The sequence below is a fragment of the Nelusetta ayraudi genome, unplaced genomic scaffold (assembly GCF_046127955.1).
Source record: "Nelusetta ayraudi isolate G7.1 ecotype Tasmania unplaced genomic scaffold, CSIRO-AGI_Nayr_v1 ptg000019l, whole genome shotgun sequence".
NCBI classification, from domain to species: Eukaryota; Metazoa; Chordata; class Actinopteri; order Tetraodontiformes; family Monacanthidae; genus Nelusetta; species Nelusetta ayraudi.
In genome coordinates this window covers 3,524,493-3,663,067 of record NW_027466069.1, presented here as the reverse complement: position 1 = coordinate 3,663,067, position 138,575 = coordinate 3,524,493, and the positions used below count along the sequence as shown (strand labels likewise).

Genomic DNA, 138,575 nt, shown 5'->3' with positions numbered 1-138,575 from the left:
ATTCCTTTCCTGTGTGTGTGTGTGTGTGTGTGTGTGTGTGTGTGTGTGTGTGTGTGCACGTGTCCGAGGCCATGAATCAAACTTGGGACGTGACAAATTATGATAACATACTTATATTTTACTATTCTATTGAAAGCCAAACAGTCGGCCAGGGGATGTAAACAACGCCGGAGAGCAGATTCACTTATACATCATTTATCCAACCGCCGTCCCTCCCCCTTCGTCCCCTTCCCCCACTCTAAACGTCTTTATATACAGTCATTGTGGTCGATACACACACACACACACACACACACACACACACACACACACACAAACAAACAAGAGACACATCTGCAGCTACGGATGGCGGCGGCGTTTAAAGGTTTTCGAGTCGACCTCGTCGTCTCGACCATTCGGAAAAGTCCAAGAGTCGTTTGGCAAGTCCACAACAGACACAGTAGAGATTGTCACCCACTGAGGGTTAGGAGAGCATCGGCGCCCCCTGAGTCTTTAGACAGAGAGAGAGAGAGAGAGAGAGAGAAATCAACTTTACATTCTCATACAGTGATTTTCAGTCGGCGGCATTAAACGCAGTTTAATTATTAATCCGCACACTTCCTGCCGGGCCGTGGAGCAGGAAAAGCTTCCAGCGGGAAGCAGGACACTCGCCACGATCTTTTTCTTCCATTGTTCCCGCCGCGCACTCACGGTTGAACTTCCAGAACCCCTGAGCGAGGCCGCGGACGCCCCGCGCGCATCGCGTGAAGGGGAGTTGAGCGACGAGGGTCCATTAAGGAAGGGAAGGTGGGGGGGGTGCTCCCACCGCCAGCTGGCATGGAGGGGGGAGGAGGAAGATAAACACAAGCTTTTAAGTGCGTCTTGTCTTTTTTCCCCCCTCTGAGTGGCTGTCACCGTCCTCCTGCAGCAGCAGCAGCAGCAGCAGCAGCAGCAGGCGGGAGCCTCCTGCACGCTCCTTGTTAAAAAGGTTACAATCTCCCTCGAGCCGCCGCCGGCGCGTTTCCTCATCCTCGTCCATCTCCTCTGAAGTGGATCAGAGCGGCCGGATCACCGCAGGGTTTCGGTTAAAGGCTTACAACAACAACAAAAAAGGAAAAAAAAAACAAGAAGAAACAGAAGAGGCTGAGCAGGAACTCCCCCCCCCTTGTTACTGGAGACAAACAAACGTCTCCAGCGGTGCTCCAGCTGCGCCACTGCTGCAACCTGCTCTCCACATCGTAACGACATTCGGGATCTTCCGCTGAAACACACAGCGCAGCTCTGCAGCAAAAGGTCAAACCTGCTCGATCCATTAAAAAATAAATTAATTAATAATGGCAATACTTTCAACCCGGGTTTCACCTTTGGTCATCCAGATACTGACCAACCACTACTAATACTACTCATATTGCACTTTCTTCTCTCTCTTTGAGCGACACTCAAATACCTCAACCACAAAAAAATCGATACACCGAGGCTCAAAACCGTTTTCATCATCTTAAGATAGACAACCACAGTCAACCAAACTCCTCCTTCTCTTCCTCATCTTCCTCTTCCTGCTCCTCCACCTGAGAAAACAAAGATGATATTCCAGCGTTTCAAGCTAGTGATCTGAGCTGCCTCTGCGTGTTCCTGGTTAGCAGACCTCTAAACTGGAGAACCACGACTGCTCCCAAATGGAATCCAACTCAGATTGAGTTCTGCTCTGGCGAGGGCAGATGCTCTTCAGGCTGCTGCTGTTCTTGAGGCTCACTCTTCAGGTTCTTCTCCTCCTCCTCCTCCTCCTCCTCATGCTCCTGATTCTGCTCTTGTTGTGGCTGCTGCTGCTCCTGCTGCTCAGGTGAAGGCAGCTGCTGCTCCACGGGCTCCAGGTTGAGCACCTTCTGCGGCAGCTCCACGGCCGGCATCTCCTTCCTGTCGCTGGGATGGATCTCCAGCGCCGGCGTGTCCTTGCAGCAGAAGTACTGCTGCCAGATCTTCCTGAAGGCCGTGCGGAACTTCTTGATGCGGAACGCGTAGACGATGGGGTTGACGGCCGAGTTGCCGTGGGTGAGCAGGATGGCGATGTAGATGAGCACCATGGGCTTCTGGCACTCAGGGCAGAAGAGCGTGACGCAGTTGATGATGTGCAGCGGCAGCCAGCTGACGGCGAAGAGGAAGAGCACCAGAGCCAGCGACTTGGCCAGGTTGAGCTCCTTGTCGTAGTACTTGTTGGGATCGGCGTGGCTGCTGCTCAGCTTCTTGTTGTTGAGCTGCTTGTGGATCATGTAGAAGATCTCGGCGTAGATGAGCAGCATGAGGAGCAGCGGCGGCAGCACCCAGCCGAAGAAGTTGAAGTAGACCATGTAGTCCATGCTGATGACGTTCTCGAACTGGCAGGTGATCACCAGGTCGGAGCTGATGGAGCCGTTCTGCTGCAGGCGCTTCAGGTTGTTCCAGCCCAGCATGGGCGTGAGTCCCACGACAAAGGCCACCGTCCAGCACGCCACCACGGCCAGGCCGGCTCTCCGGGGGGTCACCACCCGCTTGTATCTGCAAATCACAGCAGCATGTTAGCGGCACGCGGGAGGTTCTCTTAATCACTCTGATTTCAAGCGCTGCTGTTAATCACAGAGAGGGTTTCAAGAGGGAGCCATCGCTCCTCTGCGGTTATTACACAGCGCTAACTTCAGCATCTGCCAACACGCATCGGCAGAATTTAACCTGAATGCTGCTTTTATGGCCACTTTCTTCAATCCAAATTGGGTTAAGGCGCTCCTTCATATTGCCCACGACTCTATTACATCAGTCCTCCGAACGTAACAAACTTGAGCTAAATCACCTTAAACTTGTTTGTGCCAGCCCAGGTTACCTTTCGGAGCTGTCATTTTTTTTAAGCCTGCCTGACTTGTGCAATAACACTGTAGGTTTCTTATCTTCCTTTGGTTTCGCAGGGGTATTATTTTTTTTGGTGTGCGTGCAGCATGGGCTTTAACAAGCCCTTCCTGTTTTTATTTGATTTGCGCTGTTGCTATGGTTCATTCTTCTGTGGAGGCGCGAAATGTGCGGCGAGACAAATTCTCCTTGTGAGGACAATAAAGGCATATCCTCATATTGCAATTGCATCATATGGTATCATAGCAACCCTGGACATGCTCATTGGAGAGCTGCATGTGCTGCCAAATAAATGTTGCAGAAACGTCATCATGTGAAAAAAACAAAAGAAAACAGAAAGAAAACAAAAACAGGAAACGCCGCCAAATAAAAGGCTGAAAAATTACGCATCACTTGGGACAAGTTGGTGGTAAATCATTTTTGTTTGTACAACCAACTGCTGCTGTTTAATGATGGAAATATTTGGGGAGGACAACTAGTTGACCTTTTCTTTCAGGCAGCTAGAGGCAGCAACACAAGACGGCAAATCAGACCATCCATCAGCAGTGTTGTTGGGATTACTCCATAAAAGTAATCCAACTACTGATTACTGATTACTCCTAAAAAAAGTAATGTAATTACTACTTTCACTACTTTGTTTCAGAAGTAATCAGATAAAGTAACAGTTGAGAACATGTTTCCTGCACATAACGTACAACAAACCAAAATATTCTTTTATTTAGACGAGATGAACTCAAAATAATGTTTGTATTTCCAGCTATCAAATGCAATTGCTGTTTTTATCTTTTGCCGCAGCCATGCTTGTTTTAGTGCGTCGTTGCACATCAATGACTTGAATGCACGGCTGCATCATCAATCTGCGACATCATTGTTTTCGGTTGTTTTTCTAAATTTCTAAATTCTAAATTTTGTGGATAATAAGACATATTTGAGCTTGCAAAATATTTCAGAAAAGTAATGCAATTGTTACTTGATGAAGTAATTACGATATAATTATCATTTTTGGTAATCCCATTACATTACTCTGTTACTAAAAAAGTAGTTTAAGTACAGTAGTGGATTACTTAGGAATAGATTACTCGCCAACACTGCCCTTCAGGGACGCCATGTTTTGACTAGACGTGGGAATAGAGGAAAATAAAAAGCTCCAACAGCAGGCGGACGGCGCTGGGTGCCAAGGGGCTTCACAGCAAAGGAGAAAAAGTTGCAATGAAAAACACAAGATCATCAGCCTGGAAGAAGGGGATTCGTGCACAGGAGATGAATATCACGGTCGTGATTCTTCTAAAATTAAATTCTGCCAGCCACCTTTATCTCCACCGCCGCCCTCCCTGCCTATTGTTTCAGCCAGGCCCGAGGAGCCCGGAGGAAGTGAAGTGGTGCCGGGCGTCAGATACAGGAAGCGAGTGGTGCTGACAGCAGACCCGACCTCCCAGGTGCCCTCGGCAGACACACATCAACATTCTCCTGCGTGCGCTCCAGTACTGACCCTCCCCCCCTGCCCGTCTCCTTGTGGACTGTTTTCAGGATGTCGCCGCTTTCATCAGACACGCTCTGGTCTGCCGCCGTTCATTTCCTGTTAAAAATTTTAGATTCATGTGCGTAATAAAGGGATCCGGCAGGACGGATGCATCCTGCCTGTGAAACAGTATCCAGCAGGAAATCAATACCAGCAGCCTGAACTTGTGTGTGCGCACGTCAGATCGAGATTCAGCTTAGCCGAGAAAAGAAAAGTCTCCATCACCAGCACACCACTGACACCAGTCTGACTCAAAGCTCCTGGTTACCTGGTGGGGATCTTGACCCTGAGATACCGGTCGATGGCGATGGCCAGCAGGGCCAGGATGGAACTTTGCGTCAGCACCAGCACCGTGCACGCCACCAGCAGGCAGCTGTAGAAGTGCGTCTGCAGGCCGATGCTGATGGTGATGGCCAGCGGGATGACCAGGGCTCCCACGGCGATGTCAGCGAGCGCCAGGGACACGATGAAGCAGAAGGTGGTGTCGCGCAGTGACTTGTTAATCTTCACCGCCCACACCACCATCACGTTGCCGACGACGGACGCCAGCGCGATCACCACCTCCATGCCGATGTAGAGCGACTCCGCGGTGAAAAGTGCCCCCGGCATGACTGCCGCCGTTCCGCCGATAAGACAGAGATTGATTTCACGGTGCGGCGGAGCCGCGATGTGAAGCTTGTAAACACGACGAGCGCTCCTGCGCGCCTTCTTCTTTAATTCCTCTTTGTCCAGAACGAGCTGCTGCTGCCGCGCGTCCTCCACTTTCACGGTGCCCACATTGTTCTCCTGCTTACCACGTGCGACTTTCGCGGAGCCACAAACGCAGCTTTGGCAAGGGGGAAAAAATTAGAACCAGGTCGAAAGGCTGCAGGAGCAAGTTGCCTCATGTCCAGGAGATGATGAGGTTTCTCTTCGCTCCTTGGAGCAGGTAAAACTGTGCGCCGGCGGATGCTGCGCGCTGCTGCCTGCGCGTCCTACGCGCACGGGCTACTAAATACACCTGCTCTGTGCGTGCAGCATTCATCGCCACGCGCACCCCCCGCCCGTCATCCAACAGGGCAGCCCATCGTCTCGTCGGTCCACCCTCAAGTCCCTTTTCAAAGACGCTCGGAATCCGAAACATTCGAGCGGGGCGAGATGCCTTGTGGGATGGGGCGCGCACGACATGCTGCGGCTTCTGCGCAGGCGTGCGACTCCCCTCTCTGGGTCGGTAAGAGCTGTGAAATTGGCCGAAATTGCTCCGTGATGTTCCGCCGAGAGGTGCAGCCAGAAATAATGATAACAATGGCAGAAATAAAGAGCTCGTGCGGTGGTGCATCTTCTCATGGAAATTACTGCGGATCCTCCTCTTTCCGGTTGCATTTTGTTTTATCTTATTAGTTTAAATTATTATTATTATTATTATTATTATTATTATTATTATTATTATTATTTGTTTCTTCTAAACAAACACATTCGGTCACCCAATATTGGCCCACACACGCAGCTCTACTCTTGTTTGTCCTAATTCACCATGCATAAACAAACACGGCAGCCTTGGGTGGGACCTGCAGGCAGGTGTTGCAGAGGTGAACTGAACTAGCACGCTGCACATCGCCAGTCTCCGCCCTCTCAAAGGGCACATGGGCTTTTAGCTGAGTTGGTTATTCTCTTTGATAAGAGGTGTTGGAAGTGGGCTGCAAAGAAAGAAAAACAACACAAATGATGAGAAAATGCTTCTTTTTTTTGCATCAATGTGGACAGAAGAGGCAGTGGATTAGAGGCACACAATGCGTATAGCGCACGTGTTTTCCTCCTTTCCTAAAAATATACCTCTGTTAATCCAAATGCCTCGGAGGAGCATAAATCAGTAATACAGATATTCAGGTCATTCTAAACATATTCATCCGCGCCACACTTCAAAGACTTCCATTCTGAGCCGCAGGCCCCCCATCGTCTTACAAACTAAAATCATCTGTACATCACAATGCTGCAAACTTTTAAGTGTATCAGATTTATCGATCACCAACACACACACCCAAAACCCTCCAGATTACTGGGATGTTTGTCGGGAGGATATTTGGCTTTTGTTTGCTGTTCAGCAGCTTCATCCAGTCGTCCAGGATAAAAAGGAAAACAAAGGCGGATGGGGGGGGGGATGCTGCTGGCGAATCAGAAGTGAGCGCCAACAGGACGGCCACCGGCGGCGGTTTCCATGTCGACGTGAGGTTTAGAGGTCAGCAGAGCAGCAGTGAGACGAGAAGAGTGCCATATGGTGCGCTGGCAGGGGTTGGCATCCAGGCCGCGCTCCTAACACTTTAATGAGTGTGAGCGCGGCGGCGGCGACGCAGGCCGGAGTCGATCGCTGCTGAGAGCAGCACAGCATGCGAACGCTCTCGGACCGACACGGCCGGTTTTCATTCTGGGCTCTCGGCTCTGCCTTTCCTGTCCTTTTCGTGCACTTTCTCAATTCATCAAATTACGGCGCAGTCCCCCTCGCACGCGGCTTGGGCAAAATGGATCTGGAGTCTCACTTCCAGGCTGCAATTGTGTTTTCCACTTTCAGCAGCTGGGAGACGAGCTCTTAATGCGCCTCACGGCCACTGAGAAATGTGTTGTAAGCCGACTGTGTGGGAGAGTGAAAAAAAAACAAACAACTCCCAGTGCAACAGCTTGCCGGCGAGGTCAAAGGTTGATAAAAGACTTAAGGTTGATGAAAGATGAGAGACTGTTGAGCTTGTTGCAGCAGCTCTTGGTCCCCTTTTTCCTTTTCCTCTACTTTCTTTTCATTTTCTTCTTAATGTCACCTTTTGCTTGATTATTCTATAGTTGGATTTTATTGTAACGGTGCAGTGCGAGGACCAATAGGGTTTGGTCTTGTTAAACACTTTTAATGGCTGAGTGTGAGGAGCCGGGTGGTCACCAAGACTTTATTGTTTCCAATAGCAATCTGCTGTTGGCACTGTGTTAATGCTGAGAAATGAGAAATCCTCAGTATCCCTTCAAGCAGAGGAAGAGGAGGAGGATGAGGAGAATGAAGAAGAGGAAAAGGAGGAGGTGGAGGAAGAGGATGATGATGAGTAGGAAGATGAGGATGAGGAAAGGGAGAGCGGTAGAGGATGATGATGAGGAGGATGTTGAGGATAAGGCAGATTAAGGGGATGGTATTGGGGATGATGATGATGATGATGATGATGATGATGATGATGATGATGATTGTTACGGCTGGAGCCGTATTGTGTGTGTGGGACATGGCCTTGCCTTGCCTCTCTCTCTCTCTCTCTCGCTCTCTCTCTCTCTCTCCGCAGCGTCCATCAATTTACCTGCACAGGTGCGGCGAATGTGCAATTGAGCAGGCGCTGCATAAAAGGATGCAGGAAGAGGACATCTCTCTCGCCTGTTCTCGCCCGCTCCTGTTCTCGCTCGCCGCCGGAATTCAGCTGTGGATTTGTGTGTCAATGTGCCGTGCTTCGCAGGAGAGGAGAGGCTTCCTGAGTTGTTGTTTAGCTGACCAGGAAGTTCCTCTTTTTTTTTGTGAGCAATAAATTGTCTTATTTGCCTATTTCGCAGACCCCCATTGCCTTATTCCCTCCCCTCCGCCCGGTAATTATTTTTTTTTAGGCAAATAAGACAATTTATTGCTAATGTGGCAAGGCGCAGTGGACTTCAAACCCCAGACTCCCGGGTAATAGCCATGCGCGCTTAACCATTTGGCCAAAGGGATATGCCGAATGGTTAAGCGCGCATGGCTATTACCCGGGAGTCTGGGGTTCGAAGCCTGCCCGGGCCCTCTGCGCCTTGCCACACTAACAAATAGGGGAACTTGGTCAACGAGGAAAACAAAAGATTACACAAGGGTAATCAAACGATCCCGTCCCTACCGTTCTTCCCGTCTCCGCAGGAGCAACGGAAAGATCCTGGACGAGCCCCCAACTGTTACGTTCCCACTTAGGTCTAGGGTAGTGGGAGGTAACAATACATTAAATTACCGGGCGGAGGAGAGGGAATAAGGCAATGGAGGTCTGCAAAATAGGCAAATAAGACAATTTATTGCTAACAAAAAAAAGGGAAACCTAGTCAACGAGGAAAACGAAAGACGACTCAAGGGTAATCAAACAGCTGGTCAGCTAAACAACAACTCAGGAGGCAGCTCCTCTCCTGCGAAGCACGGCGCACTGACACACAAGTCCACAGCTGAGTGCCGGCAGCGAGCGAGCGAGAACAGGAGCGGGCGAGAGCAGGCGCGAGGGACGTCCAAGGCAGGTTGTCATGTTCCATGTATTTTGAAGTCTGTTTTGTTCTGTCATCAGTGTCTTAAGTTTTACTTCCAGTGTTCAGTGCTTGATGTCTGTCACCTGTGCCTCGTTGTCAGCCCTGCCCTTGATTGTTCTCACCTGTGTTCCCCTGTCCCCAGTGCATGAACAGTCCTTGTCTCCCTTTGTCTGTGTTGGATCATTGCGTTTTTATGTCCCGGTTCTTGCCATGCTGTCCCTATGTTATTTTCAGGTCTGTTGTTTCATGTATTCGGTCCTTTCTACGGCTTTCTTTTGTACTCCCCCTTGTCTGTGTTTTGTTAAATCTCCCACGAGTTTTTGTTCATAGTTTACTCTCATGGACACCCTAAGTTTGGTTTTTGGCTCTTAGTTTAAATAAAACCCTTTTTTCTGCAACCTGAGAATCTGCATCTGTTATCTTGATGTCTTGACACAGGTGGAGAAAACACAGAGACGTGCAAATCAACGACATGGCCGCCGCGTGACCGAGGACTTCGAGCTGCTGCTGCTGCTGCTGCTGCTGCCGGCAGAGAAGAGAGGCCAAGCCGTTGACTCCGCCCCCGTCACGTCCTCTCTGGTGTCTGAGGCCAGTGGGTATGTCACAGTCTGGACATTATGATAACAGGTATATAAGCCGCTTACACGCCAAAACCTCTTATCTGGCGGCCCCTCATGACTGAGTATATGCAACAACACCACACGATTTCAGCCCCATTTGTAGAAGACAAAGCCTCACCGTCGTCAAGGGTCAGGACTGACTGGAGTGACGTCACCAAATCTGTTTCTCATGGGCGGGACATGCGTAGCGTTGCCGGCTTCAGAACGGTAGTGAATTTTTCTGTGCAACAAAAAGCCTGCAGCGCAACAGTGTTGTTGGGATTACTCCATAAAAGTAATGAGATTACTGATTACTCTTTAATGAAGTGATGTAATTACTACTTTAACTATTTGGTTTCATAAGTAATCAATTACTTATTACTTTAGTTAAAAAAAAGGAAAAGCAACAGTTGCTTTGGAATGAACTGTATTAAAGTGCAAATTTTGCAATTCCAAATATTGCCTCTGTCCTCTTGACCTGACACAAACTCACGCACAGCACTGGTGCCTTTTGCACAGCCCATATTGTTAAAACAATTGGGAGATTTCGGAATAGAAACAAAATAGACTATGATATAATTACCAGTTTTGATGCAGTAATCTAGTTACAATACTCCATTACTCAAAAAGTAGTTTAATTACAGTAGTGGATTACTTAGTAATAAATTACTTGCCAACGCTGCAGGACAATAAAGCCTCCAGCCTGAAAGAGAAGGTGAGGGGCAGGGAAGGAGGTGAAGGCCGCTTGGAGCAGCATAAAGCAGAGTCCTGTGACAGATGAACGGGTCCTCCTCCACAGCATGACCATGAAGTGCACGCAGAAAGGAGGACACTGAATAGACCTTCTTTTTTTTATTATTATTATTTTAAAGGCTGCTCCCCAGGGACATGTGACCGGCAAAGAGCCTCTTTTTCACTTGGCTCAGACGTTCACCTCAGCTGAAGGAAATGTCAACAGTTAGCATGTGACATTTTAGATGAAGAAAAAAAGGGAAAAAGGAGAAAAAATAACAGGCTGCAGAGATTTTAGGGAGCTACCGCATTGTGAGGTTGACATCTTTTATCTTCTGCTCTTCAGATGAATTACGCACGCCCCCCCCTTCCTTCCCCTTCCGTCACCTTCTCCAGCTTGTAAAGCACATCAAACCTTTTTTTCTATTTTGGTTTGCTATGACATGTCACAATTTATATCAAGGCCTTGGCTGCCTGGATGGTAAACCTTGCACACTGCTGTCCCCACACACACTCTGTGGGACAATGACACTGCGACTTCTTCCACCGTGTCCCCAAAGCTGGGTTCAAAAGCAATATCACGCATTCCATTAAAAAAAAGAAACAAGACAAACAACAAGGCCTGCCGCTACAGAGTCTTAGTGGACGGCTGAACCAGGCGGCTACAGCGTTACTTAAGCAAGCAGACCTCCACAGCACCTTGGATTAGCCAGCACGCCTTCCAAGAAAACAGTTTAGCTGCTCCTTCATGACGGAAGGCGCCGGGACAAAACTGCGAGGGATGAGCAGAGGAAAACAACTCCGGATGGGTCGTCTTGACCCGGGCACCGCCCCACTCACAGGGCCTTCGGTCAGAGTGGCAGGACAGCAGGCACAGTCGAGGATCCGCATGCGTCTCGGGGGAGGATAAAAGAAGCAGCGGCGCTGCCTCCAGCTCTTGACGAGGTGCGTGGCTGCCGGGAAGGAAGCCGCCCGCTGGCAACAAGCGCGGAAAGATTCTCCAGAAAGCTGCACGCACGAGAATAAATAGATCTGCAACTACGACGACTGCCTTTCATCGGATCTCTTTGTAGTGTGCGCGAACGCGGCTGTAGTTGGTTTCCGCTTGTGAGTCAAAACCGCGTATCGAGGTCATTGTGCTCTGGCGTAAAAAAAACCCAGTGTCACATATATATTATATACACATATAATTATATATGTCATTTATTTGCTTAGGAATAATTTATTTCATAACAACGAGCGTGAAACCGTATAAACAAGAGTGCATTTGACTGCTCGCTTAATGATGACAAATGCATTAAATTAACATTAAATGGCCCGGGAGAGCTCCATGCAGGCAGACAGACTACAAGACAAATTAAGTGTAAATCCTCATTAAAATAAAACCGGCTACAAACAAACACACGAAAGGGACAAACAGGCGGCACATCGCACAGCTACACGCCACGGTTGCGAAACGTTGCCGGGGAACAAAGTGGCGAACTGCGTGCGTCTCCGGCTTGGAGAAAAAAAAAACCCACAAAACAAACGTGTCTGTAAAAACCACACATCTCTTATGAATATTAAACAGCTGCTGTATTTGCATAAACTTTGTGCGGTTAGCCGCGTCGGCAGCTTCGATGTGGTGAGCTGAAAGTTGCTTCATGAAGACGCCAGCGTTTGCATGTGTTTTCTTAAGCTGCAGCGCGAGCGATTTGGATGCCTGTTGTTTCAGTATGTTAAAAAGCAAAACAAACAAACAAACAGACAAAAAAAACAGCCTTTGAGGGATGAATCAACTTTGTGTGGGATACGGCTCATCGGTGACCGACCCAGAAATCCTCAGCTAGACCGTCACGGCTGGTTCTACTGGGATTGGCCAATTGATAAGACTTCATCCATCTCACCTACTGCTGGCAGGGGAGGCAGCCAGGCAGGACAGAATAAATATTATGGTAGCGTGACCTGGCACGCCAGATGGAACATAGTCTAAATCCTTTGCAGTCACCTCGTTTATGTATCCATCAGGCAAGAGCAAACAGGAAGCAAAGAGAGGGGCAAAAATTTGGAAAGTAATTGGGCGAACATAAGAACGCATTTAAGCAAGTCAGCCTGGTTGGCCACCTGTTAAAGTTAAAGGTTAAAGTCCCACTGAATTTGGAAATTTGGCCACCGTATTTGACCCATGGGTGATTCAAACCCCCAAGTCCAACCCCAAATAATGAGTGCCTAGCAGGGAACCAAAGTCTATGATTTTTATCTCTTGTCTTTGTTATGAGCCAGTCAGGGATTAAACCCACAACCTTCCGGTCTCAGGGCGGACCCTTTCCCATTAGATACTGAACTGGTGAAGGGTTAGCTACACGTCACCATGCCCATTTTCGTTTTATAGAAACAAGTTAGTTAAGAATTAATTTTTGTCTTTTTTCTACTATGTAAAAAAAAAAAAGACAAACGCATAACATAATGAAATGTTTCATTCTGTCATGGGCGAAGCGGAATCTTTAGCTGACTCAAAGAAGGCAAATTTCCCGACATGCAGGATTTAAGTGAGTTTGCAAACACTGTGTTTGCAAGTCAAGTTAAAGGTTTTGCATTTTGCTGGTTGAACATCGAAAATACATAATAACAAAGGCATTACTGGAAGGAAGGAAGGATGGATGGAAGGAAGCGCAGTCCTAAAGTAGCACCTGGCAGCCGCTCCACTAAAGCCCAGTGATCACACACCATTTAACTCGGACTCTGACGTGTCCCTTGTGGCTGCTCTGCATGAAATAGCTGCAAGACACGAATCAGGGTCGGCCAGCAGCAGCAGCAACGGAATAACAGAGCCAAGGAGGACAATGTGAGCAAAATGCCAGACCCAGGAACTCTGCACGCATTCCGCTCCCTTGGTCTTGCAGGAACTGCTAATTAAAACCACAAACCAGGGGGGAGAAATGGAGGTGAAGCTTTGTTGTGCGGCTGTCGGTCCCAGTGTGTAAAAGCAAATTCTGCGGCATGACGGGTCTCCTCTCTGAGGCCATGTGGAAGGATCTCTCTCTCTCTCTCTCTCTCTCTCCCTCTCTCTCTCTCTCTCCTCTCTCTCTCCTCTCTCTCTCTCTCCTCTCTCTCCTCTCTCTCTCTCTCTCTCTCTCTCTCTCTCAAAAAAAGGCCTCATTACCCACATTTATTCATCCAAAACACAGGCCTGGGCTGTGACATGGCACTGTTTGCCCAGGTTCGTTCTCGTTAAGCAAACAGGATAATGTGTTGATAGCCATGCACCGGTGACGCTCGTAGGAGGAATTTGTCTCGGCTTCCAGACTTTATCGTCAACGCAATGTTTGCAGCGAGACTCCCAGGTGCCGCGGAGTCTCGGCGGGGCACCTTGAATTGCAAAACAAGGTCAGCCGTGTCTCGAGCTATAATGTAATATTGATCGGAGGAGCTATCATATTTGTTTGAAAGAAAAAAAATGTGAACAACAGAATTAGGGTTGCCACCTCCTAGAGTTTCAAATCCGGGACATCTCGGGACGAATTGTGTCCCGGGAGAGATTTTATTTTTCCCGGTACAGGTGGTGAAAAAAGAGAACAATTCTGGGAAAAACGGGACGGGTGGGAACCCTAAACAGAATTGAAAGCCGTGACATCGTACTGAGCAGCAGGAGCCGTTGACAAACACAAAGGGCTGAATGCATTTCTCTTAGCTAGGAAAAGCTAGGTTGCTAAATGGAGTAATTATGAAATCTAACTGGACTGGAACGCTTTTTCATTCTGCATCCAGTTTATACACACACCCCTGTTGCTCAGGCAAAGCTGAAAACTGCAGCTGAGTCATGACAGCAGCATCGTTTTTCTGTATAAAGATGACTAAAACCTCAACATTATTTATCCCATGAAGTTTTCTTTTCTGTGTTTGCACTGCTTTGGAATATACTCAGTCTGTAAGACTGTTCTGTTCAAATTACTGTATCTCCTTTTAGCGGTCCATCGATGGTTCCCCAGTGTGTGTTTGTCCAACTGGAAAAGGGAAAAGGAGGAACGTTCACAAACACCAAAAGCCAAAACCACAAAGCTTCCAGATTCAGCTCGCCGGAGTTCGCCTGCCTTTGTGTCACCTTAGCGCACCATTAACCTCCCACAGCAGGAAGTAGCACCATTTCACCTACAGTGGAATGGTTAAATACATTATTCACACCTCTGGTGTTGACCTTATTCACTCATTCAAAGCCACCTTGATCAGTGGGTGAACACCTCTACTCCACCATCTACTCCCACAGAAACTTCTATAAAAAAAAAAAAAATTTCTGCCGCCCACACACCAATGAAATAGTTACACTGAGAGCTTCTCTGTAGGCAAATGAGTGTTGGTGAGGAAGGGGATTCTATTTTCATGCCTGTGGGTTGGCTAGCTCTAGTTCTAGTTCCACTGCGCAGGCTGGCCTTGAATGGGTGTTTTTTAGAAATCCTGCGGTTTACCGTTTATGATGGAAAGTTTACCATAATTAGGTTCATACTGATGCACTGTAGACTGTACATATGATGGCTGCTGCTGTCTGGCTTGGCTAAAGGCAATGGGCATGGGGAAAAAAAAAGGAACAAGGACTAAGGCAAAAATGTCAACGAACAAGTCTTGAAAGCGTTTGTATCTAATGTTAGTCGTTAGCCTCTGCGATCTTGGGGGGGAAAAAATGCAAAGTTCTCAGGGAGTCTGGCGATGCATCTGCTTCTAATGTGCAAAAAGCCCAAATGAAAATATCAGAGTTGACAGAAATCCAAAAAGCAGATGAGGTCGTCACTCCACCCCGTGCGCTGCAGGGATAACGCTGCTCACAAGACATCGGTCCCGGCTCCAAAATCCTTTATCTGACCAACTGACTGAGATTAAAAACTCATTTTCCAGAGTGACCTGCCAAGAGGGAGAGTAAAACATTATCACAGCAATGAACGCGCACACAGCAATAAAAACTTTTACGAGCTTAAACTGGAGAGCACACAAGCAGGTTGGAAAAAGCCCATTAAGAAGTGTATGTGCTGCTCTAAAGAAAAAAGTACAGTGGATGTTCAGCTTTACTGCTGGTGTCACTCCGTTGGTCGACCACAGGGCTCAGTCAGTCGCTGCTAATGATGCAAAAATAAATGAATAAATACATAAATGAAAAAAGATTTATGATTAGTCTTGATTTCCTCCATAAGATCTCTGGGTAATGAGGGGGCATGTTCAATGTCTTTTTGGCCAACATGTGCTCTTATTAACGCTGCAAAAAAAAAAGTACAAAATGATTAGAGGTCTTCAAAGCTGCATGCATAGTAACAGACCTCCCATGATCACAGCTTTCACAAGTCAGCCATTCACCGCCAATTTTCCGAGCGATAACGAGGCGCTTAACAGCGCTTAATAACATGTTTTGCCATCGTGATTCTTATTTGGCAGGTGGGTTACTGCTGCATAAACAGCTTTCACTCCAATCACATGTTACTCGGAGGAAAAAAAGCGAAGCCGATGAATCCAAAAATAATTACGGCTCAAATCAAAACACGTCAGCTTTTGTGTTTGAACAAAATAATTCTCAGTTCAAATTCGCCAAAAAAATAAGAAAAGAGAAGGAGAAGACGAAGAAGAAGAAGAAGAAGAACAAAGTCGCTGAACCCCGTCTGAGCTCTGAGCTGGAAGTGGCTGGAAAGCAGCGACAAGCAGAAAGAGTGTAATTAGACGGAGGGGCAGCAGAGAGAGAGAGGCGTCACTTTTAGGAGCTGCCTTGGTCACGACGAGGATGAGAGGGAAAGATGAAAGAGGCGTCGTCGGGCTGAAGAAAAAAACCTTAATGAATCCGATTCATCAAGGAGGAGCGGTGGTCAATCTGGAATCCGAAGGTGCGACGCGGCCTCGTTTGCATGTGTCACCTCAGCATGGTGTGAAGCGGCAGCAGCGGCGGCGACGGCTGCTGCCGGAGATGCACCTCCAACGAGTTCGGGAAAAGTGGGTCAAACGTGTAGTTTTGGCTCTCCGCGGAGGGGGAGACGCTCCGCTAGAGCTCCAGCCTCTTTGATGTCGGCTCAGTGAATTTTCTTTTCTTTTTTTGGGGGGTGGGGGATGTGCTCTCAGAAGCCGGTCGTTGTAAAAGAGAGAATTTATTATCGAGTCTAATTCTACAGCAGGATGCGCCACTGCTGTGGCGGGCCAATGTTTAGTGCAGTGTCTGCACACAAACAACAGTCGTCAACAAGAAAGAAGAAGGAGGAAGTAGAGGAAGAGGAGGGGGAGGCGGTGAGGAGGAGGAAAAGGGGGTGGAGGAAGAGCAGGCGGCGGAAGACACAGAAGAGGAGGAAGAGGAGGCGGCGGAGGAGGAAAAGGCTGCGTTCGAGGTTCCTGGTGTTGTTTTGCATGCCAGTAATCACACGCCGACACACTTTGGCAACGCACACAAACGCGCAGCATTATTGATGGAAGTGATTAGACGCATCGGAGGCGTTTCATCACCCGGCAGCCATGCTGTGATTACTCGAAAGCACATGCGTGCGCGGTCCACGCCGGAGTCTGTGCCATGCATAATACAGTAGCCGTGGCCGCTGCAGCCAATTGTGGCCTCCGTCTGTTTGTTTCCGTTCGAGCCACGATTGGCCGAAGGAAGGAAGGAAGGAAGGAAGGAAGGAAGGAAGGAAGGAAGGAAGGAGGTAAGGAAGGAAAGCACCCTGGTGCTTGTGAAATGAACTCCCGGGGAGAAATGATGGAAATTTTATCCCTTTGATTTATGTGTGTCCAAATTCTGTGTTGTGTCACACAAGAATCCAGATGATGATGTTAGGCGTGAGAATGTCTACGGGCTGAATTTTGTAAAGTTACCCAAGAAAACTTGCTGTTTTCAATACAGACTTGCAGGTTGTATAGATGATATGTTTTAAACTTAAATAAATTTTGCCTATCCATCATCCATTCAAAAGCTCCATTCCCCTGTCTTTGCACTGAGTAACCAGTGGGCATCCTGGCAACAGCGACAAAGGAAGCATAAATGGTTGAGTTGGCTGGCACCATTAGTAGTAAAAAGAACAAAAAAACAAAAAACAAAAACAAAACCTAATTAGTCCAATTTGAATGTGATCCAGCTGATCTGGGTCCTTTTAATGGATGTTCCCTTTTCAAACAATGCACACTGATGAGGACTGGAGACCCTTGAAATGCAAAGTCAACGTTTAAACAGCAGGCGGACCCTGACGTAACATATGTGATATGAATTTAGATTTGGAAAATTATCCAAACTCTGACGAGAACATTTTCTTAACTCTTGCCTTGAGAATCACAACACTGCCATTATTTTGTCAGGAAGAAAAGCAGCAAAACATTTATTGTGCTTTTTCCACAATGTTCTGAAGTTTTTGGGGTTTTTTTCAGCACCTCCCTCCCACAGTCAAGACAATGAGCGACATAAAAACTTTTAATTGCTCGCAGGCGTGAATGTGAGTGGAAATGAAGGCGGCAGCCGCCGCCGCCGCCGCCGCCGCCACCACCACCTCCTCCTCCTCCTCCTCCTCCTCCACCTCCCCGAAGACCTGGAGCAGCCAACTCGCGACTGAGTTCGGCTGGGAAAAAAAAACTTTTCTTTACTTGAGAATCAATTCGGCTCTCACTTTTGGTCTTCATCACCCCTTGTCAGCTGTCATCCTTTTGGAGACCCTGTGAAATATTGATGGGCACGGCTGATGGACTGATGGGCAGATTTGGTCTCTCAGCAGTTCCTGAATCCTATAAAACTAAGATTAACTGTCATCAGTGTGTTTGTTTGGTGGAGTCGTCAACATCTAAGTCCCCTATTTATGCAGAATTGCCTGAGTGCATGTTAAAACATTCAGTTCTGAATACAATAGTTCAAAAAGCCAGTCCAGGCTTGAATATAATGATCCAAGTCTGGGCATAATGTGGAACCTCATCAATACCATTAATTACCATGTTATTTACAGTATTAACACTAACAAATGTCACTTGACACATGACATTTGACTGCTGCAGATTTTTCCCACTTCAGCCATCAAACATTTCCTCTGACAACAGGGAGCAGTTTTTTTTATCAAAGGCGAGGAGAAGTGTGTTGTTGTTTTTTCCCCTCAAGCTTTTGAATTATTCACCGTGCATTCAGTGTCACATACACTGACAAGAGACTCCAAAAACAGCAGACTCCAACACAGTGAAGTAAAGCTTTGTATATATATATATAAAAACACCTCATGAATTGAAATTGCTGAATCCATTTTTTTTTTACTGCAGGGCCATAAAATAGCTGCACAGTCAGACTGATTGCTGGCCAGATTAATTAGAGTTCAGTCTGGCGGTAAACCCTCAGATTGTTTGGCCTCGCAAAGAACAATTTGATTTATTTTGGAGGTGGAAACACAGCGAGTGAAAGGTTGAACTCAAAAAACAGCCTTTTCCCGTCGAGCTCTCGCAACACGTCCTTGCCTTTTCCATGAAAGAGAATTCCGAGATTGACTTGAAAAGGTCCCCCTTATCTCGCCACCCTGAACTACTGTCAAACCATCCACGCTCTCGTGGGAGCCATGATAGTTTATTAATGAGAGAAACTGCCAGCACTTAATGGACACTCGCAGCTTCAATCTAAAAGCAATATTGCAATTGAAGGAAACTGTTGGCAGATCAGGGAATATGGAGCAATATCTGTGGAGAAAGGCATGTGTGTGTGCGTGTGTGCGTGTGTGTGTGTTTCCGCGAATAAGAAGCCTAAAAAAAGGTGCTAAGACAGGAAATGTTCCCAGCCCTGTGTAATGCATTATTCCCGCTTATTGTGCCGGTTGGCTGTGAAGCGCTTTCTGTCACATGAGCGCCGCTGTCGCTAGACGAGGAGGAGATAAATAGTGAGATGCCAGGATGCATTATTAATATTCAGAATGAGAACTGGCACCGCTGCCCCCCCCCCCCCCCCCCCCCCGCTGTGATTCGAATTGTCATCATTAAATTATCATGGAATTCATCAGCGTGGAGCCATGAACTGCATCTTTCATTGAGGGCGGACGCGGCAGGTTTAGCCGGGACTGATTTCATGAACAAACAGGATTTTTTTTTTTTTTTTACCATTTTGATTATAATAGCGAAAGCAGAATAAAGTATCAATATCAATATCATTGAACGACATGGTGTCAATCTTCTTTGAAAATTGTTATTTTTTTATTATGACTCCAGCTGCATTGGCAACGCGCTGCTTTTAAAACGCATCCGGCACGAGTTGTTGGACGGAGCGCAGCCCTATGGAAACGCACGCACACCATGGTTAACGCTGTGTTAAAGCTGCTCAGTCACAAATCAGATCAATCCACTGGGAGACAAGAGATATTTTGGCCAATCACCCTCCAGGTATCGACTCCCCTTGTTAAACGCCTTCCTCGGGCTCTCCAGGGATTCAGGAAATGTGTTTACCCGACCAGCCTGGTTCTGCAACAACCAGGGTGAACGCACGCCGTCGATCCTGCGACTCATTGACGGACATTGATTCATCTGATAGGTGTCTCCTCCAGCCATGTCTGTATTGAACAAGGCAGATTGATTTATGCACTGCGCCACAGAGATTGCATCCATACATGCATGCATACATTCAGTATGCATGCGCTGCTGTGCGGCTGTTTTTTTTTTCCCCCTCACTCTCTCGGTCTCTCGCTTTTTCTTTTCATGCATGATTTCCATTTCTGTATGCAAATGTCACGGGAGGCTGTGCATGCTCATCGGAAATTTTCTCTGATTTCTCTTTGACCCGCTGACCTGCCCAAAGAGGATGTGGCAGCCGTGCAAGCGCCGGTGATTAAATGGTTTGTCAGGAGGGAGCCAACCGCCGCTCCCTCCCGGTCCTGATGTAGGCCACGCCCACACACACACACACACACACACACACACACCCCGCAACCACCCTCCTCTCCATCATCTCCCAGAACTCGCCATGCTGGAATTCAAGCTTTGTTTCTATGGAAATAGATATCAGCTTAAGAGTGGGAGCATTTTTATTTTTTGGTTTTGCGGTTGTATTTTTTTGGGGGACTTTTAATGTAGCAGCTGAGCCGCTCCTCTCTTTCATTCAGGCATCTGGACATTGGCTGCAAACAACATTTAAATGACTTTTCAGGTGAGCGGGTGAGAGATCTAATTGTCCCTTCAACTGAACAGCATTGTGCGGAGTGTGTATCAAAGTGCAGTGGAACAGACGGTCTGTTGACTGAGGACAATCTAAATTTTTCTCTCCCCATTTCATTTTTGGCTGTGTTTTGTGATTGAACGCTGCCAAAATGAGAAGGCAAGTAAAGAATTTCTTTTTACCAATTAATAAATGTAGTAGCTAAGTAGTATTAACTAAAAGTCATTTTTGCTGTTGTGCCATTTCATGCCTTTTTTGTTACCTGATTTGCTTGGTTTTGTGTCTATTTGGTTTCCAAGAACAATGTTCCAGTTGCAGCAGAGACCATATCCTATTAACCACCCTGCACTGCAGAAAAAGTGCAAGCTAATAAAAATGATGCAAATAAAATCTGTCAGGAAATAGTAAATAAGATAGGCATTGTAAAAAACAACATCAAGATTTATAAATAGCAAGTCAGTAAAAACGTCGGACAGAGCGGCGGCTGGCATGGTTGTTGCTTGCGTCGAGGCGAAGAATCGCCCACTGAACTGGAATCTTTTCAATACGGAACCAATTTAAAGGCAATGGAAGCACAGTGAGAGTCTGAGGAAGAATTACACCGCGGCCTCCTTTTCATTGTCTGTTAGTCTCCCCCCGGCTACTGAAGAGCCTCTGTTGGCAAACTCCGAACCCATCATTGTCACTTCTGGCGGCGGCGCAAACTGCTGACTGACTCGCTTCGCTGAAAGGAGCCAAGGTGTCGAAGGACTGCAACGGAGCCGCCACCGGCGTCCCTCTGCGTGTTTGTGAGAATTCTGTTTCACACAACTTTTGTTGTGTTGGGTTTCTATGACATGGTGAATTATTCAACAGGAGAGGATTGATATTCCAACTGACGCTGAAACTCTGCGAACTCCCACCATGACAAAGCTGGCCGACCCGGCTGCACGCACATTTTGCACCCCTGACAATCAATAAGTGTCATGTACGTGCGCGGTCAGCTGGTTTCCTCGGCTGCCATTATAAAAACGCCCTCTATAAATGAGCAGACGCGTGCGGCGTCAACACAACCTCAGCCAATAAAACGTCAACAAGCTTTGCGTCTCGCACATAATAAACACTGGCTCGTCACAGCCTGGGGGCGCTCACCGAGCACAGGAGTGATGGATGGGCTCGGGACAACTTTGCTTTTTCAACTCAAACGGTATCAATTCTAAATTGAAAAGGTCGGCACGCTAGATGGAGCTCTTCCTTCGTCCGTGGGCTTTATCTCACACATCCATCAGAAAGCTCTAGCGAAAGCGGCACCATCTCTGACTAAAGCGGTGCTGAACTTAATCAGGATTGAAGTAAAACAACACTGGTCAATCAGAAATGTTTTCTGTTGCCATTTTTCCAACAGTAACAACCACTGTTCTGAACTAGCAGCAGCTGGGGCAGCAGCCGTGGAATCCCCTGGAAAACCAAGACCAAATGAAAATGTTGTTAAGTTGGTGAGTTGGCAAGCTGTACAAGGATTCCAGAGTTGAAACGGTGAGAAGGTGATGAATAAAACATTGTTTGGGAGGAACAAAGTAGGGCAGCGTGGCGATGCAGCGGTCGGCCATGGGTCTTTCTGTGTGGCCTTTGCATGTTCTAAGTATGTCTGCATGACTTCCCTCCAGGTCCTCTGGCTTTCTGAGTGAAGCATCACTGGTGGTAGAAGATGGATGGATGGATGGACCTAACTCATAATTTTAGGGGCTTATATATGAGTCCTTTATTTTTCATAGGGTCATACAGCCTACGCCCCCTGTTAAACTAGGAAAGCCAGCCAGATGGATGATCACCTCCACTAAATGCTAGCAGTACTATGTTACTAGTATTAGGACAGGTTATTTTAGGGCAAATTTGTTAGCAGCTAATTGTTTGTTGTTGTTTTTTTCAATGTCTGCAAGTGATTGCATTGACATCTTTGATGACACTGCTGTCTGTTTAAATACTGCAGATTGTGGTGTCGGTTGCAGTTTTTTCTTCTTTTGCTTCCAATAGACAAAAGAACAGGTGGTGAAGACATTTCTGTGTCTCCTGAGCACGACTCCATCTGGTGTAACAATCCTCCACATAAAAACACCTTTCGCTTCTGTGGCACCAGCCCCTGTGGTAAAAATGGTAAATAAACTACATTTATATAGCGCTTTTTTTTTTCTTAGCACCGATAAAAAAAAGCCTCTCATTAAGAAGGACGGCTGCTCCGAGGCCCAAGTCTGCAGAGATCTCCTTCTCTATCAAATATTTTTGAGTGGGTCAAAGGTCAGGTACACTGGATTTTCTTCTTCCCATTAGCAGTTTCGGCTCAGGGGTGTGTGGAGGAGTTAAAGCATCAGGGCAATGCAAATACATTTTGTGTGCCTCAAAACAGTAATGAGAAAAGAAATTTGAATAATCTGGGGTGGCAAAAAAAAAAAACACAAGATCAGTGTCAGCTCGTCAGCCTGTCTTTTGCTGAGTCACAAGGTCAAATTAAGATATGCACTTATCCCAAATTTGCCATTGCAGAGCTTCGGAGGCGCGAAGTGTGAGACACTCTTCATTACATCTATAAATGAACATGAATAATACATGCATGTGCATGTGAGCCAAGGTCTTCTATCAATTTGTGTTAAAGCACCTAGTGAAGTTTCTGAGAGCTCCGGCAAGGTCACGACATCTCGCTTCCACGCATACAGATTCCTGATAAAAGGTGCAAAACAATAAACCCCCAGTGGCAGGAAGTGGCGCGCTCTGACTTCACACTTCCACATCCCCACAGGTCATTAGTGACCATGCAGCATTGGCATTGTCGACATATCAACAATCAAGCAGTGTGGGATTTAATTTGCAAGGAAATTTGTGGTTTTTTTTAAAATTTATATTTATATACCAAAACTAAAGCGGCAACTTGACATTATCACAAGCACAAATGTCACCTAATGAAACCAACAGACATAATTTACCCTTCGTCCAAAACCTACAAAGGTCACAGCATTAAACTGCCAGCTATAAAGCCGAAAGAATTATTCTTTATTCTGGGCTGCAGTGAAACAGCCTCACATGATTTACACTTATTATAAAAAGAACAAGTTCGGATAGGGTGGAGGATCTTGCTTGATGCCGTGAGATCCTCGGCACAATCCAAAATGGCGACACCCAGTCAACAGTCAATAGACTTTCAGATTCATACTTTCCTGCCAGCCCAATCGAGATAGACATATTTCACAAACAATACCTGCCAAGAAGCCTGGAGGTCAAGGAGAACTTAGAGGATCTTGAGAAATATATAGACAACGTCTTCAAATGAAGAATCATGAGGAAGATGAGCAAGATGCCAACGCCAACACTGACTTCCAAGCCAAGCCGTTCCGAAGACTCTCCTGAAACAATTTACCTCTCCTCGATAGATCAATCCGTCAGCCATCGTAAAGACATTCAGTCACATTTCTGCTTGTCATTATGGCAAGACAGTACAAGGGGAAAAAACAAAAAAACTAGTTTAAAACTAACAAATCTAGACTTCAGACACCAGCTTTTTCGGATCTCTGTTTACAGCGTGGTGCAATAATAAATAAATAAATGTGGCAAGATGCAGAGGGCCCGGGCTGGCTTCAAACCCCCGGCATAGTGACAGGACCATCAACTGTCAAATAAATAAATAAATAGATACATAAATAAATAATTAAATAAGTTAAATCTCCTGTCGAAACAGATGTTTTGCTGGACCTTTAATGTGTTTGGAAGGGGACAAAGACAAGGTGATGAGGTGATGAGGTGATATCAGGAAAGAATTTGCCACCTTTGTGACATCAAACAGGACTGTTTTGTCTGTGGGTTCACTGAAAACACAGCTGAAGTCAATACATTACATTAATGTTGCACGTCAAGGCCAGACACTTGTGACGTCTGGTCCTTCACATCTAATCACCTCAGATGGTAGAAGAGGTGTAATGTAACGATTAATGAAATATCAACATGAGCTCTTTGGCGCCCCCTGAAGGATAATTACACACTCATCTATTGCAACATTTGAACTTTAAATATGATGTCCAAGTGTCTTGTGTGCCGACGTCATCTTACGACTCGCACCGAAGGTAATGAAGGGGGAGAGGGTATCTTTTCTTTTTTGTTCAATAGGATGTTGAGTCGCTACTGAAAGAATAAAGGGGTTGAAACCTTTTCCCTCTGTCGCTCTGACGCCCACATCAGTGAATCAGAAATGAATGTTGTCCACTTCCCTGGCCGCAGCTCTCAGGGAACGTGTTAGCAGCACTTTGTGTCTGACATGGTGGGTTTTAAGCGCGATAGCCAGAGGTCAAGTCGAGTTAATTAGACTCTGCACCGCAGAGCGGCGGCAACTGCAGCAGCGGCCCTCGATCTTCGCTGGCGGCAACAGCAGTGGACGGTGGCCCCTCTCGGCTGCACAGCCTCCAGGATGCTGCCGCGCGGGATGAACCTGCTGAATTATGGATGAGCTGGACGAGCAGGGGAGGGAGTGAGGGGAGCCGACCTAATGGAAAACTTTTCAGGCAACGTTGAGGGATGGAGAAGGAGGCAGAGGGGGGAAGGAGAGAGAAAGGCTTGTTTTTTTTTTCATTTAAAAAAAAAGAAAAGAAAACTAAATTTGAAGTCAAATGAATATTTAAACCCTCTCTCTCTCTCTCTCACTCACTCTCTGCCCCTCTCTCTCACTATCTCACTCTCTCTCTCTGCCGTCTGTCTGTCTGTCTGTGTTCTGCTCCTCCGCATCTATTGTTAGCGCTGTCACGTTTGAACTCAGAAATCTCAGCCTTTTTACTCCCAGCGAGACCAATCACAGGTCACGCCTGCCTTCAAGTCCCAGCAGCCCCGACAACAACCCGCCAACCCGCCAGTTAAAATGTATGATTTGGCACGCTGGAGTTTTTCTTCCGCCTCCCCTTTCATCACAGCGCTGCACACGCTGTCCCTCTCATTTTTTTTTCCAGCCCTATTTTTTTCCCAATCCAATCGTCCTCTTCCTCTTGTCCGGCGTCACCTGCCCGTTTGTGTGATGTTTCTGCTTCATCGCCACTTCAATGGCAACTTTTTCCCCGATGCCTCTTTGAGTCTTTATCTTTCGCGTCTAATAATAACTAAATGAAGTCTACAGTCACCCACACCATCCACCTACACACAGACACTTACTTCTTTCTTTCTTTTTTATTTTTTTTTTACAACCAACATAAGCCGGTGTCTTATTTTTCACCATCTGCTCCCGCTGAAATTGAGGCGTTGCCAATTACATGGAGAGTGGCCGCACGGGGAAGAGGGTGGGGGGGTCAACAAAACTGTCATTTCAGTTGGAACACAATCAGGGGCGACACTAAGCTGAGCCAGGAATCAGGCAGCTAATCCCTGGCGTGTCGCTGTGGCGCTGCTGTTTGCGAGGACAGCAGCGCAGTTTGCTCATCTCGTCTTTGGAGAGGCTCCCTAACAGCCACATTCACTTTTATAAGCCAGGGTTTCCTGATGAAGGATGACACAGGAAGGAACAACATTTAAAGGAACTGGAAAGAGGATGACTGGTGATGATTGGTTGGTCGACAGTGGCTCTTGTGCAGGTTCTGCAGATCCCACAATGTCCCACAAATCTTCCCCAACAGCACCAGAACTGTTCTATTTCCGACAGAGCAACTAAAAAAAAAAAAAAATTGGCTGGGACCTTAAGCTTGCCGGCACGTTAGTAGAGTCGGCCGTGTGTTCGACTTTGGGGTAATGTTTTGCTCCGTCTGCAAGCAGTCCTGCCTCTTTCTAACGAGTTCTGCACGCGGAGAAGCACAAATGACTTACGATGCCTCGTTAGCGTTGTCGCTAATAAACCGGAGAACCTCTGCTGACGCCTGGCAGTAGCAGAAGCAGCCTGCAGGAGCTGACGGGCCCTTTTTTCTGCAAATGTGGCGAGCACTTGAGCGATCAGAATTTGCAGCGTGATCACCTTGATCGTCGGCTTCTGGACGATTTTTTTCTTGCACGCTATAAGAGTTAAAAGGAGTTAAAACAGCAACAAGTCATCAAAAGATCTAATTAGAAGCATGAACGTGTATTTTCCAACTCTGTGTCCATCAGGTTTCATGAGTTCTAAGATAAATCTTCACTTTTCCAGCCCTGCCGTGGTGGCAGAGCTCGCAATACCTCCTCCCCTGAGACTTCCTGTCCGCGCACCATCACTTCCAGCTGTCAGAGTCACCTGACGTGCTCCGAGGAGAACTCGTCTCGCTAATTACAGCGCGAGTGTGGCGTCTCTCCGCAAGCGGAGGACACGCTGTTACCTCGTTCCGCGGCTTCCCTTTTCCTTTTGTAACAGCGCCCATTATCTCGCTGTCACTCACGGAAAAATGGGGTTTGAAAAAGTTTTTCGGGTGTCTCTTCCTCGCTGCAGAAAAGTTACTCGGCTTTATCGAAATGTGCTGCAGGAGTCGCTGCTGGAAAATAAACACGCTCAAATAACACGCGGCTTCCGTCTGAACATAAAGGGGGAGGCAAAAAAAGAAATCCATATGAATAAGCTGCACACACTGTACACATGCCTTCGATCACATTAATAATAAATGGCCACTCATGGCGCTCTTGAAATAATGCACTATCAACATGAAAGCCTGGCGTGACAGCGGGTAGCTCGCTGGACACGGCATCCGTTAGCGCCGCGATCGATCGCTGGCAGCTGTGCGTCTCTTCAGTCATAGAATCTGACACGGGGCAAGGTAGAGATGATTCAAGGTTAAAGAGTGAAGGAAGGGACGCTGGCTGTCGCTTCCGCCGTTAGACGGAAGGTTTACTTTGAGGAGGAAGTCAAAGGAATGAGAAAGAAAGAAACATCATTAAGACCCTTTGAATATAATTCGAGGGGGAAAAAAGCTCAAGAAGACTCCTTCTGCAGGAAAACATTAAAGCAAAGATGAGGCAGACTGGCAGTCCTCCCTGGTGGAACTCATCTGTCCAGGACATTAACTGCACTGCAAGTGCAACGGTGAGAATTTAGACTTTTTTCACAGAGCAAAACACTCTACAAAGCAGTCTGCTTTGCTCTGCTCCACCTTGTCAAATGCTTGAAACCCGTGGTGCGATCTATGAGAAGAGAAGCTTGCGGGTAATCACTTTCTCCGGCCGAGGCATGAGGATGATCTGAGGGATACCTGCCCTCCGCTCTCCGCAATCCAAAGCCATCACGCTACGACGGCGCCACCCGAGAGGCCTCGTTCTCGCCCGTCTCTGCATAACAACCTCAGGTTCGGTGAATCCTGAACAATCCACTTCTGGGGTTCTGGGAATCGGAGATACGGTTCTCGAGCGTTCAGGAGTGCTGACTTGCAGAAGGCTCCCCTGATATCCTCCTCCTTTTTGCTGGGCAGCCATCCGATCCCTTCTCATAATGGGAACAAGCGCGTCTCCGTGTTTGTGATACGCCGAGAGCTGCCGACAATTTGTCACTGGTAGGATTTTTTTTTTTTTTTGCCTCCCTCCTCTAAGCAATTCATCCGAGGAAACAGCGAGATAAACACACGTAAACACACTCTCTCAGCCGTGCAGTGCAGCTATAATGGGTCGCAGTGCCGCAGCGTTCACGTGTCATGTGACTACAGAGAAAAATGTTCTGTGCAGCTTTTTGTGCAGCCCAGATGCATATTAATATATATGATTCAATCTTTTACCTGCCTTGTGCACCACGGCTGCCACTTTACTATTAGGTAACACCTTGCAAGTCCAGGGTTCCTAATAAAGTGGCCTAATAAAGTGCACCTCAGAGTTTGTGACAGGGCGAGAGCTGCTGACAATTTGTCACTGCCAGGGATTTTGCTCCCCGTGCTGTAAGCAATTCATCGGAGGAAACGCCGAGATAAACACACACTCTCTGGGCTCGACAGAAGATGAAGTTCTAATGGGCCGCAGCGGCGGGACCCCGGGGGCGCTGAAATATCGCACTCGCAGTCACTTCGTTTCAGAGGAAATACGAGGACGCTCCATATAATACAGGCTTTGGTCCTGCAGGTTATTGATTTGCTTCGGTATAAATCGATTGAAAAACTTTCAAGTGCCCTTTTTCTACTTTAATGCCAGACTAATTAGGAAACAGAGAGCGTTCACTTTGAGGAAAATCAAGTTTCTAGGCTCGCCTGAAAGTCACGTCCCTGAGAAGCAAGCGAGGGTCAAACGATCCTCAGTCATTCTGAGTCGTTATCAGCTCTGCAGAAAAGGCTTCAGACCCAGATTATTTTTTTATTTCTCCTCCCCCTCCCTTACTGTCTGACTCCTGGACATTTCGGTCCTTGCAGCCTCATCCTAAGATGCTAAAAAAAAACATCAGGGGTGGAGGGCCGACTTCAGCTGGAAGCTAATTCAACTCCAGCAGAGTTCTGGCTGTGCAGTACTCTGCAGCCAACTGGGCCTCATGAAATGCTAATGAGAGCGCTCTCTGCCGTCGGCTGACAAGGAGATACACGCTGCGAGCGGAGCTTTGCCCCGGCAGCACAACCCTGATTGGCTGCTCGTTGCGTTGCGTTGTGTCGAGACAATCATGCTGCGAAAAGCACACCCTCGGTGGTTCGACTTTGTCTTTCTGGCTCAGTGTGCACGAGAAGAGGGAAGAAAACCAGCACTCAGACCTAAAGAGAAGTGCTGCAGCTTCTGCTGACACCAGGTGCAGCGGCGGCTGCGCTGACAAGGATAAGAGCCAAGCGCCCGAGTTCCTCTGTGATCCATATTTGACGGCTTCAAAAAAAAAAATCAAAGTAAAGGTGAATAAATTTATCATCGCCTGTCTATTTGTCTATTCAACTAACACAAGAGAGCCAAAGTGCCTTTGCTGCCTTGTCTGTGAGAAGGCACCTTATGTCTCCAGTTCCCTGGCAAAAAAAGGAAAAAGAAAAGAAAAGATAAAAACATTGAGCCCTGCTTACGACCTCGGCTCTCCGGTGGCTTTGGTGTGTGTTAATATTTCACTGCCTGCATGTGCGATGGAGCTGAGCAAAACCATCAAAGTGGCACAGAGTGTTTCCCTAAAGGATCGGCAGACGGAAGAGATGAAGAGGAATCAGACAGAAACCTCTCGTATCGCCATGGAGATGATGTATAGAGGTCACACTGAAGGATTCCTTCAAACCATCCACCCGTCCATCCATCAGGATCATGTCAGTGCTGGAGTCCTGTCCCTGTTGCCTTCAGGTGAAGCCGGAGTTACAACAGCGGACAAGACACCAGTTCCTTGCAGGACCGTACAGAGTTACACAACCTCTTGCACGCCCACAGACACACCAGAGCTTGTGAACCTGCAGGTCTTTTGACTGTGGGTGGGAGGAGCCAGAGCACCTGGAGAGAAGAGTTGGACCAACAACCTTCTTGGAGAACAGAAGCGCTGTCCAGCAATCCACAGCAAGCAAGCAAGCAAGAAAATTCATCCTTTCAACACCTTTTTTTTTCTAACTGTGTGACACACAAGGTTAGTTGTTTTGTGCAAATCATTTACCTCCCCTCTATGTTGTCAGCTGAAGTGGCAACGCATGTTGGTGTTGACCAACAGCAGAGGGACCGGACGTGAAAAATGAACCCTTCAATTCCTGAAATGCAACTAATTCAATAACAACGTGCTGCTCCAGCTGCAGGCTAATCTACACGTGTAAACAAACAACTTGGCAAATGACACTCAGTGAGGGTTAACCACTTTATCGCTGATTTTGCACTTATCTCCATTCCTGCCTCCTCCTGCGTATCGCGCACTGTTTGTTAATGACCGTTTGCGCCCAAACACGCGCGCCTGATGATGATGGCTGCTGCGGCCGCCCGCTCCTCCTCACAGAGCGCCGGCGACTGCCCTGATGAATGAACCCACCTTCGGCGGCTACTGGTGCTTCCGTGCCGTGAAACTGCTGAGTAGTCGCGCTGACCCCCGCAGCTTGAGGTCAGCCTTTACGTGTTAAATGAGACAAGCGGTAACGAGGACAAATGAAGCCTCGGCGTTCTGCTCCGTTATTGGAAATAGCTCCTCCGCCACGGCGTGTTCACCACCCTCAGCAGGACCAGACGTAGCGCAGCACTCACAGTCATTTGCTGAAGGCCCCGAGACAAAGCGATTGTCTCACTGACATCGACTTATTAGCTTTGGAGTTACACAGTGGCTTTTAAACGCTTGCTTAAGGCTTAAATTTCTTTCTCCTGTCATTTTCTATGTAAACTGCTAAGCTAATCCAAGACAGGTAATGTAGATTTCAGCACCCTGCTAGATAATAACGTCATGGAAAATAAATGGATGGATACTTAATGTTAATTTTTTGTTTTGTTGTTATGCTGTCTTTTATTTATAGGTAACTGCTACCATGCTGCAGTTTTCCTGCACCAATCAATCACCAGTCTGTCAATATATCAATAAAGACACTTTCCATCGTCCGTCCATCATCCATCATCCATCTATCCCTGGACTCTGGGCAGTACAAGTCTTTCTGTTTCTGTCTTGTGCTAATTGACGCATCACCAGAAACCAGCTGATTCACCACTGGAGTCATTTCTTTGCACTGCTAAATAAAACTAACAGCAGCTGTTAAAAGCTGCAGCCAAAGCCAATAAACACTGAATAAATTCTTGACATATTGAGTCAAAAGGAAGCCACGCTCATAAAAAAAAAAAAAGGACAAAAAAAGGACAAAAAAAGGAAAAAGAGTGCCCAGAGAGCTAAATCATCAACTAGTCTCCTCACAAGCCTGATATGGAATATGTTGCTTATGGGAGTTTGGACTGCATGTTTCCTGATCTACCTGATAAAACAGATTACATCAAAACTCCTCAGGGGCTACAGTCCACCCCCTCCCCCAAAACCACTCCCCTACCTCCCTGACCTCCTCTGCGTCAGATCAAACCTTTAAAAACGATTGTCTCAGCCGTTTCCAGCCCCCAACATGACACTGATTGACCTCGGTTTACGCCGACTGTAACGCGATACTCAGCAGGTTTCTGAATACATGCTTGTGGTTGAGGAGCCGGGAGCAACCGTCAGCCGTTTTTAACTTTTATGCGTCGTTGCCCGTGCCCGCCGCCTCTCATGAATGGAGAGATCAGCGCTCATAAATGAGAATCTCCCTCGACTGATTCACAAACAAGTCGTGAGAACTCGAGGGGGGGGGGGGGGAATGCGGTTTCAGCAGTGTGCTAGAAATTATGATAAATGGCTGAACAATTTTTGTTTGCAAAAAAAGTATTGAACAAATGGTGTTGCAACTCTAAAAGACCCCTTGAACAAGGTGGTAGCATGGTGCTAGTACCATGCTAACACATTAAGTTGGTGGTTGTCTGAACTAAGTGCAAGGCTTCAGGACTAGGAAACGTCTGCGAAGAGATGAAATAGTTTTGGGTTGGAGTAGATGAAGCGAGCTAAAAAAAAAAAAAAAAAAAAGGAAGACAGTAGGAACGGCAGCAGCATCCTGTGGGGAGGAGAGGCTGATGGAGTCAGAATGAAAGGGCCTTTCATGTCAGCCCAACTGGATCTGCATGAAGAGTTTTGACTGTTTTGTTATCACGCTATGTGAATCACCAATTTTGGAGCTAATAACTGGAGCACAATAAAAAAGTGGGTCAGCCAAAAGGTAATTTGGAGCCAACTGAGCTTTAACACGTTTTTTTTTTGTTTTTTTTATTTGTCAACCACTTCTATTACCTAAAACAAAGAGGAAAAACAAAACAATCCTCAGAGGCAAAGAGGCATAAAAAGAAAAGGGGAGGAAAAGAAAATGTGTTTTCGTCTAAAGACAAATGTCCTGCTTTCAGTCTGGAAGTTTAGTTCAGTCTGAAAACGAATTAAATATTTTGGCTGAAATGCCTCTAAGTTGAGTTAAATGTCTTTTAGGATCTCATTTATGATCTCATCTCATATGCGGCGACCCAACACTCCGCTCCGGAATGTGCTGTAAAGCGTCCTGGGATCGATTGTACATGACTATGTAAATGAAGACTGCGGAGGCGGCGCATCGATTGTCTTGCAGCGCTGCGTACAGCTGCCATTTAATTTACTGCGAATCCATTGTCGCAGGTGCATGGTAGGAGGACTGGAGGGGCTCCGCTGTCGTGCTGTGTCACTTCGGAGGCAGCTAACGAGGTAGCTGTTAGCCAAAGGTTTGACTGACACCTGGATTCAATCTGCTGGTGGGGGAAGACAGTCACTCATGGCCCCAGGGGCGCATGGGTGTGCGTGTGCGTGTGCGTGTGCGTGTGCGTGTGTGTTTACGTTTGCGTTTGTGTGTGTGTGTGTGTGTGTGTGTGTGTGTGTGTGTGTGTGTGTGTGTGTGTGTGTGTGTGTGTGTGTGTGATCTCTTTACCTGCTAAAACAGCCACCTTAGAGACCCCCAGCTAAAGTCCTCTTTAAGTAATTTATTCATCCTATGGTGAACATTTAAAGGACTAAATAAATGTTGGGTCTTGATAAAATGTGAAATAATCACATTATAGATGTAAACACAAGCTCGACTATGCCTTACGGTCCATCTCCTTAATAAAGTTTTACCCAAATCAGTTCTGCAAGTGGACTTCTCGCTGAAGATACTGAAGTCTATTCCTGGACTCACAAATTAAGTTTTTAATTTCCTGAAGGTTTCTTAGAATGTTAAAGGTGGACCAAGCAAAAGTAGTAAGAGTTCATAATTAGCTTATAACGTTGATTTATAACTTTATCCCTTGGATGAAGTTGTGGAAATCAGCCATTTGTGAGGTCACAAAAGGCACTTGCTTTAGTTTTACTTTTAACAAAGATCTCCGTCTCTATCCTGTCAGCAAACTCCCGGAAATGAGAAGTCCGTTATCTTCTTTCACTTGGCCTACCTTCAGTGAGTATGTCCAGAAACCCCCTTTGTGATGTCACAAAGAGCGCTGACAGCTCTGCCGTGTTGACAAGAGCACTTCAAGCCCGATGTTTATCTGGCTTTTGAGAACTGCCCTATTTGCCTTCATCAGTCACCTTCCAAACACATTGAAGGTCCAACAAAGTTTCAGTTTTATCGGGAAGGTTTTTTTTTTCCAGATGGCTGCAAACAGAAGGCTAAATGTACTGGTTTCTGTAGATCTTGGGGGTTTGACTGAAGTGCTGGATGAAAATGAACATATGAGAATGAACAGAACATGGAAATTAAATTGTGGTGGATTGGAGCTTTTCTCTTTCTCCTTCCCACAACTTGGGAGTGCAGTCGGATGCACCTTTTGAAAAATATATGAGTACACTCAAAGAATACAACAAGTAAAGTGAAAGAGTGTGTACAAGTACAAGGAGAGTGTACGTTCTCCAAAAGCTAAATGTGTTTTATGGCATTGTAAATTAGGTCAAAGAATGTGCTGCGTGAATTTAAAGATGTTGCTTTAAGAGGGTGGACTGGGGAGGGGGGTGACACACTGGGTGTGCCAGTGCTCATTAGCAGTGGAACAAACTGTTTTCCTGACATTTATTTACCTCAGCAGCCAGACTGTCAGACATCTAAAAAGCCTTCTTAGATGTGCCAGCTACTCCTTTCTAACCAACAACAGACATAAAACAACTCCGCAGCCGTTATCCAAAATATCAACTCCACCTTTTTTATTTTCTGTTCCACTCCCCACCACCAACAACAGTGATGGGGGGCTGCCAGCAATTATTTTCATTCATTCCGTGGCCTCCTGGAGTTAGGGAGCCGTGCAGGAGACGATAGAACGGCGCATTCCCTCTCTCCCTCTTCTGTGTGTGTGTGTGTGTGTGTGTGTGTGTGTGTGTGTGTGTGTGTGTGTGTGTGTGTGTGTGTGTGTGTGTGTGTGTGTGTGTGAAAGCCTGGCTCAACTGTAGGTGAGTGGGTATGCGGTCAAACCATGCACGTTGATACACTCCATGCGAGTGAGTGCCGTCTCTTTTAGGGTTTTACGTTCAATTATTCATGCCATCTTTTATTACGGTTTTCTGTACAGGCCACCACTGGCACGAACAGCTGCTTCCTGCAACTCCGTAACATCTGCGACCAGCAAAGGGCAAATGAAAGCAGACGTGCTCCGGGCAACCGGGGTGGCAAAACTCTGAGCCGCGGTTGCACGAGTGTCAGATATTGACTTTGCGTTATGTAAACACCTGGCGTGAACACCTTTCCACTTCTAGTTTGTGGCTTCTGCTTGCAGTGTTGTTGGGATTACTCCATAAAAGTAATCCAACTACTGATTACTGATTACTCCTTAAAAAGTAATCTAATGACTACTTTAACTACTTTGTTTCATAAGCAATAAATTACTAATTACTAATTACTTTAGTTAAAAATAAGGATAAAATGGTAGTTGAGAACGTTTTGTTTCCTGCACATAATCGACAAAGAACCACAATATTGTTTTATTTAGATGAGATGAACAAAAAATAATGTTTGTATTTCCAGCTACAAAAGCTACAAAACAATCGCTGTTTTTTCTTTTGCCGCTGCCATGCTTGTTTTGGTGCATCGTCGCATATAAGTGCAACATCATTGTTTTCTGGGGTTTTTTCTAAATTTCAGTAATTTTGTGGATAATAAAACATTTTTAGCTTGCTAAATATCTCAGAAAAGTAATGGAATCGTTACTTGATAAAGCAATTATGATATAATTACCCGTTTTGCCAGAGTAATCCCATTACATTACTCTGTTACTAAAAAAGTAGTTTAATTACAGTAGTGGATTACTGAGTAATAGATTACTCACCAACAACTCGTCCACTTCAATCCAAGGCCTGAAATTACCAGCCGTTCAACCAGCGCCAGCTCATCTCGTCTATTGGTCTTTTTCAAGAATGCACCTTAGACAATATAAAGCATTTTCATTATTTTTTTATTATCATCATTATATGGCTCAAGAGAGAGTGGACAGTTTTCTTGAAAGCATCGTACTGATAACCCCCTCGACCCCTTTTTTGTTTTTTTTTTTGCATTCAAGAGCGATTAATTCTAAATGCAGAACAACTGCTGGGAGTCCTGATTCGTGATCCGCATGAAAAGATGTACAAGGAAAAAGTCAATGTGTCAAACTTAAAGGCAACTGAAAGCCTGTCATCACTCTACACGAATCTCTCCTCACTCGTGAGTGTGTGTGTGTGTGTGTGTGTGTGTGTGTGTGTGTGTGTGTGTGTGTGTGTGTGTGTGTGTGTGTGTGTGTGTGTGGGCGGAGGTGGCGGGGGGGATAAAAGACACGTCACGCAGCCAGATGTTCCCGTTGCTCTTACACTTCTGCTGTCACCGACAGTCAAGTGAGGATAGACGGCGCCCCGACGATTCTGTCTGTTTCAACCCCGGCGCCGAGGAGAAAATGTCGACTTGAAGATTTGTTTCAACCCCTTCGTGCACTTCTCCTGACGCAGCTTCAACCCCCTCTCCTCCCATCGCCCCACCAGCAGAGGATGGATATTGGCTGGTGCTTGAGCCGCGAGAGAAACATGAGAGGCATCACACGCAACATTGCACAAGTTCAATAGGATCCATTGAAACATATTTGCTCTGCCAGAGTAGCAAACATCACTTTAATCACCCACCCACACACACACACACACGCAAACACACTGCAAATTTTGTTTTTGCATTTTCTTTAACACCGCGGCAAAGAAGACAACACTTGATACCACATGGTATACATCATGCAGAATACCACAAAAGCCAGTTTAGGTGAGCAATGCTCTCCTAGTTCATCAGAATATCATTTGAATAAAACTGGTGGTCGGCTCCCCACCATTCACACCTGCTCTGATGACCTGAGATCAGTTTCTGAGCAAAGACACCGACTCCTGATGGTTCTCCACGGGGGGGCCGCTCCTCTCACACCTTCCTCATTAGCGCCGCGCTCCTTTACAGCTGTCAGCGCGATGACGACCTGGATTTTCATTCCAACCCCCTCCTCACCTTCGCCTCACCAGGAGGAGCTCAGAAGGACGTGGAACTCTCCAGGAGGACAATTAGACCCGTCTTTTCCTCCGCTCTGACAGCCAGCTGCGAGGCCCATCACCCACCCGCGCGTTCGTGCCGCAAATCTCCGGAAGCTCCCCGGTTAGCTGACTGCTAGCGTGCCGCGCCATTCGGCTCCCCGCTCCTGGAAATCTAATGAACTGAGCAAATCAAATCACATGTATGACGGAATCAAGCGGCGCTATTTAGCGGGCGTAGCACGTCAAGCGCTTAAAGCCTGAGCTCCTCCACCTCTCTGGTTGCGGAGGTCGTCGAGCGGGGGTCTTGGGTTGTGCCAATCACGCCGCTGTGCTGAGTGATTTATTTATTTTTTTAAATTTAAAGGCAGGTCACGACGACAAAGCCGCCACATCGCAAAGGAAGACATTGTGAAAAACCTGACGAGGGATGGCAGGGTGGGAGGGGGATGGAAGAGGGATCGGGGAGTCACTGGCGAGGCCGTGGAGGAGGGCCCGTGTCGTTCCCACCGGCTCGCTTTAGCGGCAACACGTTCTCAGCCCCCGGGGACTTCTTCAGCCTCTCACACGTAGCCATAAATATCTCGGCGGGAGGGCGTGCGCAGCAGCAGCGCCGCATCATCCCGGAGGGGATGTGAGGAATGAAGCCGCTGCCACTGCGTCTGACTGTACAAATCTGTCGCTGGAGATGGTTTACAATTGCTCTTGTTCGCAGAGAGGCTGGGAGGGAGAGACACAGTGGAAGTGAGAACCTTTCGGTATCACACTTAGAGGTTTGACAGATCACTCCGACTTCAAAGGGGGAATATATATTTATTTATATATATATTTATATATATATCTCCTGCCAGCACAAACTCAAGAAGGGATGAAGTCGGCTGCAGCTCGCTGAGGTCAGTGAGAGTGTACATGTGGGAATTTAAAGTTTTGCCTTTTAAAAAGCCGAATCACAGACTGTGGAGCCATCTGCCTGCTGCCGCTGTCTGACAAACACTGAAAAACAACACGGCAGATAAGACAACTCATCCTCTTGACCGCGGCAACCTCTCGCTGGAGCAAAGCAAACGCCGCTGCTATTGTTATTCTCATCACTTGACTTTTTTTTGGTGGTCTGCAGGAAGGGTGCTGAAGTGTTTCTGAAGAATCCTAACTGAAGTGTTTGCAATAACAGTGTGACATCCACTTCCACAAAATTCTTCAACATTTATAATTTATTAGAGGTATTAACAGTGTTTTAAGAAAGAAGACATAATTAACATAGCTGATCTAGTATTTGTGCGTGTTCACTAGTTAATGACAGGCAAACAGGTAAACAAACATCAAACCACAGATCCAAATAAACACAGTCCATCAAAGTCAATTTGAAAAAAAAAATGGCAGGTGATGATTTGTCACAACTCTTTAGTTTTCTTTCTTGGACTCAGAGCTAAACTAATCGCATGCCGACATTCCCCCCCCGCCCCCCCCTCCACCTTGGCTACATGACTGCTGCAATGCGCAATAATAACCTAAAGACATCCAGCTGTTGCAACTTATCGCAAAGCAGAAGGTGTGAATAATAACGGGGACTCCTGTGATTTCCCTGTACTGAGCTCAACCTGCTCTGGTTCACTTTATCACCTGCACAGTGCACTCCATCTACAGAAGGTTTCCACAGGGGGTGCGCGCGTGTGTGCGCCTGCCGTGTGTGTGGGTATAGTGCAAAGGAATCTTTGTGAGGGCCAGTTTGAGCCTATCAAAGCTCAGCAGAGGCGCTTACTAAAGTTTGGTAGGTTTTGGGAGGAGAGTTTTGCTGTTTGAAGGACAGAAATGTTGGGAAGTAAGTAGGGGAATATTTTGGTGTTGAATGACCGGATTAGTAGAGTGATTAGTAAATAGTGGTAGGTGTTTGTTTGTCAGAAGATAAATGAGGAGGCGACTGACTGGGAAGTATTTAGGAGCTCTCGGGGAGCAGTAGTAGATCAAAAGATAGGTTTTTAGAAACATTTGCCTTTGGATTAATCTGTGCAAAGGGATAGGGAGTGTGTGGAGGTCAGTATAAGACCTCACCAAGGTAGATAGGGTCGTGAGTGTGTTAGAGTGTGTGCACGCACGCGTATGTGGACGTGTGCGTGTGTGCGGACGATAATTAGCTGTAAAGGAGGGTATGATAAATGTGCCTGTGGGTGAAAGGAGAGGGTGCACGCTGTGAGATAAAGGAGGCGTGAGCAGCAACTCTTGGTATAATCCTGAAAAGTGAGCAGTGTGCAAACATAGGGGGATGGTTTTCTCTAAAGGGTCTCGGTCGTCATAGCAACGGCCCCATTCAGTGGTTACTCCACCTTTTGGATTATAGTGGGGGAAACAAACAAACAATATTATTTACTTAAGACTGATGTGATGACGGGAAAGTGTGATTTTATATGTTTGTGAAAGCATCAAGAGAAATCTGTACAATCAGGTGAACTTGATTTAAGATGTCATTTTACCTCGGTTGTTGCTTTTCTTGAAAATGTGTCGATATTTTTGTTTTAAAAATGAGAATGTATTGAAAAATGTATGTATAATTTTCCTCCCCTTTTAGCAGTAACTAACCTTGTGCATTTTCAGAATATGAATCAGAAAATCTCGTATAAACTTGTTTGTTTGTTAGTTAGTTTAGCATACTCATAACCCGCTTCGTCCTGCACTTAGGGTTGCTGGGGTCTGCTGGAGCACTATCCCAGCTATCATAAGGCGACCATAACCCCGATATAAAATCATTACCGTTTCCTCTCTCTTGGCGCCATCTGCTGGACCTACGCTAAAAAAGAACATTGAAACGTTGATTCAGTTCTACTACTCACGCGCTGAAGGGAAAGGTGGCAGATCTAAAAGAAAATGTATTTTCCATAGACTTAAATGATTACTTGAGACGAGATAACTGATTGGTAACTGTGCTTAAATTGTTCATTATTATTCAATTCTTTCAGTTCCTTTCCATTATGTTTGTGGATTAGATCCCTTTTTTGTTAGATGTAAACAGTCTCATTCAAAAACTGAGTTTCTATGACGCATAAGAAGTAAAGGAGAAAAAGGATGATATTGGCATGATTAAAAAGAAAACCTGTTATGCTGCTGTATAGCCACTAAGCGGCGGTAGAGGCTACGCCAGGATTTAATCATGCACAGCACAATACAGAGAAGAAGACACTAACACGAAAACAGAGGTGGCGGGTACGAGGATATACGTTTGTGGGCGGGTGTTTTAAAACCGACATGCTGCGCCAGCCGCAAAACATTTCGTCTTACGTTGGCGGTTGAAAATGCGATCGAGCACTGAGCAGAACTGTCGTCACGAAACTCGAGAGGGCCAGCTTTTAGGGTACCGCTAATAACTGCTAGCTCCACTACTAGTACCGAGCAACATCTGCTCTCGTGTCTGACGTTCTCTAGTAAACATTCGGGGTTTGTGCTTAGAATTATGTCAGTCACCTCACTGCGGCACGAGTGCAGGTTAACGTGTTTTTTTTCTTTTTTTTCTTTTCTTCAGTGTGTGTCAAATGTCTTCGCTGTAAATACTCAGGTGTACTAATTATTTACATATTTCGCGCATGTGCTTGAACATCAGACTGATTCAGCGGTTCACTGACGTCACGTTCATGAAACCAACCTGTGTTTGTCCTCCTCTTTTTGCATGGGCTCAGCAGAACGAGGGAGAGTGTGACAGCCGTCCGCCTCTCCGAAGTCACCGCGAGTGATCTCTGACGTCACACATCTGGATGTCTCGAGCCACGCTAGAGCATGTCCGCCAACGGAAAAGTCATCCCGCACACCCCGCTGGCTGTCGACTTCTGGCAGGTGCGGAAGTGCCCCGGGACGCGGCTCTTCTTCCTGTCCCACATGCACAGCGACCACACGGTGGGTCTGACCTCCACCTGGAGCAACCGGCCAATCTACTGCTCGACCGTCACTGCTGACCTCCTCAAACTCAAGCTGGAGGTGAGGCTAATACCATGGAACTTGTTGTTGTTGTCGTTGTTGTTGTTGTTGGACGTGAAAGATGTTTGATTGCTAACGCACAATGGTTTGCTTTGTGTGCTGCAATGAAGAGGCTGTTTCATGTAAGCACATCACTGCAAGATCTGCTCTTTGCTGCTTTTAGTGCCCTCATTTTTTTTATTTTTTTTAGCAAAACCAGCTGTTGCTCATTTCCTACTTAACAGTATCAACATAAGACTCCCATCAACCTTTATTGATATCAAATTAGGGGTAGAATTAATCAGAATGCTGTAGTCACCTGTCTCAGTGCTAGTTTATTGAGTGTCATGTGTCAATGTCTAATTTACTATAGTTCAACATGACTATTTGCAACTGTGAGTTACTTGTGTAGCTGTGTTTTTGTTATTGTGTGCATCATCAGATCTAGATTGGATTTATGTGAAATGATAGCTATATTCTCAGTGACTGGTTTTTATTTTATTTTTACTGTGCTAAGCACTTTGAGATGCCTCTTTAGTGCTTTTTAAATAAAAAGTAATTGATTGACTTAAAGGTATGAAAAGCAAGTGAGGTCTATAGATTTGTGTATAATTATTTTTCTGAAGTTGCTCTAACTGAAGCAGGCCATTTGTGTGTTTTTAATACATTTACTGATTTTTATCCCCCTTCAAAACATAAAAAATCTGACTATGCACACAGAATGTGATCCACATAACCAAGTAGTAGAAATAATAAATAACTTTCAGCAGAAGGCCACTCATAGTTCTCCATCCTTGCCACTGTTACTGTCAGTTTGGGAGAAAATACACTTTTCTGTGCCATCACCCCAGGTGAAAGAGGAGTGGATCCATCCGTTAGAGCCAGATGAGCCGTATCTGCTGCCGATGGATGACATCGGCAAGGAGAAACTGACAGTCACACTAATAGATGCCAACCACTGTCCAGGATCTGTCATGTTTCTCTTCCAAGGCTACTTTGGCACAATACTCTACACTGGTCAGTGTCTGAATACACAATAGGAACGGTGCATTTCTTCAAGCAGCTCATAAATGATTATCACCCTCTGGGTTGACGCTCCTCCTTTCAGGCGACTTCAGATACACCCCCTCCATGCTTCGTGAGCCGTGCCTGTGCACCTCTATCGACGTCCTGTACCTGGACAACACCAACTGTGACCCCAACCGCGACCTCCCCACCAGACAGAGAGCCACTCAGCAAATCAAGGAGATCATCCGCAGCCACCCAGATTACACCATTGTCATAGGTGAGACTGGTGTTGCACAAATATCAATGTAGTTTGACAGTATGCATGCCAGCACATTATATACAGGTAGAATTCTAAAGTGTTCCACTCCTATATTAACAATAAAACTAGTAAATGAATAATTAAGACCTGGTTGTGAAGGTACTGTTTGTAAGAAGTTGTTGGCCGAGAACACAGACCCTCATAACTCCAAACTGGCTTCTAGGTCTGTATTCACTGGGGAAGGAGTCGCTGCTGGTGGAGCTGGCGATGGAGTTCAGGACGTGGATTGAGGTGAGCGTGGAGAGAATACAGACCCTCAGAGTCCTGCAGCTGCCTGACGTCTTCACGACCGATACGGGCGCAGGCCGCATCCGCGTGGTGGACCAGTCTAAGGTCAGGCCCGGGGCTCTGGAGGAGTGGAACAAGGAGCAGCCCACGCTGGCCATCCTGCCCACCAGCAGGCCTTTGCCCCTCAACCACAGCGATATCCATGTGGTGCCCTACTCTGACCACTGCTCCTACAAAGAACTGGAGGACTTTGTCTCCGCGCTGAAGCCCACCACCGTCTTGCCCATCGTCGGGAACTACATCCCGGGGAGCCTCTCTGCCTTAGTGCCCCGCAGAAAGCGGCACGAATTCCTGGTGCCCGAATCAGTCCGACAGTACATGTGCAGACAGCCCAAGAGCCAAGTGACCCCCAACAACCTCCAACGCAGACACTTTCAGTCTGTTGGCCCCAGAGGGGTGATATTTGAATCTCCTGCAAGGGGATCCGGAAGGTCGCGTGACAACGCCTGGGAGGAAGAGAGCCTGGAGCAGAACGACGTGGAGGAAGAAGCTGATACAGAGACGAGTGAGAAGGACTCGGACTGTCTGGTCATTGACCTCAGCATGGACCTCGCACCAGAAAGTCACGAAGGAGGGTCCGGAGACACTTGGAGCATCAACATTGAGACCGTGTGTGAAAACGAGTCTGTGCTGCGCACTCCCAACGCCAGAATCCACCTCCAGCCGTCCAGGAGCACTTCAGGAACGCTGAAGGAGACCGTCACGAGAAACGCTCAATCTGGCTCCACGGCGAGTCATCGGCGTGGCCACGGGATCGACCAGGGCCAGGACGTGGCCAGTGACAGCACGGGTCAGCACATCGGACACGAGGAGAATGAGCGAGCACGGAGCAGCGTCCGTCACGTTTCCGACCCCTCGCTCAGCACCTTGACCGTGCTGAGGCAGGATTACGTGGAGAGGATTGAAAGCAGCATTTTAGCTGAGCTCACCTTCGCAGAGTAGGAGCCAGAAGACAGATTCCCCTCGTTCCCACAAGACCGATGACTCAGTTATCATGTTATTGCTAATTTGGTGTGGGCTTTTTCATAAGAGTTTGATTTGTCATTGAAAAGTGAAATACAGCTTGCTATTTGTTTTTTTTGGTGAAAATCTGTCAATAAGAAAATAATGCAACCTGTTATATATATGTCTTTGGTATTTGCACTAAGAAAATGTTTCTGACTGAATCAGTAAATTTATATTTGCAATCAGTAGCACCTTTTTATTCATCTTTTGTCATTTTTAACCCAATGGTGACGCAGGAGACTCCTGCTGCAGTTCCATTATTGTCCTCAAGATGGCAGTTGTTTGTCGAACATGTCAGCGAATGTCTTTACTAAATGTGCTGTCTCTTTATAGGTTTCTACCATGTTTGATTCGTGCTTTGAAATAATTATCCAAACAGAAAAAAATTCAAATCTGACTGTTGGCATGGCATTAAAGGGCTCCACTGCACAAATCTAGCCTGTTAATGCGGAAAATGTGAAAAGACTGGAGTGTAGCCCTGCTGTGGGCTGACTGGGACTCCACAGGAACATCATCTCATCCAGGTGCCCTGCAGGTGTGCCGTCACAGTGAGCAGCACAGTGGCTTTAAACAAACACCTGATCATCACACAACCTGAAGACGTGTGCCGCGTCAGAAGCTGCCTCTGGGTGTGTGACGTTCACTAACCTCAAAGGTCCTGTGCGGAGCTGCTGAGCGTTTGCATGTCAGTTGCCGCCAGACGTCTCCTCTCGTTAGGAGGATGAATGAACGGGCCCTGCAGGAGGGAGACCTGGTATTAGCATCGAGTTGCAGCAGCAGAGCTGATTAGAACCTGGGGTGGTATTCCGGTCCTTTCGGACACGAATCTGAGGCCTACTAGTAGTTACAATAGTTATATAATAACGCAGCCCCTAATATTTTTACACTGTAAATGTGAGAAATACAAACTTTTCTCACAATTTATTTTCATTAAAGCAACTCTAGGTAACTTTTTGACCATAAAATTATAATTCCCAACTCAGTAAAGCGGTAGTTAAACGATTAATAAGATCATTGGTGCCGCCTCGGCAGCGAGAGGGAAGTTGTGCCGGCTGTAACTGCACTGTGTAACTTTCAAGCACGACCCGACACGCCTTCCTGTGTCGTCTTACATATAGGACGAACCACTTAACGGCAAAGTCACACGTTTAGAGGCGTTCTTACATACTACTATTACAAATATAAGATTGTAACATGACGGAATGGAACCCAATAAGTAAACTCGATGAAAGACGAAGTAACAAAAGTGTTGAAAGTTTGCTACGACGTTATTGTCAATGTCTTTTTTGCATTTCATATTGGTGTTTTTCCTGAACCAGCACGTCAGCTAGGCAACTATTTGTATTTTCCTACATCAATAAACTAGCGCTGCAGCGTGTTTACTTCGTCACTTCGCCATTTCCACCGAAAGTTACCTAGAGTCGCTCTAAATCCATTTTGGCGTGTCTATCAAACGCACTTTGCATAATTTCATCTGCCGATGTAATAAAAGGTTCTGTGCTGAGTGAAACTGACACAGCAATCTATCATCTATCTATATATGATATATATACACATATATGCATATATATGCACATATATGCATATATATGCAGTCTAACCAGGCTGAACACGCTTCACAGGATTTCAGGTCGACCGACAACACAAGAAAAAAAAAAAAAAAGCACAAAAAATGTTGCAGTGTTCAGAGTTTGCGGTCCGTTTCTGGTGTACTTGTAATGTTTTGTGACAGCGAGGAGGACGGACTGGTGTTCTCCGGAGATTGGTTGAATTGTAATCAGGTCGTGCCAACTCCAGAGACAGAATTTGCATTAAGATTACTGCATATTTTACACAAACAGGCTTTTTTTTTTATTTTTTTATTTTTTTACCCGCACTCACAGACCAAGAAGCTATTTCAAGCAGCGCACTTGTACAAAAAAATGTAAGAAAATGTAAAAACAAAAAAAAAGGAATACATTTTTTGCCAAATAAAAAGTGAGGGTGTTTCAGGAGGCAAAATGTGTTCTTTTGTTTACAGTATGACAGGACATGGAGTCCTGGCAGCCTGGCCAGGGAAAACTGGAGGAAATGGAATGTCACAAAGCCCCTGCAGCATCACAGTGTGGCATTAGCTGAAAAGTAATGGATTTCTCGCACACGCCATTAATTCCAAGTGGAAATCATCCAGATGCTTACCTGCAAGGCCTTCCCCTGTTACCAGGAGCAAAAGTGCCTGTCAGAAATCGTTCGGCTAATGCAATTCGCGCATCTCCCAACACAAAATGGCATTTGTGTCTGACAAACGCCGCTTTATTTTTTAACGGAAGAAACTTAAAAAAAACAAAAAAACAGTGTCTGGCTGCAGGTGAACAGCAACAACCACTGCACATATTTTCTCTGCCAGTGTGTTAAGGGAGTAAGTTGTAAAATTTATAGCTGTGGCACGGCCCATTCTTCTTTTGACAATAAAATATAGAGATATTTCTTTAAAGACGTTAATGCGCAAGAGGGAAAGTCTGGTGGAAACAAAGCTTTGATTCCCAAACTGTTTTCAGCACTCAGCGCAGGATTACTCATCACTGCTTTGTGCTTTGATGACGCAGAGATTTGCTTCTGAGCTTTTTGTTTGTTTGTTTCCAAGTAGGACCAGAATGCAGCTGGTTTGTTCTGTGGTTAACTACAGCACAAAGTGATGCTATCCAGTGGTAAGATGGTAGCTCTGTTCATTTTTCCACCTCACTTTAAGACTTTGGTAGAAAACTCCACCCACTTCTGCTCCTCTTTTGGTCATCTGCAAGCCACGATTTGGAACATTTCCCAAGAGGAGACAAGAAAATTAAGCCTGAGCAACACTTACTCTCATCTCGTCCTCGGCTTGGCTGGAAAATCTTCTGATTTCAGTGCATCTTTAAGGGAGGCACTCGCTCAGCCGTGAGGGCAGAGCAGCAGCCTCCGACTCAGTGAAGCGCCACACTGCAACTGCACACAGAGTGGAGGCAGAGATTGGCAGAAATTAAGCCAAATATGCCCAAACTTGGCCTGCCTCCTGGCTCGACAGAGAGCAAGTTCAGTGTTTCAACTCTACTTTGGCATCTAAAACAGCTGGATGCGGCACGGCAGGCGCCTGCACAGCAGTTCAAAACATCACACATTATAAAGAGGATTAGCAAGGTGCAAAACAAAGAACATTATTATTAATGTTATTATTATTATTATCTCTGTGACTGGGCTTGTCTTTTCCACAAACAATCTTTACTTCATGGGCCTCATCCTGCAGACAAATCAACGGCACTCATCAATAAATGTGAAGATTTTTGCGCACGCAGCCTTTATGCGTGGCGGCCACGCGGCACAACTCCATCTTCACATCAAAGAGACTCAATCAGGCCACCCGAATCTGCCAAGAGAGCTTCCTTTTATACACATTTCCCTCTGTCCGCCAGCGCCCATTCATCACTCCCCGGTAATATCCCACAAGGCCATGGGAGGGAGCCGCTCACAGGCCCAGCTCTGGTTGCTTGTGGATGACTCACTAGAGGGAGCGGGAGAGGATTCTGTCTCCCCCCCTCGTGCTGCATCTGCTCAGCTACCACTTCCTCTTCTCCCATCCTTAAATTTAGCTCTCAAGCTCATCCCCCGTCTCTCGTCCTCTCCTGCCACCTACATCTGCTTCCCTCCCTCCAGAAAGAGAAATTACAGGCCTGGCTCCAGATCACCGGAGAGGTAACCTGAGGTGGGGAGTAAACACATGCAGAGGAAGCAGCAAATAGAGCAGCTGGTGGATTTATCCCACAACCGTGTGATGCTCCCACCTACTTTTCTTCTTTTCCCATTCTCTCCCCTCTCCCCTCAGCCTCCCGTGCACGTTGGGATGGTAAAGCCAGTCATTGTATGCTTTCATTTTTTTCTCCCCAGTTGGCAGTGAAATGGCACACACACACACACACACACACACACACCGATGGGAACGGTTCTCTCCCAGCTAAATGGTTTACGCCTGGCAGCTCCGGCACTCGGGGATGCAACAAGCCATTTGATTTGCATCACACTGAATCACAGGACATATTTTCAGCACTGAGAGACTCTGGGAGGGAGAGGCTAATTTTTTCACCCATAGTTTTATCATCTGCAAATTGCACTTTTCTTTTATTTTCAGGCAGCACTGCAATTATTCTGAGATAAGCGTTGTACTGTTGCTACAACGCATGATGGTTAAAAAAATATGTATATATCTGTTTTACATTACAACAAGACTTCTGGGAACAGAGCAATTTTGATTTAAAGGTTACAAGTTTTTTTTTATCTAAATTGTAATTGGTCCCTAATCTACATTAGCTTAATCATAAATGGAAGCACAGTCAGGCTTGTTCTCAAGATCAAAATACTTCACAACTTAAATTATCATTTTAGTAGCGTTCAATTTAAATTTAAATCATCATTCACCTGTCATCAATTAGCGCGACCAGATATTTGGAAGATATCATGTCGCATATTTGGTTACCTAAACTCTTCTACTTTTCATAATTCATACTTGAAGAAATCCTTACCTTCTGTCTGTCCCCCTGATTTCTGCTGGCAAGGCGGGGGGGCGGGGGGGGATCCTTTCGCAATAACAAGAGACATTCAGTGTCGTTTTGGTGACGGGACTGGGTTTTTGTGACGGGAACAGACTGTTCCAGCAAACACTAAACAAGTCGCACATTGCCAAGATGTGATGACACTTGGCACTCAGCCGATCCGACGTTGTGTATTTTGCTGATGTTGTGGACTTATTTGGCACTTTTTGCGACTTCACAACGCTGGATTTCGTCCCAGAAAAGCCGATGATTCGATGCTTGCCGGCTTCATTTCCGGTTTACGCGTAGAATTGGCGGGCAAAGCAAAACAAAGGTGACACCTCACGCGGGTGGCAACGGCTGTCCAAGTCCACCCACCACTGCGGACTGGAAAGTCACTCACTCTCCTCATATCGGCGGCCTAATGATGATTTATAGTCAATATTGAGGCGATTATAGGAGCCGCCGTTGAGTTCATTTCGAATCAGGCGAGCGGAGCAGCAGAGAGGTCACACAGAGAGAGAGAGAGAGAGTGAGAGAGAGAGAGAGAGAGAGAGAGAGAGAGAGAGAGACCTCACACCTAAAAAAGAAATGGCTATATATTTCAATTCAGTCGTGAAAAGGGTGACTATCGCTCCAGAGACACCTTCAAGCGGCATCCTTGCTGTTGGGAACTTGGAGCCTTTGCTTTAATACTGTGCATTGCAGTAACTCACCTTAAAATAGTTCTGGGTACAGTCCCCATGGTGAAAACTGAACTGAGGTTTGTGTGAATAAAAGTGAGAACACAATCTGTTTACCTTGTTAAAAAAGAAAAGAAAGAAAACTGAGTTTTTGGAGCTCAAATGGGTGTTTGTTAGTTGCTGACCACACTGTTAATTCCAGAACGTGGCATTTTTTTTAAATTATTATTGCACTGACCTAACGGCTCGTTGTAAGTGCCAATAAATAATTCAAATGAGATCCAGCTGTTCGCACATGGCAGTTTTATATTCCTGATTACAATAACTTCATAATTTACTGCACTGCCAACCGCTCATACCCACGCTCATTCACAAATAAAATAGTAAAATGTCCAGTCTCTGATTGTTACACTAATTAGACTGAGAAATTGTGGAAAGAGTGGTCAAACTCAGGCAAATAAAACAGAAACGATCAAGAAAAAAATCAGGTTTTATTCAATTGTAGTCAGCTTAGTTATTGTCTCAAAAGCTAAAAGCAAACATTTCGTTGGTTGTTGACCGCATTATAAATTCTAAAATGTTCTATTTTTATTGCTCTGACCCAATTTGTTGTTGTAAGAGGCAATAAATTATTTAAATGAGCTCCAGCTGTTGGATGTCATTTTTATGTTCCTGATTATTGTAAATTGTTAATTTACCGAACTGGCCACTGTTGATTGCCAGAGACATAAAATGAACCACTAGGAACATTTTTCGGTGACTGACAGACAAAGTGTTCACAGCTCTATCCTCTCTTTTTTTAATTTTTAACATATTAAGTTCAGTCATTTTCTCAAAGCTAGTTAAACATTCTTGAGTTTGGAAGGGCCCATGGTGGTTGTTGACCACACTGTAAATTCACAAATGCACTGTTTTCATTGCTCTGACCTAATCACCCAATAGGGGCAATATATCATTTAAATGAGCGCAGTTGTTGTTATGGGAGTTTTATAGACCCAATTAAGATAAATGGATAGTTTTCAAATGTGCCAGATTTGGTCGTGAAACCCAAAGGAGCTAACTCAGCACTGTAAAATGGTAGCAGTGATGTTTACCTATGACCACCAAAAAGGTGCCAATGTTGAGATTAATCGTCCTTGGCTGAGCATTTAGAGGTTATCCACTGCTAGCAGGTTTAGGGTTGCACTAAAGGTCAACAGACAGAATAAGTCAGAAGTTAAAAAGTCTAGACAACTCTGATAACCCCAGCGTTACAAGAAAGACAATCCAGCAGGGACTGAAGAGTGGAGTTCTTATACTTTGTGATGAGTTGAGGATGAGCGGTAGCCTGATTGCAGAGTCAAAACAGGTGTGGACTGAATTTAAGTTGAGCGAGGGCAGGGATGAAGACCAGGAAGCATGATTCCTCACAGCTGGGGGAAGCCTGGTACAAGAGATGCTGTCAACCCATCACTGACCTGGTATAAAATCATAGTAATGCAACTGCAACTTTGTATTTTTGCTCTTCAGGCAAAACAGGGTCTCACCTCTATTGGAGGAATTGGAGCAATCGCTAATACTGTCTAATGATGTTTGTCAAAGCGTCTTTATTGTACAACCTTACACAATGACAGTCTGAGACAAAGCTGCCAAGGGGACAAAGGACAGGGCCATGGAAATGAAGTTCTGGAAACACAACACTTTATGGAAGAAACTAGTGAAGAAAGTGGAATGAAACATTGAAAAATTTTTTCGATGGTTTACAGCAGCAACAATTTTGCGTTTCATGTTTGGTTTTTATGGCGGCACCCCGGGGAGAGGACCACGACCTTTTTTTCACCTCAGCATCACACGTATGGTTCAGTAGCAGAATCAGCGGGTGAGAAGATTGAAGCCCAGCAGCAGGTGTGGAAAGAGGCTCGATTGAGGTACTCGTTTGGCTTTGCCTGTGAGAAGCTATGAGGCTTAGCTTTTTCTCTATTTTTCTCAAGTCCCCATTCATTTACACCACACTGTGTGACTAATGAGAGTTCATTTAATTCCATACAAGCGCCCTGTGAACAGGGGGCGACATTACGAGATAATGAAGAAAGAGACCGTTGTAAATTAGAACATAAAACAACGACAAGCAACCATAAAATCTTTCATTTTTTATTGTTTATCCACAGTCTGACGGACTTGACAGTAAAATTCTAACACAGGAAAGCTATTTAAGCCAGTGTGTTTCCCGTGTGTTTCTATTTGCCTCACCTCCTGCTTTTCTACTATATTAGTGAACTTCGGTAAAGAGAATTTTTTAGGATGTGGGATTCTTTAATTTTCTGACTTTCTGTTAATATGACTTTGCACATCTCATCGGAATTCGAACTTCATCCACATAATACAGTATAAAATGGAATAAAATAATATCTTAGACGTATTCTCTATGAAAAGTCAATTGACCAATGAGGAGAGGAACAGCACTTTAATTCCTCATGAGGTTGCTGTGCAGTTCTGAGTCTGATTGTCTCCACTGGGACAAAATTCATGTGAATTTCAGTGAATCAGCCACACAATAAGACCCACACGTTGCATTCTGCCAAAGTTGTGAATATTTTATTAATCTTCAGTTAAGGCAATCCATTACAAAGCATTTCACAAACCACAGTATTACGACAATATCGTGTCCGACTCCTGGTTTGGAAATTATTCAGCATGCAAGTCAGAGATCAAGAGAGGTATGTAAACAACCTGGGATCAAAAAACAGGAGTGGTAAGAGAGGAGGAACCCATACAGTACGTGTCTCATAGGGAGGGGAGGGTGGAGAGAAAGCAGGGGGACGACATGCTAAGAGGCGGCTGTGATCTCAGAAAAAACAGATGTCTTAATTCGGGTGAAATGAGAGGCAGACGACCGAAACACCCAGCCATTTTGGCACAAACATGCACATATTCTTTTCTCTAAAGAGGTTGTGTTCAGCAACTCAACACAGTTTGGCACTGGATATTCTCTACGCAGGGCTTATGTACAGAGATCAGCCTCAGAGGAAGTGACGGGCACTGAAGCCATCAAAAAGGACAGAGAGAGAGAAGTGCTGGATGGATGCAATAATGTTGAAAAAGATGAGCGTTTTCATTGCATAACTGTAGAGACTTTTTACAATTCATTTATATTAATATCTTAGTGGTTCAGGGTTCGTTTCCCTCTAAGTGAGAAGGAAAAAATGCAACTTTTGGCTTGAATGTTTAGATGAATTTTAACATGATTTTCGACGGAATCTATTCTGATTACATGTCTTAAGCAGAAGTTTTTTTGTGGATGACTGAAAGACTGGCAATCATCATGTGTCCCACCTCCTCTCTTTCATTGGTTGTTGGGGACGCAATATGTTTCTACAAAACAGGACTCAACTGTGGCACCCTGGTGCTGACTGGTGCAAACTGGGCCCGACCAATCCTGGGTAAAATTTAGGAAAAGCTTTAAAAAGGTTTAACCCACACATTCTATACACATTTGTAGTCAAATTGACAGTGTATAAATTTACTGTCATATTACTTTCCATAGTTAACTTCTGCGTGAGTGATGATCACAACTCAAACCGAAAATGTCCCAACGGTACAAACATGAATGAATTAAATCACCCTAAAAGTGGCACACCAAAAAAAGAAAACAGTGAAAGGATTCATCCTAAAGATTTGGTGGCGTACGTTCAGAACAAATGTTTTCAGGAATATTAACGTTATCTTTTTGCTTGGAATGGCTTTCTTTAGAGGTATTCTGGTGTTTGTGTTGCGTAAGTAGGCTGCATGGCCTCATTCTTTGAGTGGATTTGGCACCGCATTAAACCGACTGCTTTGTCTTCTGAGGGATACATGTCGTCACTGCGGAAAATTTAAAAAGTCAAAGCAGAAACATGGACGCGGGCTGGCGAAAAAAGTAATCACACTTCTCCCGCCAGGCAGCGCTTCAACCGAGGGAGAGACTCCAAACGTAACGACGCAAAACGCGTTTAAATTAAAAAAAAAAAAAAAGAACACGACGGGAGGACATCAGAGGTTCACATTCTCAGAGGACATGGCAAAACCTTTTGTAAACTTTAGTTTTTCATTTGCTTTTTGTGGAACTTTGGGTGGAAAAAAAAAACCATAAAGAAAACAAGTTGAGGGAGGAATGGAAACAGCGAAGGGCTGAATTTCCAAACTAAAGCCGTGTTTACTTGGTTCTTGAGGCGTAAGTAGGTAGCCACAATACAATTGTAAACAAGTCTTGACTTGGACTATTATACAACAAGGCTCAGATTCACTCTCGTTATTCCAAAAGCTCGTTAGTCATAGAAAAAGCATGCGGTGCTGCTGCGACTGCGCCTGCTGCTGCGTCCAACAACAACCAAAAAAAGCTTATTTCTTCATCCTAAACATGAGACCTGCTGCTGCTGCTGCTGCTGCTCTTGGCAGATTAAACACCTGGGTAACTGAATCAGGATATGTCTCCATATAATAGGCACATTTGGATTGAGATGGTGAGTGACTGGCTGGATGCTAATCAAGAGGACGGCCGTCGGAAAGACATAAATCCGGGAGCAAACAACAATAATTGCCATGGAGTCTGTATGCTTTGAATTAAAATGGATTTGCAATGACTGTATTATTCAAACAATGTAAGTCGTAGTTGAAGTTGTGAAATTGTATCTTAGGTATTAACATGGTGCATGAATGACTTTGCTGCTGTTAGTTCTGGGAGTTGATTCATTTTAAAGAAACAGATGAATGAACTGCTTTTTCAAAATATGCTGAATGAACCAAGGGGGTCAAAAAAAACCAAGCTATTCGCTTTTGCACAAACATTCTTTGCCTTGTTAAAAAATAAAAAAATATTCAGCACCCACATGTATCATAATCTCACTGCTGATTCGTAAATGTTTGGTTTACATTCAGGGTGGATGAGCGTACAGAGTTGACATCATTTTTACAAAAAAAAAATGCAACCAATCCCAGACAGTGAGACCTTTAAGTAGAAAGAATGAGAGGATGTGCGAAACGACAAGGTGACAAATATTAATATGCAACGTAATCATGTGCTGTGAGTATACATGAGAGATCATTTCCTGCCTCTGTAAACATATCGTTTTACTTATAGGTTAATTTAAAATAATTGAGAGTTAATTTATAAAATGTATTTTTTCATAGAAACATTCTTTCTGTTGTTGTTTTTTTTTTTTAATGGTAGAGGAGGTTGATGGGGACATTTGAAAACATAGCGTCGGTTCCTATTCCCATCATTTCCAGCTGTTAGTAAATGATGATTCAAATGAAAATAAAAATAAAGAATTCTTCTCTTAGCTTATTTCCACTATAACCTTTGTGCTTCTCTTCTGGTTCAGTAATTAGTGCATTCTGTTATTATAAAGACAAGGAGGGAAGGGAGGAAAAAAACGAGTGGAGGTGCTGCTGGATAACCAGTGTGGCGACAGCTGACAGCAGGTCCCTGCCATCAAAAATAATCCATCGCTGAAATCTATTCATAAATGGCTCCTTATGTTGCTGTTTTTTTTTTCATCACATGCTTTTATAGTAGAGTCCTTATCAAAGTACAAACAAGGGATTTTCCTTCATATTACAACAGTCACAAAATATAAGATGGAAAACTACAGGGGATATATGTATATTATTATTATATTTATATATATTCATATATATATATATATATTTAAATATATTTGACTTTAATCAAGCCCCATTTAATGCCCCTGGAGGAAATAAATAAATTCTGCAATAAATAAGTAAGGAAATAAATTATAGTACACACAACTTTCCTATTTCAACACACATTAATTCCGAAAGGTATCACAAACATGATACACACTGGCACATTCTAATATATTTACGCCTCAGACACGGGTCTCTCCCTACAGGGTTTTCACTTGCTATCCGTTTACATCAGCACTTTGACAGGTTCGACGGCAAACGACTAAAACTTTGTCTCCCTCAACGCCTCCTCGGCGTGGCTCATCGTTGCACGCCGCCGGAGGAAGTGAGCTTCTCCCACAGCGGCTCGAGCTTCCCAGGAAGCAAAGGAGAGTCTCATCATCCAGATCAACGTTTGCCTCGACGGCTTCAGAAGGGGGTCCCCCCAAAAAAAAAAACTCTCCAGACCCTGCGGCCACCTTTGTGTGTGTACGTGTATCTGTGTGTGTATATGTGTGTGTATGTGTGTTTGTAAGTGTGTCAGGGAGCTCAGACGGGGTTGTTCTGGGGCTGACTGATGGTGGAGTTCACCGGCGGGACGGGACTCGGTTTGATGCGTCGGCTCTTCATGTAGGAAATGAGCTGGTCCGGGATCTCGGCCAGCACGTCCTTCGCCAGCCGTGCCATGCTCAGCACGTGGTTCCCCGTGCGGTCCATGTAGTCCCTGAAGGGAACAAACTGGCGTGGCAGGGGGGGAACAAATCAAGACTTTTATGTGGCGTGTGACAATGTAACCTTTGTTTTCACATGAATAACAGGAGAAGGCGAACTAACAGGGAGCTGGATTGGAGTGTTTACACACTTGAAAACACACAGATCCATTTTGAAAAGCTCTCTTCTGAAGTTCAGCATGTTTTTTTTAAAAGATCTTTTAAAAATGGGACAAATTCATGGCTGTTCTTGGGCTTAGCTTTAACCTGGTCATGCCTGATTTGCCATTATTTATTTTCAAATTATCCGGGCTGTGGTTGTTGATGGTTCTCTCTAAAACATGAAACATTCGCAACACCTAATGTTGAGACCGAACATCAGGAGCATCTCACCTGTACAATGTCTCTCTCTGCCAGTTTCCCCCGCGAAGAAATCCTAATGTCGTCACCGTCCAGTTCAACCATGGCTACAGAAACAAAGAACATGTCATTTATTTATTTTTTGCTTTTAACCAAACAGCCTGACTTCAGTGGTTTTGATTCTCACCGTCGAACTCTGCCTGGCCGACTCCGACGATGATGATAGACATTGGGAGTTTAGCTGCCTGCAAGAAAAGAGCAATCACTTAAAAAGAACAGTTCTCTCAAAAGAAAGTAGGTTAAAAAAAAAAAAAAAAAACACTATTTAAACTACCAAAATCAAATCAGACTTTATCAGCAGGCCGAGGGTTAAGTCATGTGGATATTTGCATTTTGAGTCATCATCGTCGCCTCTGGAGGAACCGGGGAAATATCGGATGAGCTCAAACAAATATTGCACAGCAATCCTTGAGAGTCTCGTTACCGCTTTCATACAGTGTTACGAGGCGCGGCTGGAGCTGTGTGGGGGCCACGGAGAGATCTTCATGAAACGCATGATTCAGCTCGGGGGCCCCCGAGGTGATTACAGGCCGAGACAGAGCGACGGATGTGAATGTTCTGCATTTTGACACGGTCGTGAGGAAGGGGTGGAGGATGGGGGGTTAAAAAAAACAAAAAAACCCATGGAGCTAAACACTTGATTCATAAAACATGATCACTTTACGGTTTATCGGTTGGATTATATTTTATTTATTGAATGTGTTTTAAAACGGACGCGTGTGAATATTATCAATGTCTGAAGAGGGAAGAAAACGAACACACACTCATGCTTCTTTCACAGCTTATTAAAGAGTCGATATGTCTCGACCACACACACATCCACACGATGCTGTGCGGGTTTCTGCTGAAAAACTCCCAGGGTGAGTGAGTGAGTGATAGGTGGGGTGGAAGGAAGTAGGTCATCGTTCCTGGAAAAACCTCCGGAGTGGGGCGGCAGCGAGAGTACCGAGCCCCCCCACCCCCCGCGCTGCTGCCCGCCTTACCATTCCATCTTCGCCTGCCACCCATCAGCTTCACTCCTCCCGACCTCCCACCCAAGCCGGCGCACTTGTGTTGCCTCAGTGGCGACACGGGGTGAGCGGCTCGTCCATAAATGCCAGAGCAGATTTTGTTTCCTGGCCCTGCATTATTCAGCCAACACCGTTCCTCACTTTGTCTCCACTGTAAAGCCACTCAAGGGAAATTTCTCTCCATCCACCTGTCAGATCGCAGACGGCTCAGCGCACGGCTGTGATCAACACGTCGATATCCGCTGTCCGTCGCTTCGCAATTAACATTTTGTTGGCTGTTCACGCCGCCTTGTATCCCGGCTTTTAATTGGATCGTTTTGGTGTCCTGTTTTGTTTGCCGTTGTTTTTTTGTGGTTGTAAATGTCATATTTGATTCCACACCTGAATACCTTGACTACTCGCTACTTGAGGAATCCAAAAGAAAAGCTGGACAAAGTGGGGCTGCGCCTGATTTCCAGCAGCTGCTGCAACGAAACAAACAGCCACAGAATTTGGTTATTCCTTCTGTGTGGATGTGGACACACAGAGCTGCAAACCAGGACACTGGCGTCCATGCGAACACAGCCGTGGTTTTCCCCAAGAAGGTCTAATTGCATGAAGCGACAGATAAGAGGATTAGCGCCTATAATCATGTGTGTGTCACCAGTAGATTACGGTTTCTTTTATAAAAAAAAAAAAAAAAAAATAGCCTCCTGGCTACTTAGCAGTTGAGATTCAATCAGAAAAACCATATCTGGCCCATTAATGTCCTGCTAAAGTCAAGTTGGTGGGTTGTCACCCAGTGTGCTCACGACAGTGTGTGTGCAACCAGGCTTAAAATTCTACATTCCCTATTTTTTTTGTTGCACTCTCAGTGTCAAATGTTATCTTGAGCGTGTCCATTAAACATGCACACATGAGCATCTTAATCGCATGGATGCAAGGCATATTTTTCACAATGCATTTCCTGCAGAGAAGCAAAAATAGCAGAGGAGAACAAGACGAAGAAAAAACTTCGAACTCCTTGCAGATGATAGTTGCTCAGGCGGAAACGTTGCTCTGAATTTGCTGAACTGCCAACGTCACACACAGCAAAATGTAAATATGTTCTCGGTCAGGTTTTTTGACCCCGTTTGGCAGTTTAGCATCTATTTTTCTTGTTGTTTTCAGCCACAGAGCATTCCGAATGAGGTCACGGAGGGTGCTGAGTTAAACTGTGTCAAGTGTAATTATCTAACTGTCTTTAAATTTTGAAATATTTATGGACCTGACGAAGTTATGTGCAAGCCAGCCGCCTGTGCAGACAGCAAATTGATGAGCGGAGACATAATTTAATAGCAGGCCGCAAATCAACTTATGTATTGGCCTCAGAGGGCAGAGAATGACAGTAATTTATAATCCCTGGAATTAAATTTGAGGATAAGAAAACTCAACTGAGTGTCCTGTTCCCCCACGTTGGTGGGGAAATTAGTCATAAGATGTGCTGGTTCAAAAATAGGAAACCAAAAAAAAAAGAACTTCTGGTCAGCAACAGTGACTGGAACATGACTGAGGAACACCTGAGCAGCATCGCACATTTTTCAAAGGACACAGAGCAAGATCAAAAGTGCAAACAAGAAACCAAAAGCGCAGCTGTGTTTCTTTTTGGCTGTGACTCATTTCGGGGACCCGAAAGCTAAATGCCAAGATCGCCGTGTCCTGATGCTGCGTGGGCAGAGGAGAACGCAGCGAGTTCCAAACAGGGCGGCGGCGGGAGGCAGTGCAGAGCAGCAGACAAGATCTTAAAAGGAAGGTGTGGCTGTTCGAATGGTTTGATTAACAGTCGCAAATTCCCTTTAAACCCAGTCTGCTGGGGGTCAGAGTGGAGGTCTTTCCGGCCGAGGGTGACTCATCTGCTGCAGATACTGTCCAATTCTAAAAATAAAAAAAAGGACTGGAGTGTTTTGGTCAGGCAAAAAAATATGCAGCATTAAAGCCTTTTACCTTTGACCTACCTGATGTGTAACCACTGAAAACGCAAAAAAAAAAAAAAAAAGTTAAGCCAAAAAAAGTTTTTAAGTGGTTTTGATGGTGAAAGTGGAGCACTAATGGACTTAGAGATGAAGATCTTGTCCTCATCAAGCTTTCTGAGAAAAATGGAAATGTGTTTGGAGCAAAAACTTCTGTGGTTAAGTATTTATGACCAATCAGCAGACCGTGAAAAAATCCACACAACACTTTTTTTTTTTCCCACATTTAAACAACCAGGAAAAGCATCCGGTGGGGATGCCTTTACAGGCCGTGAACATGAGACTCTCCTGGTGAGCTGCTGGTCTGGACAGTAAGACTGAACTTGTCGTCACAAGATGGAAAATACCGGAGGAAAGGTGGACAAGTGGAGCAGAAAACATCCCGCAAAATCCTCAACATCCGGTGCCAAAGGCTCATGATGCCCCCTGTGAGAGTGAGCCAAAGTCTGGGGAAAAGTGCAGCGCTCAGCTGAAAGCACCTGCGGCTAAACCCCGGCTGCCCTGCGGCAGCTGCAGAGAGGACGGCAGCAGCGGTGGCGGCACTCACGTTAACGATGGCCTCCTTCGTCTGGGCCATGTCCGATATGACGCCGTCGGTGATGATGAGCAGGACAAAGTACTGGGAGCCGTCCTGCACCGCTGCCGCGTACCTGCAGAAAGAGAGCGGCACCGTCATCGGCACAGGCTTAGTGCAGGTCACATGGCACAAGACTCCCCACCCCAACCCCCACTCTTCACCCAGCGGGTGATACACAGATGTCTACAGAAGCGGAACATGCTGTGTGCGTTGCAGGTCCCCCAAGTCAGTCGTACAGGAGTCGTCAGAGGCAGTGAGTGAGTGAGTGAGTGAGCGGGCTGCCATTGCCGCCCATGAATTATTTATTAAACTGTTTATGTCAGTGCCGCCGCGGTCGTCCGTCCTCGTTCAGAACATTATTGATTGCCGAGTGCTCACTTGACCAGGCAAATTGATGAGACACACAGGGGCCAAAGGAAGGAAAACAAGAAGAGAAAGAAAAAAAGAGAGGGAGATCGGTGTGAGTGGGGGCCAAGGTCGGACCCCTTAATCTCTCGTTCAGTCTGGCAAATTTGACTGTGAGGTGCTGACATTTTAATCAATGTGTGTGTGTGTGTGTGTGTGTGTGTGTGTGTGTGTGTGTGTGTGTGTGTGTGTGTGTGTGTGGCGAGAGCAATGACTATCGTTTTGCAAGATTAAAGAGATTTTAGTAATCTTTTTTTTTTTCCTTACAACAAACCTGAATTCCAAAAGAGAGGAGGCATGTTTAAGTAAACGGTGGCTGCTAGCTTGTCTTGAAGAAAAAAAAAGGGCAATGTGATGCTAGCTGATGCTAACTAGGTTAGTCAGGATTTTGTAATTTTCTTCGGAATTTGAATACATTTCTGGAGGCACATCTGGGTAACATCACATGTTCCCCAGAACCTTCTTTACTTTACACTATCATTGGGTGACAGCATGCAGCTAGTGCAAATTCCTGCACAAACAGGAAGTCTTGAGCTGTAGCTTCCTGGCTAAAGCAGCTGTAACAGATCGGATTTGGTCTGTTTAATTGTGTCAGGCAGAATGTTCTACCAATCCTCCCCTTTTTAAAACGCTTCCTAAGGGCTCTTTGCTGAATGGATGAGTGAAGATTTAAAAATCCCCAAGATTTAGGAAACATTTCATGCAGCCTTCTGGCAGACCTCACACTTCCTGCCAGTGTGGATTCACAAGTCTTAATCATTGAAGATACAACCAGCTTTCAAAACAACTTTACAGAAGATCTACGCTGTGGGTTCAGAAGAGCTGAGTCGCTCCCTTTGTCTGAAAACATCATAATGAATATTTCCCAGTTTTGCAGAACTCTCCAAAGACGCCAAACTCTTTAGGCGAGCGGACGGGACACTTTTAAAAAATTCATGAGGTCCCCAAACGCTTTCAATCAAGACAATTCAAAAGCATAAAAAGACATTTATTGCACGTTCGCTCTAAAATTTTTATTCATATGATATTACTGTATGATGAAAGAGATCGGCAGGGACTTTTTCATTATTAATATAAGTGTCTGAGTGGGTTGCCGGCAGCACTGCGGAGTGTGTCACAAGGCTTGCTCTTATTTTAAGGAAGGACATTTTTATGGTCTAACCCTTGCAGTATGAGAAGAAAAATAGTCGCTTGCTGCATAGTCAAAGTATTAAACTTTCAATTTACCCCTAAGCACCTCATTTATTGTGAATAGCAATAACTTCAAAGGCTTTATCGTCTAACAACACCATTGTGATGTGTGATGTATTAAAGCACGATTCAGTAACTGGCAATACCAACATGATGAACTCTAAAATCTGATATAGGATTCAAGTTTAGCTCCTTCACTATCTGGCTTGTTAATATTCAAGTCAACGACGAAGATGTGAGTCACGCTTTTCGAGAGTCCGGGGTCAGGGTGAGGCAAAGAGTGAAGAACTGCCTTTTGTAATCGTGTCGCAGCCCTTTTCTTTTCTTAGAAGGAGCATTTTTCAATGAATTGTGTTTTGCATAATCCCATACCTTATCCCGACCTTATCTGTTGTTTTGTCAAACTTGAAGTTTTAGATTTTGAATCTCACTCCTAAGTAACGCACAATGAACCACAGCACCTGCGCGGCCCTCCTGCCAGGCTGACAGCCTCTCTTTCATGTCCACGCTGTGTCTTTAAATCGCCCGATTATCATTCCTCTTCATCTCAGCCGGGAGCCCTGATCTGCTTTCCGCCATAGTTAGAACCACTCAATGGTTCAACGGAACCATCAGTCAGCACCTCAACAGCGCTGTCGGCACATCTTCATGGCTGAAGACAGGTTTACAGGTTTACAGGTTGACTCACAGAGAACCACAGAGCGTACCTGGCCACGTGATTAATGATGGGAGAGAAGTTGGTGGGTCCATAGAGCTGCACTGTCTTCAGGCTCTCGTGGTAAGCTTCCAGAATCCCCTCAATGCCGTTGCAGTAAGGGTTGTCTGTGTTGCCGTTCTGGGGAAGACAAACACACTGAGGAGTTCAAACAAAAAAAGTTACTTCTGCTTTGAAAGCGAAAGTGACTGATACATTGCATGCAAGTTGACTGGCACGCAACTAGCTTAGCTGCTGCTAAGTTAGCGTCTGAACAGCCTCTTAGTAAAATATATCTTAACTGTAGATTAAATAAAATAAGAAGCAATTTTTTAAAATCCACAATATATGTTTGGCTAATTGTTTATAGTTTGATACACTTGACCGTCAACCTTGTGGGAGTCTGTCCGCTTTCAAAATTCATCTGGATAAACCTTTTGTTTTCCAAACTGTGCTCTGTTTCCTCTCTTCTTCGAAACATTGACAGCACAAGGTCAATCTTTAAGGGGCTGAATGACATTTTGGAACCAGTTCCTGCCTCTGGAAAAATTGTGCTTGGAGAATTCTGCTGCAAAGGTTAGTGTTCTTATGGCTGCGAGACAAATCTCTAACCAGAATATAAAGGACAAATATTTGACCTCGGAATATAGTATAATTTATACTATTTAAAAAATTAAATAAATAAAAAAAAACAACAAAAAAAACACTTTCACACTGAAATCATAAAGAAATGGGGCTTCAATTATATGGTGGGATGAGTCTTAATTTGCAAGTTTTAATGAAAACATGGCGATGCAGACGTTTGCCGCTAGACAAACTCCTCATTAAGGCTGCACTGTGCAGCAGCCAGAGCACATTAGCTGGCTGAAAGAAGCCAAATTGATTTACGAATCTTTCAGCCTTACAGGGCCTCATTTGCACTATAAAAGATATATGTAATTCATTCTGAATAATGCATATCGGAGGTGTCGAAGCGTTCGTCTCTAAAAAATGCACGCATCCATACGGCAGGTGGAAAGAAGAAAAAAGAAAAAACAAATCTTTGCAAAGCATGTTGGAAGGCTCATAAAAATGTAAACAAGCTCTCGCATTCGCAAAGTCGCTCCGCCAGGAGGTCACCGGGATCTGATATCACCTTTACGGGAAGACTAACGATGACCTACGACCTCAATGTGGGGTCGTCAACTCACCAGCGGAAACTCGTGGGAGACTCTGCCATCCGGCGGCAGCTTAGCACCAAATCCCAGCGCAGGAAACATCTTGTCGCTGTCGTAGTCCTGGATGATCTCCCCCACAGCCTTCAGGGCCATGGCGTAGGCATTCATCTGGTACGGGTTCATGTAGTGCAGCGAAGTGGACTGAGACGGATTTCCTACCAGGACGAGACGAGTCGGAGTCAGTGATGCAAAGCGACGGAGCGAGAGCGGCCCCGACAGCGAGCTTCTGAATTAAGGGAGGCGGGGGCGAGGTCGGGGGAGGTGGGGCTGGGGGTCGCAAAATGTTGAGTTTTTAGGATCAACGTCGACTTCTGTTGCTTGGGATCAACAATCAAAGACGGATCAACATGCTTCATTCCACTGTTGTGTCTTTAAAGCAGGAGCTGATGAACTGGACGGCATCATATCATTGTGGTGTGATTTGATGTGTTAGGTCATGAGAGAGAAATGAGTGAGTTCGCTCATTTTGTGCTTTCGGATTTAATAACAGACTGTGACAGATCATTTGATTTAAAGTAGATACAAGGTAGAAAGATTTCACAAATTTCCTCAATTCTAAATTAAGACAATGTTTGATTTTTATTCTTTATGATTATTTTTTCTTGATCTTTCAGATTTACTTGACATGTGAATTGCATTTCATCATATTTGTATGCAGCACGCTAGAAACAAAAAAATGTCACGTCAAGTTTTTGTTTTTTGTTTTTTAACAAGGAGGGATGTTGCAGACAGGCAGAAAACTCTGTCAGTATTTATGGGAAATGTCACAGACATACATCAGAGGAGACCGAGGCAGAACCGGGTGTCGGCAGGCACAGCACTCACCGTTAGATGCCGTGAAATCAATGGCCACTGTGAAGTGAATCTGGGTCCTGGAACAGTGATGGAGAGGATCCGGTTAACAGAAGGCAGGAAAACATGCAGCCTAATGAGGCTCTGGCAGGTTTGACTCTGCACTCTGCCGCAGTGTTCATCAAAGAGCAGCCGTCGCACTAAAATCTTTATAATAGACCTCACAGCGGCGTGGCCAAATGAGGTCCCATCAGCCTATTTATTATTCAATTTTTATGAAACGGAGGGTCCACATATTGCAGGCGGCCTACCGCGCTGGCGCTAAAATAGAGAGCGTGAGCGTAATCACAGCACACCAAAACACTACAAATTAGGTTTTAGATTGTTTTCCTGAAACGTGTGTTTCTCAAGACCGAGATGAGCGAGTGGTAAAAATCAAGATGTTTTGTTATCTTATAATAATAAACCAAAACAAGCAACAACAAAAAACAAATAAGCATTTCACATTTTCATGTCCATTTATAGAAGATATATGCATCCGTATCATGTCAGTAAACTCCCCAGAGGTGAGAAGATGAGAACTCCACTATTCACTTCAAACAGCTTTCAGAATATGTGTAAAATAAAAGCTCTGGAAACCAGTTCCCTTGTGACATCACAAAGGGAACCAATTGCACTGAAACTTTGCCCAGTTTATTGACAATATCCCCCATCAGGTGTTGACTCCACCATATGAAACATGTTTGTTGTTTGTTTGTTTGTTTTGTTTTTGTCGCCTTCCAAACGTATGGAAGGTCTAACATCGGCTCTATTAGGCAGCTGATGTCCAGACACAAACAGAGGGCTAAGTCTGATGACCCTGTATGGTTTTATGGCCAACTAATGGTGCGCAGGAGTCCAGGATGAAAACCAAAGATCTGGAAAATGGTGTCATGTGGAACCTTTAACCCACTTGGCTGTAATCAATACATTTCAAGCACAATCATCTCAAATGAAAAGATCTAAAAAAAAAAAAAAAAGATGAAAATAAAAAGAAAAAACTTTCTGTGCATTTTATCAATCAGCCTCCAAAACCTTCAAAAGGAGCGAAACAAGCTCTGGATCTCCTGGGAGAGACGAGCGATGGGAAAGGGTCGCCCGGATCAAAGGCTGCGCTCTTTCATCGTGATTAACACTGATTGCCGCTCCCGATTTCTCCCCCATTCAGGAATTCTCACCAGCGCCGTGTCGGAGATAATGGCAACCGGCTCCCCAGGGAGGTTCTGACCCCTGCTCATTAATCAGCATTGAGCCTGACCGCTCGGCTGACAAAGGGCGAAGTGTTGCGGCGGCGCTCACTGCTGAAGTCTCTGCTGATTTCTGCTCCGAATGTTTCCCCGGAACAGCAAGTTAGCGAGCCGGAGTGGAGGCGAGCGCGCCGGAGAAGGGTGGGGGAAATGAGCCGGCGGGGCGGTCGGTCAAACTGCCGATGAGATCACTGGGGCATTACCGAAATGTTCCCCACTTAAAGAGTCGCGAGTCAACGGCGTGAGCTATTAGGGCTTTTATCTATTCGTGGGCCACAAACAGGAATTGACCAGAGCAGCGGCTCATCTGCGCTAACGGCCACAAACGCATCAGCGGCCCGCGATCCGTTAATGAAAACAAGCATCTGGACTGGAGAGGATAGAAATAATAGCCGCAACTCGAATTCCTGGGGGACGGTGCGGATTATTTATAGAGGTACACGCAGTGTACACATGTTGTCGTTAAGCCGCAAGGCTTATTGCGACGAGTGAGCGCTGAGCCGCTCAACGGTGAGCCGAGCTGGAAAATGTCGACATTTTTCAGCTGTTGAAAAGTTCAGTCAAGGTAAAAATTTTGATAGACTGTCTGTCACTTTGATTTGTTTTGGATCACTCATGCCAGCGTTTACAAAGTTATTGGGAAAATAATTAAATAAAATAGGATCACTTTTTTTTTTTCAGAAGCTGAAATAATTTTGTGGGAACTGTTTATTCCTTCACCATCTGCTTCGAAATGCCCGGCAGAGGAGGAAAAGTGGGTTTAGGCTGTAAGCAGAATGTTGAATGAACGCTGTTAGAGATTTTTGTTGACGGGGTCATGATGCCCTCACCACCTTCATGTATAAATACACACCTGACACCAACACTGCATTCTAAATCCTGCCAGCGTGCTACTGCGCAGTGCACTTGATGATTCACACTCAGATGATTCACACTTGACAGAAATCAGCAGTTGGACTCCGAGGATGTCGGTACCTTCTGCCGTCTATCACAAATATGTCTCTGTCCAATTGACTGAACAACAATCGGGCCGTATTTAATTCCCTCCTTCCCTTCTTATTCCGAGTTAGGACACATAAGGGATTTGCCGAAGAGCTAAACTAACAAATTATTGTCAGACCAAAGCAATCGATAAAGACTGATGCCGGCGATGTTCGCTATCGTCTGTGTCGTACACAATCGATCCGCTGGCCGCTGCGGAGTTACTATTTTTATCTTCATAATCCTACAGTCCTTGAGAGCCGGTCACCTTTCACTCATCTTTCTCCAGGAATGTATCGCTCTGCGGCCGGATTGATCTCCCATCGCTATTTCAGCAGTTCATAAATCTGACGCCGTCCTTTCAAAATGATCCGTTCCACCCCGGTACAGCGCGAGCCCTTCCCACAGGAACAGGAAGCGCAATTCCCTCGTGGGCTTCCCCCCGCGCGTCCATTTGTATCAACGCTAACTCGAGCGGCGTCGCTTCCTCTCCGAGAGTTGTTCCCCGGGCGACGGTGACATTGACAGCTCCTCAGGCAGGTCCATGCATCACCTTGAGTCATCGCAGTAGTTTGAAAATAGGTGCAAACACATCAGTGTCGCGTTGGAACTCTCTTCTTCCCCTCCTCTCCCCTCCCCCTTCCCCACACTCCCCCTTTCCAGTTAGACAAACACCATATGGCAGGACACTTTGTAATGTGAAGTCCCTGCAGTCTGGGCAGCCTGTGCTGGGTGAGATATCGTACGTAACGCGGAACAAAGAGTCTGGCAACGGAACCTGTCCTCATTAGTATACACACTGTAAAGGAGGCAATCGAGACAAACAGTAAGCAGGCCGGCGGCACTTTGCGTGATTTACGAGATGCGGGTCGGAAACGCTCCACTTGGGTTCCTAATGCAGGGCTGATTTGAGAGGTGCAATTTAAAGCACTCCATTCTTCACTTTACTTTAAATGGGGGCCATTATGTAAGATCAACATGGAGACGGGGAGGAAATTATATTCACAATAACACAACACTCTGCTGGGTGAGATGTATAGATCTGCATAATGGTTGCTCCTGCTGTACTAGCAATTAGTAGAAGTCGCTGTAAAATCCTGCAGACTAGAAATGTTGATGTAATGTCCATAGCTTTGTGATAATTATCATATAAAGTTAAAGGCATCAATTTTTATGAAGGCATCTATCAAAATGGCTTCTCCAATAAGAATCAGTGTCCAGTCTTTCTGATATATATATATATATATATATATATATACATATATATATATATATATATATATATATATATATATATCAGAAAGAAAAAATCCAATATTAATTTGTCCACTTTCTGCACAACAGGATATTTTGGGGGTGAAACCATTAAAGCTTAAGATCTCCACACAATAGCCTCCTCTCGCAGGCAATTACACGGCTGATCTGGCAGCAGATTTCTTTTTTTCTTTTTTTCAAATGAAGCATTTCAACGTTTAATGAAAGAGAGATAAATCTTTCATTAGCCCCCAAGAGTATGAGCGCAGCGTGGCTTCTGGACATTAATTACTCCTATTTGACGATATATCTCTCATCCAATTCAACATTAATGAAAATCGATACAAAAAACTTGATTCAATTTGGAACCAGTTGTGCCATGAGAGTGTTTTTGGAGCGGGAGAAATAGCTTTCTTTGACGCTGCGCTTCAAAAAAAAAAGAAAAAAGAAAGTCATCTGACATCTACTGTGTAACTTATTCCATATGAGTTGGGCCAAAGGTAAAGAAAACCCAGTTGAGAGGAATCAATAGCCGACGACGCATAAAATTATTGGCCTCCACCAGCTGCACCACTCTGAACCTTGGCTTCTCCTCTTGCAGCTGCTTCCTAATTGGTGGATGTAGAACCTTGAGTAATGCAAACCGTTATGCATATATATGAATGAATTCCATGACAAAATAAAATGCCGTAATTTGTTCAAAGTCAGCACGTTATAATAAAGACCTTCATTCTCTCTGTCCCGATGATGGGTGACCCGGAATGTTGCGCTACCAATTAAAACCTGGTATAATTAGGAGGGAAAAAAGAAAGAAATCCCACGTATCTAATGGTTGTTGGGCTACTCTAAGCCACCTAGTGGGGCAAATGTTATTTCTAATTGGCTTGTATGAGCTGCTCCTCATCCTCACTGGCAGGGCCAGGGGTTACTGGAGAGGGTGTGGCTCAGGTTCGCAGTGGGCAGGAGGTGAAGCTCTCTGAGAAGGTTGGAGGACAGGCTCCTGCTCGGCAGCCGGAGAGAATGCAAGAAGGTTCGATCAGCCCAAAGAGCCGCCGCTTTGCCCTGAGCCCCGACTAGACACACTTAGCCCAGTGTTTGATATCCAGTGGATGTACATTTAATCTTCTCCATCAGGGATCAGTGTTGTGCTCGTTCACCCTCAGATCCTCTGCTGGCGCTCGTGATATTGTATGTTTTCCTCATCAGTCTGCCTCTAAAGCGTCTTTTTTCCTCACATGACAAATGTTGCCGTAGTTGATTGCGGGGTTGAGATTTCCGCGCAAAGCTGGATACATTTGCAGTGGCAATATTAGTTCCAGGCTGTTATCAATTAAACTGCTAGCCAGATATACTTTGGTTCAACTGAATTCAAACATGTTTCTTTCTTAGCCCACTTTTTCATTTATATATTTATTTTCGCACTGCATTATTCATGATGTCAATTGTTTTTTCTGTGTAAACAGCAGCAGCCAGATGACTCACAGCTGCCATCTGGGAAAAGTGCTCCGAGTTTAAATGGAAAGGAAGAGAAAAAAAGCTCGAGAAACACAGAAAGAGAAGAAAATCTATCATCATTCCTGACGAAATGTTAAATTCAAAAGACAATGTGTTGCGGTCCGAATTGTTCGACACAGCGCATTTGAGAAAAGTCGACTTCGACCTCTGCGTGTCTGGATACATTTACTTTGACATTACAGTCAAATGGAGGCAAAGCAGCAACTTAAAGAGACATTACAAAAACTTGTGAATTCAAAGCCAGCACAGCAGCCTTGGCTCTTGAGACTCGGTACAAGGCAATAGAAGAAGTTGGAACTACTGACAGTGAAGCTCTTTACAAGATTTTCAAGAAACTGCGAAAGAGTGTTTCTGACCAATTGGAAAAAAAAAATGTCCAAACCAATCCTGGGGAAGAAAATAATGAATCTCCCATCAGAGCGTCACACATTTACTGCGAAAGTGAAATTCTCCCTTTTGATTAAAAAAAGAAGGAAAAGTCATCTTGGTTGGAGTGAGCCATGCGGAGAGCCGATGACTCTCTGAGTGCCACTCTGCTAATCGCTGCTCTGCCGGCTGCAGGTCACAGCAATTATTGCTGTAATCGCCTCCTCATTTGTGTCTCCGGCTCTTTTACAGGAAGATTAGCATTTTTCACACAGCCTGATAGATTAAAAGATCTTTAACTGACGGTTTCAATGAGTGCCCACTTGCCACTTAGACATAAATATATATGTAATAAACCATTTGAACCGACACAAAGACAAATTGAAACTCCATTAATGCACAAGTTTTACATTACACATTTCATTATTAACCTCATTTTTTTAACCTGTCATTGACTTGATTTTTCCAATCACTGACAAAGCGCCACCAGCTGGCCAAGAAAAGCTCTCTCTCTCTCTCTCTCTCTCTCTCTCTCTCTCTCTCTCTCTACATGTATATATATATGTATATATATATATACATATATATATATATATATATATATATATATATATATATATATATATATGTATATATATATATATACATACACATATATCTCTACTGGACCACCCAATAGACCCGAGAGTAAAATAAACCCAAGACCGTACGTTTGAGGCACAAGTTAAAGGTCAGCTGTCCCAGAGCCACAGGGACCGGCAAAACAGAGACCATCTGCCGGCTGAAGACCCAGTCCACTGATCCTTGACCCAACTTTGCTGCCTGGGAACCGAAGCCCAGTGGGAGAGAGAAGAAGGCAGCCTCAGCCTGAAACACCTGCCTGCATGGAGAACGATTTCTTTGATTATGATGTGGGACGTTTGCTGCTCTGCCTGCTGTGTTTCCTCACCCTGCACTGAGAGCTGAATACCTCAAAGTCTTTGATCTGCAGTGCCGAGAGCCTGATTTTATGCTCCAAGAAAAAAGGAAAACTTTATAACATTTTTGATAAATGTCTTGCACTTAGTATTTCTCTTGAAATATCTGCAAAGCTTGTGTGACTGGTCAGAAAGCAGGATAAAATTTACAACGTGGTCTAAAGTGGGTACTGTTTATTTCTTGTTCTTAACAAGATGTGTTGAGGATAAACAAGTGAATCTCAATGCATACATTTGGCGAAATTTACTAGAGGTGTTTTTCTCAATAATGGCTTACCGCCAAAACTGCAGATACAATCCCAGACTCAAAACCAGCCGAAAACACTGCATATTAAATTCAGTAAAGTTGAACATTTGTTAAAAATGCACTGGCCAGAGTGTGTTTTCTTGTTTTGCTGTGTTCTCCCGCTGAGCTTCCAGGAAAACTCCAGGCCGACAGGTGATGACTGTGAGGATGAGTGCACTGTGAGCAGCGCCCCGACAGAAACCGTACGTGCCCAGTTTGTGGGAGCTTAAGGGAGAGTCGGTGGACAGATCTGGGACACGCGGCCGCCGTTCGGCAAAGCCCCGGAGAAGTGAAACCAGGGCAGCCACAGTTGTGCTCTGGGTCGGCTGCCCTTCATTAAAGCTCTCAGATCTCCTCCGTGTTTTATCGCCGTCATTCATATTCAGTCAGTGCACGCAGCTGCGGTTGTGGACAAGAGCTCCTCCTCCTCCTCCTTTGGGTTTCTCCTCTGGGTTCCTCCTCTGGGATATAAATATTAAGCCTCCAGGCCAGCCAGTAAACCGCAGATGATTACGGTTCAGAAAGTGTTGAAATGCATTCAAATTATCGGCAGGGGAGCCAAAGTTGTGCGTTAGAAATGGCTGTGTTAAACTTCACAGCAGTGAATCTCGACCTTGTCTGGAGTGGTGACGGGAAGGGGAATTCTTTCCCTTTGTGATATGAGCAACATCACTGGTGTGGTCACAAAGCATCATCCACACAGGAGACCAGAAAACAAGTTGGGGAAACGTCATGTTGTTTTGTATTCTTGCATCAAATGTAGCTAGCTAACAAATTTTGAGAATTTATTTAAAAAAAAAGATTCATTGTAAATGTGAACTTACCCTCCCTTGATGTAATCCAAAAAGGTGTGATCCGACTCTACAATGAACGATTGCACGGACACCTGAGAATTAAAAAAAAAAAAAAAAAGGTGTCAAGCACAGCAAAATCTACAAATAGAAAATCTACAAATAAGCCCATAAGAAAACAGGTCCAACCCAGCCTTTTGGCAGCATGCAGGCAACAAGAAGGTAAGTATGCTTTTTAAAGCAGCTGGGCTGAATGTTGTGAAATCCAGGAAGGAACAAATGATATCTGAAAAAAAAAAATCCAAGTGGCCACAAAACAACTTAACGGCCTGCGCAGCTTTTAAAAACATCCCGACCAGTTGTGCAATGATGGATGCGGGTGCACTGCCGGGCCAAAGATTTCTCTTTTTAATTAGTGAGCCACGAGCAGCCGAATTGCGGACAAAACCATGGCTCATTTATGGCTGTCAATAAATGCTCTTCGTAAACACGCCGAGTAGCCTCCCCATTAAAGACCACTCACACGCTTGAGTCACTAGTCGGTGCGACAAGCTGCGAGAGTTTGAGCTCGTCGAAAATGTTTAGCGGAGCTGAACGACGTAGGAAAAAGTAAGAAGAAGAATAAAACTACTTCTTGTTGAATGAAGAAGTGAAGGAGGAGGGGAGGAGCGTGAGGAGATGCTCAGACTCACCGTCCCGGAGTTGATGTATCTCTTTTTCTTAATTTTCTTCTTGGCGTTAACCACCTGGAAGGTGGGGGAGGGAGGGGAGGTGGGGGGGGGGGGAGAGACGGTGACGACAATGTAAACTTGCAGCACAATCTGTCGTTATCAGCCTGCGGGTGAATAATAACAACATCTTTGTCCGCCTGCTCCTCGTCCCTGAAGGTAATGGAGCGTGGGGGCATAAAATCCAATAACTGCAGTAGGTGAGAATGAGATAACAGTGACGACGCCTCGCTGGGAGGCTTTTGGGTTTTCATGAGCACAAACACGAACGCGGCGGTGCAAATTGTGCATGCGTGACAAAAGTGCGCGGAGCCGGAGAAAACATCCCAAACTGTTACATATTAATACGCGGCGCGAGAAATTCGCCAGCGTAGGAAAATGTTTACTCCAGGGTGAAGGAGGCAAATAATAATAATAATAAAAAAAAACCTGATGATGAGCGATTACAGCGCCCAACATGCAGCCGCTTGTTATTGCTGGGGATACGCAAAGCAGCCGCCTGGAGGAGGAGTGTGCAGCACAATAAAGCAGCGTGAGTCTCACACCCCACTCCTGTATTCTGCATTGCCGCTCAGTCATGGCGCTCTTTGCTTTTCACAGCTTCAGCATTAAAGTTTCAACACTGCTCACCTCCAGTTGACTTGACTCGGGTTGCATCCTGTTAAGGGTCATCAGAGCAAGACGGCCCTTGACATAATATGTCACGGTTCGATGTTCTTATTACTGTAATCAGTTTATAGTTTGCTCAGCTTCTCTCTCCACACATTTTTAATCCGCTTGGTCCCCGTGAGCGGCCGACGTCTCGGAGACATTCTGATGGACCTTCTGGTTCTGTCCAGGACCCTTTTGAATTTTCTTTCTTTGTCTACTTCACTAGAGATTTTTTTTTTTTTTAGGTCCTGCGTTGTCTCTCCCTGTCCAATCAGTGGCCTGCACTCTGGTGTGTTAACAATAGCTGCGTTTCCATTACATTTTTTTTTCGCAAAATAAAAGTGATATTTCTAAAATTTCCACAAACAATTGTCATTTGCAGGTGTTTCCATTGAATGGTGTGGAGCACATAAACCGTAATTCCCGTAAAATCTTGCAGGACGAAATTTTACGGGAATTCCGTTTGCTTTTGTTTGTTTATGTTCGTTTGCTGTCACGAATGGTTGTTATATTTTTTTCCTTGATTACTTGTAAAAACTATTCTGACTCCTCCTCCGTCCAAACATAACGCGCCATTTTCGCTTGAAGTGAACTGGTCACGTGACCACGTACGTTCGGTGACGTGTAAATGCGACAAAAGTGTTTCCACGAAACTCTTGTGATACACCTCTATATCGATGCGTCTGAAAAACCACCTCATGAGAGCGTATTAGCGATATTTGAGGTTTTTTATTGCGCTATTTAGGTTTTGCCCAATTCTAGGGGTAAAGGAAACGCAGCAATTTTCAACTTGACTGAACAAAGTCCCTGGTAGCAGGTTCTACCGCCTAATAGAAGAGCTTAGAAACAAAGCTCGTGCCAGTGAAAAGTCCCATTATGCTCCTCAGACCCCTCTTCGTGAAGATTCCCCTCCCCTCCACCAACAAACCAGCCCGCCTTCACACCGGCCTGGCTGTCACCTCGGCCAGTTGTTACCTCACCTGCATCAAGTCGATCAGCACCACAGGGATGCGACCGCGCCGTCAATTTTCGCAGCGGCGGCGGCGGGGACAAAAGGTTTGGCGTGATAGGATTTCCTTTGTCAAGCCCAAACAGCCCGCCGATATGGATCTGCTGGCTGGGCGACACACGGCGAACGCCACGGGAGGCAGCGAAGCTGCAGGCGCGACAGCAGCAAGTGTCAAAACGGGATGCGTGGTAGCACAATCTGCTCCCTTGTTTTAAAGCCTCTTAAAAAAAAAAAATCATGATAAATATTGTGCAGTGAACTTTGTTACCAACAACAGGCCGCTATGAGCGAGTGTGCGTGGACTCAACACGGCTCCACGCAGTGGACCACTGCTGTTAAGTGTCACATCTGGGTAAAAAGCCAGCGAGGGCGCCGACGTGGCGCGCGGGACCTCATCAGAATACAGAAACGTCTGTAACTGAAGGTTAATGGATGCGCTGCCTTCCGCCGTGTCAGCAATGTGTCCCCGTCTCTCCAGGATCTTCCTCCTCCGCCTCACTTTACTGGACCTGCTCTAGTTTTTTTATCCCCCCCCCCTGAAGTCACTTCCGTGGCTTTCTCACCAGCTGATGTAACAAGTCAAAGGTTTTTAATGGGCGGCGACCGATGCAGCGCCCCGGCAGTAACGTTCTGCTCTGACCCTCTGAGCAGCAGGTTCAGGTGCCGACCCATCCAACTTCTCCCCGATGACGTCATCTCCACCACCAGGTCGTTTTCAAGGTGAGGAGAAACAGGACGGAGTAGAGCTGAACCATTAAATCTTGAACCGCATCCGTCCAATCTCAAAAAGTCAAATTAAAGTTGTCTTCTTTTTGCGCAGCTTGAGGCGGAATGTTTTCTTTGTAAACTCAGTGATTTAGGTGCTTCACTCGGCCCAAACTATTCGCCTTTTATCAAATCAGGCCCAAATCAGGAGCTCTGATTTAGACTGCGTTGGTGACAAGACTCTTAAAAAGGGGTGCCGACAAAAACATTCATCAAAGGCTGCTGGCATCGGGCCGCGGCGATAACAGTATTGACCCACGTCTTTATCTGTATTCACCTCATAGACGTTCAGCTGGCTCTGACCTCGGCTGAGAACTTTGTAGCTGGTGGTGAATTCGCCGATGAAATCGTGACTGCAGAAAGAGGGACATAAAGTGCATGAGGTGGAAGTCAATCCAAGGCGCACTCGGGTGCACGGCGGAGGTAAGAGTGCACCGCGGGCTTTGAAGGCTGCAGTAACGACAAGGAAGGATGTCGGCACGAAAGACTTGGAACAATACAACAGAAGGATTTTATGGGTCGTGTTTCATGTAGCATCGAGCGTTCAGTGTGGTTTCATCTTTTCGTTGTATGTACGATTGTGTGTGTGTTCTCATAAACAGGCGCTGCGTGGAAACAGGAAACATTTTGAACCGGCAGAAGGAGGAGAGTTGAAAAACGAAATCTGCACAAAAACGGCAACTGTTTTTTGCGATCGTTGTGCATTTGTGTTTGACTGGGCGTCGATTATGCACTCTTTGCGCGCGTTTATGTGCGTGCGTGCAACACTTACCTTCCGTCCCTGTCCCAGTCGTACAACTCCACTTTGATTGTCCTTAAAGAAAAAAAACGGAAAACAGAACAGGACAAATTATCCGCTTGTGTGAACATATTTTGGCGTTTTTTGAAGCTGCCACCTCCGACGGGGTCCTCAGAGCGAGGGAAACATGAGAGGGAGCTCCTCTTAAATGACGGCGCAGGGGAGGGAGGGGAGAAAACAGCTATTAGCACTAATTAATTGTTAAGGACGGCTCATTAAAGTAATGAAGGAGGTTGAAAAGAGAAGGAGCCGTCAGCAGGAGGAGGCAACAAGAGGGAACCCAGACAGCCGTCTGGTGGCTGAGCTCAAGTTTATCACAACTGAAACCAGCGGCACACAAAACAATATTTTTCAGATGGCAAACTGCCAACAAGGCATCTAATGAGTATTTTTGCCCCATAGTTTGTGTTTCTTCACAGGAGAAGGAGCACGCTGATGGAGTTGCCGAAAGTTTTTTTTGAGGAAAAAAAAGAAGAAGCAGCGCTTCTCTTCCCCGCCGTCGCACAGAGCCGAGATAGAAATCCAACCTCTTGGGGCAGCGGGGAGAATATTTTTTTGCAAGATACTGAAATAGGCGAGCAGAAGGGGAAACTTGCTTGAGCTCAAGAGCTCTCTCTCTCTCTCTCTCTCTCTCTCTCGCTCTCTCTCTCTTCCTCTGGATCAGATGCAGAGATCAGTGGCTTGTACCCCCCCTACCCCCACCACCCTCCACCTGCCCCCATTGGCATCTGCCTATCATGTGTCATCGGTTTCCGGTGGAGAGACAGAGCCGAGGTGTTCTAAAGGGCTGCTGTGTTGTTCCATCTCATCGGTCACTTTGGTTTGGCGGAGCTCCAGACCTCCTCGCCACCTCGAGTTGTCAAAACCTCCGGATCCTCTGGGGGAAGGTTGGCACTGACAGTCTCAATGAGCTGCAGCAGGTCGGCGATACTTCATCTCATCCGTCCAGCACCCATCACCACTCGTCCTGCACAGCTGTCCTGAGGTGAAGGTGGAGGTTCAGGGCCAACAACCGGTGACCACCATCATCACTCACACTCAAGGCCGTCACACACTGGGAGCCTTGTGTTGTTGTTGTTTTTTTCGATATATTCTGACATCTTTTTATTTTCTTTCGAATTGCATTTTGTTTAATTAGCGCTTGCTAGCACTGAGGAAGCTATGCATTTTATTTTAATTCACTTGGCGCTTGCTAGCACTGAGGAAGCTATACAATTTATTTTAATTCACTTGGCGCTTGCTAGCACTGAGGAAGCTATGCATTTTATTTTAATTCACTTGGCGCTTGCTAGCACTGAGGAAGCTATGCATTTTATTTTAATTCACTTGAAGTTCGATTACTTTCATTGCATTTGCGATGAAAGTATTGATGCTTAAAAGCATTCGGACATGTGTTATTAGGGTTAGGGTTAGGGTTAGGGTTATTATGTTATTATAACATATCCACACTTTACCTCACACAGTTTACCTCATGCATTTACCTCCAGTAAATACATCCTCTTTTACCACAAATGGGGCAAAAGCTCCTTTATGTCCCAATGACTTTCAGTTTGATCATGATAGGATGCAAGCTCTTGTATGAGGAGACGGAGCTCACTCTGTCTGACGATAAAGTTCATTATCTCCGCTGAAGACCTTCACACCTTCACACCGATGGACCATCTAGAGTTGTCTGTTAGTTTAACGTGCAGGACTGCAGGAGGAAGCTGGAGAACCTCAAGCGAACCAACTGCAGCGACAGGCACACAGAGATGCACACAGAGACCACCCCACTGGTTGGAAATCGAACAAGCAGCCTTTTGGCTGTGAGCCCTGCAGAACACCTGCAGGGCTGCTGTGACACGTTACCAATATCATGTCTGCAAACATCTGAGGCATTATCTGAGGGCTTTCTCTGATAATTAGAGTCGTGATCAAGTCTACCTGTGTGGATTAGTCGGGGTCGATATCATGCCGGCTGCAGTGCACGCTGCACGTCTGGGCCGGGGAACCTGGGAGAGTTCTCTGCCTGATGGACGATTTGCCGGAGATTTGACTCGGCTTTGCCAGGGGCTGACAGACATACAGACAGACAGACACGGCCGGCCAAGGGGGAGTAAACATGATTGGAGGCTTAGGGTGAATCCTCGGCCTGTTGTTTTTTACACATCATCATCATTGTCATCTCTGCAGAGCAGATCTGCCCACATCGGGAGAGAAACTTGTGCTTGTTGGGAGGCTTTGTTGCCTTTTCAATCCATTAAACAAGTGTTCTCAGGTTTGAGGGATCTGTTGGTTTGCCATCAAGTTCTTTTGGGGGGAAATGGAAGACAAAGCTTGGAAGCTGATTGGCTGAACTCTCTATAACATCCAAGGAGGCCAGTCAAGTCGCAATGGTGTTTCCAACAAAACTCTTGCAAAAGAGTGAAGTAGTTATCAGTGTTGTTGTCTCTAATACTCTAAATATGAAACTTCTTTCCACTTCTGAGATAACCGCCGCAACAGCAGCCTCCAATCAGCAGCGTCCAATCAGCTGCCAGCTCCGGATGCAGCCGCTGTTTGCAACTGGCAGCAGCCTCTTCGCCCCACTGTCTCTGTTTTTTTTTTTCATAGCACCTTGGAGCTTCCTTGCAGCCCCTGTTACTCCCACATTCTTATCTGACTGCTCCTGGAATCCGCAGAAAATTTTCAGGAGCGACCGTGAATCTCATCCGCTGGAGGCGGCCGAGATGGATAAGCCGGATTTCGAGTCAAAAACCTGCTGCCTGCGTGCGAGAACGAAGAGCAGGCGAGCAGCATTCAAGAAGAAGAAATCTGAAATGTTTTTTTTTTTCTATTGCAGAGATGAATTATCCATCTGCTACAAAGGATGAAAAGCAGATTTACATGCTGAAGGTCAGCGCAGCCCAACGGCTGTTCATAAAAAGATTAAAAACCTTGCTTGGCTAAATATCGCTGGTTCAAACTGATATTTTTCAGAACTGTGCTTATCTCACCACCAGTAAGACTGGGAGTTGTATGTGTCGTTTTTTTTTTTTTTTTTAACTATCAAGCAAACCCTCAAGCGGAATCCGGCCTCTCTCAGGCTTCCACTCCATCTGTCGGACCCAATTAGCGTCTGCAGGTAGGTGAGCAGAGACGATCCGAGTGGAGAACCTCAGTTGACACCCAGTGTGGTATCGAGGATGCGCCTTGACACGCTCTTTGACTACTCCTGCTGCACACTCTGGACACACACACACACACACCAGGGCTCTTTGGATGCAGCCACCTGCCAACATCTATGGAGGGACAAGCACAGCCTCTGCCATTTTGTTGTGTTTTTTTCTTTTCTCTCCTGCCTAATTTCCTCCTGCTCCTCTTCGGTGTCGTTCAGTGGAGGCTCAGACATGAAGATAGCAAATCAAAAACTTAAGACTCTCAGACAATCGATAGAAAAGTGGCATGCAGTCAGTGCAGCAGGCAGGGGTTTGTTCTCTATTTCAACTAAATCAGAAGGGGAAAAAAAACAGCAAAAATAATAAAAAGATAACCATCTGCAGCGTCTAAATCTGATGCAGCCATCGCGGTTTTTGAAACCAGGGTTGTTGTTTTTAGGCTGTTGGGTTTTTTTTCGGAGGCACTGCTTGGATTTAATCTTTAGTGGAAAAATAGCTCAACAAAACAACAAGAGCATGCATGACTCACTGATCCCACCTTTCATAGTCTCCGTTGCAGAGCGCCCTCACGGGGATGGAGAAGGCCTGCCACACTGGGTTCAGTGTGTTCTTCACCACCTCAGACTTGTGGCAGATAGTAAACCTGGGAACACACACACACACACACGAATAAGGGTTAAAGCAAATTTAAAATCAACCTCTAAAGGAAATAAAGTGGCAGAAACCAAAACTTCTTCCCACTGGTGATTTGCTGCTCAGCAAAACTCAACTTCCTGTGACCCCGCACTGCCTTAATTTTCTCAATCTTGGTTCCCACTTTGATGTCGGCCGCCTCCCACACACTCATCTTTAAAAAAGAAAAAAAAAGCGTGTTGGAAGGCAGAAGTGGGACTCACGTGCCGTCCTCATTGCTTCTGTAAAAGACCATGAAGGGGTCCGACTTTCCGAAGAAGTCCTTCTTATCCAGTTTGTTGGCGCAGAACTGCATGGTGGCGTAGTCCTGCAGAGCAGGGGGGCAAAAGGTGTTTAGAGTCCACCACTTCGTCTTTGACTCACCCCTTTTTGCAAGGGTCATGATTTTTAATAACCAAAAAAAATTACATCAAAGTGCAAACGGGCTAAAAAAGAAGAAGAAAGAAAACATCGAGTGGGTCACATTTCGTACTCTCTTTCTTTTTAATATCTGCTAATGCATTCATTTCCGTTGCTTTATGACGCAACTCCGGCGTGACAGCCGGCGTCTGGAACGAGGCTGCAGAATTGAAAATGCGTTGTTGTGTTGAACATAATCAGGATTGGGAGGGAGGGCTGGGGGGGCCGTGCACAGACACAGAAATGGATTCTAAAAGCCGTGCGCACGCACTCGGAGGAGGGAGCGGCGCGCGCAGGGAGGATGCGGAGGGTGTGAGTGCGGCTAATGATACATTAGAAAGGTTGGTATTACCATAATTACACTCATTGAGGCAGCATTTCAATGCGCGCTGCCATTACAAGGACAATGAGCGCGGCCCGTAATGCTCCCTGCTCCTGATGTTCCTCTCTGTGTGGCCAAATTATTAGTCAGCATGGGACAGAAACGAGGCTGCACTGGCACTGGACAGGTAAACATCGGAAGAGAGGAATTAAGTGAAAAAAGAGGAGACAAAAAAAACAACCTCTGCCAGCGCAGTTCGCATGTGGGCGTGTCTGACAGACGCAGATGGGCCGCCGCTCTCTGGGAGTCTGACAGTTCGTGCCGGGTTTGATGTGCGGCTATTAGATCGGAATCAGCGTGTTGTCAGCCGCCAGCCTCTATCGATCGCTTGTGACCCACTTCTGTGCAGTTGCCGCCCCCACTCCCTCAAACCCATCCGCCCCCGAGCCCTCGTCGCATGGCTCCGCCCACGAACGCAGGGCCTCTGGTACGGCCGCTGCATCGTAGCAGCGAAATATCAGACAGGTTTGAATCCCGAAGGTCTCGATAATGGCTGCTAAGATGACAGTAATGTCCTGTCAGTGAACTCATCAGAAATGAGAAAAACGTCGTCCTATCACCCTTTTTTCATGCATCACTCGCTGCGAACCCAATCAATTGGAAATCCCGCCCCGTGTGATGTCACGAAGGGCAAGTGCACCCATCCCAGGCGAGTGACGACACCTCCAGCCGGGTCGAGGCGGCCATGTTATTGTTCTCTTTCATACATCAGCTCCAGCTTTAGCAGGAAGCTCGAGGCATTTTTACAGGAAGATGCCAACAGAGGGCTAAATCTGTCTGTCGAGATCCCTCGCGGTTGAGTTTGAGCGGGATAATGAAACAGCTAATTCCGCTCCACCGGAGGATGAAACAGGTATAATGTGAGACCCCTAGAATCGGCCCTACGCTCCATTTGCAGCAGGAAACTTCAATCCGTCAAGCGGCTGCGATGGCGCAGGTCCACATCCTGCCTCTCCGAAGATTGTCTGCTGCTAATTTGGCCCGTCGGACACGGATCAGCCGAGTTATTGAGCCGTCGGCACTTTGAGCATTTTGGTTTCACCCTCACTGGCTTTTTTTTCCTCGCAAAAAACAAAACATCCAGTCATACAACATTTCCACGGCTGGCTCCTCTTGCAGATTAGAGGAGACACGACCGGAGTTCCTGCCGGCCGCCGGTGACTCGACACTCGGCCTAAGCCTTCATTAGGCACAGATAACGCAGAGCCACCGGCGGCGCCTGGTGTTGGCTCGTTAAGCGACTGTTGGGAGGACACCAAGCATCCATTTCACCCGCAGAGCAGCGAACGCAGGCCCGCAGTTTTTCTTTCCCCCCTCTGCTCAACAAAGACGTCGGCATGCAGAGCAGGGAGGCGGAGCGCAGCACGCTGTGGGTTTTAAAAAGGAGGAGTGGTTGGGTGGGGGCGGCGGGAGCTTCTGAAGAAAACACAGAGTCATGGAGAGAGGGCTAAATTTATTTGACGTCAGTCTGTGATGACAGTGGTTGTCAAATCGGATAAGTCTTCGTAAAAAAAAAAAAAAGGGCATCGTTGGTTTCTGTGCTTCTGAAAATCAACCTTCAGTTCGTTGTTTGTTTTCTCTCTTTTTTTTTCTTTTTTTTTTTGCTGTTTGTTTCAAGGTGATCAAAATTAAGGGATCGGCGCCCGAGGAGAAAATATCAAAGCGCTGGAGACGTCACCCGTAGCTTAACCGCTAATTTAAAAGGGGCGAAAAAAAGAAAAACACAAACCCCCTCGGTGGCTTCCTGCCCAACTCGCTGCGATCTTAATCAGCGGCGCGGGGAGGGTCTGCGGTCGAGTCAGACGACGGCAGCCGAAGAGGGTGGGGGAGTGCTGGGGTGTGGGGGACTTTGATCTGCTGCGGGGGAGGAGGAGGGGGAGGAGGAAGGAGGAAGGAGGGAAGGGGGGCTCCTCCTCCTCCTTAATGACACCGAACAAATCCGCCAGGGTCGGCGGGAGTCGGCTCGCCATCTGGGCCGCCGTCGCAGTCACAGCTCTCCCAAGTCAATTCCCGACTCGGCGGGATCCGCCCGCCCCCTCCCACCACCACCAACCCACCCCCAACCCCCGCCTCCCTCAGGCGGGAGCTGCGCTGTTTACCTCGGGCGGCGCCGCCGCAGCTCTGCAGCGGCTCAGTAATGGGCCGCAGGTGGATCCGGGGACAAACAGAAGCGAGATCCGGATGGATTCTACGGCTCCACACTGTGGGCCTAATCACAGGTGCGACGGGCGGCCCGGTTCTGCCTCTGTTCTGTACCGCGCTCGGCCAGTCCCGGCCGCGGGGCCTCCGCTCACTGTAAACAGGGCGGGACCGCGGTGACACTTCTAATGCGCGCTTCTCTAATTAAGTCTGGGTGGGCGGCGGAAATGGCCGTTTGCGGCCGCCGACGATCATTTGCATTTATATTACAAAACGGCCTGTTGAAGTGGTGCTTTTCGGTGATTATGCAAAGTTCTATCAGCGGCGCCAAGCCGATGCACCTGATGACTCACAGCGGTCGCTCGTTGACTCCAGCGCTTCCAGGACCAAGGGCCCCCGGAATGATTTTTTTTTTTGCTTTTTTTAAAAAAGAAATTGCCACCTTTATTTTTTTATTTTCCCACCTGGCTTATTTTGTCTCGGCGTTTAAGAACCCAGGTGTTGTTTGAATGCAAGACACGGACACCTCGGCTCATTAACGGAGACGCATTAAACATTTATACAACACTTCCGGCTCAACGATTTGCTTCATTGCCACTTTCTAGTGGCGAGTGTTGCTCTGACCAATGAGGTTGCTGCTTTTTTTCCCACCCCGGCAGCAGCAGCAGGATAGTGTCATTATTTATCTTCTGCTTGTGAGACAGACTGACATTTGTTAGCACGCGTTAATGACGCAGGCTCATTGATTGAGAGCCGGCGGGATCGGACGAGGCCATTCTAATGGCCACATTGTCAGAAAAGAAAAGTCTCAAACCAACGAACAGAAGACAGGTAGGAATGTACGAGTGCATGTGCAGATTATCACAGTCCTTCCAACTTAATAAACGATTTCAAATTGACAGAAGCAGGTTGCAGTCAAGCGCTGCTGCTGCTGCTGCTGCTACTGCCGCTGCTGCTGCCGCTTCTGCTGCTTTTAATGGGCGGCCAGTCGCTTATGACAGACCTCACTGAAGTCATTAAATGCACCCCGGCAAGCCTGGTGGACTGAACCACTGCTGAAAGTCTGAAACAAAACACGCCCCATTACCTCATTGGGTGGTTAAAAAAAAAAATGAAAAAAATAATAACAAGCAATTACTGTAAATAAGTTCCGTCAAAGCTGCAAAGTAGTTTTTGTCAAATGAGAGACAAATAGAAAACATTCATCACAGAGGCAGATTTAAAGTGACTCACTCTGCAGTTTCCGAGCTCCTCAGCCGACAGGATGATGGTCCCGCACTTCTTCCCGGGTATTCCGCTATGAAAACACACACACAGCAGGTGTCACTCACACACACCTAGCCTAGTTGTTTCACGATTGCACTTTTCCTTCTTCACACAGGTTGAAGGTTTTTATTTCGACCCTCCTTATAAAAAACGGTGCCTCCGTTGTATCGTTGTGCGAGGCCACACCTTCACATCCATCGCGCTGGCGAAGCCGTGCCTGAAGTAACACTTCTGATGCAAAGTAAAAAAGTGTTTGGCGGGAAGGCAGTGGGAACATGAGAGTGGCAGTTTGACGCCTCTAATGAGCGCATTACTGCTCCGCCGCTCCAACGGGATCAGAGTCGAGTAAAGAAAACTACTGACTCTTTGGTTTTTTAAGATATAATAAGGCGAGAAAAAAGAGGGGAAAGTGATGGATTTATCACTGGCAGACACTGTGCTGAGACCTTAAGGCTGCTGGCGGCTCATCGTGTTTGCTCTTCATTCTCAAGAGGGTTTGCTGTGTTTTTTAGCGCCTCACCTCCTCAGTGGCTTTCCACACTGCTGGCAACACATCTAAAATTGCAGCGACTCGAGGGCAGGGAAAGATATCCAGGGCATTATTATGATTTTTATTACTATTTTTACACCCAACCTCGCCAGTTCTCTTCCTGTTGTACCCAACAAGAATGCACACATTTCTGTCGTCATTTATTGTTGCAGTCTTCTCTGCAGAACCACAATCAGAGGGCCAGACTTTCTGCATCAAGCATCCTTTCAACTAAAATCCCACTATACTTTCCCAACTCCAGAGGCCGAACTTTGAACGCACCAAAGGTCACTTTGTGTCTGTGAAGCAGGACGAGGCGCATGCAAGGACCTTACAAGGGGCTTTGTGCTGGTTGCAGCGCTGCTTAGTGTGACAGCATCACTACAGCCAAAACTGAAAAATGGTGGAGTAACTGAGGGGGCTTTATCAAGAACAGATACTGGACGCCACAGAGAAGACAGCGATGCTGTTGTAACCGTCAAAGACATCCAGGAACGAGTCTATTTCGCCTGTTTGTCCGTGTTTTTGCGCGTGACTTTTATTTTGGCTGTTTGCTGGATCACTTGCGTTCATGCTGCAAACAGGCAAAACCTTTTAAAAAAACAAAAAAAAGGGGTGGGCGGGCGGGGTGCTACGTATGTTTTTTCTGTTTTGTTCTTATTTTTCTTTGATACATAAAGTCTTAGGGCGTGTTCTCATTGCCTCGCCTCGCCTCGCCACGGTACAGTTGTAGGGTGTTTGCACGGGCCGCTACGCGCTCAGGGTCCAAGCGAGACGAAGCGAGTTTAGTGGTGACGTAGCGACGAGCAGGGCACTGGATTGGCTCAGTGTCCTCGTCAATGTTCCCTGTCGGAGCAGACATCGACCTCAACTCCTTCGACACAAAACCTCCGCGTCAGGTACATTTTACCATGAACAAGTAGCTACTATTGATGGTGTACAAAAATAGTTATATGTGTATACTATTTCTGTACTACTATTTCAATACATGTTTATTTTGTCTTTTGGGGAGGGGAAGGCGAACTGGGAATGCCCTCGACGTCGCGAGTGTGTTCAACCATATTCGCGAAAAATGACGAGCGGCAAATGGCACAGCACTCTGTAAAAAATCGAGTTGCTAGTTGTTAAGCTAGGTAATCCGAGGAGTCTGAGACGAGAGGAAATACTGATTCGTTGAGAGGACATGCTCTTTGCCGCGAGGAAGCCTCGAACACCGCAGCATTTAACAAAGTCGTCCTTGGCTTGCTAGGGCAGCTATTTTACATAAGTAGGCGTGTTTACTGTTGGTTTTTCTGTTTGTTTGTTTTTAAACAAATGCTATTTTCCCTTTATATCTATCTTGTGTTTACTTTTGGTGAAAATATAAAGGTTGAACTACACCTTTACTCTCCCAGAAAACAAAACAATAAATTATAAATGTTGCCTGCATAAATTATCAACTGTGACTTCAGTGAGGAAAACTGTTCTTTATTCAACAGAAAAGCAACCACAGACCGAGCAGCAGGTATGAAACAACCTCTACTTTGTCCATTGCTGCGCTGTTGTCTATCGCACACTGTTTGCACTTGGTCACTTGTAACTGTTTTGGGGGATTGGATCACGAGAACGGATCTCGAAGCATCTGTTCGCACGTAGCATTAACATGCGTCTCGTGCCATTTGTGATCGCATTACACCCCCCCCGTGAGGCTCCGTGAGGCCGGTGCATTCCTCACTGCACCAACTTTGATCATTATCCGGCTATAGATCCGTTGACCCGCAGCAAACGCGGCGGCGGCGGCGGCAGCAGCGGGCTGCAACCGTTACGCCCCGACTGCGGCGATGGGGCGGCCTGAGAGGCAGACGGCGTGGGAGGCCACTTGGCTCTCCATCCTCAGCCGGAGAGCAATCTCAAGGTGAATTAACCGCCCTTAAATTATTTATTTTGCGCCCCGAAGTCGCCGCCGTGCACTTTGATGTCGACGGTAAACCTGTTTAACCCACACGGCGCCTCGCCGGAGTGACAGCGGCGGCCAAATCCTCAAGTGTGGGGGGGAAAAGATAAAGTCCTCGGTAAACGCCACCCTGCTGTGATCTCAACCGCCGCCGCCGCCGCTGAGAAAGGTAACAAAAGGGCGGCACTCTTTGAAATGAGCCATGCATTATTTAAAGGGGCATTTTCTCCAACAACGACGCGCTAACTCACAGAGTAGGCAGCCAATGAATAGATGAAGAGAGGGGGAAGAAAAAAAAACCCAGTGGCTTCGGTCGTTAAGATGCAAGGCATGATTCTCCACCCACCCACCCCACCCCCCTCCCCCCCGCTTCCCTTTTTTCTCTCTTCCCCATCCAGATCTCACAGTCGCTGAGATCCAACCCTGACTGCTGATGATGTGAAGTGTCCAGCGGCGAGTGTCCTCGTCCGCTCGTCCACTCATTCACACAGGTTCCTCAATGAGGGGGAGGGCGAAGGGGAGGAGGGGGCGAGAGCGCTTTGATGATGAAAGCGTGTGAAATGCGCCACTGTGGTCCTTCAGCGTCCAGGTCTCTCCTGCAAACAAGGCTTGTCTGACCGCTGAGGGCAGCTGACGCGTTCTCATCAGCCGCTCAATGTGTTCGCCTCCGCCGACTCTGCAGCTGCCGCTGTAGCGCAAATGTTTGAATATTCAAATGACTCCCATCAAACAGGATTAGGCCGTTCTGTGATCAGCTCGAGCGCCGGTACAGCGGCCGCGGTGTAGTTCGTTACGACGTCAAGTTTGGTCATGTTCACGCGTGGTGGACATGGATGATGGTTAGTCTGCTGGCCCAGTGAGGAGCAAGAGATCTCCTGGCATGGAGAGAGAGGGGAAGCCGTGTTAGGAGGGTGGTTTAACATAACTATTAAGTGTTAATATCTATGTAGAAAGCAGGTGGAGGCCACACGGGGCAACCACATATCTGCAGAGATCCAGATGCGCTTATTTCTTTTGTGTTGTTGTTTTTTAGTTTTGGTACAAGAAAGATGTGAGAGTGAGAGAGTCAGACAGTGAGTCGGTGCTTTCTTGGCGGGCTCATAGGGCTTTGAGGTAAAGCCAATTAAAACACATTTTAGGACAAATAACTGCAATAAGTCTGATCAACATGATCGGACCAGAGTTTGGGTGAATTGTTTTATATTGTTCAGGATGGCTTGATCCTGTACTTCTAACAAATGAATAATTAGATAAATATAATTTTTTTCAAATTTAATTTCTAAAGGGCCTGTTCGTAAAGTGTGCCATGAGACATTAATGCATGTCTTATTTTGAAAGGATCATCTATTTCTGTCCAACCCGTAATGGTGAAAGGGTGCGATATATACATAATACACATATATATATATATATATATATATATATATATATATATATATATATATATATATACATATATATATATACATATATATATATATATATATATATATACATATATATATATATATATATGTATTATGTATATATATATGTATATATATATATATACACATATGTATATATGTCAAGCTTCACCATATCGTGTTATTTCTCTATATAAGTTATATATATAAGTTATTTCTCTATACATATATATATATATATATATAGAGAGAGAGAGAGAGAGAGAGAGAGAGAGAGAGAGAGAGAGAGAGAGAGATCATTTCAGTTAATATATTCCCTAACATTTCTTCCCCAAGACCTTAAATGTTGGAGTGAAATTTAAAATTGTCCTTCCGCTCGTATATGTCGCAAGCAAAGGTCACAACTCCCATCATTCTCCCATCGCGGTGCGGCTAATTTCCGCTCCCACCCCTCAGCGCATCAACTGGAGGGAGACGACGAGTGCGCAATCTGAGGGCAGTGGGAATAATGACGGCACTGGCATTTTGATTGGTTCCTCCGTGAAGCTCATCTTTTATAGCGGCGCTCTCCTCCACCTCCCACCTCCACCTGCCACGAAGCGACCGCCTCTCTCCCTCTCTCCGTCCCGGAGAGGCGCGGAAAAGTTTCCCGACGCCGTCTCAACATCAAGAGGAGTTGTCGGGATAATTGTGTTGAGGCAATAACGGGATGTACATGCAGCCTGAGAGAGAGACTCTGACGGAGGAGCAGTTTTAATGAGGCCGACTCGTTGGCGGGAGAGTGATGACAGCCTGTCAGCGCTCGCCGCTAACGCCTCTTCCGCCGACGGATTAATTTGACGTAATAAAGGCTCGAAAGCTCGGAGCCACGCAGGTGAGCGGCAGGCGCACGAGCCGCACGCTGAGTCGCTGCAACGTCATACACACACACACACACGTATGTGAGAGCCGCCTATTGGACTCCGGTTGGTCACAATGGGCTTTATTGGTCTCGACTCTATTTTTGATGACAGCGTCGCAAAGTGAAGCGAGTCGACGGTGAAAATTCATTCTGAAAAGGCAACAAAAGACAAAAATTCTTTTGAAATGTTTCACTGTGTTTCCTTCAAACAGCTCGGAGGGATTTTGCTGGTATCAGGTGAGGGAAGGTGAGTCAGTCTGTGAGTCTCCTCATTGGTCCACGCTATTCTAGCCAAGCGCTGAATTTCAATCTTCTGCAACGCAGCACTTGAAGACGTTCTCTCCCAATTGAATGAAAGCTTTTATTTTGGAATTCTGCTGTTTTCCAGTTGGACCAGCAGCACAACGTGCCTCAAGCTCTGAAGGAATCTTCAGCAGAGTCACGTTTCCAGTTAAAAGTGTCAGTCACTGCGTTCACATGCAGTTGATACAGATTACGTACTGAGAATGTCTGTCCCTGCATCACAAGGTGGCGCTGTACTCTCATTTACTTCTCATTTTTGCAACTCTTTTTAATAAATTGCACTTCCTTGTCCTTCTCCCGGCCATGAACTTTAGAATATTACATTCCTGGAGCTGTTGCTGGAGCATGAACCGCATTTCAAAGGTTTGTGCGGCTTGTTCTCGGAGACAGCAATAATCAGTGATCGGCAGGACAACACAACTCGTCTTGTCGCACCATTTCATTCCATGACTGGGTTTCAAATCACAGCCAGCAGATCTTGATCACGTGCAAAACACTTTCTGATTCCTATCATGTCTCTGTACTCCCATGGTTTCCAATCACATGACGGTGTTAACATGTATTTTAAAACTCTGACTGTCATCATTGTCCAGGCTGAAGCTTTAACGGAGAACCGGAGTAAAGTGAAAACAAAATGAAGAGAGATAAGACGGCCGTATTTCAGCCTCACTCGGACAAAGTTTCTGATACGGCCGCAGTTCCGCAGAATACAAATGAGGGCAGCGTCTTTTGTTTTAAGTCTCAAGGTGAACGCGATCAACGTCTTCATCCCTTTAAAAACCCTAAGGGGGGGTGCGAAAGAAAAAAAAAAATAGATCACCGTGCATGGACATATTGCATTACGGACGCGGAGGGTGAATGTATGGCTTCTGTAACTCCCGAGCTGGGCTGTTGGCAGGAGGATGATTCACAGTGCCTGGATTCCCCTCTCACCCACCGGCGTGGGGGTGAAATTAGAGTTGGGAGAAGGAGCAGGAAGCTATTGTTGATGCTGTTCACACGAGGTCATTAGCGTGAGGAATGGTGCTGATATTTAACAGCGGCGCGACGTGCCGCGCATGTGAGAGCTGGGGAGGGGCTCGGCTTCAATATGAGCCGGTAATCCAACAAGGAGCATCCAAGTGATTTCCCTTCTTTCTTTCTTTTATTTCACTCTGCAGCCTGGGCAAGGCGTGCGGGCATCCCTACCAGACAAATCAGAAGGTGTGTCATCAAGCTCAGAGGATTTTCACTTTGCAATTTCACACCCAGGGACGAGCAAATTAAAACACATCACCTGTGAGGGTGAAGTGCAGTAAGACAGGAAATGGAATTGCTCCCGGCGCTGCACGGGCTAGCGGCCTCGCCCAGCCCACCTGCCTGCCTGCCTGCCTGTCTGCCTGCTTTTTAAGGCAGTAAATCATGGGCATGTTGGTGAGGGAAGCGGACAGGGTTTGCGGCTCGCGTGCGACGGGTCAGAGGCGAGCGCAGATGAAAGACAGACAGATCATCTGGCGCTGAGCCACTGTAAATGTTTGAGGCAACGGGCGGATCATGGTTGAACCGAATTAGACAAGGTTGGCAAAACTCTGCGTTGAGTTCAAATGGGATTATGCTCCTAATCCCCTTGATCTTCATGCACCGATAGGCATCGGTAATCCCTCACCTCGCAGGGATTAAAAAAAGAGAGAGATGGCGGGCGGGGGAGGAGAGTAAAAAGTGCACTAGTTAATTTAAAACGGACACCACAGCGGCTAATTTTTGCTCCCGAAATTTTTTTTTCCTCTTTGCTCCAGTGTTCCTGCTACAGTCAGCCTTTGAAAATGGACTTGGAGTGAAGACGAGGCGAAAGAATTAAAATGGGTGGAAGGAATAAAAGAAAACTTTTTTGTGTGTGTTTTTGAATGATTTTTTTTTTGGTGCAGATGCCAGAACGCTCTTCCAAACAACAGACCTTTTTTTGATGTTTGACTTTTTTTTTTTCCTCTTCATAAAAGGTAAATGAGTCTTTGTTTCTTCGTGTTTTGATCCCAGCAGGACAGGCTGTGATCCCCACAACTATGTTTGATTTACTGAATAGACGAGTCATCATGCTTTGAGATAGCTTGCTATCTTGCTAGATAGATAGATAGATAGATAGATAGATAGATAGATAGATAGATAGATAGATAGATCTGTCACACTCGAGATTTCCACATTTCTTCCTGGAGCTCCGGCTGATTGGCTCCTCCGTCGCCCGCGCTGAGGCGTGAGGCCCCACCCCCTGGGGGCGACCCTCTCCACCAGTCGCTGAGAGACGTGTGATGGATTTCATCGCGGCTCACTGGGTCGCCCCTGACCTCCGCTGCAGCCGTTTGCTGCTGAGCATAGACTGGATTGGTCGCGACCGTTTACAGCCGACCAGGCCGGGGTGGTGAAGTGGCCGGGGTGGTGAAGTGGGCGCGGCTCATTTCTCTCCAACCTTCCCAACCAAGTAAAGAAAAGCCTGTGCAGCACAGATTTTGTCTTTCTTTTTTTTATTATTGGACTACGACAGTGCACTGCTCATGAGTGGCTCTCTCTACTGATGGACGGAGTGTGTCACAGTCCTCTGAGACTTCAATCACTGGGTCATGTACACTTAAGACAAGTGGACTTCTCTTGCACATCAGTTTCATTTCTGAGGCCATTCTGGCCACGATCGCAGCTCCTTCTCCCTCCTATCCTGCCAGCGTCTGCTGATGTGCACTGGGTTTGTTCCCGAGTCCAAATTAAATGGGGAAAGAGGGACTTGAGGATCCCTGCGTCTTTCACTCGAAACAATCTTCAGACTGATTTTACACCTCAGCACTCGGCCAGACTTGAGGTACAGAAATTACGTTCAGGGGATTTTTGGCACATGAATCAGTGTTTTGCTGCTATTTCCAGACCAGTTTCTCTGAAAAAAATGATCTCAGAGGTACAAACTCATTAAGATTAAATCAATTACAAACCTGCCTCACAGGTGTTTTGATCAAACACCTGTCAAACCCATCAACATTAAAACTTGGAATTCATTTTGTGCCTTTGCGTCAGTGTTTCGGAGTTAAAAGTGCAGCCAATCAGACAAATGAAGCTACTGATTGGCTGTTTGCTTGCCAATACAACCGATACATGTCCTGCTTGTATCCTCAGTGTTCCATGCACCTCCGATGGCTTAGATCCTGCAAGCAGCGTCTGATGTTGGTTCAACAGCGGAACAGAGCAGCAAAGCAAATTGTTCCCAATTCAATTAGCGGGATTCGTTTTGGTTCGCTGAGCTGCACGAGTCGCGGCTCTCACAAGCCAGTCAAGCCCAACACGGCGACACACACCAACAGCAACAGTCGGTCCGGTCCGGCCCGCAAACCGCCAACAAATTGGGGACGATGTTCAGAAAACTAGCTGGAACCCGCGTGATGTCATTCGCATAAAAAGCAAGTGCAGGCACTTTGATTTGACTTTCATCAGCAGCGAGAGCTGAAGGAGGAGCTTCGACTCGGTATTTAGCAGGATTCTGCATCTCTTTCTGCAGAACAACAGAAAGCGACAGGAGATCATCAAAGCTGAGGTTTGGGAAGAGAAAGTCCCTCTGTACTGTCTCTGCCACTCCCCCTCCTCCTCCTCCTCCTCCTCCTCTGAAACTAAGTTCCACCTGATAAATCTCGCTTCCACTGGACATCAAGGTCTCTTGTCATGTCAGCACATCCGGGGCGTTTTCCCACGCATAAGCAGGAAAACTTTATTAGTGAGGGGGCCTCTTGTTAGTGCTCAGCACTGCAACCTAAATTGGCACTTTAGCGAGGCAGCAGAATGCTCTAATTGTGTGTGTGTGTGTGTGTGTGTGTGTGTGTGTGTGTGTGTGTGTGTGTGTGTGTGTGTGTGTGTGTGTGCGCGCGCGCGTGTGATGTCCCAGTGCGAAGGAGGCGTCAGGAAAACGCCTCACCTGGCAGGGCAAGCAGGAGGAGACGGTATCATCAGTACATACATCCATCTCCTCACAAACATTTTTAGGAAAAGTTCATAAAAGTTTTTTTTTTTGTCTCACCCAAAATTGAACTCGGGATGCCGCTCATTATTTCAGCCTAGGGCCTTTTTTTTTTTTTTTTATCCTAATCTCCAAGGAGCTGGCGCTGCGTAGCCCAAACTCAGCAAGTGAACTACATCAAGCGAAAAAAAAAAAAAAAAAAAAAGTGCGAGACTCCGAAATGAGGACAAGACAAGCTGTGTCCTGCTGGTGTCCTGCTGACTCAGACGGCATCAGCACGCCGTCATAAAGACGCCGCTCGCCCTTACATCCCGTTCGGGCCGGTCTTGAAAATTCAAGACGCGTCGCCAAAGTGGAGCTGACAAACAGTCTGCAGACCAGTGGCATTTTGTTGAAAAAGCAGCGTGTCAGTGTTTGATTGGCAAAAATAAATCAACAAATCATGCCTTTATTTGGTTGTTACTATTGGGCTGATAATAGAGAATGAAGAGATGAAGTCATTTGCAGCCCATTAAGAGACGAGCGCCGACTTCCTCCAGGCGTGAGGTGATAATAAGCAGAACTTTTTACATGAGGACTGTCAAGCTCGATCAGGCCGAACATTGTTTGCAGTTCTCGTGGACGGAAGTGACCAAATTGTTGTTGCTCTTGTTGCATTAGACTTGATTGTACCGTTACCGTCATCGTGTACAGCACTTAGCGGGAACCTGATTGAAGGAAGCGCAGAGAGAGGTGGCAGTGGGAACGCCGTCTGCTCCTCCAGTCACAGACAGTTCCCAGTTTAGACTAATTTGATTTGAACAGATTCAAATCAGCAAGAAATGGAAGATTGGGCAAAAACGGAACTGAGCCGCCGCAATTATTCACCGGGGCGGCTTTTTTATTGCCGGGCACTGAAGCAAGCAGCGTGTCGATCCAGGCAGGTGACTTTAAATCACACAAGTTGTTCCAATACAGCGAGTGAGTCTTTACTTTTATCGCTGCTGCTGAATAACTTGTGCATCTCTGTAGGTGTGCAGGGGATTTAATTAATACTCCTTTTTTATTCGCCCCTAATTATTATAATCATCATTACTATTAGTATCATTATTATTCAGGCCTGTAAGTTGTGCTCCTGCTGTTTACACGCAACATCTCCAAGCTGATTTTTTTTACTGGAGTTTAGAGCGTCATCTTAATGAGATAAAATAATTATTGTGACTTCTCGCCACATTAAACAACTTAATCATCAACCGGAAAACTTCAGGGTGGATGGGAGGGAGGAAAAAATAGATGTTTATCAAATAGGTCGTCTTGTGATTGTGATATAACTCTGCTTCATCAAATCTGCCGCACGTAAATGAAATTATGTCTTTTTCCCAAAAATATGTTTTTTCAATAAAGTTTGACAGCACTTTGATCTATTTTTTAATAATTTATTCATTTTAGTTGCGCCCTTCGGCTCAGGATGAGCCAAAGTAATGCTTCGCCCTCCACTTTGAAGTTTTGCATTTGGGAACATAAGTTGGAATATATATGGTAATTTTTTTTGATTGGCTGTGAATTCTGTCTGCATTACCTAAGGTAAAGGTAAAGGTAAGGGGAAAAATCTTAAATAAAAAGTTTTCCCTCGTCAAATTTCTAAATGTCCTCACGTTGGATAGATTTGATTTTGTGAAGCCCTCATCAGTTTAAATCTCGAAAAGAAACATGAGCAGCATGTTTATTAATTTTTTTCCCCCTCCCACGGTCCCACAGGTTGCATTCCGTTCGGTCAAGTCTTTGACAAGCGCATTATTTTTAGCCCTTTTCTGAGAATCCCTCTCTTTTTTCCCATCTCCCGACGCCCACAGCAGCAGCAGCAACAACAACAACAGTCATCGTGGCTGATTTCCTGCTTGGGGCCCGACACTCGGCAGCGCGCGGTAACAATGAGCTAATGGGTGTAACACACAAGCAGCGACGCTCACGCTCACACTACGCCGGAGTCCCGGGTATAATTTGCCGTATCGAGAGAAAAAGGTTAGCGCCATCAGCATAATGAAGGCTGTTATTATGACACCAGCCCACGCTGCGTGATTCCTTCCCACAGGCTGAACACGCATCGCATCAAACGTGTTTTCGGCAAAGGACACAATTTACTGCGTGACTCAATTGCTTGGCTTTGTGGGGGGGTTTTTGTGTATTTATTTTCTTTGCTATTCTCAAGACCTGCATTACATATAAGCATCCTATTAAATCTTGATGATGTACACAGTGTGTACAGATGGCTGTTTGGTTCCTTAAAGCTCACAATCCCTCCAACAGCCACGTCCTTCCATCAAGCATGAGACGAATAAAAAAAAGTCACATATCTAATTTGACCTTTTATTTTCCATCAGGCGGCATGAGATTAAAAATTAATGTATTGAAAATGTTGCCCATTTCCTTCGAATCCCTGAGAGACAAGCGAGGCTTCAGGGACATTTCACATCTGTTTTCCCAATTTACATCACCGCTTTTCCGATGGTCGGAGGAAATGGGTTCCACTAAACGGCAGCGTTTTCGTGGCATCGGAGGATTCAAAGCTGTCAGCAGTGTGTAATAGGCTGCATGTAAACAAACCTGCTGCTCTTGCAACATCCACATCAGAATGGATATTTTGACTGAAAACACGGTGAAACCAGACTGTCACATCTTCTGGCCGTTCGGAGGAGCCCACCCACCTGTCGTTGAGGCACTCGGCCACGTCAGTCATCTATACTGAATCCCAAAAAGTCGCACATTCAGAGACGTTACGCCAAAAATGGGATGGCCTGCAGTTTTAAATATGGGCCTCGATCGTCAGCGGCGTAATGCTTTGCTGGAAAATGTGCACATGAACACGGTGAGACCGTTTTCAAGCCCGCATCTAAATTTGCTGCTTATTTAAACGAAACCCGACGGAGCAAGAAATTCACAGGGAGGGAGAACAAGGGCTGTGTTGCTGCTTTGCCACAGACTGCACAACAATCAAACAAAGTTTGTCTAGCTTTGTAGCAGTAGCACGGAAAAGGCCAACCCATCTAGAAATTAGTAAGTTGTCATTTTTTTGTACTTGATGCATTATTTGGCATGTCGGTAATGCAAAAAGAGCTGAAAATGTCAGTTTTTCATGGTAGGACGTCCTCGTTTCCATCAAGTGTGGTACAACAATGACCCTGCTTCGAGTTTACAAGGACGGAATCCAAGTGTTTGATGTATAGAATTACAGGTTTTACTTGACTGATACAATTTGTAATTGGAGAAAATCTTGTGGAGCTGGACATGGATGGCTTTAACTTCTCAACTGCTACTATTTCATGGACGCAAGAGATGGAGAACGATGGAGAGAAGGTTTTGAGAGCAAAATGCAAAAAAAGTTGTACATTCAAGACACAGAAATCAAAAGAAAAAGAAAAGAAAAAGGGGTCAAACTGAGGGAGGGAGATGAAACTGGCATGCGAAAAGAGAATAAATGTGAGATGCATGTGGAAAATAGGTGGGGTAGAATGGGTGGGCTTGGGTTGGCGATGTGCTCCTTAAGCAGGTCATTGGACGCGGCGCGCCTCGGGACGGCTCGTTTAAACACGGCTAACTGGTTTTCCACACTTCCTGCACCAGCCGTCCCTTAAAGCTGCTGTCAGGGTTCGTGGCAGAGAAAATGGAGCGCAACAGCCATTAAACCTCTGAGCGATGATCCATCACAGTGCATGGGGGGGGGATTCTATTACCCATGGATACTATTCAAATGTTCTTCTCTTCTTTGTGCGTCTAAATTTCAGCCGATTGACAAAAGAAAAAGGCTGTTAAGGAGACACAAAAGCAACTCAACTTAACACTTCTTCACAATGTGCTCTGAATCGGCCGCTGGAAGCCACTCTCAGAGGAGATCAAGGTGCAACCCCCCCCTCCCCGCTGAGGCTGAAGAATCAATGCTTTTCTTTCTCCCTTTTTTTTTTGGTCCCCTCACATCTGGGGCCTCCTGATCCTCCTGCAGCACTCTGATGTTGGTTGGGGAGCCGAGTCTGGATGACAGCGAGCCACAGAAAGGCTGCCTCTTGATCCTCCTCATCCTCTTATTCAACACCGAAGGGCACGCAGCGCCTGTAATCCAGCGCTGACACTCACCGGCCAGAGATCACGGTCACCAGCAACCGCCACCCCCGCCCCACCAGCCCCCACCCCTTCTCACCCCCGTCGTTGGGGCGAACCCACCCTGCACGCCAACTCTCCCTCCTGGGAGAAACACCAGGGTCTGCTGCTCTCATCCATCTGACACCGAGGCTGCAGTTGATGTCGTCACCGTGCCTCTCGAATGATGGTAATTGCAGCAAGGAAGCCCCCCTCCCCCATGACAATCAGACCCCACACAACACCGGCCGTGTTCAATTACCCGTTTCCACGTAGTCACCGCATGTGGGTCTAACCTCGCAGCGTCATGTGCAACACAGACACGTGCAGTGTTGGCGAGTAATCTATTATGAAGTAATCCACTACTGTAATTAAACTACTTTTAAATAATGGGATTTTAATGTAACGGGATTACCCTAGCAAAACTGGTAATTACATCATAATTACTTTTTCAAGTAACAATTCCATTACTTTTCCAAAATATTTTTGCAAACCAAAAATGTCTTGTTATCCACAAAATGTCTGAAATTTAGAAAAAACAACAGAAAAACGACAATCTCGCGGATTGATGATGCAGCCGTGCATGCAACGTCATTGATATGCGACGATGCACCAATACAAGCATGGTGGAGGCAAAAGAAAAAAACAGCAATTGCGTTTGATAGCTGGAAGTGCAAACATTATTTTGAGTTCACTAAGTCTACTGTGGTTCGTTGTACTTTATGTGCAGGAAACAAGACGTTACTCACAAGTAAGTCAGCAGTATTCTGCACAGTAGAGATCTTTTAACTATTGTACTTCTAGTTATTTTCAACAGTATGGGTTGTGCAAAAGGCACCAGTGCTGTACATGAATTTGTTCTTTGAAATGTGCAGTTTGCGTTCAGAGAGCAAACATTCATTCATGTTAAGAGGACAGAGGCAATAATTGGAATTGCAAAAAACACTTTAATGAAGTTCATTCCGAAGCACTGAGCAACTTTTCCTTTTTTTTTTACTAAAGTAATTAGTAATTTGTAATTGATTACTTATGAAACAAAGTAGTTGAAGAAGGAATTAGATTACTTTTAAGGAGTACTTAGTACTCAGTAGTTGGATTACTTTTATGGAGTGATCCCAACAACACTACCCAAGAAGGCGGAAGACGGATTCATCATTCATCAGGAAGTGGAACAGGCGTCACATTTTTTTTGGCGGCCAGCGTCCGATAGCGACTGCGGACTTGATTGCGACAGCTGTGTTTCCGGTTGCGTGGTCGCTGTTGAACGCGTCCCGTAACTCACCCCAACGGTTTCTCCAGGCGGCTGGCAGGCGAACCAACGATCTCCCCCAGCGTGCAGTGGACCTGCCCCAGGAAGTCCTGCCGTGGCACCCAGTGGGATAGAGGCATGCAAAAGAGGTTTTGGGGTGAAGTGCGGGGCGGGATGGAGGCAGAGACGGAGAAGAAGAAGAAGAAAAAGCAGAGTAGGTGAGGAGTTTTGCATTGCCCCAAACCTTGTACAGTGAGAAAATTAGGACATCTGAGGGCATGTACACGTACGTTAAAGTCGGTCGGCTTCCGGGGTGGAGGAGGAGGAGGAGGAGGAGGAGGAGGAGGAGAAGGAGAAGGAGGAAGAGGAAGAGGAAGAGGAAGAGGAAGAGGAAGAGAGACAGAGAGAACCAGGCGGCAGCGGTGACACAACGGAGCAAATCATGGAACAGAAGGCAACATGACTCAAATACCAGACTGTCATCAACCGAGTGCAAGAGGGGAGCGCGGAGAAGAGTGAAGGAGCAGAGAGCGGCAGCAGTAGCAGAGGGGCTAAGAGTCGCAGAGCCTCAGAGGAGACAGAAGAAGGAGAAAAAAGAGAAGGAGGAGGAGGACAGAGCTCGACAGATGGAAAGAAATGAAGTCACTGCGATTTTCACACGAGGAGCCGTTAACTTGCAGGCCATGCATCACCGTGCAGCAGCCAAACAATACAGGCAGTCGATGCAAACCAAAGTGCTTTTTTCCTTTTTCGTAGGCTTCCATCTCAGTGCAACGTTCCGCTGAATTAGACATTTTTGCTGCACTTTTTACCCACAGTGTGTTTGTTGTTGTTCCAGGGGGGGGGAAAAATTGTGTTTCCCCCGTCAGGAAATTGAAATTCAAATTGCAAACGACTTGACAGAGCACACGGGGGGTGTTGAGCTCCAGAGAAAAAGGCTTTGGAAATTACTCTCAGCACTTCAATTTTTCACCCGAAATCAGGTGCTGAGCGCGTGTCGGATGAAATAAGACTCTGCTTATTAGTGCCGAACGGCAGTAAAACAGTTCCTTTTACAATCTGGAGCAAGATTCTTTTGGGGTCGATGAAGCGAAATTTGCTCGCTCTTGGAAAGAAAAAAAAAACGTATTTCAACATTTTTACCACCGCCCACTTTGGTTTGCACAGAACCAACACATTTTACTCATCGATTTAAAAAAGATAAACTAATTCAAGCAAAAAAAAAAAATCTAACGTCAAAACACCACGGTCAACTCTGGACTTACATGCTTCGCCAAATCTGGACTCTTAGAATCGATGTCGTACCTGGAATCACAGAGAGGCCACAGATCACAGAGCCACATATGACAAGCTAGACGGGCGTTCCATAAATCCTGGTCACTCCCTGCTGTCAGTCACACGCCACGGCAACGACGAGGAGCGGCGTGGTGGCAGCTAATTAAGTCACTTTATCGCTGATGAGCCGTGATTTCAGTGTCTGGGCGCCTGGGGAGCCACCGGGTAACAATCCATCAGGGCCCAGGAGGTTTCGTCTGAGTGTCTGCCAGTCAAAACTTACGTAAAACGTAAAAGTAATTAAACCTTGAGCACGCTCGGGATCCCGCCTCTGCGATAAAGAGAGATGTAAATGAGCTGCGCTAATTGTTGAGGGGGAGGCGCCACAGTCGTGTCATGATAAGACGGGCCGAGTGAATATGTGAAGCATCTCGGAAATAAAAAAAAAAATAAGAACGAAGTCAGCCAGGGTTTTCTCGTTTGAAGGGAAGAGGAAGAGGAGGAGGTGGAGGATGAAGTGGAGGGGGAGGAGGAGGAAGATGGGGAAATGGATTTCAAGAGTTTATGTGGACTCCTGGTGGAGGGGCAGAGGGACGGCGGAGGAAATATTCCCAGACGCTGTTCTCTGAAAATGAAAGTGAACCACGCTGACCCCCCCGACCTCGCAGCCTATCAGAACCAAGAAGGCCGGCCACTCGCTTTGTGTGTGTGTGTGTGTGTGTGTGTGTGTGTGTGTAAGGAGGGGAGGGTTGTGTGACAGGAAAACGACGCTCTTTCGTAAGTTTTACGGGAGCGGGCTCCAGATATTAGCTTTTCTCGTGGCTCGGCGGCAGAGAGATTAAGGATAAAAGTTGATCTGAAATATTTATGGCCCCCTATACCAATCTCACTTTAACAAACGACTGTTGAGACACTGAGCAGATGAATAATTCCGCAGCCAAGGGGCCGGCGAGGGAGGGGGGAGGAGGGAAGGTGGGTGAAGGGCGGGTGGAGGGGGGCGGTTGGAAAGGCGGCGCCTCCCTCGCCGCGCGTCCTCGCAGGATCACATCAAAGGGAATAACTCACACGTCGAAGCGCAGGTTCTGCTTCTCCTCGAAGAAGTAGTCCAGGATGTACTTCCTGACGAAGTCCGGGTTCAGCGTGTTGTCGATCACCTCCGTTCGCCCGAACTAGATCGGGGGAGTTGAGGAGGCGGGTGGGTAAGAGAGAGAAAAAAACAGAGAGAGAGGGAGAGAGAGACGCACAGATGTGTTGTGAGAGCGAGTTGCTTTGAAACGGCACATCACTTAGTCACACGGAGAGAGAGGGAAAAAAAAAAGATTAAAACTGCTACGTTTCATCAGCCCCTGCATCGTCCCCTGGCAACAGATGAACTCGTGGCTTCGGATGAGCTCAGAGTTTGATTAGCAGGTTTCAGCGGGAGCCGCGCTGCTCTTTGGTTGGCGCTGGAGAATGCGAGGGAAGCGGTCAAAGGTCCCGAGTGATTCTCGTTCCGGCACCTTTTTTTGTTGCTTCCTTCCCGCGCGATGAGTTACCTGAGTTACAGAGCTGTAAACATCTCCAAGAAATAGCTTGGTTAACCCTCTGTTTACTGCCTCCAGTTAAAATGCCCGGTGTTGGCTTAGCTTCCTGCTCAAACAGGCGCTCGTTTTGGACCTTCAACATGTTTTGGAGGGGGATTTGAAAACGAAAAAGGCAGCTCAAGGTTTGGTTCAATGCCATTGTGACATCACGAAGGGCATACATTGACAAACGTATGTCTTAAGAGTCAAACTTCGCCTTTCATCTCTTTCGTTATTGTTCAGAAACCTTCAAGAAGTTCCTCTTTTCCTCGGCCGCCGTGTGAAGTCAAAACTGGAATCATATTTTCAGTCTTAGTCGCTGAGCAGCCGACACGAATGACAGAGAGACGGCACAGTGGCATCGTGTTGTTGCATAAGCAGCTGCCAGGCCGCCAAACACAGACATGGAGGAAAGAAAGGAAAAAAACAAGAAACATTTGTCAGTGTTACGGAGACGAGACCATCTGACAATGGGTTGATGTGCCGATAAACAAATCAACAGACAGTGGAAAAGTGCCGCCGCCGCATCCCTCGCAAACACACACACACACACACACACACACACACACACACACACACACACACACACACACACACACACATTAATTATATCCAAAATGAATTATTCAACGTCAGAGAGCTGATGTTGAGCCCCATAAATAAAAGATCCCCAGTAGGAAAAAAAAAAAAAAAGAATAAAAAATTGGCAACGTGAATTAATAACAGCAGTGTTTTGGGTTTAATGAGGAGATGAAACAGCAGGATTACAGTCTTGCACCTTAGTGATGACATCCAGTGGGGATTAGGTTGGAAGCAGGACTCGGAGCGGTTGTCCGTTCACACCCAAATCCCGGCACTTTCCCTTTTCGGGTGTGCTACTTTTTCTGCAACAAACTGCACAAAAAGATCCCAACCCTGCGAACATCCATCCACAGCTCCGACCCTGCAGGTTGGAGGGGTGTCGATGTTCACCACCCAGCTGCTTCCACGTCAACACAGGCAACTTCCTGTTGTCGACCGGTTTCATCAGACTCTGTGTTGATCCACCGTCACTCTGCTTTCACACCCACTTCAGGTTCAAACCCAGTCCTGCACTCGAGGCATCTGACTCATGAATACGTTAGCAGGACGAATGGGAGGTGAGTTTTTATATTCCCGAATGGGTTTCTGCCATATGTCCATGAGGAGATACACCTGATGGGAATCTGAAGCCGTGATCTTGCAGCAATGACTGTGAATTGCCGCCTAAGAAATGCTGGAATTTCCAGCAGCCATTTCGCAGCAGCCGTCTCTCCTAGCTCGCAAAATTTCATGGAACGCAGCGGTTTCAATGTACAAGCCGAGGCTCTCCAAGTGGATCTCAGTCATCTGTTAATGCTGCAGATTATGAAAATATTTCAAATGTGGCTATTTTCTGCAAAGGAGCACATTTGTCGAATAACGGAAGTCGTGCAACAAAATCTGGGAGAATTTGGAAGCTACGTATTTCTTCTCTGGATATTTTCTCTCACAGGAAGTGCCACCTTTTTTCATTTGTGATCATTTTCAAATGAGTGGGTCCTCTCAAATGCCTGCTAGTTTTTGCCAAGTGAAAAGTTTCTGAGTTTATCATCAGACTTAGGAGGTTCTTCGCTGAGCGCAGGTTGGTGGGTTTTGGGCAGGTTTTATGGTTTCGGGGTGACTAGTTTCCGAATTCACGTCTCTCTTAGCGGCGAAATCTGCACTGAAGGACAGTTTGTTTCTCTGTGTCCGCTTCCAACATCCACCAACTCCTCTCTGCAGGAGGGAAGAGTGCACCACTAACAGGTGACGTGCACACACACACACACACCAGGGCAGAGCAATTTAAACACACACATGCGGGCTGACATGACAGCTTTGACAGAGCGCTTCTCCTGAGGTGCAGTGTGCCATCAAAGTTTAAAAGTGTCTCGCTGCCTATAAAAGTTTGAACTGCCAGGAGGGGAAAGAAAGAAAAAAAAACCTTCTTCTCATGCTCGCGTTCCTTTCATTCACCCCGACGCACGCCAAAGGAGGTGAGAGCACTGCAGGAGCGGGAACGGGGGCACGTTCAATGATGGGGGTGGGAGGGGGTGTGTGGTTGGGGGTGAGGGGGGGGCATCAATAGCATATTCAATTTGGTCTGAGGCAACACTTAACAAAGGAGGAGTCAGCATGAGAGCAGAGCAGCAGCCACTCCAAAGTCACCCAAGACCCTCAGACTGACGGAGCTGCAGTTGATTAGCTATTGACCCAGCAAGTGAAGAGAAGAGCCGCGGGATAGCGGGGCTTCTTCTCTCTCCAGAACAGGCCGGAGACGGATGAAGACGCGAGCGCCGTCCGACAAAAAAATTCCCTCCACGGCGAAAAGAAAGATGAGCTCCGAGCGGTCGCGGCCGGGCTTCGCGTCCATTTATTTCTCAGCTCATTGTTGTCGGCCAGCGAGTCGAGTAACCAGGATGGAGGGAGAGCCGTCATGCACCGGGAGTAATTTCCAAGGGTGGGGGGAAGTATTGAAGATTGAGGCTCCAATGTTACGTGGCTGACAAAAGGAGGGGAAAGTGATGGAGACCTCCCACTAAAAAAAAAAAAAAAAAAATCTATCCACCAGTGTATTTTCTTTTTTTTTTTTTTGGTTCACATCCTTCCTCCGGCTAACGAAGCGACAGGAGGAGAGGAGTGGGTTCGTCCCACATGTGGACGGTGAGGGGGGGTAATTGGATTACAGACGTTCAGCGGCGCGGTGAAAGGTGCTCCGACCGACTGTTTCAGCTCCAGTGAGAACAAGAAAAACAAAAAAAAACACACAAGCAGCCGGCACGACAGAGGTGGGAGAAGAGGAGCTTAGCTTTATCAACACAGCACAGCTGGAGCTTAGCGAGGCCTCGCCGCCACCGCCGTACATCTGAGGTGACAAGTGTAGGAGGCTCCTCCCACCTCAAATCTGCATTCCGTTTTTTTTGTTCCCTGACATTTGTTGTCTGTCAGCGACTCCTGCATCCTGCAGCTCGTTTCGGACTTTAGCAGGGCGATTTCGACACCGCCGTCGCCCCCTGTTGGCTGCTTCTCGTCCGACTCTCCAGCTCAATCAATCAAACGATTAATCGTCCGACTGGAACGATTAATCGTCCGACCCGTAAGTCATCGGCTCCACCCATTCGCAGTGGCGCTCACCACTGGCGTGTGGTAAAACAGAGATAGGGCAAAGGCAAAAACCAACGTGCGCACGTACACACCAACAGACATTGATTGGTTTTGAGCGCATGCAAACACGTCGGGCTGAATCGGGAGGAAGGGAGAAGGTGTGACGCTAAATCAACACTTGGGAGTTCACACTGAACCTCCAAGGAATTTTCGTTTTGTGCTAAAACACAGTTCTCACACACTCTTCCCTTTGTGATGTCACAGAGAGCCAAAATGTCTCTCACATCAGTGATCACACCTTCAGGCCGACTTGTTTTTCTTCTATTCCAAACATGTCTAAGGCATCATCATCGGCAGGAATCTAAAAACTGCATTTTTTTTTTGTCTTTTTTTAGCAGGAGGCTGTAAACAGAGGGCTAAATGGGCTCTTTCCTGGAGCCGTGTACAACTTTTTCCATAACTGATTGTCAAAATCAGTGTCAAAATGGGGCCTTCAAGAATTTGAGACCCCTCCAGTTTGGGACACGACCACAACCAGGAGATACTGGGAGACCATATCAGGAAACAGGAGGCTGTAAACAGAGGGTTAACCCTCTGATTGATTTTTTGGGGGGTTTTTGAGGAACTTTTGCTGCTCGTCTGGGAAATAAAAGAATGCCGTACTGAACTCTGGCGTTTCTACCCAGAACACTTTGGCCTGGACTGGGATCCCCCAGGAGTCTGCCTCCTCCGTCTCACCCTGTGCTCCGACTCCCTCCCGCTCCGACCGTCCGTCCCTCCGGTCTAATTAAGGTGCCTCTGCCGTCAACAGGCAAATAGCCGTCACGGCGATCAGCCTCATCAGTCACGGTCAACGCGGCACTGAGAGCCGCGCTGATATTTGCTGTGGGTAAATCGATCGCAAATGATTGACACCCCATAGTTTGTTTTTTTTCTACCTGGAGAGACAGATACAAAGCGGACGGGCCGAGGTTACCAAGTGTGAGTGTCCGCAATCTCTCACTAGTGATGTACAATACTGGAAGTATTGGGGTCAATCGAATACCAAATAAATATGTGGCGTGTATCGCCGATGCCGATATAAGGTGGATACTTTTTGATGAAGGTGAAAGGTCAAATTGCTGTGGAATGCAATGTCCATTAACGTGGATTATTAATTACTAACCCTAACCCAGGAGAGAATTTGGGCATTTTAACTAAATTTGTCCAGACCATTCAATGCCTTTCGCACTTTTAGAGCAGAAGTTGGTTGGTCCATTCAGTTTTTTCTGCTTGAAATTATTGTGATTGGATGGGGTAAAACAAAAGAAAAAACATGTATTTATTCCAACTTATTGGGGAACCCTGTGGTAGATTAAACATGCAAAGTCTATCGAAATATCGATCTCTTTCCAGTGATAACAATCAATACCAATACCAGCCTTATCGATATTTGGATTGATACGGCCACCGCCGTCTCTTACCTCTCGCCACTGTTTGGACTCCACGCCCTGTGTGTAGAGCACGACCACTGGGGGCAGCAAAAGGAGGGAAGCAGAAACAGAGAAACAGAGAAGAAGACGAACACAGTGTCATCAAACCGTCTCAATTAGGCGTCCCACTCTGTCAAAAAGCCTGTTTGTTTGCTGCCTCTGTTCCGCTGTGACATTCATCAGTCATTATCCCTCCATGTCTTGACAACATAATGAAGTGGCGCGCTCGGCGCCGCCACCGCCCTGCATTCAAATTCCAGGTGCGATGTAAACAAGCTCGGGGGCACAATCCATGTGCAGCAGGGGCGCTTGGATTGTTTTTGGGTTTTTTTCACTTTTTTTTAGTTTTTTTTAGCAGTGCAATCAAAGCACAATGTCCGCAACAACGAGACTCCGTTAAATAAAGGAGACACACATACAGCTGCCAGCACAGCCATCTAGAATCATTTCCCTGCGAAATACAAAAATAGGACAGGTGGGATATTTTCCCCGAAGCGTATTTACACTGAGGGCATGAACCTCTCCTCCATTATGTGGAACCTTTCCTCCATTCTCTACCAGCCATTCTTTATGCGTCTGCGGGAAAAGCAACCTATTTGTATTCAACGGCCGCCTTTCATACTCTGCATGCATTAAGGTGCTTTCTGCGGCTCTCGGCGGGCAGAGGTGGCCGCCTCACTGCGGTTACAGACGGAGGACCTGGAAACAGCAGGGGGAGCTACATCAGAGCGATGATCCGCAAAAACTTAGAAAGAATCTTTTTTTTTTTTTTTAATCTGAAATAAAAGCCTGGCTGCGTAGCATGTTGTGTAGTGTAGCAGTGTTGATGGACAACTCACATGGGTCCGACTTGGAGAAAGTGTCCCGGTCCAGCAGGTTCCTGCAGAAGAGGACACAAATCATCATTATTACTACTATTATCGTTATTAGTATTAGTATTATTATTCTCATTAGGATTCAGCGGGAGTTTGTGTGCATGGGTTGCAAACAATCGGTCCTAATTAGTTCTGAGTGAGGACGTCTCGCCGCTTTGCCGCCTGCACGCAAGCGTTGACAGGGAAGGCTGAACTGTTTGAAAAAGCAATTAAAGGCAAAGTGATGTAAAGAGCTGCCGGTGTTGGGGGGGGGGGGGGGGGGGGTAGGCATTCACAAGGTTAAATGTTTAAAAAAAAAAAAATAACAACGACAACAACAGCAGCATATGGCTGCTGCTGTAAACCTCGACATCTGTTTTTTTTATGGGTCTGTTTAACCATTGTGTTGTGATTGTTAAACCGCTTGGTGTGTCTTTGTGTGTGTGTGTGTGAGAGAGACAGAGAGAGACAGAGAGAGAGAGAGAGAGAGATGAGTCACGGCCCTCGACTTAACGGGATTTCGGTGTCCAGCGGCTACCTGAGCTGTTAAAAACACCTCTGTAGCTATGGCGACGTCGCCCTTCGCAGGAAAACACAAACAAAAAACCCTCAAAACCAGCTGGGTTTGGGGGGGGTATATCTTATCTTACATGCAATATGTGACATTGTGATGCGACAAAAGGCCGAACTACTGAAGAGGCATCTTCAGCACTTGCATGGTCGATGTCCTCCACCGCGGACAAAGAGCTTTTCATCCTCACGCGTGCACGAGAAGACAGACGCTGCCGCAGAAAAGCTCCGGAACGCCTGGCGGAGCCTCTTCAGGTCGAGACAGAGTAATAATCTTGCAAGATGATAAAAGGGTGAGTAACAGGATGAATGCACGCCGGTATAGCGGAGCATCAAGCGTGTCGTCCTTGACTCTGTTTTTTTTTTTTTTTTTTTCATTCTTGTTTTTAGGCGAGCCGGGCGCAGCGACAAACACTTACAGGCTCGGCGAAAGGACACGCGTAGGACGCCCAGGAAAAACATTTGCTTCTTCTCGAGAAACAATTTGTCGCAAGATTGTGAAGTGGATATTTTCTCAGTTGAACCAATGCTGCGCAAACCTTGTCAACCGTTACAAAAACATTGTAAAAATGAAGGATTTCTTTTATTACTGTGCCAGTTGGAGGAGTGCGCAGACTGAGCACGTCGATGCATTTGAGCCATATGTCACGCTTTGTGTCAAAGAATGAAAGGAAAAGAGGAATGAAGCCCCACAGGCTTATTGAAAAATGTTTCGCCTCTGCACTAGATTTTAGTCTGATGTCATTTCAGTCAGTCAGTCAGTCAGTCAGTCAGTCAATCAGTTAATTAGTTGGTTTAATTTGGACACTAAAGTTTTCTCCACTTTAAATTGAGCTTAATTCCACTGGTTGCAGAGTTGTATATGAACAGTCTAAACATACATACATATAGAACTCTATATGGCTAAAAAAAAAAAAAATACAAAACTAAGAAAGCATGACCCAGAGAGAGAGAGAGCCACAAGGCTCCCGGGGGGATTCAGTTGAACCGAGCCATCCTCATGCTTCCGCGGGTTTGAGATTTAAAATTCCAAAGCCCTCGTTGAATGTACGATAAGAGTCGCCCATTCAAAGGCGTGCGTCACGTCTCTGCGGTCCACTCGATCCCCCTGCGGAGACGCATTCATTCCGACCTCTGGCCGTCGACGTCCCCCAGTTATTCCTCACTTTTGACAACCCGTTAATGAAACGGGTTACGTCTGGTTTCTGTTTACCCAAACAATATTTTCCCACCACATAGAAAATCAAATATTTACGAAAAGTCTGCCAGGGGAGTCTTCTCCCTTTAGCTCTAGCGCATGATTCTTTTTCCTGTCGGTTTTAAATCAACGCATTACCTGATGAATGATATGAATCATATCAATTGTCAGGAAGAATCTTAGCAATCTTCTGTCTGTTCTTCTTCAGAGGGCAGCTAGCGGCAGTCACTTCCTGGAAAGCCGACTGGTTATCGAATCAAGACTGACTGAAAAATGTTTTCTGTCGGATTTCTGTCTCCAGATGGATGTTCAACGGTCTCACAGTAGAAACCTGAGCGACCCGGCCACCGCGCACGTCCACAGGAGCGCGATGTGTCCGTCAAAAGGCTGGGGGGGGGACAAATCGCGCCATTTTCACACTGAACGCAAAGGAATTTATATTGAATTTCAAGTGTTGGCGTGAATTCCACTCGCCGTGTTTGATCCGCGTTTCCATAGCAACAGTCCAATTACCCCGAGGGCCGCCGGGTGCAGTTGGCAGAGGTGCGGCTCATCACGTCGTGACTCTGTGGAAGGTAGCGAAGGCCACCGAGCCGCCGTCCTTGGAGGTCTGAGGGTTAGGTTACCTGGCTGCAGGAGCACGAGGCTGAGACTGCTTCCGTGACTCCCCTGCATTCACGGGGCTGAAATGACGACCCAGGGCCTCCCTCTGCGCATGAAATTTCCAGTTATCCCCCACGGCATTAGTTCCTCTCGCAGGGTTTTGCCCAGTCGGAGCTCCATGGGGCGATTACAGGCGTTTTCCACGGATTTTTCTGCAAAGTTCTCATTAGCATGTCAGCGTAATGCAGGCGCCCGTAAATGCACCTTGTTCCCCCCTAGTTTCCGCCGCTGTCAATATCAAACCCGCCGCTCGGAAACAATCCCCATCCCTTCAGCCCACAGACGGGATTTCAATGAATATAGATGAGATTCCAGGACAGAATCCAAAGCAAGCAGAGCTCATTCATGTACACGTAGTGCCGCGTCCTCCCCTCCCGTCGCCCGCCCCCGCCCCGACAAAGTCTTCTGTCGTGGGGGAAAAGCCGAGAGGGGCAATAATAGATGCAGCCCGGCTGGGTATTAGCCTCGAGCCGACCCGTTCTGCAGTCGACGTGTCGTCGGCGTAATTACGGTCGGAGATAACAAAGCCATGCATGACTAAGTGGCTCTTTGTATCCACCTGTTAGCCGCTTGCGTCCATTACTCTGCCACAATTAGGCCGTCCGCCGCACTATCCCGTCGCTGTGTGCAGGAGGACGTGCCTCTCACGGAGGAGCGGGGACGTCACGGTTCACATCCCCTGCGGCGCTGCCGCGGGAAACAAGGTTTTTGGGCCCTGAATCTGTCAGGGGGTCTGGACGTTTCGGAAGGAAAAAAAAAAAAAAAACAGTAAGCTTGAGATCAGTCGTGTATATTGGCCATATATTTTTCTGCGACTTCAGCTACGACCTACAAAGCCTGGAACTTTTTGCGGTTGCTTTGTTTTGCATCATTATTTAGCTGTTTTGAAAGGGGAGATGCTAATTGACTGCAGCGTTGCTGCACGGGCGGTTATTGTTGCAGCAGATTGGAATGTTGCAAAAACTCATCGGTCCCATTCCAGGTCGTTTTCCTGTGAAACTGGTGGAGGTTTACGTTTCTTCTTCGTTTTTTTAGTCACTCTCAATTCTCTGAATATTACTGCATTAAAAATTAAAAAAGAGCAAAAATGCAATAACAGATGTTCAGAAAGGAGCGGGAAGAAGTGGAAACTTCTCTAATCCCACCCATTCTCCTGCACTAATTTATTATATATTTGCTTCCTCCAGGTTGCTACTACCAGTACTGCCAATAACACCATTAATAATATTATTACCATTAATGATACTACCAACAATAATACCAATACTAATAACTTTGATTGCACTTGCAGTTTTTTTCCCTCTCTCTTCCTCCATGGCGAATTGACGTGTCCGTCCTGTTCCCTCCTGATGTTCCTCCTCTCCCTTTGCTGAACAGAATGTCTATTTACCTCTGCGACTATAGCTCCTGCAATTTCAATGATATTAAAATTCATTCCACGCTTCCAGTCACTCTGCTCTACCTACTTGGTCTCCATGGAGGGGAACAAAAAAAGAACTTTCACGATGCAATAATACCGCATCCGCCATGTTTGCAACGGCCATCGTTTGTGCGCTCATCCTTCGTACACGCCCACCAAATGATCGAGCTCTTAAATCTGAGCTCTTTTTGCTTTGATGGAGGAGGTCACAGGTTTCCTCGACTCAGCTCTCCAAGGCTGCGACGAAATGAAGCACCGACGTGAAAAAGGCGGCAGGCTTGTTTTCAGTTGTGATGCAGTCCAGGGCGCAGAGACCACAGCGCCCACGGGATCACAATCACAATCTCATAAGATAAGAAGTCTGATTTTGCTGCAGTAACACACACATCTGAGAAGTCAGCCGGCTCGCTCGCCCGCCTGCTCTCTCGCTCTCTCGCTCTCTTTTAATCCCAAAGGGGGGGGGGGAGATCATTATCCGAAACAGCTAACGTGCAGAAGGAAGTTCGCTGATGAAGATGAGAAGTTCACTGAAAGTGGGACAAAAGTAATTAGATCCAGCCGCTTCTTCTCTTCTCTTCTCTCCGCACTTCACATTCCTGTCATGACGCGGCCGCGAAACTTCTCTTAGTGTCGCCGCCTTCGTTGAGAAAAAGTGAGCCACGCATTTTCTGGCCTCTGCGCAAAAAACATTTAGTAATTCGTCAGGCGTGCAGCAAGACGGCGTTAGGACAAAGGAGTCTAATTTCACTTGGCGCTAATAGCTCTGTAATTATTGCTGACAAAGAGCTGTTTGTTTATTCATCTGGATTAATTAGACAGCTTTACTGACTAATTTCTAAAACAGAACTGTGGTGGGGTCTGGGTGCAGTGTTAACCACCAATATCGGCACATTAAAAACAAACTTGCAGCCTTTCTGGTGGTCCAGATGTGCGATGAGGCTATTTTAGCCGCGTTAGAATATCGATAAGAGCTCCGCAAGGGCGAAGAGAGACGGCGGAGTTTCTGACCTCTAAAACAGGGCTGGCGGCTGAACTTTAAATTAAAAAGAATGAATATCAGGAGCAGCCGGCAGCTCTCTGTCAGACCCCTGGAGGTATTTGAGCGGCTGGCTCGGCACCAGTGCGGCCCATCATTAATGCAGCCTCTTTAATTCTCCCCCAACGCTCCTTGCGGTTGTCAAAAAAAAATCATAATTGGCACCTTGGAGAAATAGTTTATAATTCAGTATAAAAGTGGTTTTTAAATTGTCTGGAGTTGGGCACCGCCACTGCTGCCATCTGATTGGCACGGCAAAAGGACAAACGCAAAGTCTGAAAAGTGAAGTCTGTGACTGGGTTAGCGGGAGGGAAATCTAATCTGTATTACATTAGAGGCGGCAGCGGGAGAGTGAAGGATGGTGTCACTCCACCTCCTCTGCTGCCCCTCGACCCCCCTCCACTCCCACTCCACTCTTCTCTCCCTCTCTTTCCTTTCTTAGACCTGAGGAAAGACGTTTTCTCTCCGCTTGCACACCGTGAGGTCAGTAGGTCCACTTTTATTGTAATGTACCCTGAAGCTGCTTCACTGAACCATGCTGCAGAGGTATATACTGCTGCTGCGGCTGCTGCTGCTGCTGCTGCTGCTGCTGTCTCCACCGCACTCACATCCTGTGTCAGGGCTCTTTTACAATACGGAGGGGACTAATTATAAAGTTTGAAATGAAGGTTGCTTCCGTCTTGAAAGGTGTGTCATGCAAGAGAAGGTGCCCTCGTAGCGGTCGACCTTTTTGGTCACTTGTAAAATCTGAATTAAGAGAGATCCTCAGAAGGGAACCGCGGCATTATGGGGCGCTCCCTGGTGGCGAGCCCACTCATGGTCTGACCCAACCACAGCGACTGTGATCGATTCGGATTTCATCTCGGATTTTCTCATCGGTCTCGTCGACGGTCGGCAGAGATCGTAGTCAAGCGGTCTTCAGATTTCCGTGGATTTCAAAAGCGAACTGTTTCCTTAACATATAAAGAAGACTGGAGGTACAAAGAGAATCTGTAAGATCTCTCTCTCTCTCTCTCTCTCGATCAGGCACAATAGCTCTTTCTAAAGAGATTAGCAAGAATACTGCAGTCTCATTAGAACTCGTTGCCCTTTCACCAAACAACAAAATGGCCCTAAAGCAGGGGTGGGCAAACTTTTTGACTGGTGGGCCACAGTGGGTTCTAAAATGTGACAGAGGGGCCAGAGCAGGAGCAGATGGATGGAGTGTTTTGGTGAGCCACCTCATTGGAGGAAAAAATATATCATGGCATATGTAGAAAACGTGTACTTTAATGTCAATTGAAAATGAAAAGATCAGTATCTTTGAAGCCCCCCAGTGTTGGAATACACCTTTGTTATGACTTACTTATTATTATTGGAATTTCCTCAAGCTTGGCGGGCCAGATTATAAAGCTTAACGGGCCGCATATGTCCCCCTGGCCGTAGTTTGCCCATGCCTACTCAAGGATTTTCTGGTTGGAAAAAATACATTTTCACTTTACTTCATCCAGTCTTGGCTGGAATTCTGTCCAATTGCATATAGCGAGGCAGCAGAGACCGCTAACGTCACTGAGAAAAAAAAATTGTAAAAGCAAATTTTTTTTTTTTGCCACCTCTTTAAAATGTTTCCTCCAGGATCTCAGAAGTATTTTGGAAACTTTCCGTCGTCCTGCCGTCGTGGTCCTCACAAGCAACTCTTAATTTCCTCTTGCTGTAATTACGTAAAACAAACCTCTCCCTGCTCGGCACAACCCAATCCCAGTGGTGTTGGCCATTCGCTCCCCCCACCTGATTAGCGGCGCAGCCATCTGCTGACCTTCGCCACGGATGGCAGCAGGTGTCTCTATCGCCTCCGTCTGTTTAATTATTCAATTTCTCTTCAACCTGGGTTGCCCGTGGGTCCCCCCAGCATATACCTGCAGCGGAGCACTCCCAGGGCGGCCGGATCACAGGCCTGAAATGCTTTTTTTTATACTGGCATAATAAATGAGAGTGGAGCGCACGCGGCGGATCCCCGTTTCCAGGGGGTGGGCTTTTTCGGCGCGTGACAAACGTCCGCGCGGGGAGCGATATCAATGGTAATAGCGTGCCGGCGCCGCGGCAGCTCGGTGGGTCGGTGCAACGGAAGAGCCGTGTCCCCCTCCCGAGACTGACAGGGAGATACGCACACCGATACCACTGCTGTGCACGCATGTTCCAGTGCAGGCGGAGCACTTTGCACATCGTCCGCTGTGAATTCACGCCAATGCAACCCCCCGAACCCACTTCCATCCATTCCATTTGGGGGCAGAAAAATAAATAAAAACCCAAGCCGCAAACATCTTTTGCAGACCTGCGCCGCCGGTGCTCTCAGCTGGCACACATGGGACGGCATTTCCAAACCGATACACATCTGGGCTTTGAAATGACAATAAGCCGTCATTAAAACACAGAGGAGGAGGATGAAACTCAGCCGAGGGAGCGGGGTCGCTCTCAGCTGCCATCCCGGTAATAAAGCCGACCTGAAAAATAAGGAAATAAAAAAACAAAAAAAAATAAGCCTCCCAGAGGATTAGTTTAATTGATGTTGGTGAGGGAGGGGGATGCTTGTGGTGTAACCCGCAGCAGCAGCAGCAGCAGCAGCAGCAGCAGCAGCAGCGGCAGAGAGAGATGAAGGAGGAGGCTTCTAATTGATGGCTGAGCCACTGCAGGTGAAGGCAGCAAGAGGCTCAAATTGTACAGATCACAAAGCAGCGCCGCAGAAACTCACCGGCTGGAGCGTCGAAATAATGACATAACTGCAGAAAGAAGAACACAGTTTCGCAATTTCCCCAAAGGGGAAAAAAAACCCACAGCGGATTTTTTTTTTTTTTTCTTTTTTCATCAAACCTCCTTTACGAGATGAGCGCTGCCGGAGTTTCTGCTCCGCTGCTCGGTCGCTCTTTCTCTCAGGCTCTTCTTTCTTTTTGGGACAGAAGAGCCAGCTTAAATAAGTAAGCAAATAAATAAATAAATAAAAAAAACACTCTGCAGTGGCCCTGTTCTTTCACTCGCTTGCACATTAGTCTTACTGAAATTACGCTGCGGGAGGAGGAGATGCATTCAGTGTTGGAACCGCCACAGCAAGACCGACTATCCCCCCCCCCCAGCACCTTCCCTCCACCCAACAACAATAACCAACGTGCAGGGATCCTCCTCATCTCCTCATCTCCTCCGTTTGGTTCAATGCATCCGAGCTGCTGCACCAAACTCCCTCTGAAACGTCTCGGGGTAAAGAAAAAGAGTTTAGGCCTTGTGACCCAACCCCCCACCACCACCACACCCTCTCCACCCACAGAGAATGCGGACGCAACGTCACAGCCACAAGTTTTTATCGCGACTAAAGTCGAGGCGGACAGATCAAAAGGGGCCGTGAATGACAGCTGCACTCATTATCACGGCGCCGCAGCGGCGGAGGAGCGCTCAGCGAGCCGGCCGGCTGTCTAGGGAGGAGTTGGCTGTCTAACAGGAAGTATGCAAAGGGAAAAGAGAGAGACAGAGAGAGACACAGAGAGAGAGAGAGAGAGAGGAAGGACGAGGTCGTTTTTGAGCAGCAACTTGCTGAAAATCAGCGCCTTGTTTCAGAAGTGGTGGAGGAGGTCAGAGGAGGAGCAAGGGGGGGTTGTGGACCCCTCCCACAACCTGCCAGCCAATGGGAACACAGGTGTTGAGTGACAGCCTCTCTGTGACTATATTTTTTTTTGTCCTTTGGATAAAGTAGGGGAAAAAAATTACCTGCCAGATGCGCCGGTGGTTAATAGGTCACGGCTCCGGAAACAAATTGCCTTGTAGATTTATTGCAGCTCAAACACAAACAATGGGGCCCATTTCATTTTGAATAATTCAATGCATCTTGTTTGAGTGTCAAAATGTTGTTCAAAGCAAAATAAAGCCAAGCAAAGCAAAAGCGGTCAGCAAAAGTAGGCCACCCACCCCCCACCCCCCTCTCCCCCCTCTCCCCAACACCCCATCCTCTCAGTTCATTCTGAAAACCCGCTAGGTGAAGAACAGCTGATGTTCACTACTGCCAACGTCCCACCGGCACCACGTGACGCATGTGACTGATAATCAATTCATAATAAACATCCTAAGAAACCATACAAAAAACTACAAACAACATTAGCTGGCGCATACAACAGGAGTCGCCTGAGGTGTTTCACCAAAGCTGCTGAACTCCAGAAGCATCGGGAGCGTTAGCCAGCGATCGCAGGTTAGACCTCGAAAATCTCCAAATCCCGAATTATAGCAGGATTATTAAAAGGATTAAACACTTTCCTTGTTTCTGGCATAAACAGTTGAAAAAAAAGGAGCATTTTAATGCCTTAAATCCTTTTGCTCAACAGGCAAAACGATACAAAAGCAGATTTTTCTTATACCTACAAAGACATCAGATGCCAACGAGAGCCAAAGTCGCAGTTGAAGTGAATTGGCTGGCAGCGTTTCCACACGGCTGCATGACCGCAGCGCAAGTTTTCCCGCCGCTTTGTCTCACAACATTTCACACATGCCCGTCAAATAATTCACATCCCTACAGCAACAATCAAAGGTTTCACACACGAACAAACACGCACACACGTTCTCACCCGTGCACTGACCACATCTGCCCTCTGGCATCCAGCAGACCAGGCGGCAGAAATAAACCCAGCGCCGCTCCGGCCTTCAGCCGTCACTGTGAGCGCGACCTCCGGCAGGCGCCACATAATCTTCGCCGAGCAACATGTCACATTCTGTACCAATCTGCCACCAGCGCCGGCGCTCGGCAGCCGAGCTGTGATGTGAGGTCAAATATCCCCCGACACCCAAACACCCCACTGCAGAAATCTCGAGTTATTTTTTTTTTTTCGTCCGAAAATAGTGACTCAATATGTCGAAGCCCAGAGCGACTTGTTCGGTTTCTAAGAGCTGCTGAACCACCGACCGCGAATCCCGCTTCCGTGGATTCAGTGGCTTCCCGGCTGTGGGAGACCCCTAATGATAACATATTAATAACAGTGACACGACTACAAGGCAAGTGACCGGGGATCAGAACTCATCTTCGCTCCATCAGGAGTTCATGCATAATTATCCGCCTCGTCGACCCTGGAGACTCAACCTCCCCGCCGCTGCAATCTGCACATACCGAAAAATTGGAAGGAGGGTTAAAAAAAGAAAATGGACTGCTGGCACCCTCAAGCCTCTCACAGCCTCCAACCTCCCAAAACAGATGTGACGCGTCACTCTCGGGCCTGCAGGGTCACTCTTCACCCAGAATATGAGATTAAGGGGAAAAAAAGAAGAAGAAGAGGAAGAAGAACAGCGCAGCAAAATTGAAACTTCTCTCGTGCTTTAAAAGATCTCTTATCCATAATTGATGCTCTTACGCAATGGTGAACTATTTCGGCTCCAACTTTGCCTTTCTGCTGAGGCGATAGAGAGACAGAGAGAAAGACAGAGAGAGAGAGATGTTTGGCCTGGAACAGGATAGAGAGATAGAGGGAGGAAAGAGAGACGGGTAACTGTGAGGGGTTGAGCGAGATCAACCGCTAAGCTAGCGCTATTAGCACCAAAACAACGGCGGAATTACCCAGCGGAACAATGCAGCGGGATAAACAATAGGTTGCGGCGCGGCGGGGGCCCGAAATTGCTCAGCGCCACCGGGGGGGCCTTCTGTTTGAGCGCCGACGCCATGTACACTAATCACGCCGTTGATTTGACGGAGCGGCTCCGCCTCAAACACAACCCACCAGCACCCACCAACCCCTGCCTCACCCGGGCGCCTGGCGGTGATTGCCTCTGGAAGGACTCTCCACACCGCTGACCCCCGGAGGAGGCGGCAATCAGTGACCTCTCCCCCTCCCCCACCCCCTCCCCCCGCTACCATTTATCATAGGTCACGTGACCTCCTTTGGTACCTTTCACCTGGTAAATGACCCTCCGGGGAGCGGCGGCAGGCGGTGGCCCGGCCGGGTTTGGACCCCCGTGACTTTGGAGCGCATCGATCGGACACGGCGCTGCTCGCGAAGACCCCGCGCAAGCTAATCTGCGGTTCTAAGCGAGGCTCTAAAAGCAGGGGAGGGCAAACTTTTTGACTGGTGGGGCCACAGTGGGTTCTAGAATGTGACAGAGGGGCTGGTGACTCACCTCATAGGAGAAAAAATATATCATGGGATATGAGGGATATATATATATATATATATATATGGGATACAAAATGTGCTTTAATGTCAATGGAAAATGACCAAAAGCAAAGTTACAATAAAATATTTGTCTTTGAAGCCCTACAGCGTTAAGCTCTTTATTGAAATGACTCTTAAAACACTGAAAGAATGGATGAAACAGAGCTATTTTATGACTTACTTACTTTTAATATCATATCTTCAAGTTCAGCGGACCGGATTAAAAAGCTTAACGGGCCGCACACGGCCCCCAGGCCGTAGTTTGCCCACGCCAGCTTCAAAGTCACAGCGGAGAACTGGAGCAGACGGACAAGACGGTCGACTTGCCGGAGCTGGACAGAGCTCCCCGTCCAAAGCTTTTCCCGCAGCTTTGAAGGATTCCTGCCGGGTGACTCGGAATCTCGCAAAGCACCAATATATTTCCCCCAAATAACGGTCTTCCAGTCGCGTGGGGGTGAAATGGGAATTTGTGATGTCGCTGATCTACGACTCCTGTCCTGCGCACACAACAGCGGAGACACGTAATCTTGCCCTTATTTATTGAGTCGTTGTCATCTTTTCCCTTTTTTTTTTTTTTTTTTTTGCCCCGGCCGGATTGGGAGGGAAGACGCGTCAAACACTAATTTCTCTCGAGCGGGAAACTCGGGGCCTCCCTGCTCCGCTCTGATAAGGGTTGTAAACTCTGCCGGGGCTGTCAGGCTTATCGCTGTTGTTCCATCATTCCGGTCGCGTCCTGTTGAGCGCCACCATTGGAGCAAAATGGAAAGAAGGAGTGTGGGGGAATGCTTATCAGTTCAATTTTCCATGCGGAGCAAGAAAGACAGTTAAGATGGAAATTGGATTCATTTTTTTCTGAAAATTCAATTTTTTTTTTTATCCGTTAGATAAATTCTTAACATTAAAGCTGATGTTGTTTCTATCTGGGGCAGGAGTCCACCCGCCCCTCCCCCTATTCCCCATGTGATGTCCCATTGGCTGATGGTGCCAGCTTGCCACGCCCACAGTCTCCCACCGTAAAGCCAAATGGGGAAAATGGGGTAAAAGTTCGATTCTGACTGAAAATTTAGGTAAATTAGCATGTTTTCCGTTTCTTTCACGACATGCCCCCTCTACTATTACACCAACACTCTGCCATGGGTGTGTCATCGTATGTAAGCTACTGTACATGAAGTGGCCAGGGCTATCACCATTAATCCAACAGCCATGCGCTTCACTTGCACATCAAAATAAAGTCCCGCTGTCCCGATAAAGTTCAACAAACTGCAAAGTCCATGTTGTTTCTGGGAACATTTGAAAATCTGTCTTAGTAAAAGGCCACCAACCGATGAGATGTTAGTAGCTCGGAGCTAAGGGCCCGCCTCCCTCTGGCAGACCTCATTTTTAAGCTTTCATTAAGCTCTGAGGAACATAGAAAAACAAGTGTAAAAATACCACTTATGGTTTATCTCAAAGGGCAGGAAGAGACAGAGGCAGAGAAAACCAAATTTAATTTGCAAGTTTTTTAAACGTTCTCTCTCTCTCTCTCTCCCTCTCTCTCTCTCTCTCTCTCTCTCTCACTCTCTCTGTCTCTAATTGAACTGATAAGTGACCAAACAGAAAGGAGGAAAAACTGGATTACTGCCTTGGTTTCTCCAGAAGATCCACGTGTCTTTGGGGGCTCGGGTGATTTCTGTCAGCGTGCACATTTTCTCCAACATTCATTACATAAAAGTGCTCTTCGCAGTGGAATCGCAGAGCCGAGGCCCCAGTGTCCCTGAAGTCATTGTACATGGCAACTTCGGAGACAGAGCCTCCGAGTCTGCAGAGCAGAGATATAAAAGAGGGCAGCCGGGCAGAATCCGCATCCACTCCTTTGGTCATAATTAAAGCATGATGTGGCAAACTCCGCGGACGACTCATGAAAAATTCACCCCCGCTGCTTAAAATATTGAGTAATGAAGGGACGCGGCTGCCACGCCAGCCAACCAGCCAGCGGGAGGGAGGGAGGGAGGCTGGTGGTCCCGCCACCCCACCAAACCGCAGCCACGGTGAGCATTCTGGGAGAACACATCGCCTCCATTTGAGTTTGGAGGAATCCTCTTGCCGCTGATTGGCAGCGAAGCCCCCCCCTCCCCATCCCCCCGCCCCCTCTGACTCCCTCCTCCACCCCCGACTCCCCCACCCCCGGTGGCAGAGAGGGAGATGTTGGCTGAGCGAGAGGCGGAAGCTGGAGATTCCATGCGACGATTCGACGAGGACCCGTCTCCTCCGCCCCTGTGTGCCGCAGCACCAGGCAGAGGTCGGAGGTGGAGGTGGTGGTGGGGTGGGGGGTGTACACCAGCAGAGCCGCCAGTCACAATTTCAATCCCATGCGCTGTGCAACCTCGCAGCTTTCCGGCTTTACTAAATCAATTACACAGACTTGCGGAGGCTTGATCCTCTCTCTGCCCCCTCGCAACTCTTATTGTTTCCAGTGTCGCATCTCACCGGCCGGGAGGACACACTGGCTCCCTATGGCCAGAAGATGGATGGATGGATGGATGGATGGGTGGGTTGTTTTTCTCTCCCTCTCCCCCCCCCCTCTCTCTTTCCTCCCTTCTGTACGTGACAGCGCGTTGACTTATAGCTCAAAGATCAGCTTCAAAAGGTCAGACATTGTGGCAAATTGCCACAAGTGAAGAAATGAGAAAAAAGAGGCGAGGCCCCTGAAGACTCGTCATCTCTAAACACACACACACACACACACACACACACACACACACACACACACACACACACACACACACACACGCACGCACAGGGTTTCAAGGACCAAGATGTAAAAAAAAAAAACACACACATACACACACAGCAGGGATGACTGTTCTCTCTCTCTCTATAATACCGTGTCCTGGAGCATGTCTTTGTTTGGAAAGACATTAACGACAGACAGGGGAGTTGCACATCCACAGAGCCCGAAGGCATCAACACAGATCGCAGCTCATGGACAGGAGGGGAGGAGGTGAGGATGTGGGGGGGGGCAGAAAAAGAGGGAGGTGGGACAATGCAAGTCCAGCTGCTGCTGCACAACAACACACACTGGATCCAGCACGCTAGATGAAAGCACACAACAAGTTAAGTATGCCAGCCTCATTAGCGCGCACAGCAGCTCTATACATGGCACATGAATCGTTTTCATTGCACTCAACTGCTAAGCCGTGCAAGGATACAGCAGCCTGCAGCATTCAGATCAGCTGAGTAAATGCAGATAGATCGGAAAAGTAAAAAAAAAAAAAAAAAAATGTGGGGCAGCATACATATGTATGGTTTTGGGCCTTTTTCTGTTTTTTTGTTTCTTAATGAACCAACAATGGATCTCTGTGCATTTACCACTGATCATGAGATCTCCTGGGATCTGATTCTCCCACGAGAGCTCGTCACTTAGAAAGAACCTAGATGCAGAGGTATTTAAAAGAAGAAGAAGAAGAAGAAGAAGAAGAAGAAGAAGAAGAAGAAGAAGAAGAAGTGGGAGAGCCCTGCACTGGATTAGCACTAACAAGTAAAATCTCATGGTGGCAATTTGCAGGAGGGGATGTCAGCTGGTCGTGAGCTGTGCACCCATGCGGAGGAATTTCCACACGCTGCTGCTGCATCCAGTGAGAGCACCTGCAACCGGCGGAGCCCCACCCTGCACCGTGGCACCTTCCCATCCTGCTGGGATTCCTGTGTGTGTGTGTATGTGTGTTTTTCCCCTGCCAGTGCGGGTGGGAAGGGCTGGCAGTTTATTCCCAGATTGATACGGGGAGTGACGGAATGGCGACGGTTTCGCACAGCCGCGGGGAGGTGGGAGAAAAAAAAAATCCTCCGGCGCGCCAACAAACTCTCCAAAGGTCGATGTATCGTTTGCACGCGCGCAAAACGCGCCGCACGGGACCACTCGGAACACCTCCCCAAGAGCGAGCCTTTAGCAAATAACGTGGTAAAAGTTTTTTGGGAGGGGGGCTGAATTTGTTCCACTTAAAGCGAATAGATGAGATCATTTCTGTAACAACTAGAGAAAATGCATCACTGAGTTATTTTCCACTAGATTTTATCTTGATGTCAAGTATTGTTTAATATGTGCTTCTGAATGACGAAATGAAATACAGAGACGCTAATTTTATGTTTTCAGCCGCAAAAGCTGTCGTGGTGTTTTGCCACATTTCTTTCCCGCAATCAGAGCGCGCGAGCTCGACCCCCTAAAAAGAATCCTCCCTGGATAAACCCCCCCAAAAAAAAATGCAGCCCACCTGCAGGACACGGTGATCTCCACCTTGGTGGCCGGGATGCTCCCGCTGATGGGGTCGAAGTCACGCACGGTCGCCGTGGCCTCCTCCACCTTGTCCACCTTGTCCATGACGTCCCCCTCCATGCGTGCCGGAGAGCCGGGCCAGCTCCCCGCGCTGCGCGAGTCCCTCTGGAGGCGGTGGCTCGGCGCGGGAGAGCCGGAGCGCAGCAGCCGAGCGAGCTGCAGCCGATATGGTCCGCACACAGCAGCGCCTAAGTGCGGCCAGTCGGACGGGAAACAGCATGGAAAGTTCACCGGAAGGCTGCGGCGGCGGGGCGGGCGGGTCTTGGTCCGAGCCGGGAGAGGGAGCGGGAGCCCCGGGTGCGCGCTGTCCGCAGCCACCAGCGTACTGCGCTGTTCCGCCGCGCAAAGACTGAGCTGCTCTGTGGCGGAGCTGCGTTTGAAAAAGTAAGAGCTGCGAACTCCACCCCTCCTGTCTGCATTCTCACACACGCGAGCTGGAAAGTCATTGCGGATCCGCGCTATTGATCCGCAGCCCAGGCTGGATCGTTATTGTCCTTTTTTTTCTCTCCACCAGTTTGCTTGTTTGTTTGTTTGTTTGGCTCCAAATTGGCAAGAAAATAAATAAGCACTGATGGGCGTTAATATACAGCCGGATCCCACCTTCCTCACAACACATTCGCCCGCCGCCTTGACAGCTGTGGAAGCTCCAATTTAAAGTGAAATGTCATGTTTTGTTTTGTTTTTTTCCCCACCCGGTCGCTTTAATATGATCGACGACGGAATTATGTGTCAAAAAAGACAAAGCTCTCGCGCAGCTCGGCACCATACACGAGAGATGAACGGTGCCTTTTCACAAAGCAGCTCCCCGCGTCTAATTGAAAGGCTGCGTGCTGTGCTTTCAGCACTGGACAGCTCCCCTCTCAAACTTGTGCGCAGCCTCGTTTGTTGGTCGCCCGGATAAACCCAGTGTGCATCCACGCTGCATCCCAGCGGGGGAGCCTCGTCGGGCGTGTGTGTGTGTGTGTGTGTGTGTGTGTGTGTGTGTGTGTGTGTGTGTGTGTGTGTGTGTGTGTGTGCGCGCGCGCGCGCTATGCAGCCATGTGGGCAATCTCCAAAAGAAGAAGAAGAAGAAGAAGAAGAAGAAGAAGAAGAAGAAGAAGAAGAAGAAGCGGGTCACTGATTTTCCTCCCGTCTCGTAAATAACTTTTTAAGGAAGCTCTTAATCACGTGGAAAATACTGACAGGTCCACAGTGGGCAGAGTGGAGTAGGTGTCTGCTCCCGCTGAAAAAAGCAGCTAACAAGCTGCCTTGTTATATGACATGTATGGAAAGCGCTGCTGCACACTGACATTCCCGCACAGTCTTCATGTGCCATGTTTCACCGCACTCTCTCTCACGCATACACACACACACACACACACACACACACAGAGCAGCAAGCAAGCAAGCATGAGCTCCGAGCTACATGCAGTGCTGACTGCCGAGCACCCTGGGAGATGATTGATAGACTTTTATTATCTTTGTCACTAAAGGCGGAAATGTCCATTGTGGGTTTTATATATGCGCGCAAACAGGAGGCATGGGGAAAATTTCACCACAACTCATCAGCTATTGGTATCAAGTGCTTGGCCTACATCCAGCCAACGACAAAATCTGAAAAAGTACACGTTGTAGCTCTGCCCTATACAGGACGAAGAAAAAACATCACCTCATCTCCAGAACAAGCTGTGTCCGGAATCAAAGCTGGGGGAAAAAAGTGTGAAAAAAGCCTTGCAGCACTGCAGGACTGTGAAACTTTAATACGTGACGTACGTTTTGAGCAGTGCGCTCCTCTTCAGACAATAAGGTGCTGTGAGCAACCATCCTAAATGGGACTAGTCACATGGTACAATCGAGATCACATGACAGATCAGCTGCAACAACCGTATGACATCATTTTCAGATACTGGTCAAACTCATGCATAATAAGGGGGGAAAAATTAAATTCTTAAAGTCTGTAGACAAGTCTCAGTCAGAGAGGCATGTATAAACATCCAAAAACATCTCTATATAGAGTAGACAATACAATACAACAATATATGTACATATATAATATAGACACATATAATCCAATATATACCAAGAGGGCACAAAAAAGAAAAGAAAAAAGAAGAAAACACGGAATCAAAGCTGCCAGGCGAACATTAATGCCAATGTCTCCGTATTTGTTCAATGATGGATGGATAGATAGACGGATATTCAGTCTGATGGCAACAGGTGCAGCAGTGCTTGCAGGGGATCCTTCCTTCCAGCTGCTGCCACGCTTTCAGCTGTGGAGTCAGTTTGAATCTGGCTACTGTACATAAATACAGGATAGTTGTGCTGTGATAGGAATACCCACTGGAGCCCGTGGGTTCACGTTTACTGCATGACACATTTTGATCCTCATAGCTTTCTTTTATGTATTCTTTAACTTTTTATGTTATTTCCTTTTTATGCTCGCAATTTTACCGCAGGGCCGGCCGTATCCCTCCCGTTGTCTGTGGTGTCTCGGATCATTTTAATGGTAATTTTTCAATAACTAGCACGGTTTCCTGCAAATGATCAATAAAAGTATTTATGCCGTTCTTGTGTAGCATACTAAACAAATAATTCTCTAGACTTCCTGGGAGATGATCTCTTCATTCTTTTTATCTCTATTTTTTTCCCTCCTCCAGCTGTATTTTCCCACCTGGCAGAGAGATTCCTGGACATTCCAGGCCCCTAACCACAACCACAGCAGCCTCGCCATTAGCCGTGTTCAGTCGGTAATTAGGGAGCCCTTCCTCAGTCGGTTGATTTGGAGCTTCTTACAGTTTCTGTTCACGCCACCTGCTGTGAAGCTCTCAGCTGTTTCCCCCTGCAGTTTGCCCTCCTCTTATAGCTGTCGTAGGAGTGTAATTACGCCTGCGGGGGCCTTTTTTGCGGTCCGCACATATGTGTGCATGTGTGTGTGTGTGCTTGTGTGTGTATGTGTGTGCGTGCATGTCCAGCACCAGGTTTAGCATCAGCGGGCGGAGGGGTCAGATTATGAGGTGAAACCTTACAGATCGATGTCAGACCATCAGCTCACGGCAACAATTCCAAGGCTGAATGATGCACAGAACTGATTACGGTGATTGTCTTTGCCTTTGACCAACACGTGACGCTGCCTTCATTGTGAAAAAACTTTTTTTTTTTTTCAAATGAAAATGTGTCTCCATCACATTTGTAAACGTTAACTGCAAAAAGAGAAAAGTATATTCTTAGTATAAATTGCTTGACGCAATTTACAGAAAGTGCGTTCTAAAACAATATTTTTTTAGAAATGAGCCCTGTGTGATATCACAAAGAGCACAATCCCTCACTGGTGTCTTTCACAGCTCAGGGGCGACACCCTCCGAAAGATGTCAGTCGTGCCAACTGAGCCGCCTTGTTTTCGTTCCACTTTCACACTTGTGGAAGGTCCAACAGCGTAGCAGCTTTAGCAGGGAGTTAAAAATGTGACGTTGCTGGAGACTGTAAACAGAGGGCTATTTTTGTTTTTGTTTGTTGAGATCTATGTCATTTGTGCAATAGGTGGAATAGCTTTATGTCATAAGAGCACCTAGCGAGCCCTGAGAATTGCATCACACATGTCTAAGTAGAAGTCAAAATGTCTGCAAATACCTTGTTTCTGCTCTGCAACACTTCAGAGTGAACACAAATCTGCTGAATCCAGGGAAGACCTTCGGAGGTTAAACCCTAAAAATAACACAAAAAGTTTCTCAGAAGAAAAGAAAAGTGGAGGTCACACGAGGCTCACATCTGCACAATGAAACACAATGACAAGCAAACAAAACAACGAAACAAACTCTGTGTCATAGTTCTGGCACAAGATGGAAACAATCAACAGGAATAAAATATTTAAAGTTTTTTCTCTTAGTGATTGTTCATCATGGTTTTCAAGGACAATTAACCATCTGTAGTTACTTTTGGTGACGGTGTACACAAAAGCGGGGAATGAGCTTCTTTCTAATTCCCCTCTGCTCTCTCCCACAGCTCCCACTTGGGTTGTTACACACATGCACAGTTTGGTAAAGGTACCAAATGAAAGGGCACACATTTTGCCGCATGCTCGTTACAGGAACAAACAAACAAACATTGGCTTTGCATTTATAAGTTTAGCATTTAAAATTTTTATTCCTTTCACTAAAAGTGATGAGAGCTGAGTGCTAGAGCTGGGGAACAACATTCATTCATCTCTATTTTTATAGCAAAAGCCTGGACCAACAACAACCTGACAGTAAAACAAACCCTAAATTTGTGCTGCTGACTTACTAATGACTGGATCGCACTCTGCATCCACGTCTCTTTCTTTTTTTTTATCATTTTTCTTGGAGACAATCGTGATTTTATTTTTCGGTAATAATGCATCACAGTTAAATTGTCACACCAGATGGAATATCCATCAGTCGTTTATCTCATCTGCTCTACCGCATCAAGTGTGTTTTAGAAGCAGGAGTTTGGGGGGGGGGCGAACAGGCTGAACTATCTGCCGACCGCAGTGATGAGGACTTATCCCATAACTGCACAACATTAGCCATGTGTCACCAAAGCCAGTTGGGAGCTAAGGGATTCAGTGCTGCCCGAGCTTGAAAAGCCTTCAGACTCGCTCGTATACGCTGCGCTTTCGCCGTGGAAACACCGTCCAGTCCGTCCAAAACTCGTTGGCAGCAGCTGTCGTTGTTTTTGTTGTTTCTGTTTGCAGCTCGTGACGGCTTCGCCTCCCTGCTCTTCTTCGGTGGTGTTTCAGAGCAGATTGGCGTCGCCGCTTCCCACTCCCACATCTCTCGCTTCTTCACCCGTGATGGATGTTGATTACGCCATCCGTGAAGTCAAGAGACGACAAAATGAAAAAGCTTTCTGCCAGAAGCTGGCAAGGTGGATCGCATGTGACTCGTACTGACCAATCAGACGGGAAGGTTTTGTTGTTTTTTTTTTATATATATATTTTATATATTATATATATAAACCTAAATGCGATATGCACGGCTTCACTCTGGTTTCCTTTACGACATTAATCAACTCGCGGACCTTCACTGGTCTGCAAATGCCTTTTTCAGCTGCTCCGATCACTATGTCAGCACAGCGCTCCCTGTGAAGAGCAGGAAGTGGACATCATATAGTTCCCTCACTGCGGCGGCGTTCGAGTCATAAAGAGGGGAAATGGTTTTTGGATATGTAGTCATACATTAACTGCACATGTGGGGGGTTAGGGAGGTTGAAAAGGAACAATTGATCTTAAAGGAACGTTAACATCAAGGCCATCAGGCCGTCAACAGCGGGGGAGGGGAAGTGTAGGAGGTTGTCGCTCATCCATCTTCCACGCTTCAAAGACAAACCGCTTCAGAGGTGAAACCACAAACAGGACGATGGCTCCTTAAATAGGGACGAGTGTGCACGCACGATGGAACGCGCAGGTCCGTGTGAGCGTCAATGGTCTGCGGAGGAGGATCATTTGTTCCTGTGATTGAGCTCCTCTCTGTCGCTATGGCGAGCGACACCGAACGGTGGAACACCTCAGTGTTTCGCTGTTGTGTTCTGCCTCCTTCACCCGTCGTTGTTCTGTGAAAAAAGTCAACGTAAAACAGACAAAATTATGTGAAACGGGTCAAAGTAAAAAAAGACGAAATTTCATGAATAAAGTAAAAATTTCATGAATAACGTCGACGCAAACAAAGTGGAAAGTGATGAGTAGACTGGATGGATGGTAGATTAATTCAGTTTCCCACAGTAAAAAGTAAACTGCCGAAAACAGGTGTATCCCATAAGGTTCACCCACAGTAATCAGGAAACTGGCAAACACGGAACAAAAAGCCAAAAGCCCCAGGTGTTCTGAAAAACCACAGATAAAGAACAACAACAACAAGAACCAGAAGAACACCAAGAACAACCAGTTGTAGGAACTGGACGGCCTTTTCACTTTTACAGAGGGGCAACTTCTCTTTGGTGATGCTAGAAGGGTTTGTCCAATCATAATCCAAGTTCTATGACCCTCCCTCCCTCCCTGAATGCTTTCTATGTGATCTTTAACTTACGGATGTGTGCAATAAAAAAAAAACAGATGTGGCAAGCGTTCCATCAGCATGTTCTTGAAAATTCCCCTACTCACTGTCGCCATTTAGAAACATTTTCCCGAGGAGGTTATCCTCAGTTAGGGTCACTGTGGTTCTGCCCTGAAGCGATGTGGTTCCCTAATGTAATTCGTAGATCATTTTCCCTGAATAAAATAGGCTGAAATCAGAGATAAATCACGGCTTTTATGGAGAGGCGCCAGCACGCGCAGGGATCTCCCGTCCCCTCTCACAAATTTAAATTGCCACAGCGAGCTGTGGAGAAAAGTAGAGCTTGGACGATTTAATAAAGAGGAAATAAAGGTGGTGGTTTTGGGGGGGGGGTTCTCATATCCTCTGACGGATCTATCGGCGAGGCATCTGTGACAGCAGGGAGGTCTGCGTGCTGGCTGCAGTGAGGACGGCGGCATTTCTCCTCCTCCTTCTTCGCTGCTGCAAAGCAAAATTTCCCCCTCTGAATGGGCCATGTTGTGCAATTAGCGGTGGAAAACGCCGGGCCAAAGTCATCTGCTGGTGGCAGGGCCGCAAGCTGTAAAAAATGTTGTCCGCTGCTGTTGCGACTTCTGTTGCAATAATCCTGGCGGAGGTGGTGATGGTGGGGGTGGGCGTGGGGGTGGGGAGGTGTTCCAGAGATCTCTGAACCGCATGAAACAGCATTGTCAACAGTCCTGGACTGAACTGGACTGGCTGGAGGGACGCCGCAATCATCCGAGACGGCCACTGAAAAATCTTAACTCGGAGTGACGTCGCTCGCTTTGGCATCAGTCTCTGTTTGCACAGCGAGCAGACGGACCACATCGATGCGTCCGCCTGCTTTGTTTGAACGCCGAGCTGCAATAATTGATCCCCGGCGGCGTCATTTCGCGGCTAATCCGTTAAAAACATATACATACACTGATAAGTGCAGCGTGCGTGCGGATGCCCAGAGCCTGAACTAACTGTGTGAGGGATCAACGTGGGAAAGTTGAAGCCTCTCACACGCGGCGTCCTCCCCAGAGTCGCCGCTTTGCCGCACATCTTCTCCTCGCTCGGCTTCACAGACGGCCCGTCACTGGAGCATCAGCAGCAGCAGCCTGACCTAGATCCTGCCATCCCTGCGCTCGCATTCTATACATATTCATGAACTCCCTCAATCATAAGGCGGTCCCCTGAGCAGCAGAGGAAAAGTCTAATTAGTTCCCATCATCTAACGGCAGCTAGTGTGGGGTTTGCGTTTCTCTTTGCCTGCCGCATCTTCCTGCGCAAGCTGTCTGTCACCTGCCGTGTCTGCGGTCACTTAACAATTAGCCGTGCGCAGACTTCCTGTGACTGGCACCGGCACGCTTCCCCTCGAGCGGCAAGTGTGGTGACCAACTAATTCGACTCCAGAAAGAAAACAACATATTTTGCTGCGTTAAAGCAGTGACGTTCATGACTCCGTCAGTATCAGATTTACAAATATATGAACCCAACAGAGCAGATCATTCACCATTTGACAACCAGGGCTGGCTCCATTCATGGCAGCAGCAGCTAGTAGTGGCACTCGCTCCCTGCCTTTAACTGCCAGTGTCTGAGGCAGTTACCACTGGCCTCGCTCACACAACTGCTGACGTCAGTGTTGCGTTGGAGTTGTCGGCAGTAGCATTTTGTTACGTGATTACGGAATCCAAGGTGAGGTTCAGCTTGCTGCTGCCTAACCGTGCCTCTACCCCTTGTATTTGAATGGAAATGCGAAAATTCAGGGATTTTTAAAATTGAAAAATAGTTCATAGTTAAAACCATGTAATAAGTATAACCATTTCATTTCATTTGTTTATCATATAATTTGTTTTGTCCATGATAACAGATGAGGCTCTGCCTCCCCTGCCTGATGGCGGTGAACAGAATTAGTCTGGTTGTGATTTCAGAGTAGAACGCCACTGCACAGCGCCCTCTGTTGGTGTGTTGTTGTCCTGCCCCGTTTCTTATCGGACGGACTGGCCATGCAACAGACTCTGCCAAAAGCTAACAATAGCATGCTCTGCTAAAAGTGTAGCCTAGATTAATACTTAAAGGAAGAAATATGTAGGAAGTAACCAGGCTGAAATATATTGCACTTACTTTATGACTTGTGATTAACAGTGATTTATGTCCTCAGCGGCTCGGTGGAGCACTGCTACACTGGAGGGACCTGCAGGGAGCAGCTTGGTTTTGGTGCCCATGCAGCACAAAAAATCAAAAAAAAAACACGAAAGGTGGTGTTTTAGTGGTGAAAGTGACACTTACAGCCACTTTAAGTCACCTTGACACGATGTTCCTGCACACATCTAGGCAGCAATTCAGGCTCAACTTCTGTCCAAACAGGAATCCCTTCCTATTTCCTGTATTGTTTTTTGCTTCTTTTTTTTTCCACCATATTATGTAATTTACATATTCCCACATCGATGTGCCCACTAAAATATCCGTTCTGTGGGGAAAATTGTAAATCCTCACAATCTGTTCTAATGTTGAAAAATCTAAATACAGAGGCAGGTGTTTGAACTTGCGTTTCACAAGGTTTAAACAACTTACACAATGTGCAGAAAATCCAGTACCCAGTAAAACCAGCAGGTCCAATGCAAGGCGACTTGTCTGGAAGCACACACAGTGGCTGTGTCTCAATTCAGGGTCTGCACCCTTCAGACCGAGTGTCCTCCGTCTGAAGGAAGCGTTCTTCGAGGACCCAGCCTAGAAGGACGGACCAAACCCCGCCTCCCCGGTAACCACTCGGGACGGTCTAGCCTTCGGCGTATTTCCTCGTTTCGTCACCGCCATTCCCTCCGGCTGGCCAACCCAGTGACTTTTTTATAGTATCAAGCTAACCATTGGTTCGCCATCTAACGATGCCGTTGGATGATCAAATAAGTAAAATTCTACGTTAAAAACTGGATACTTTATGTGAAATTTCAATGTTTAAATTCATAAGTTGTGTCTTTGCCAGTACATGCAGCTAATTTCAGCTGACTTCCCAGGATCCCACGATGCTTTGCAACAGCACGCAAAGCATCATGGGATACACAAGTACGCAAAGGATAGTAGCGGTGCAGCCTTGGAAATCTGCTAAAACGAGGACGCATTCCCAGTACGCATTTGGAGCATCCTAAGAACTCTTGGGAATTGGGGCTGGCCTTCGCGCAGTGCTATGAAGCAACTTCCTTTCAAAATGCGTACTTCAAGGATGCAGACCCTGAATCGAGACACAGCAAGTGAGTGGAACCTGTGCAGTGCTGAGTCTCAATCACTGCAGAGCACTCGCAGGTGCGCAGGTAGTCGCTGCACCAATCAGAGTGAGGTTACCGGGTGGAGCTGGAGGAGGGCGGAGGCCACGCTAATTAGACTCCCAGAGTGGGAAGGCAGGTCTTGGCCGTAACTCAGCCTTCACCCTTCAGCGTAGCTGTTGGGGTGGGGCTGAGAAAACAGACAGAGCTGATGTAAAGGCAAAACATGGCCTTTGACCTTTTGATCACATCCTGCACTGTAGGTTTGCTCAATTAAAGCTGGGACAGAAAGCAGGAGTTCACACAACTTTCAAATGCAAAACTGTTTTGTTCACGTTGGAAAATAAATTATTGTTGAGTTGTTTAAACTGAGTAAACAGAGCTGGCGCACAAAAACAGCCGCATTGACTCTGACATTTGAAATTGTTCCACATTTAAATGGTTATTGCCAGCGCCAACTCAGGTATATCTGTTTTTTCAAATTTAGAAAATAGGGTATCCCTCCTCCCCTCCAGCACCCCGTTTTGCGGCTGAGGTGAGATATTTATCAGTCACGGCGTTCATTTCTCCTGACAGCTGCGGTGAGGAAGGAGGCAAAGCGTATTGCAGCAACTCACAACAGTTTGAAACAATCCGCAAATCCAGGAAGAGACACGTTCCCTCCGCAAGGCAAAATTAAAAAAAAAGCTGTTTTTCTCCCCGGGTCTTAAGATTGACAGGAACAGCCGTGCCAGAGGGTTTAATGAAAAAAAAAATAAATTATAAAGTCTGCCTTCAAAGGCTTCAGTGAGTAAAAATGTCAGGGGGAGAAGAAAAAACAAAAAACAAAAAAAAACCGAAGCAACACAAAGTTGACGGGTTCCTCCCAAGTTCTCGGGCAGCGACTCAGAAATGATAAGCGTGTTTGAGTTCCTCTATACTTGAGAGGACACTCGTCTTCTCTCATGATGAAGAGGAAATTATTAGCCCGACTCTTCTGAGTCGCTCTGTTCCAGCCCAGCAGCAACAAGAGGCAGCGAATGTTTTAATTAGCGGCGCAGAGAATATTTTAATTATTGACTTAACAACAGGGTCTGGAAGCCCAACGTTTCAGGCGCTGCCACCGAGTCTGTCGGCGCCACAATAGGAGCCGTGAGCCTGCTATTTAATTTCAGCCTGTTGGTTTTTTTTGGGGGGGGGTTTTACATCGCTGTCATTAGGGGACGTGCATTTGAAAACAAAACAAAGACACTTTCTTTTCTTGGCTTTTTTTGTTCCGCCTGACAAATTGAGCGTCCCTACGCCGTTTGCCCGCTCGGGGAAACAAAAGGCAAAAAATAATATCAGCACCAGCAGCTGCGGCGGCGGCGGCGGCGGCGGCGAAGCCTCCCGCGACCCAGCGTGGTCCCGGTGGGAGCAGCGATCAATCCCACTCTGACACAATGGGGTCAGCGGTCGTCATCTGCGGGTCATCCAGGGGCTGTCTTACGTGACATAACACCCTCCGCTGTTTCGTGGCGTCAGAAATTTGAATGTGATTGAAGGTGATTTGTTGCCCCAGAGCCAGTGGAGGCGTTATTTATTTCCAGTCAGATCACAGGAGCATCTCCCTTCCTCCTGCAATTGTTTACTCTGACAGTAATGAATCCGTCTGGAAGCGTCACGCGCTGATATGATATGCTGTTCTGGTTTTAGAAGCTGCCACAGCGACTCAAACGCCATTTCTTTTAGAGAGAAACGGCTGCAAAAACAGAACGTTCTTTGATGAATCTTCCCTCTAATCCTGGGGGGGGAAAAAACACGCGTTCGTCAGCATCACAACTAAATCTGAGCCCCTCTGGGCGGCGCCGGTCTCCGGGAACGCCGCTTCAGTAAATCTCGCGGCCAGCCAAATTCCCGCCACCTTCCCCAAGATTCTCGCCGTTTATTTTTAGAAGCCAAATTGTTTGTTATTCTTCATTTGGCTGCCGGCTTGCGTGAACGAAAAGGCGCTGCAGAGTTCAATTGCAATCCATAGCAGGAACTGAATTAAATTACCTCAGAGGCTGGGAGGACCAGAAATAATAAGAATTAAAGGAGAGAAAAGGTATCATCTGTTCATTCACTAAAAGCGCTGAGCCACCGTCCAAATGTTCTATTTTGACGCTGGTGTTGGATTGTGTGAGGTTAAATTCTGCTGTTCCTGCATCTCGTCTTTAATGACTTGAGCCTGAATAAAAAACTATTATTCACTGAATAATAAACTGTAATGACTGAATAAAAAGCTGTGTGAGGGGCCTGTCCCTCACGCAGCCTCCTGACCTCACCTTCCCTCTCTTTGCCCAAGCAAAAATTCTTAAAATCTAAAATTAGATGATAAATAAATAAATAAAAATCCACCACCCGGTGGCCTCGCGCAGCTCTTCACCGTCAGCAGGCCTGGGAGGAAGTCCCCCCCCACTGCTGATTGAAGTTCTCCTTCCACTGCAGGTGGGAGGGACACTCATCAATCACACTGTTTTCCCCAAAGTTACATCCACGGAAATTGCTGTGGGACTCACGCCTTGCACTGCTCGGCGAGGAGAAGCAGCGGGCTGCCTCCCAGCCGGAGGAGGCAGGTGCAGGAGCAGGAAGTCGACTGTCCTCAAGCATGAAGGAGGAAGATCAGAGAGACGGCAGAGTGGCTCGGACGGGGTTTCTTGACTTTTGTAGCTTAGAGGGAGTTCATGTCCTCATAGTGGTGTAGTCTCTACGTGATACGCAGGTATACGCTGTAATAACCCATAAAAAAGGATCCGAATTATCGTACAGCCACTAAAAAATGGGCATATCATCATCATAAGATACATATCACTGTTTTTGTTTTTTTTTTACACATTCACTTTCTCGTTCAAAATGTGTTTGAAAAAGATGTTTCGTGTTCTGATCTGTTTTAGTATTAGCCACTGCTTTAGAGAACTTTGATCATGTTTGCACAACGTTTTGCACTTGATTGCTGAAACTTTTTGTTGTAGATTTTTCTATACAGTGGTCACTTGAGGTACTGCAGCCAAAAATCTCATGCGGCCCAAGAAGCCTTTTCCCCAAAAGCCTTTAAAATGACTGGGCCAGTCTTTTTGTAAGACTGTGTGACGTCACGGCTCGTTCTGATTGGCTAATGCGCTCTGATGCGTCGCATCCGCGCAGAAGTAACCCAAAAGCAAAACACAACTTTTTTCGGCACATGTGGTGAGATTTGATTGAACCCAACCCGAACTTTGATTCTGGCGCCCTGTGTTGAGGAAGCCGGTGGCCGTCAGCTGACTGTCGTGGTGCGAGGGTGTGAACCCTCGCCGTCGGAAGGCGTGACTAATGCGACTCCACACCCTCTGCGTGCGTAATGAGGAAGCATAAACGCCGCGGCGGCCGTCCGTCACGGCCGGGAAGACGCTCCGAGCGAGATCTGCACATTATGGCTCTGCTCATTACCGAAGCAGCGTGACTTTTTACCCGCTCAGACGACCTCGGCCGCCGCCGCCGCCGCTCCCGCCGCCCCGAGGACGTGGCCGGCGAGGAGCTCATCAGCGGCCCAGTGTTGTTAACACCGGCGGTCTGTAACCCCTGCGAGCTGCTCGGCGGCGCGGCGAGGAGCAGGAGCAGCAGCTGCCACTTGACGACGTGCTCCAAGATGACAGCTTGCTTGAATCTGTTGTTCCGCCGCTATAAAAACCAGCTCCAGCAGCGACGCAGCGACGGGGTGGACGCCGGTGCTTATTGTGAAGGCTCCATGTTGTTTCCTCCTCTCGCTTTTCTTTTTCTCTCTGCTGTATTTGAAGTGATGCGATGTGCGGCACCACCGATTTCCCTCTTCCCGCAGCGGGATTTGCAACGCCAAGGCCGATGCTGGGTTTTTTTTTTGCGTAGCCAAAGCAAAGCCTTTGGTGTTTCAATTTGTAACTACATAGCAGCACTGAATCACTAGCTGCTTTTCCATTAGAATTCCGCAACACCTAAATATCGCAATAAGCTGGTAATGGAAACACCTAAACTTGGAAAAACCTCTCAAATATGGCTAAAAGGTTTCAACGCTGCTCTCATGAGGTGTTTTTTCAGACGTATCGACATAGAGCTATATCGCAAAAGGGTCATGAGCCTCCGTTCCACTAAAATTAGCGGGACGACACCATGTTTTTGGACGCAATCGGCATTGAGTTCCGTGCCCACGCACCAAACCCAGCGGGGTGCCCCCCCCCCCACACCGCTGCGTGTCTGCCGACGTCATCGCGCTGAGATCGCATGATGAAGCGCTACAGAATTCAAGAGTCCGGCGGTGGCCAGTGTTCTTAGTTGTTGGCCACTTTTGGCCGCAGTGGAACGATGACGTCGTTGCCGCCAGACTCGAAGCGGCGCGCACCTCCGCGGCCGCTTCCCGCCGTGCAGCGATTGTTTCGGCGTCTGGTCCATTTTGTGCCCGAGCAGCGGGCGAAACAGCCAGAGGACAATGAACAATTATCCAGCGCTGATGGAACGTGGTCGAAAACTTTTGCATCGGTGCTTGATATATAAGCCGCGACTGGCGCGATGTTATGATTTAGCGCACGTTACACTCAACGTCACCCCGTGCGGCAGGTAAAAAAGGTGGTGTTGTCCCGGGTGTCCCGATTCCATCGCAAGCCGATTGGTGCGGAGCCGATCGGAGCCGATTTTGACCCGGGTCGCTTGCCGGGTTGTTTGACCCGTTTTGTCGGTGAGCAGATTCCACAGCCACCAAATGTCGTCGGCCTTCCTCCAACTCTTGCGTCATCCTCTTCACCAAATGTTTCACGTATTCTCCTCTGGCTGCTGAGCGTCGAGACGAGAGCCTTTAAACTTTAAAGCTCCGTCTTTTCCTCAAGGCGTCGAAAGGAAGAGGCCGATGGAATCTCGCTAACTGGAGGTTAAACTGATGGGAAGTGATGCGAGTTGTTTGCTTTCTTTCCCTCTCCTACTCTTTTTTTATCAGGCGGCAAACGTGTGGCCAAGCGTCTGACCGAGGAGGGAAACAAGTGATGGTGGGAGAGACGATGCAGAACGAGGACGAGGAAGAAAAAAAAAGTGTTTCTTGTTTGCTGATAAAAGAGGAAGAGGTTCCCTTTGGAGTCTTTTTCGGCTGTTCTCGTCTCACCCTGATGCGATTTTGCGCTCACCGCCTCGGTTAAGATCAGCATGCACACCAATCGTTAATTCCTGCTTCCTTGTAGCAACTCGTAACAGGATGGGCGCAGTCGTGGGCGACTTCGAGGCAGGTCTCCCTCCCTTTACGATTTTCAATAAGCTCCCATCTCAGTCCCACACAGGTACAACGCACCAGCGTTTTGTTTTTGTTTTTTTTAACGAGCTGGGAATGAGGCCGTCTTTGTGCTCTCTTGATGAGCGCCACCGTTCCCACTGTGCAGGCTATAAAGGAGGCAGAGGGGGGTGGGCTCATAACCACGGCGCTCAAAAAACAAATTGCACGGGGTTGTAAAATGACTGCAGCGAGTCCTTTGAGAGATAAACAAAGGAAATCAAGACGTCAATTAAAGTGACTCCCTCAAAGTAGGATCAGCGTGTTAAGCAACAGCTTGTTATGCTGATTTTCAGATCATTTATTTTTCTGTTGAGTCCGATTGAGTCGTCAACCTTGAGTAAAAGAAAAAATGCTTCTTTACTACTACTACTACTTTTAGCAGCTCCCAGCCTTCTTCCGCTAAAGCAGGTTAACAGCTACATCACATGCTTTCCTGGGTCTCTCACAAGGGTGGAGCCTACTCCTGGCATCACAAAGTGCTAACGATTTGGCACATGCCGATGAGGGACTTTTGCACACACAATGCGGCACCTGAAAATTTTTTTTTTTTTTTTTTCACGCTGCAACTCTCCGTCCTGATGTTCAACCAGTGCGACTCCATAATTCTAATGGAAGCATCAAACTGGACTTGCTGTAAACTAAAAAAGGAAAAGAAAAAAAGGCCTTTCTGGGTGAAGAAGCAGCGGATGAGGAAGTCGGCTGTAGAAATCCTTCACAGTCCAATTAACAGCCAGAGTGCCCCCCCTCCCCACACACACACCACCACCACCACCCACCCACAGCTCTGGCAGCAGCACTTTGCCAAATTTTACTGTCAGCGGGGAGTAAGAAAGAAAGAAAGAGCTCCTTCTCGTCACTTCTTGCTGCAAGGTTATATAACCTCTGGAGCAACACTTGCAACAGGAGCTGACAGGAGACGAGACGCTCTCGACGACACACGCAGAGTCACTTCCAGGGGAAACACATTAGCCTTCATGTTTCATCGGAGCAGCTGAGCGGGTTTGGGGGGGAGGTGCGTTGGTGGGATTGGGGGGGGGGGGGCCCACCGGATCCGTTCAGGGAGCCTCTGACAGACATGTTGACGGTGACATTTCCAAAGGGCAGCGCACACATTATTGGAAACTTCTCACGCATTTGTCTCAAATCATGGGAGAAGCCACCCCCCCCCCCCCCCCCATACACACCACCACCCATCACACACACCCCTCCCCCCCGCCCCTGAATATTGCACATGGAGGAGCGTCGCCGCAATTAAACCCGTCGGAGCCCCGCGGTCGTCCGTCACATGCACACCGACCGGGGGGGGAGGCCACGGAATCGGCCCCCGAGGTGACGATACGTCTCCTTGTCACGCGTGTCCTTGCATAACTGCACCCCAGCCGGGTGTCTCACGCAGAGAGCAAAGATGAGGCGGCAACAGCGGCGTGCAGCGGATATATTAAGGGAGGCGGCAGCGGCGGCGCTTCACAGGGACTCCGCCTGTCAGCCGAGACTGAATGATGACCCCCATCTCACATTTGATATCATGTTTCTCTCTCACATGCACACACACGCAGACAATCGCACGCACACACACGCACACACCCAGCCCTTGAATTGAAACAAAGGGGGATGCATCTGCAGGGAAACAAATACATTATTCACAGATGAGGAGATGAGGCTGCGACGGGAGAGACTTTAAAGGTCTTTGAATATTAAAACCACGGTGGGTGAATATGACGTCTAATAATACCATCACATCTGAGCTTTCAGAAACATTTCACAGCAGAGGATTTATGGGGAACACACTCGTGGGGGCTTGGAGGGTTGGTGGGGGCTCTTAATGACATCAAAAGATCCTCAGAAAAAAAACGATAAAATTTTCATGGTTGTTGAAGCAAATTCAAGATCTATTTTTATTATGTATTTATTTTGTTTGTTTTTATGGTCTGAGTTTGTAATAGTTTATTGAGTTTATTGTACACCTGCACTGCAAGCAAAGATAAAGTGATTCCAGCTTCCTGCAGAAAGCATCACCGGGCTATGACTGTGTCTAAAGTCACACAGTCACAGAAATACGTTGTTTTGCTTTCATAATTCTGGTGTGTTTTGCAATTGGAACATTGGAATTGAAAGATAAGTGAGTCCAGTTATTAAAACTAAGGGCGCGGGGGTTGGAGTGGGACGCATTGAAAAGATATAATTGATTCTGAGCAGGACGGTCATTACGCAGGCATGGATTCAAATTGCTGCCTTTGTGGCAAATTGCAGTTTTGTATAAGTGGAGCGAGTGCGTTGGTGTTCTCCTTCCGCGAGGAACATTCCGAAGGAAGGAGAAACCTGTTTAGCATGTCGCTGAACAAGCACCTGGGTTCCAGCTGTGCTGGGACACATGTCTCAATTATTTCCAACAAAGCCGCCGCGCTCCTTTTTTGTTCTCCCGGTGGAAGCGACAATGCAGCTGGCCGAGGTCTGGACCCTCCCTGCTCCACATTCTGACACACGCGGCCTGAAAGATAATTGTCCCCGGAGACGAGCATCTTTGAGGCGGTGGAGCCTCTGTGAATGGAAATGGAACGATGGTGGTGGTGGTGGTGGTGTGTGTGTGTGTGTGTGTGTGTGTGTGTGTGTGTGAGGCAGGGGGAATTACGTCTGTTGTTGTCGAGGACACAAGCTGTTGCCCTGAGAGAAGCAGAGAAGTGAAGCCACCGCCGCCGCGGCCACAAGGGCCAAACTGAACTCACACGGCTCATTATCTTCAAACGCTGTCTCTGCGGGGAAGCCAGAGCGCGACGCGGCGGCCGAGGGGTCAAGGTTATTGATGCGGCACGAGGCAGCGTTTGGACGACAGCGCCGAGGCACGCAAGGCGATATTAAAAACCAGAGAGAAAAGCCGAGGGTCGCCGGCCGACAATTTGAACGTGCTGCCACGAGCCGCCTGCATACCGATGGCGGTTTTTCTCATTACACTGAAGGCTGAGCGGGGACTAGCCAAATATTATCATTCCTCTCGAATCCAATCCGTCGGGCACGGTAACCCTCCGCCCTGCTGCCCATGAAAGAAACCCGACTTCTAACCGCCGTTTGGTTTACAGCGCGGGCGGCTCCTCATTTTCAAATTACCTCACTGTACAAAGAGCATTAGATGTCACACACTTTGCTCGCAGGTCAGACGAGGGCGCATAACGAGGCAGGAACAAAAAAAGGAAATGAAAATAATCGCACATGACGTTCACAGAAAAAAACTGTGTGATGGAGTCTCAGCGGCGAGGAGCCTTAATCACATCAAGGGACGAGCGCCGGCCATGTTTGATGAGCGCCGGCCATAAATGTAATAAAGCTGCCAAGGTTATTAGAAGTGCCACAGGCCATTTTTTACAGCGGCTCACACACACCTCATATTGGATTATGGAGAGAAATGTGATGAACCAAGGAAGTAGAACTCGGCCATTTGAAGACAACTGGGAGGAGGTTTAATGGCTCGTGACTGCGTCCGTTCGCACACATTAATTCCTCCAGGGGGAGCGCCGCAGCGCTCCGTCCCGCCCCCGTTCACCCGTTTTACCAACAGCGTACTCTTAAAGGTCCCATATTATACTAGTTTTGATCTTGGCGGGAACCCCGCGCAGTGATTTTATTCCAAGAACTCTGGAGATTTCCAGAAGACAACCTATTTAGCCTTCTGTTTGGAGCAAAAAAAAAAAGATACTTCGTTGGAGCTTCTGCATCTTTAGAAGGGAACCAAATTAGGAGCAGCAGGCGACGGCAGGGGTTTTGAAAGCAGGGGCCACAGCCCCCTATGGGGCCGCCAGGGGGTGGTTTGTGATCCATATATAAAATTGGAGAGAAGATAAGAAAAAAATACAAAAGAATAAACCTAAACCTGACCTAATTATTGTTTAATCATTATTATTTTTAAATAATAATGATTAAGCCCAACCCTACCGCTAACCCTAACTCCAATCCCAACCCTAAACCTAACCCCAACTCGAACCCCAACTCTAACACTAACCATAATTCCAACTCGAAGCCCAACTCGAAGCCAAACTCTAGCCCTAACCCCCCAACTCCAAACCTAACCGCAAGACTATCCCCTAAAACCAATCCTAGGCCCAAGCCAACACTAATCTCAAACGCTGTTTATGGGGCCATGGTGTGGAAAAGTTTGGGAAGTCCTGGCCTAGGAGGCATTTTCTTATTTTCTCTAACTTTTTTGCAAACTAACACAAACAAAGGA

General features: G+C 46.8%; 3 protein-coding genes across 8 annotated transcripts; 1 reads left to right on the top strand and 2 right to left on the bottom strand.

Moving 5' to 3' along the window:
* Positions 1–1,542: 1,542 nt before the first annotated feature.
* Positions 1,543–5,643, bottom strand: adora1b (adenosine A1 receptor b). The gene is made up of 2 exons (XM_076026420.1): positions 4,641–5,643; positions 1,543–2,511 (listed from the first exon to the last, which is right to left on the bottom strand). The coding sequence occupies exons 1-2, from the start codon at positions 4,979–4,981 to the stop codon at positions 1,668–1,670; spliced, it is 1,185 nt and encodes a 394-aa protein (XP_075882535.1). The 5' UTR covers positions 4,982–5,643; the 3' UTR covers positions 1,543–1,667.
* A 33,403-nt stretch (positions 5,644–39,046) lies between these two features.
* On the top strand, positions 39,047–42,916 carry dclre1b (DNA cross-link repair 1B). Of its 5 annotated transcripts, none has more exons than XM_076026416.1 (5): positions 39,047–39,119; positions 39,593–39,884; positions 40,715–40,880; positions 40,972–41,148; positions 41,354–42,916. In XM_076026416.1, the coding sequence occupies exons 2-5, from the start codon at positions 39,687–39,689 to the stop codon at positions 42,418–42,420; spliced, it is 1,608 nt and encodes a 535-aa protein (XP_075882531.1). In that variant the 5' UTR covers positions 39,047–39,119; positions 39,593–39,686; the 3' UTR covers positions 42,421–42,916. The 5 variants fall into 5 exon arrangements, with proteins under 5 accessions (XP_075882531.1, XP_075882534.1, XP_075882532.1 ...); XM_076026419.1 differs by having other exon boundaries at positions 39,060–39,119; positions 39,590–39,884; XM_076026417.1 differs by having other exon boundaries at positions 39,095–39,267.
* A 7,335-nt stretch (positions 42,917–50,251) lies between these two features.
* cpne5a (copine Va) lies at positions 50,252–120,214 on the bottom strand. 2 transcript variants are annotated; one of them, XM_076026409.1, is made up of 21 exons: positions 119,764–120,214; positions 104,463–104,503; positions 103,615–103,661; positions 98,511–98,614; positions 97,436–97,475; positions 96,461–96,475; positions 96,204–96,280; positions 81,743–81,806; positions 77,793–77,896; positions 77,435–77,539; positions 73,733–73,774; positions 73,238–73,313; positions 70,500–70,553; positions 69,841–69,902; positions 62,385–62,431; positions 61,533–61,714; positions 60,356–60,483; positions 58,023–58,125; positions 54,605–54,662; positions 54,451–54,524; positions 50,252–54,085 (listed from the first exon to the last, which is right to left on the bottom strand). In XM_076026409.1, exons 1-21 carry the CDS (start codon positions 119,883–119,885, stop codon positions 53,897–53,899), a joined length of 1,734 nt encoding a protein of 577 aa, XP_075882524.1. In that variant the 5' UTR covers positions 119,886–120,214; the 3' UTR covers positions 50,252–53,896. The 2 variants fall into 2 exon arrangements, with proteins under 2 accessions (XP_075882524.1, XP_075882525.1); XM_076026410.1 differs by lacking the exon at positions 96,461–96,475.
* Positions 120,215–138,575: the final 18,361 nt, after the last annotated feature.

Bases quoted from the DNA above. Each gene is read 5' to 3' on its own strand.
- cpne5a (XM_076026409.1), bottom strand. From the start codon at position 119,885: ATGGAGGGGGACGTCATGGACAAGGTGGACAAGGTGGAGGAGGCCACG. The intron at 62,432-69,840 runs GTAAGTTCACAT...TCACTGTTCCAG, and splicing joins TTGGATTACATCAAGGGAGG to GACCCAGATTCACTTCACAG. The intron at 61,715-62,384 runs GTGAGTGCTGTG...TCGTCCTGGTAG, and splicing joins TGATTTCACGGCATCTAACG to GAAATCCGTCTCAGTCCACT.
- adora1b (XM_076026420.1), bottom strand. From the start codon at position 4,981: ATGCCGGGGGCACTTTTCACCGCGGAGTCGCTCTACATCGGCATGGAG. The intron at 2,512-4,640 runs GTAACCAGGAGC...TGTGATTTGCAG, and splicing joins AGGGTCAAGATCCCCACCAG to ATACAAGCGGGTGGTGACCC.
- dclre1b (XM_076026416.1), top strand. From the start codon at position 39,687: ATGTCCGCCAACGGAAAAGTCATCCCGCACACCCCGCTGGCTGTCGAC. The intron at 39,885-40,714 runs GTGAGGCTAATA...CCATCACCCCAG, and splicing joins TCCTCAAACTCAAGCTGGAG to GTGAAAGAGGAGTGGATCCA. The intron at 40,881-40,971 runs GTCAGTGTCTGA...TCCTCCTTTCAG, and splicing joins TGGCACAATACTCTACACTG to GCGACTTCAGATACACCCCC.